Here is a 144179-nt window from a genome sequence, read left to right as displayed (position 1 = left end):
TTAGCAATGTACATCATAATTAGGGAAGGGAGAGAATTCAGGGAGCATTATTTGCAAAACTCAGAATTGTGGAGGCAGGGCAGGGTACATTGTCTTTATGAACACAGCAGAGTAATTATTAGGCATTTATTTTCATCTTAATTTAATAGACTTAAAAAAAAGCCTTAATTTTTATTTTGGAGGATAGTTGATTAACAATGTTGAGTTTCAGGTGTAGAGCAAAGTGAGTCAGTTATACACACGCATGTATCTATTCTTTTTCACATTCTTTTCCCATTTAGGTTGTTACATAGTATTGAGCAGTGCTATATGGTAGGTTCCCTGGGCTATATGGTAGGTTCTTGTTGGTTGTCCATTTTTATTTTTAAAATTAATTTTATGGAACACAGTTTAACAGACTATTTGGAGAGCAGATCCAATGTGGGGGGGGGGGGGGGGGGCGGGTCTTAAAAAAGCCAAAGCTTGTATTAGGCTTTAAAAAAAGTCTAGATCTTGCTTTTGCGGGGGGCAGTCTAGATCAAGCCCTGAGGTTCTCTTTAATAGAAAGAGAAGAAAGTTAACCTCTTCTTATGTGATTACTTTCAAGATTTCCCTTCAGGTGAATTTGAAAATAAACTGACCAGACCACCTTTGCCCAATTTAGGCTTGTTTTGAGATTGAAAAAAAGAAAATGTGAAGACTAAAATAGAACAGGAGATTATATCCAAAGGAGATTAAGAGATTTCTGGCAATCACTGCAGAGAATGAGGGACATGGATCACACAGAGAGAAGCTCACGGCACTGGAGTGGGAGGCTACACTATTGTTGGGAAGAGACGAAATGTTGAAACTTTCCTTGTAAAGGGACTGTATCATGGAGGAACTGTTTATCTGAATAGGTCCCAGACCTTTCCAGTATCTTTCAAATCAGAAAAATATGCACAAGGGAAGGAAAAGAATTAAGGACATAGGTGATTTTATTTGTACTGCAGAGTCTTTGAGCCTCTTTGGATTTCTGAAGTCAATTCAGGGTGAACTGAACATCCCTTTTAGAGGATGCAAGTAAAAGAACCGAGCAGAACCCTCCCACTGGAAGATGAGAACGACAAGAAATTGACACTTTAGCTTTGGGGACTGTAAGTCATGGGATGAATCTTCAGTTTCTTGTCTCTGGGGAATCATTTCCCTATATCAGGTTGCTTTGTAGCTTTATATCCGGCAAGTTTACTCACTTGACTAGTGTGTTTCTCCTTCTAAGAATTTATTGATTCATGAAATCATCAAGTATTGCTACTGGATGCATCTCTTTCAAAGCTGGCAGTAACTGTTGCCTGGCCCAAACAGAAGCCTACTAACTCTATTGTTAGTAGAGTTATATTGTATTATTTTATCAACTTTTAATTTGATCTTTGTTTTGCCCCCCGTTATTAAAGATGATTTCACAGATAGCCACTCATTTTCACCCCAGCTGTTAGAGCCCCTGGGGTGTAATCTTGAGGTTAATCTGAACTTTAGCCCAGATCTCATAGTAAGCCTACTCCTTGGTTTGAAATAGCTTCTATTTCTTAAATTAAGGAGTGGATTACAGAGTGAGTATTTATTACATTTTATGCCTTGTTATTTATATGTGTGACATGCATTCTTTAATAAGTAGTGATAATTGCATAAGAAAAAAAATGAAAAAGAAAAAAGAAATCACAGGATATTTTCAGAAGAAGGAACAAATCAGTCCAAGTGTGCCAGGAAAACTAGGTGAGGTGGAAGAACCAGTCAGGGCTTTCAGATTAGAAAAAACACCCTCCTCTAACTCTAGACTGATTTGCCTAAGGTTATAATGCTTTGAAAACTTATTCTTTGACACTTAATTGAATGACCTCGACTAGATTCCTTTCCTTTTCTAGGCCTTAGTTTCCCCAACTGAAAAAAAAAAAAAAAAAAAAAGAAAAAAGTCGGGCCTAGAATGGAAAATTAGGATTGGTAAATCCATGCATATCATACTCCAGTCCATGCCCATGGCAGACATGAGTAATTGATCACAGCACTCATTTTCTCTAAGTTGGGAAAAAGATTTACCAATTGTTTTCAACATAGAATTTCAGTTGTTCACATATAAAAAGAGAGAATTCTAAAGTTCCTTCAAGACTTGTCATTCTGTATCCCATCCCTGCCATTCTCTGTTTGATCCTCCTAATTAGTCTGGGAGCTCTTTAAAGGGTGGGACGCATTCCTTGTACTCAGTGGACACTAGAGTTTCAGTAAAAACCAGCTTCCTGGAAAGCGCCATTGCTTCTGCCTTTTGCACTATTCGTATCCTGGATCAAGAATGGAGCAAATCTTCTAGAGACCAGTAAGTGGACTCTGATTGTGAACTAAATCCATTCCACCTGCTAGGCTACATTCAAGAGGACCAGGGTCTAGTCTCTGCTGGAGATGTGTGAAAAATACAAGGGACCTTGGAAAAGCCACGTGAAGGAGAGAGGAGCCGAAGTGCACTCAGAACTGAGTGAAGAGAGGCCGTGGTGGGAAGGTCTGTATGGGGCGACTGTTAAGGGGAAATAAAGGCAGTTGAAATGGCCCCATTCACATTAAGGAGATTTTTCTCTGTGGGCTTTGCCAGCTCACACACTCTCTCAGGCCTACCTCTCATATGTTAACTCTGCCAAATGAGGGAGGTGGTTTCTTTGATGCTCTGATTCCAACGCAATGGACTGAAAATGAAGTTGTGAGCAAGAGAGCAAAAGCCCAGAGGGACAGTTTACAACCAAGCACCGCACGCCCTCCAGTGGCAGAAGACCAGTAACTCGGGTGAAAATGAACTATCAATTATTACCTAATGAGACTTTGGAAGTAGTATAATTTTTTTTTTTTTCTTTTGCTCTCACGTGGATACTTAGGATAACTATACAGATTTTTTTTAATGCTTGAATGAAACCCATGAATGTTATGTAATGTTATCAATATATAGAATGTCCAAACTGAAATTAATTATAAAAATAACATCCCATTTTTTATTACTTCTAATAAATGAAAGTTCAGAGGGACAGAACTGATGCTTCACCACCATCTTCTGGCTCCAAATTCAGCGCTTGTTTTACTCTTCATATTGGCTTCTCTATAGCAGTATCTTTTCTTCTTCTGTAATTGTTCTTAGCCTTTATTTGTATGTTGTTACATATGTTATAGGAGAAGGCAATGGCACCCCACTCCAGTACTCTTGCCTGGAAAATCCTATGGACAGAGGAGCCTGGTAAGCTGCAGTCCATGGGGTCGCCAAGAGTCGGACACGACTGAGCGACTTCACTTTCACTTTTCACTTCCATACATTGGAGAAGGAAATGGCAACCCACTCCAGTGTTCTTGCTTGGAGAATCCCAGGGACGGGGGAGCCTGGTGGGTTGTCACACATATACTATTGTGCCTTTTAAAGCTGAAAATACATTAAATAATAGTCATGAATTTTTTGACATTATATACATAAAGAAGGCTTCCCTGGTGGTGTAGTGGTATAAAGAATCCACTTACCAAAACGCAGGAGATGCAAGAGATGAGGGTTTGATCCCTGGATAGGGAAGATCCTCTGTAGAAGGAAATGGCAACCCACTCCAGTATTCTTGCCTGGAAAATTCCATGGACAGAGGAATCTAGCAGGGTATAGTCCATGGGGTCGCCAAGAATCAGACTTGACTGAATGACTGAGTGCACACATGTAAAACCAGGAAAATGTGTAACAGAAGCTATCATGACAGAGCAGAGAAGGGCATTCAGTAGATGCCATATAGTCTCAGATATTGAGTTTTTAACATATTCTATTCCTCTATCTCCACAAAAGTAATTCTTAAGATTTTGTCTCAAACCAATGACATAAATATCGAATTTTCATTCTTCCTTTTAGAAAAACCTCACATTAAAAAATTTAGCATCAACTAGCCTCATGGCAACCCACTCCAGTGTTCTTTCCTGGAGAATCCCAGGGATGGCGGAGCCTGGTGGGCTGCATAGTCCAGTCTATGGGGTTGCATAGAGTTGGACACGACTGAAGCAACTTAGCAGCAACAGCAGCAGCTTCTTGTAATACAGGGGGAAACTCATAACAAAATAGGCCCATGGTCTCGTAAAATTCACTGTATTTTATGGTTTGGAAAATCAGCAAAGAAATTTCCAACTGATGAAGTTGATGAAAGGTTAAATGATAAAAGTTTAACTGCTGAAAAGATAATTTACTAAGCATACAAATGACTATTCATTGGAAGGACTGATGCTGAAACTGAAGCTCCAATACTTAGACCACCTGATGTGAAGAGCAGACTCATTGGAAAAGACCCTGATGCTGGGAAAGATTGAGGGCAGGAGGAGAAGGGGGTGATAGAGGATGAGATGGTTGGAGGGCAACATTGACTCAATGGACGTGAGTTTGAGCAAACTCAGGGAGACGGTGAAGGAAAGGGAAGCCTGGCGTGCTGCACTCCATGGGGTTGCAAAGAGTTGGACTGAACAACAACAACAATGAGAATGACCAAGTTCTGGATCTTAGCAGGTTCCTGCTGAGCTCTTTCAATAATTCTAATTTACACAATGATCAACAGGAAGAAGAAATAGTATTTTTCTTTAACATTTGCCATGGACATGGCACTATGCTAGGCATACTTGAGAAATTATGATAACGGTTACCCATTACTGAGTCTCACTCTGGGCAGAGTGCCGTTCTAAGCCAGCCACACTAATTTCTTGTTAATTCTCGCAACAACCTTAGGGATAGCAGTATTATTCTTATTTTGTAGGTGAAGAAACTGAGGTGCAATGTGATATTAAGGGAGTTAATAGGTTTTCTTACATCTGCTGAAAGAAAAGATACATCTGTAATTAACTATGGCTAATTTGTCTAGGACACAGAGTTTTGGAACCAGAACTTTAAGGCCGGAGAGAGAAAGTGGGTATTCCAAGTGGATTCTTTGCAATGTTGATGGATGAGACTTACATCAGTACTGCAGGACAAGGTGACCAGTAGGTTTCAACTCACATAATCTTCCCTGTTGAGCATCATCTGCCCTCAACTGCATTCTGCCTGGTGACCCTATCTAGGCTCAGGAGGAAAGTGTGTTTGACTGACTAGTGATCTCTATTATGAGTAAGGGATGTGGGCAGTTAGCATGAGAGCACATATTTGCCACAATTGCTCCACATGAACTAAATTCTACAAAACCTACACTTTCTGAAGTGTTATATGCAGGTGCAGAGGCATTGATATCACTTGGGAACTTTATAGAAATACAAAAAATCAGATATCATTCCATTTTATGAGCATCTTCATTGTAAGTAAAGCCTGAAATGACTTCTGTGCCCTCTGATGTTGAAAAGTTCTGGGGTCAAGCTTGTTTACAAACACAGCCATGACATTTCAGAAACCAACGACTGTGTTCTCCTGCATATGATTCAGTGATGTGATTATTTTTTCTCTTTCCTTCTTTCATTAATTTATTATTAAACAGTCATACAATAAAATTGACTCATTTTTGGTCTATAGTTCTATGAGTTTTAATACAGATAGAGACTTGTAGGGCTTCCCAGTCAGCGCTGATGGTAAAGAGCCTGCCTGTCAACGCAGGAGACATAAGAGATGCGGCTTCAATCCCTGAGTTGGGAAGATCCCCTGGAGGAGGGCATGCAACCCATTCCAGTAGTCTTGCCTGGAGAATCCCATGGACAGAGGAGCCTGGCGGGCTACTATCTATAGGGTTGCAGAGTCAGATAAGACTGCAGTGACTTAGCTATGTGCAAGCCGCCATCTGAGTCAGGATACCATATAGTTCATTCATCCCCCAAAACTCTCTTGCTATCCCTCTCTAGGTTCACCTGCCACTATCCTGAACCCCCAGTGACCACTCTTCGAGTCTCTGCCACTATAGCTGTGTCTTTTTGAGAATGTCACATGAATGGAACCATAGCATGTGTAACTTTTTGAATTTTTCTTCTTTCACTCAGCATAATGCCTTTCATAACAGGATTTTGATAACACCTTTCTTTGTCTTGCAGCTGTAAAGAAAATAGTGTAGAGTAAAATTCTGTGACTCCACAGAAAAATCGTGATTTCTCACATCAATGTTGACAGTCTAAATTGTTCTAGGAATATATCAATGCATTTGGCTCCATGTTCTTTCAAGTGTGAAACCATACACCAAGTTTACTTACCAGACACATCCATCTGATGTCTTGAGTTAAACTGTCACTCAGTGTTTGCTCTATTTTATAAACGCTGCTTCTTACTTGCTTTATTAGACTAACATTTCATTTTTTCCCCTTTTTCAAATAATATTTTTAAAAGGCAGGATTCCTTAACCGTCTTTGTAAATTATCTTTTGGATGGAACCCATAAGTACATCCCTGCTCCATGCCACCAAACATTCCCAAATGGAACAGACTTTAGAAAATGTTTTGAAACACAGAGTTCTAAAGGTTCCTTGGAAGGAAGACTACAGCAACAGAAAAACAAAAAAGAAGCCTGCTCTAGAATATAATTGTCATCATCCTATTCCTCCTACATGTTTGCGAACCAGTTTCCCATCCATTCTCAGTATGAGATCGACAGTCCTGGGAAATGCAGGAACCAAGCCAGGTGTTGTTACTGTCACTTTGCAGATGAGGAAAGTGAAGACTAGATGGGGAGGCGAGAAGTCAAAGGTCACACAGCTGGCTGTGATACAGCCAGAAATAGGAAAATTCTGAGTTCTATTAGGCACCTGGTATTAATATTATAGGATTTTTTTCTATTAGATAATCACAAAAACTATTAGATCTATTGCATTCTAAAAGACAGGGATACTTTCTTTACATATGAAAACCTAAGTTTTTCTAATCATGGTAATTGTCTAAAACTTCATGAATATTTTGATAGCAAGTCTGTTCTGGCTATTTTTGTTTGACTAGTCACACAGAGCAACCTTGTTTGAGGATATAATCACTTGTCATTACAATACCACAAATAGACATTTTTCTTTCTAGAAAGTAAAATTCTGAAGACTGAGGCCATTTTCTAGTTCACTTTCCCCTGCTTCCATGTTAAAGCTTTCCAAAGTTGGAGTCTATGATGAGGTAGGTCTTTTTAGGACATGAGACAGACCCCTTTCCTTCTTTGGAATTACGGTAGGATCTGCTAAGATTTATTGATGCATCTTATGATTCAGGGAATAATTGATCATTTCAGTGGAAGTAGTCAATTTTTAGTTCACATCTTTGGGGACACTTTTTAAGGCATGTAATCTGAAATGTGCAGTGCATTTGTAAAGCAGGAGTCAGAGTCTTCAAAGTTGTGGCAACTAAATCTGAGAGCATCAGTGAATTGTATTAGGATGGTTAACCTTCATGCATAAGGCTTGTGTTCTATTGTCTCAGCCACTTTTTACCCACCCCCATGCATGCCCTGCAATGACCCTGATTAACACCAGTGCCCAGGTGTTGTGTGGCTCTCCTGCAAGGATGACTTGCCACCATTCCATGCTGCAGACGTCTATTCAGGGTGAGCACCAGGCCCAGAATTCATTAATTAACAAAAGTGATGGGAAGTTGTAAACACAGCTGTCAGCTGCAGGCTCCGCCGACCTGCCTGCACTGAACAAGTGAAAAAAAGCCTGGTGGTAACATACTCTCATTGTCTGGGGCCTCCTCAACCAAACTTGAAAGCGGGCCTCTGGCAGAGGAACCAACAGCATGCCCTAGTCTCTCCAGAGCTACCCAGAGGCTGGGCTCCTTTCTGTCTGGAGTTTCTATTCTTAGAGCCAACTCATCATCAGATGTCAGAGTCTTAAGGAAAGTGAAAGCGGGGAGAAAGTAGCAACCTTGTTACAAAAGGGCACATTTTCCAGACATTCAGCACTTGTGTTTTTGGTGAGTTCTTGGAGGAGACTTGGGCTTCTCAGGTGGCGCTAGTGGTAAAGGATCTGCCTGCTAATGTAGGAGACACAGGAGACATGGGTTTGATCCCTGGGTTGGGAATATCCCCTGGAGAAGGGAATGGCAGAATTTCATGGACAGAGGAGTCTGGTGGACTATAGTCCATAGGGTCACAAAGAATAGGACACGACTGAGCATGCATGCAAGCAAGCAATAATTATAAATATAAAATAGAAGCATCTTTTAGTATTTACCTATTTATAATTGGGCTTCCCTGGTGGTTCAGCTGGTGGCTCAATCCTCCTGCAATGCAGGAAACCCCAGTTAGTTTCCCAGGTTGGGAAGATCTGCTGGAGGAGGGCTAGGCTACCCACTCCAGTATTCTTGGGCTTTCCTTGTGACTCAGCTGGTAAAGAATCTGCCTGCAACGTGGGAGACCTGGGTTATATCCCTGGGTTTGGAAGATCCCCTGGAGAAGGGAAAGGCTACCCATTCCAGTATTCTGGCCTGGAGAATTCCATGGACTGTATAGTCCATGGAGTCACAAAGAGTCGGACATGACTGAGCAACTTTCACTTTCTTTCACTTTATTTATAATTATTCTTTGCAAGCTACAAATGTATTCTATATATTATTATGTTAATTATATATTCAGTTCAGTTAAGTTGCTCAGTTGTGTCCAACTCTTTGCGACCCCATGAATTGCAGCACACCAGGCCTCCCTGTCCATCACCAACTCCCGGAGTTCACTCAGACTCACGTCCATCGATTTGGTGATGCCATCCAGCCATCTCATCCTCTGTCGTCCCCTTCTCCTCCTGCCCCCAATTCCTCCCAGCATCAGAGTCTTTTTCCAATGAGTCAACTCTTCACATGAGGTGGCCAAAGTATTGGAGTTTTAGCTTTAGCATCATTCCCTCCAAAGAAATCCCAGGGCTGATCTCCTTTAGAATGGACTGGTTGTATCTCCTTGCAGTCCGAGGGACTCTCAAGAGTCTTCTCCAACACCACAGTTCAAAGGCATCAATTCTTCAGCGCTCAGCTTTCTTCACAGTCTAACTCTCACATCCATACATGACTACTGGAGAAAAAATAGCCTTGACTAGACGGACCTTTGTTGGTAAAGTAATGTCTCTGCTTTTGAATATGCTATCTAAGTTGGTCATAACTTTCCTTCCAGGGAGTAAGCGTCTTTTAATTTCATGGCTGCAATCACCATCTGCAGTGATTTTGGAACCCCCCAAAATAAAGTTAGCCACTGTTTCCACTGTTTCCCCATCTATTTGTCATGAAGTGATGGGACCAGATGCCATGATCTTCGTTTTCTGAATGTTGAGCTTTAGGCCAACTTTTTCACTCTCCTCTTTCACCTTCATCAAGAGGCTCTTTAGTTCTTCACTTTCTGCCATAAGGGTGGTGTCATCTGCATATCTGAGGTTATTGATATTTCTCCCGGCAGTCTTGATTCCAGCTTGTGCTTCTTCCAGCCCAGCATTTCTCATGATGTACTCTGCGTAGAAGTTAAATAAGCCGGGTGACAATATACAGCCTTGACGTACTCCTTTTCCTATTTGGAACCAGTCTGTTGTTCCATGTCCAGTGCTAACTGTTGCTTCCTGACCTGCATATAGGTTTCTCAAGAGGCAGGTCAGGTGGTCTGGTATTCCCATCTCTTTCAGAATTTTCCACAGTTTATTGTGATCCACACAGTCAAAGGCTTTGGCATAGTCAATAAAGCAGAAATAGTTGCTTTTCTGGAACTCTCTTGCTTTTTCGATGATCCAATGGATGTTGGCAATTTGATCTCTGGTTCCTCTGCCTTTTCTAAAACCAGCTTGAATATTTTGAAGTTCTTGTATATATAATTCTTCTGATCAGGTTTGTTGGGACATTATTTGGCTCCAAGTCACAATGTACTCTTGTGCATCTGTAGTTTGCAAAGCCCAAGAGTAGAAGTTGAGGGGGTATCAGAAATGATTAACCAGGCTCCCTGCTTTTGTGTTGCTTCCAATCTCGAGGGAAAGACTGACCTGTTATAAGTAACTTTTAGAACAAGAGGCTGAATGAGGCAAGTGCTATGCAAGCAGAGAAGGGATACCTCGTTCTGATTGAGCTAATGGAAGACTTCAGGTAGAGGATGGATTTGTGGTGGGAAAGACACATTGGGCTCAGGGCCTGAGGAGCACAAACTGGGGTGTCTGCCATGTTCTGTTTCACCAGGGGAATGACTGTAGGGTGAGGGACCTGTGAACAGTTGGGAGCAGAGAAAGGGGGCCAGGCTTAAAGAAGAAAGGTCACACAAGTGCTCAGATTTGAGGTGGGATTGTTAAAGGTTTTTTGTCCAGGGCATGGGAAGGCTTAGATCTTCCCCACCGGTCACTTTTTCTCCCAGTTGATTTCCCAGTAGGAAATACAGTCAGGAGTAGCAGTTAACTGGGATTCCAATTGACTTGCATGTGTGCGTATCCAAAAACCCTCACTGTTACATTCTAGGCTGAATCCTGACTTTAGCTTAAAGACTAAGTTGGGCTTCAGGTCTCAAAAACTTGAATCTGGATCTTTCTAACCTGCTGAACTATATAGAGGGAAAGGCTAGCGTGCCTAGGCATGCATGTGGAAACACAGTGGGCCTGCCTGGATGTCTACTTGTAGTCACCTGGAGAAGGTAAAGGGATAGATGGGTCTGTACCTTCAGCACACAGGAATCTGACCCCAAAGAAAATGTGATGTGAAAAATGATCTAGAATTTTGATCAATCAGATAAATAACTCTTCCTCTCTTGAAAAGTGAGGGAGCAAGCTAGGAAGAGATGGCAAAAGCTTGCATGATGGAAGGAGAGGGGTGGAAGTGTTCCCTCTCCTACAAGCAGTGATGGGTGCAAAGTGGATGAGAGTCCATGAACCAGGAGAGCAGATTTTAGTTGACAGAACAAAACAGGAAGGCTCAAGTCCTTGCTAACGCTTAGGAAGTGGTCAAGTTGACAGAGCCCATGAATCAGAAAAAGGTGGATGATCAAAGGACCACGAGATTGACAGCAAATGTGGAGCAAAGCAAGATAAGCAGGAGAAGAGACAAATGGCCCTGACAAGGCAAATGGAAGCACTGCTGTCTACCTGTCTGCTTAACTCATTGAGACCAAGTGCCTGGTGACTCTCAGGCAGTGGTGACTGCAGGTAGCTGACCTGGTAGTTAAGGCAGCGTCACGTGTGGAGAGATATCTGTCTGTGTGGTGGGAAGTAGGGGTGGGCAGGAGGCACTTCAGCTTCCCTCCTCCAAATCTAACAACCTCTGCTGTGTTATAGACACATGAGCAATATACGATACTGTTTTCTTAAAGAGGTAATGTTTGAAATGTTTGAAAACTATTGGTATGGCAGAAAAGACTGGACTGGAATTTAGCAAGCAAGAGTTTTAGTCCTAATCCTGCTAGTTTGGCTCCTTGAACAATAATCAAAACTATAATAAAGACCATGATGATGCTGATAGTGTGCTAAACTATATGTTACCCAGTGTGTGTAACCATATCTCCTATGTATTATTTTATCTGATCCTCACAATAACTCTACAAAATAGGCATATTATTCCCATTTCACAGATGAGGTGCAGAAAGGGAACTTGCTCAAGGGGATACAGAACTGGTATCAGATCCAATTCTCAAATTGAGGTTTATCTGATATTAAAGACTATGATCTTCTAGCACTCAGTTGACGGCTATAACTTCCCTCCTACCTCTAATAGATGAGTAAATGTCTTTACCTGTGAAAAATGCTATTGGTGTTTTGACGGGGATTGCATTGAATGGTAGATTGCCTTGGGTAGTGTTTAACAATATTAATTCTTCTAATCCAAAAATATGCTGTATCTTTCCACATAAGTCAGAGAGAGAGAGATAAATATTGTATGATTTCACTTATATGTGGAACCTAAAACATACAATAAATACTGACTATAACAAAAGTAGCCACAGATATAGAGAATAAACAAATGGTTAGCAGTGGGGAGAGGAAAGGAGGAGGGGCCATATCTAGAGGTAGGGGATTAAAAGGGACAAACCATTATGTATAAAATAAGCTACAAAGATATATCATACTACACAGAGAAGATAGCCAATATTTTATAATAGCTATAGATGGAATATAAACTTTAACAATTGTGAATCACATAGCCATTAACAATTGTGAATCACATAGCCATTAACAATTGTGAATCACTATATTGTATACCTGTAATTTATGTAATACTGTCTGTACATCAACTATACTCAATTAAAAAAAGTATGATGGAATTTCAAATGAATAAATGCTTGTGAGAAATCATTGTAAGCTAAAAGTTCTTTAAAAAGGAAGCAGTTATTATCCTACTCCAAGTCTGGTGCTTTTAGATGTTTGTTGAATGAATACAAATTGGAAATGCCACTTATCTATCTCTCTATACATTTATCTCAACTTGTTTTTTCAGTTCTACTTATGTGAAGAAGAATTGTTGTAAACTACCAGAAAAGATCTTCTAGAAAATCTCTAAGTAGAAGGGCTGCTTTCCCAAGTTTGGTTGGTTTTAGAGGATTAAAAAAAAATGATTGATGACTTCCCTGGTGGTCCAATAGTTAGGAATCCACCTGGCTGTGCAGGGGACATGGATTCGATCTCTGGTCTGGGAAGGTTCCACAGGCTGCGGGGCAACTAAGCCCACGTGCTGCAAATACTGAAGCCTGCGTACCCTGGAGCCTGTGCTCCACAACAAGGAAAGCCGCTGCAGTGAGAAGCCTGTGCCCCGCAACGAAGTGTAGCCCCCACTGGCTGCAACTAGGGAAAGTCTGTCCATACACAAAGACCCAGTGCAGACAATAAATGAAAAAAAAATTTTTTTTCCTTGGGATTTTTTTTTTCTTTTGATCTTGATCTTTTTTTTTTTTCTTGATCTTGGGATACCCTTTATGCAGGGTTTCCAAGCTGGCTCAGTGATAAGGAATCTACCTACCAATTCAGGAGACGCAGGAGACACAGGTTCAGTGCTTGAGTTGGGAAGATCCCCTGGAGGAGGAAATGGCAACCTACTCCAGTATTCTTGACGGGACAATCCCATGGCAGAGGGGCCTGGTGGGTGGCAAAGAGTCAGACATGGCTGAGTGAGTGAGCACACACATCCCCTCCGTGAAAGGAATCGTAAAAGAGCTCCCTCTATTAAACACACTATATGTTAGGGACACTTTCTAGTCTCATTTAATCTGCAGATTGTGGGCATTATTATTTTCATTTGCTAGGTAAGGAAACTAAACCTTTGAGAAGTTGAGAAATTCACCCGTATTTATCTTGCTCAAAGTACAATCATGAAGCCTGAGAATACTGGATTCCTTGACATAAGAATCTAGCTTTGAAGGCAAAGCTTGCGAATAACTTATTATGACCTTTAACTTCTTACCAAGTCAAGAAAAGAAAAAGGATTCCAGGGCCTATCAGAAAAGCATTCCCCAAAGGTTTGGATAAATAAATAGTTTTGGCAGTCCTGTGACACTGAAGAGTGCGGGCCTGTTTCTCCCTGGAGCCCTGGGAAGTATCTCCAGCTCTTCCCAGTAGCCTTGGCTCCCACACTCATCTGGCTAGAATCTTGTTTTCCTCTGCAGCAGGGCTGGGCTGCAGTTTTTGATAGTGCTTGACTTCAACAAGTTTCCACATGAACCTCTGATCTAGTGCTGGAACAAAGCGACAGCAGAGGGAGGCCCAGCTCGGAATGAGTCAGGTGGAGACTGATGCCTTGTTTCTTGTTAAACACTGTTCCCCCTCCAGGTATGTACTTTTCCCCAACAGTTGAACTCTGTCAACACAAGTCTGGGCTTCCCTCTCCCCACTAATGCAAACATTGTTAATAGTAGGAAAGGAATAGAAATCCATGGCTGAAATGTGAAAACCTATGCTTTCAGGTAGAGGATCAAGAGCCCTTCATCTTGCCAAACATTATTTGAATTTTGTAGAACAAACACTGGAGTTTAAGTTACATCCTCGAATTCAATATTTGGCATAGGATGATAACCACTGCTGATCTCTCCCACTTGGTGTACCTGTTAATTGTTTTGAGATAAAGTGATGAACCCCATCAGAGGATTGTGGGTTCAGTTGCTTTACCCCACCTTTTTTTAACTAGAGAAGAAACTGAGTTTCCAAGAAGTTAAGTGATTCACCCAGGATTATATAGCCACTTGAAGAGCTGGCTGTGTATAAAGAATTGAGGGGTCCTAACTTGTATTAAAGTGACTTTTTAACCCTACTAGAATTAATTCTGTTTTTGTTAGTATCTATATCCACTGAGATAAAGCAATTTGTCCTGGATCAGCTTGAAACCAGGTTCTTAAGAAGTCATGTGCTAGTACCTAATAGTAGTTACTATTGCTAAATATTGTGATGCAGTTTACCTGGTTTCTAATGTTGTGATTGAGAGTAGAACTTCTGGGAGTCTGCCTTGGTTTGTATCTCAACTGCACCAATGATTAGCTCTCTTGTATGTGTTAGTTACCAAGTCATGTCTGACTCATTTGTTAATCTATAGACTGTAGCCTGCTAGGCTCCTCTGTCCATAGGATTCTCCAGGCAAGAATACTGGGGTGGGTTGCCATTCCCTTCTCCAGGGGATCTTCCCAACCCAGGGATCAAACCCAGGTGTCCCGCACTATAAGCAGAGTCTTTACCATCTGAACTACCAGGGAAGCCACCATTATCTTAGGAAAATTTTACCTCTTTGCACTCTCATTTCCCTTTTCATAAAGTGTGAATACTAACAACATCTACCTAACCCCGAGTGACTATGAGAATTAAGTGAAAGTATACATACACAGAGGTCAGAACACAGTAAATACCCAATAAATGTCAGAGATCCCTATTATTGTGTGGAACCTTATAACATTTTAGCTTTGCCGGTCTCATTAACTAGCCTCATACTTGCTGTGCTTCATCTGTGAGATAGAATTCTTATTGCTTCACCATTCAAAATAGATATGCTTGCAATGGAGACACTTATTCATTTGATAATTTATTCTTTGTTGAATGAATCTTTATTGAGTGCCAGCTGTGCAGGGTACCCTGTGAGCAAGACAGAGGAGTCCCCTGCTTTCAAGGAGTTTATAGCCTGTGAAAGAAAGAAAGAAAAGAAAGTGAAGTTGCTCAGTCATATCTGACTCTTTGTGACCCCATGGACTGTAATCTACCAGGCTCCTCAGTCCATGGAATTTTCCAGGCAAGAGTACTGGAGTGGGTTGCCAATTCTTTCTCTAGGGGATGGATCTTCCCGACCCAGGGATCAAACCCAGGTCTCCCATATTGCAGGCAGATGCTTTACGATCTGAGCCACCAGGGAAGCCCCCTGTGAAGGAGATAGAAAAGCATACAAACCGTTAGAGTAAAGGATGAGAAAGTTATGAGAGTGGAGGACGGGGTGCTGTGGAGACACACAGCAGGGGTACTCACATAGTCTGAGGGTAAGGGTAGGCGGGTTAAGGAAGACTTCTTGGAAGTGAAAAATAAGCCAAAACTCAGAGGATGGGTAAGAGTAATTAGGCAAAGAAAGAAAAAAAAAGTGTTCTAGGAAGAAAGTAAGAGAATCAAGAAAAAGCAAGAGAATCAAGTGGTTCTACTGTATTTTGTCTACTTTGAGACACCATTCGTTTTTAAGATGTGCCCTTATTTTATATCTTAAAAATAAATGGTGTCTCAAACTAGATGAAATACAGTAGACCTTAAGAAGGGAAAAACACTGCCAGTCGAACTTCGACATAAAGTTTTAGCACTATGGTTTTAATGCTGTTTGAAAGAACATATAAAAATGTTACTATACAGTGCTCTATCAAATATAACCAAATAAAAATATATGTGAAATAGTGTGTTTTCAGTATTCTTGAAACTTACTGTTAGAGTTAGATTTTCCTGAAAGTCGTTTTGATTCAGAGGCATGGATGTCAAACTTCCAGGATGATCAAGAGCCATGGGCTTCCCTTGCGGCTCAGCTGGTAAAGAATCCGCCTGTAATGCGGGAGACCTGGCTTTGATCTCTGGGTTGGGAAGATCCCCTGGAGAAGGGAAAGGCTACCCACTCCAAGATTCTGGCCTGGAGAATTCCACAGACTGTATAGTCCCTGGGGTCACAAAGAGTCAGACACGACTGAGCGACTTTCACTTTCAAGAGCCTTGGTGATACAGTGTTTCATAAAAGAATTCATGGCTGATCTGAAAGCCATCTGAACTGGGCTCTTCAGCTGGATTTGTGAGTCCGTGGGATTAGCCGTCTTTTGCTTCCTACTTGGGAAATGTTGCTGAGCGCCTCTGATTCATTCCCTCCCACAGCATTTGGTGCCTAGAGGTTAAAAGGGTGGCCTACAGTTGTTTCTGGGATTTTCTTCCAAACTAACACCCATTCTGACAGTTTTGAAACTGCGGCTTTTCATGTTTGTACATGCAAGGCCAAAGCAATTAGTTAACAACTGTTGTCTGTTCTAGAATGATTTTCAGATGCAATCCAATCTCAGAGGGCGGGTGTTATGATGTGAAAAAAAAAAATGCATCTGTGAGCTGAGGAGGATCTCCTTGGGGAAATCCTGTGACAAGCAGAAATGACCTGGCTCTAGTTCACTGCCATACTCAGTCACTGGCTAAAAGCTGCCTGGGGAGGGTGTGGCCCTGGCATGAATTGCTATCACAAATGCCCAAAGTGAGGCTGCTGGAATCTATTGGCTAACTGTACTTCTCTGTGAAGTTTTTCTTTTTCAAGGGTGATCTTAGCAATCCTCCATGGCTGCCACAGCCCGTAAAGTATACGGAGCAGTTACTAATAGCCCTATTTTAAACAGGTTTCATATAATTAAAGATGTTCAGTGTGACAGTGGAAAATTCCCAGCTTTCATGTGTCTTGCTAAGTGGATTTTTAAAATGTGTTTCAAAATCCTGTTGTGATAGATGATCTTCAAAGACAGCCACCATCTATTTCTTTCATGGCTGTAGGTCAGTCGGCATCTCGTGTCCAGCGCCTCCCCTTGCATCTGGGTGGGACTTATGCCTTGCTTTGACCAATAGAATGCAGTGATCTAATGCTTGGCAGGATTTAAGAAGACAGGTAACTTCTCTTTTTCCTCTTAGAAGCCAGGTATCAGGTGAGTAGTTTGACCCTAATCTCTATCCAGTTATGAGAAAACTGGCCTACAAAATAGCTGACTAGTACTTGTCAGAAGTGTGCCAAGACCATGAAAGACAGAGGTGATAAACTGTTACACACGGGAAGAGACTAAGGGAAAATTACAGCTAAATATAATGTGGGATCTTGGCTAGGATCTTTGGGTAGAAAAAAATTATTAGTAGATCAACTGGTAAAGTTTAATAGTGTCTGTAGTTTAGTCAATAAGCATGATACCAAATTAGTTAACTGTGGTCATGTATTAAGGTTGTGTAGGAAGTTAACATTAGAGAACCTTGGGTGATGGGTATGTAGGAACTCTCTCTACTATTTTTGTAACACTAAGTGTCAGGATGAACTGTAATGTATCAGTAGATAACCTGGAACACCAGAAGAGAGGCAGCAACTCAGATCACATAGCAGTGTTCCTCTTGAGTTGGGGCTCTTGGGAAAAAAGTACTGATCTCAAGATTGGGAAGTTGGTGGCTTTTCTGTAATGCTATCTTCAGTTCAGTTCAGTTCAGTTCGGTCCCTCAGTCGTGTCCGACTCTGCGACCCCATGAATCGCAGCCCACTAGGCCTCCCTGGCCATCACCAACTCCCAGAGTTCACTCAGACTCACGTCCATCGAGTCAGTGATGCCATCCAGCCATCTCATCCTCTGTCATCCCCTTCCCCTCCTGCCCCCAATCCCTCCTAGCATCAGTCTTTTCCAATGAGTCAACTCTTCACATGAGGTGGCCAAAGTATTGGAGTTTCAGCTTTAGCATCATTCCCTCCAAAGAAATCCAGGGCTGATCTCCTTCAGAATGGACTGGTTGGATCTCCTTGCAGTCCAAGGGACTCTCAAGAGTCTTCTCCAACACCACAGTTCAAAAGCATCAATTCTTTGGCGCTCAGCTTTCTTCGCAGTCCGACTCTCACATCCATACATGACCAATGCTATCTTAGGGGGCTGAATGATCTTTGGTTTCCAAACCTCTTCACTCATCTATTCTGAAGTTGAAATTCCTGTTCTTCTGGTGATCCACTAATTTAAGGCAAGTATCATGAAAGTCATCTCGTGTGAGAGAGATTCTTGGAGATTCATCATGAAAGAAAAATGTTTCACCAAATGTTTGGAAAATAAATGCATAGCTTACTACTTCTTGAAGATTATCTATGAATGTTGGTATATGAAAGGCTCTGAGAAATTCTGCAATAAGCTATGTAACTATTTAGCTTAGCATTTTAGCTTAGCATTTATTCTCCAAATGTATCTAACCACATAACCCTAAATGCATATATACAAATGCTTTCCTACAGAAGACATTTTAGGGCATGAGAAATGAGAGCATTGTGGACTGCAAAGGATTTCAAGCAGCCAAAGTGAATCCTCCTTTCCTAGAAGGGATAAAAAGAAAGCTGAATGTCAAGATTACTCTAAAAAGTTCTCTCACAGTAGGAAATAGTTCAAATTCATTAACTTCTAAATATCCTTTCCCACTTCAAAAGTTCAAAAGTCTATCAGTCAGTGGAGTGTTGTATAGTAATGAAGATTCTTAGTGATAAATAAATAACAAAATTGACTTCAAGAATGGGTTTTGTTATAGGACATTAACAGGTTTATTACACGTAAATGAAGGCCAGGAAATTTGTTTTGATGTTTACACAACTGGAAGAACACAGCAAGGAGAAACTTCTAGCTGCAATATGAAGTCATCTAGAAGAAATTCCTTTGCTAATGATGTCTGGCTCTTAATCACCTGAGGTGCCAGAACTTTAGTTATAGCCACCTGGAAGGACCAAGTGCTTCAGATCTGATCTCATGAAGTGTGACCACTACATCATATTCCTCTATCTTGTGTCACTTTTGCTTTCTAAAGACTGAGTGGATGTTTTGGGTTGACAAAAAAGTTAGCTCTAGTTTTCCCATAAGATCTTAGGGATAAACCCTGAATGAAGTTTTTGGCCAACCCAATATTTCTTCATTGACTATATAAGTCATATGAGTACCCGAGCTGCAAAGAGTTCTGGGAAATGTAGTTTTTCCCACTTTTGCCATTATTGTTTAGGGAGGCACTTGGGAAAGGCTTTTGAACAGGTGTTGTTGGGTAAACCAAATTGCAGCATTGATGCTGGTGCTAGATTTACTCATTCTTCATTTGATACAAGCAAACATGAGATGGAATTCATACCATTATTGTCATTATTTTCCATTTCTATGCAGGCCATAAAACTGTTATTAAATTCAGAGATATGGAGAACACTCTTGTGGCTGTCAAGGAAGAGGCAGGCAGGAGAGGGAAGGAGTAGGAGTTTGGGGTTAGCAGATGCAAACTATTATATACAGGATGGGCAAACAACAAGGTCCTACCGTACGGCACAGGGAACTGTACAGGATATTATTCAATATCCTGTGATAAACCATAATGGAAAACAATATGAAAAAGAATATAAAAATATTTATGTATAACTGAATCACTTTGCTGTATAGCAGAAATTAACACACTATTTTAAATCAACTATACTTCAATAAAATTTAAAAAAAACTATTGCTAAAACACTAAACATTGAGACAATAATAAAATCTAGAGCTGTAAAGATGATAAATTATTGCCATAAAACTAAAATAACAGTAATAAAATAATACATATAATACAGTATTAATAACAAGCCAAGTATCATAGTTGTACTAAAATTCAAACTATATAATAAAACTCAATACTAATAAAATTTATTACTAGAATAAAATAAAATTCAGTATTGTAATGGCAATAAAACAATATTTTTAATAGACTAAATGATATGGGTTAAATCTCAGTATTTGAACTTTGCTTTTTCTTCCTAGTGATTAAGAACTTGGATTCTGGAAACAGAGTATCTGGCTCGACGCTGACTCTCTGACATTAGGTTAGTTAGGTAAGCAATTCAGGTCTCAGTGTTTTCTTATGAATTGGACATAATGAGAATGAAATGAGAAAAAGCAGGAAAGTATCCTGCCCATAGTAAGCACGGTTATAGTCAGGGGACATGCGAATGAAACTCATTCTCTTCTTCTCCAGGTTCAGGAAACCTACCTCTCTAATCTAACTTTCTATGACAGATTCCCTTGTGTCTCCCAGTTAGCTATTTTGTGCTCATACCCACCACCACCTAGGCATGTAATAGGGAAGAAAATTTTATATTCTTTTAGAAGTTAATCACTAAAAGGATATTTCCTATAAACTTAATTTATGGATAATGGCCCATCTCTGGGAACCGTGCTTCCCAGGTAATGAGTATCAAGCTAAAGTGCATTTGTTTAGCTCATAGCAAATATCCTGACCAGTCCCACCTGTGAATGACTACGGGGGGAAGAAATTAACACATCCCCTCTAGGGAGCTGATGGGAACCAGGAGATGTTTGACTACTCCCTTCTCTTTTAGTATAAAAGAAACCTAAATTCTAACTCAGGCAAGCTGGTTCTTTGTGGGGATGAGCCCATCATCTTGGCTTGCTGACTTTTCCAAATACAGTCGTTATTCCTTGCCCCAAACTTGTCTCTTGATTACTGGCCTCTCCTGTGGTGACCCAGTAACAGGAGGATGTATCATCCACTGCCTAGTTGTGGATTGACTCCTTCTTACAAACATGGAGTTTGGGGTCTGCATTTTGTCACAGAAGCACAAGGTCCTTTCTGGGGCTCTATCTTTAGAACCAGCTTTCCCTCAAGCTCACGGGTCTGCTGTATATCTTTCACTACCCTTTCTTGGTTGTGGTTTTACAAAGAGAAAGTCTTTGGAGCTAGTCTTGGTTGAATTCAGATAGTATCCACATCTCTTATTAGCTGTGTGATCTTAGGCGAGTTCTTTTACCCCTCTGAACCTTGCGTTCATATGTGAAATGGGGTTAATAAAACTTTTTCTAAAAAAGTTGTTATAAGAAACAATAAAGGATTCTGGTTGATATCTCGCCCGTACTTTGTAGCCAGTATTCCACCCCTTTCCACTGCCTGCTCTCTGCTGTGCCCCAGGGAGCTAGTATTCTTTGTTCTAATACGTAACAGGCATGTGGTGGTAGGGGCTGGAGGCTGGACCTTGACTTTGCTCTGACCCAGAAGACCTCCGGATGCTGTGATTGTTGTTTTAGTTCAAGAGAAACGAAAATTCAGCTTGTTCTGTTGTGTTTCCCCTCTTAAAAGCAGAACTCAGCTAAAATTCTGGGAACACAGTGTGCAGGTTAACAAAGTTCTGCTTGAGAAGTTTTCCTAAGTCTCTCCATTGAGTGAGTTTTCTGGTTCTCTTGCTTCGGCAGATATTTTACTGTCTTTTTACTTAACAGGTTAATAACAACATTTTCCTCAGAGACTTAAGAGACTTCATACAACTTCTGAGACACTACATTGCATTTTAGTAAAACTGTATCATTTTCATACAATATCAGTATAATTATTATCATACTGTTGGTATTTACTATTTTGGTTGTATGGCAGAGATCTTGAGAGATTGCATTTTGGTGTTAGGTTTAAGTCTTAGGCTGACATTGAGAAAATTATATCAGAGCCTTTTGGTGAGACTTGAAAGAGTACACTAGTGCCCCTGGCTCTTCAGTGGCTGGACAGGCCTGAGGTGCCAGTGCCCCACTGATGTCTTATGGCTGCCAGTACCTACAATGTGCTGTACTTATTGTATCCTTTTCAATTTGTGCATTGATGTGACAGACCTTGGGTTCCTCATCTGTTAAATGGTATCAATAATATCTACCCCAATAGGGTGCTCTAGGGATTAAGGTGATCCATATTTGCACAGTGTTTAAGAACAGGACCTGCCACATAGTAATATATGCAAGCAATTACTGTCATTAAAATTTTTGATGTAACTGTAATCTGTATGATTGCATACAGATATACATAACGATGTATACACATAGGTACACTGAGCAGTGGCTTCCCAAGGGGCACAGTTAGTAAAGAATCTGCCTCTCAAATCAGAAGACACAGGAGACACCAGTTTGTTCCCTGGGTCAGGAAGATCCCCTGGAGGAGGAAATGGCAACCCACTCTAGTTTTCTTGCCAAGAAAATCCCAAGTACAGAGGAGCCTAGCAGGCTACAGTCCATGGGGTCACAGAGTCAGACATGACTGAGCATGCATGCGTTTGAGACACGAATTTACGTGAGGGGGATTCATGAACACGTTTTATACTTTGGGTCATAATCTAATACTGTGTTATTCTGCTGAAATTGTTCTAGCTTTGGTCATTAGAAGCTCTTTCAGTTTGACTCCTATTTTTTTAAAAATATTTTAAATGGAAGTATTTTAATTTACAATGTTGTGTTAGTTTCAAATGTACAGTAGAGTGATTCAGTCACACACACACACACACACACACACACATATATATATATATATACTCTTTTTCAGATTCTTTTCCCTTATCAGTTCAGTTCAGTTCAGTCACTCAGTTGTGTCCAACTCTTTGCGAACCCATGAATTGCAGCACGCCAGACCTCCCTATCCATCACCAACTCCAGGGATTCACTCAGACTCACGTCCATCGAGTTAGTGATGCCATCCAGCCATCTCATCCTCTGTCGTCCCCTTCTCCTCCTGCCCCCAACCCCTTCCAGCATCAGAGTCTTTTCCAATGAGTCAACTCTTTGCATGAGGTGGCCAGAGTACTGGAGTTTCAGCTTTAGCATCATTCCTTCCAAAGAAATCCCAGGGCTGATCTCCTTCAGAATGGACTGATTGGATCTCCTTGCAGTCCAAGGGACTCTCAAGAGTCTTCTCCAACACCACAGTTCAAAAGCATCGATTCTTCAGCGCTCAGCCTTCTTCACAGTGCAACTCTCACATCCATACATGACCACAGGAAAAACCATAGCCTTGGCTAGACGGACCTTAGTTGGCAAAGTAACATCTCTGCTTTTGAATATGCTATCTAGGTTGGTCATAACTTCTTCCAAGGAGTAAGCGTCTTTTAATTTCATGGCTGCAGTCACCATCTGCCGTGATTTTGGAGCCCCCCCAAATAAAGCCTGACACTGTTTCCACTGTTTCTCCATTTGCCATGAAGTGATGGGACCAGATGCCATGATCTTCGTTTTCTGAATGTTGAGCTTTAAGCCAACTTTTTCGGTCTCCTCTTTCACTTTCATCAAGAGGCTTTTTAGCTCCTCTTCACTTTCTGCCATAAGGGTGGTGTCATCTGCATATCTGAGGTTATTGATATTTTTCCTGGCAATCTTGATTCCAACTTGTGTTTCTTCCAGTCCAGCGTTTCTCATGATGTACTCTGCATATAAGTTAAATAAGCAGGGTGACAATATACAGCCTTGATGCACTCCTTTTCCTATTTGGAACCAGTCTGTTGTTCCATGTCCAGTTCTAACTGTTGCTTCCTGACCTGCATACAGATTTCTCAAGAGGCAGGTCAGGTGGTCTGGTATTCCCATTTCTGTCAGAATTGTCCACAGTTTATTGTGATCCACACAGTCAAAGGCTTTGGCATAGTCAATAAAGCCGAAATAGATGTTTTTCTGGACCTCTCTTGTCTTTTCGGGAACTCTTTTGCCCTTATAGGTTATTATAATATATAGAGTATAGTTCCCTGTGCTATACAGGAGATCTTTGCTGAATGTATCTGGTAGTAGTGTGTATGGTTGTGTGTATCTGATAATCCCAAACTTGTAAAATTTGACATGCCTCTTCCCCCCCACCCTTTTGTTGTTGTTGTTTGTTTTGTTTTTATTTTGAGCTCTTGTTTATTATCTGGCACTGCATGTTCCTCCAGACTCACTTTATATTTCCCCTGCCCCAGCTCTGGAATTGGCTATTCCACCAAGAAGCCCTGCTTCTTTAATTGAATAATGGTATTAGAAACCAAGGGGGGCTCGGTGAGCCACTAGATGTTGATTCAAATACTTCTGCTGTTTACGTTAATGACTGTTAAATGAAACACTAACTTAGTTTGTCAGGGACGCCCTGTAGGGAAGGGTATAAGATAATAATATCAGGCCAGTGTCCAAGAAAGAGTTTTTACTGGAGCTTAAGCATCTCCAAAAGGGAACATGCTGAGGGGAATCTGTGGAAGACATTGAGCATGTTTTTGTAGACATGAGACAGGGTGGTTGTGTAGTAGAGACTACATTCTAATGCTTCCTGACTTGTTCGGTACTAAGTCTTTCCTTCTGTTCCAACTCCTGCTGCTGTGTAGTAAATCACTCCAGAGCTTAGTGGCTTAAAATGATGCTCACTACCTCTCTTGGTTTCTGTAGGCTAATGACTTGGCAGAAAGGCTACACTGGATATTTCTGGATGGTTCTGAAGTCTTTTCTTTGGTTTCAGTCATTTGGCAACTGCAGCTGAAACATTAGGGGTCTGAACCTCTTGGGCAGCTCTCTCCCTTGTATCTTTCCTTCTCTGTAAGTTCCGGGGCTTTTCCAGGTGGTCTCTTCACAAGAACTAGTTTGACTTCCTCATGAAATGGTGGCCTCAGAATAGTTGGGCTACTTACACAATGATGAAGGCCCCTGTTGCAGGCATTTCAGTAGATGAGGCAGAAGGATGCTCACCTTTTCTGAACTAGCTTTGGTTTTACCATCATGGCATCCAATTGGCTCTGAGTCACACACCACTCAAATTCAAGGGCAGGGGATATAGACCCACCTTTCTTTGGGTGGAGTGCCAAAATCACATTTTAAGAGTCTGTGGAGTGACATTGTTTTGGTCATACTTTTGAAAAAAAATTATTTCACATATTCACCTCAGCTAAGCTGCCAACATTTCTAACATTTAAAAATGTGCAATAAACTCACAAAAGCTGAAAGCCATTTCCCTAAAGCTGATGGGTGTTTAAACTCTGGTATCTTCGCATCTCTTTCCCTGTTTTCACAGCTTCATGACTTCTTCCCACCCACTATCATTCATCTACTTTCTCATGTCATGTTTCCTGATTCTCCCTTGATGAGCATGTAGGTTTTCTTTAAAAACACTGCTCTTAGTGTGGCTGAAAGGAGGAATGTCAGACAAAAGAAGCACATATATAGAAAGAAAAAGCACAAATGAATAATGGAAAACACAGGTAGATTCAGTGATGGAGAAAACAGACTCAGTGGTGTTGAATGTTATGTGAGAATACATGAAGAAGATGCTGAAAAACATTGAAGGATGAAAGAAAGTAAGGAAATACTGAAGAACAGGGAAAACTACACGAGTGCTAAGAACTGTCACAGACCTATTATTTACAGAATAGTGAACCTAGAGATCTGGGATGTATTTTTGGGGGGGGCATCCTTAAACCATCAAATTGTGTACAAATTATATACACATGGGAGAAGAAGAGCCATAGCACTTAGAACTGCAAGAGTTTAGTGGCCAAAACATCTCCAAAATGTACTGATAGAGACTGTCAGAAGCTCAGCAGAGGACATGATCACAGGTACACAGGTAGGAGCAGGTGTGTAAGGACCGTTGACAGTGTATATAGTGTCTTAGTCGTTCAGTCCTGTCCAACTGTTTGCAACCTCATGAATTGTAGCTCACCAGGCTCCTCTCCATGGGATTCTACTGGAGTGGGTTGCCATTCCCTTCTCCAGGGGATCTTCCCAACCCGGGGATCAAACCCGGGTCTCCCACATTGCAGGTAGATTCTTTATCGTCTGAGCCACAAGGGGGAAATCTCCAAAAGATAACAATGGTGGTGGTTTAGTTGCTATGTTGTGTCTGACTCTTTCGACTCCATGGACTGTAGCCTGGCAGGCCCCTCTGTCCATAGGATTCTCCAGGCAAAAATACTGGCAGGAGCAGGGAGATCCGGCAACTCGAGGTCACTTGCTCAGGACTATGAGCCACTGATGTCCCAGCTGATTTTGGTCTCATTTCGGCCACACTCTGCTTCCCCATCCGGTGAGGCTCCATGCTGTCCCACCTCTGCACACTTGTGCATCTGCTCGTATGTCATTATCCGTTCATTCGTTCTTTAGCTGTTCTCACTGATCTGTATCCTACATCTCCACCTTTATCAATTACCATGGGCCACTCTTCCACAACCAAGCTCTTCCTCAGAACACCCCAACCCAGCGCATATACACACTCTATAGACTACACACACAATACACACTCACACAGCTTTGTTCCTCTTGGTCATAAGAAATCACTTTCCTTGTGTGTGCCCAGAGGTAAACTGGATGAAATTGCCACCAACGGATAGTGTATGACAAAATCCAGAGGTTAAGAAAAGTTCAGTCCTTAGAGACTGAGGGACAGGGTTTGGTGGGTTCATGGGGAACCCTGCCAGGCAACAAGAGGAAAATCTATTTTTCTATTTTCAAAGTTTGTACAAGAGAATTTGTGTGTGTGTGTGTGTGTGTGTGTGTGTGTGATTAAGGCTGGGGAATAATTTTCAGGTCAAACCACTAGATGGAGGTCCTGCCTAAAGAACACACTGTAAGGCCCAGGCACTGCAGTCTGCAAGCTTCCTCTTTTAGATGAAAACTTGAGTTGAGGGCATCCTGTGAAGCCCCCGTCTACCCAAAGGGCCCTGTGATCTTGTTTTGTTGTGGAACACACTTCCTCTCAATCTGTTTTAGTACATCTCTCTTTTCTTACTCAGAAATTGCTCCCAATATGGGTTGCTTGGTGCCACAAGGTTCATCACTCTTAGACAACCATAGAAATGTTTACTTTTTTCTGTGTTTCTTTCCTTTGAATGTCAAAATGGCCAGTTTTGTCTTTTATTCTCCATTTTATTAGCTGTAAGTGCTGCCTTTGAAGTGCTTTTGTTCTTTGAAAGGAAACCTTGCAAACACAGGTAATTCTCTCAATATGAGATTTTTGAGTGTAAGCAAGGCAGTGAATAAACTCAGATAAATCTGAAGGTAGGTAGTTGAGTTTTTTCTGACTGATACCAATTACACCATAGCTAAGGAACTCAGGACAGACTTAATTTTTATTGCAAGGTTACTAGAAGCAAGTGTGCATTCATTCGGCAAGTAAAACTCCATGAATTTAAACATACTACAGATCGATTTAATGAACTATAAATTCACAAATATTTGACTTTTTTGCCAACGAAAAGCTTCGCACTTGAGATTTATGAGTGAACTGACAGTTCACAGGGTCTGTCTATTTCCCTTTTGTGTGTTAGAAAGTGACAACTTTGCGCTTGACAAAGAATGATTTGTTTTCTCGCTTAGCCTGATGGAGAATTTGGTTACACTAATATTAGTCTTGGGAAATATTATACTGAGTGGCTTCTGAATTCCTCCTTGCTGGGCTGACCACTGTCACAATGGCTGTAAAGACTATTGAGGGCTGAAGACATTTCTTTACAATGTCCTCAATACTCAGGTAAGGTCCATGCTACTGTTTAGTCTCCCCCATTTTTTTTTTTAAATTATTTATTTACCTGTTTGGCTGTACTGGGTCTTAGTTCCAGCATGTGCGATCTAGTTCCCTGACCAGGGATCCAGCCCAGGCCTGCTGCATTGAGAGTATGGGCCCTTAGCCACTGGACCACCAGGGAGGACCCAAGTTTCCCTTTATTTCATCACTTCCTGCAAGTCAGCAGCAAGGGACAAGGTTGTCAGTTGTATGCTTGCCTCACCAGCTGTCCAAGACTGGGAAGAGGGTAACAGTGTCCTACATCCCAGCCAACTAGAAGAGAGATAATTCCAGCAGGATCTACCAGAATAACTGAAGCCACTCTGAGTATTTAAAACATAGGAAACTCAACACAGGTAATTGGTTATATGGACTTTCCTTGTGGCTCAGAGGTATAAGAATCTTCTTGCAATGCAGGAGACGCAGCTTCAATCTCTGGGTCTAGAAGATCCCCTGGAGATGGAAATGGCAACCCACTCCAGTATTCTTGCCTGGGAAATCCCATGGAGAGAGGATCCTGGCAGGTTACAGCCCATGGGATCACAAAAGAGCCAGATAGGACTCCTTGGTTACACAAGTGATGAAAGAGCTACGAAGCCTAAGAGGACAGTAAGGCACCCCAGAGATGAGCAATAGCAAGAAGTCATTACTGTCCCCAGGCTGGGAGGGCCAAAGAGAGAAGGTGATACCTGAGCCCAGGGGCTAGAATCACCAGTCAGAATCTGGAGCCAGAGAAGGCTGACAAGAGGACCTGGAGCCATGGGGAAGATGCATACCCTAACTGAGCTGCCACCCAAAGCTTTGGTAAAGATCTGATAGTAAACATTTTTGGCTCTGTGGGTCCTATGTCTCTGTACAGAGGTCTATCTCTGTAAACTCTTAGGGTTGATTTGTTTTTTTTTCCTCTTTAGATACCTTCCCTCCTCCTCTACCCCCACCGTGTGATAAGGAAACAAATGATTGCTCTGCTATGTAGGAGTTGCGAACTCCTGGAGGACAAAGAACCTGTGACAGGGTTCGTTTTCTGGCTTTTCCATCTGTCTGCTGAGTGTGCCTCTGAATTTAGTCTCGCTGAGGACTTGATGTTCTAGAAATGCTTGTGGCTCCCTGCATGCCCCAACATGTTGGAGTTTCCATGAGTTCTGTACCAGATCACCTTCTTTTTCTCTTCCTCAACCCCTGACCCATGTTTGGTATTCGGTAATACTTATAGGATAAAGAGGGCACAATCAGACCTTCTTGTTTTTAGAACATGAAATTCTTGTTGATTCCTAAAGATGAGCAGTTATGAGGTCATGGAGAGAGTGTTAGACCTCACTCCCATTATACTGCTTCCTAGCTGTGTGATCTAGGCAAGTGGTTTTATCATTTTAGATTTCATGTTTCTCATTGTGTAGGAGAATGATAATCGGAGTTGTTGTGAGAACTAGTTGAGGGACTGCTCCTAGCAAAGTGCTGGCTGGCATTGAAAAGATTCTTCTCTTTTTCAAGAATCTTGCTTTTCTGTTTAAAAAATTCGCACTGTTTCTTGGACAAGCCTTGTGCTGTCCTGGGGCTCTAGACATCTTCGTGCTCAGACCCATATACCTAAGCAGGAGTAGAACCTGTTTTCCTCTAGGCATAAGGCTGAGTACCATGTGCTTTCCTGTCTCCACATCTGTGTTTCAGCACTTCCCTTATCTTCAATCTCTGTTGATCAAAAATGCTTGCTTTGGGAACTTCCCTGGTGGTCCTGTGGTTAAGATTCCAATGCAGGGAGTGCAGGTTTGATCCCTGGTCAGGAAACTGAGGTGCTTATATGGCATGGTCATAAATAAATACATGAAATTGTCTTAAACAAGCTAGAAACCATCCAAATAAAAATTCCAATTTGAAAAAAAAAATACACTATAAAAAATGCATGTGTTCATCCTAGGTCTAGGTATGTTTCTCCGAGACTATGTTGGGTTCACTTACAACAAACCAAACTTCCTACAGAAAAATATTAGAAAGCATGGAAAATGTTTTAAAACTCTGTTGCAAGGGATCAGACTGTTACTAAGGCAGTTAGGACTCAAGGAGTCAAGATGATAGGGAGCAGGGAATCCCATGGTTAAGGATTCCCCTAATTTAGCATTCTAAATTGTCTTGCCCCTGGAGGTCTTCCCTGATTTCTAAGTGGCCAGGTAGAAAGGTAGAGAAGGTGAGAGAAATGTGCACCTAAGGGGGTGGGTGTGAGGTGAGAGGGTCTTCCCAGGTGGTGCTAATGGTGAAGTACCCGCTTGCCAACACAGGAGACATTAAGAGACTTGGGTTCAGTCCCTGGGTGGGGAAGATCCCTTGGAGGAGGGCATGGTAACCCACTCCAATATTCTTGCCTGGAGAATTCCATGGATAGAGCAGCCTGACAGGCTACAGTCCATAGCATTGCAGAGAGTCGGACACGACTAAAGCGACTTAGCATGCACATACATGAGAGAAGAAGCACAGATGCTGGCAATCTTACAGCCCTTGTGCTGGGAAGACAGAAATGAGAAATCAGAGTCTGTCAAGGACTAACTGTCCAAATAAAAGCCAAAACCACAGGAGAAACTGAATGGTGCTTGGGAATATCTTGACTTTGGGAGGAATCTTTGACGGAGCGTCTAAATTTAATTGGGTATATTTATATTCTGTTCCAGAATGGACTTAAAACAAGAAGACCTATAATTCTGTAGGATCTAAATTTGGTGATACATTCAAACCAGGCTCTACCAGGCTCCTCTCTCCATGGGATTCTCCAGGCAAGAGTACTGGAGTGGGTTGCCATTTCCTTCTCCAGATACAGTCAAAAGAATCAGACAAGTTTTTTGATAACTGTTGCCTTATAATATGGAGAAGGCAATGGCACCTCACTCTAGTACTCTTGCCTAGAAAATCCCATGGATGGAGGAGCCTGGAAGGCTGCAGTCCATGGGGTCGCTGAGGGTTGGACATGACTGAGCAACTTCACTTTCACTTTTCACTTTCATACATTGGAGAAGGAAATGGCAACCCACTCCAGTGTTCTTGCCTGGAGAATCCCAGGGACGGGGGAGACTGGTGGGCTGCCATCTATGGGGTTGCACAGAGTCGGACATGACTGAAGCAACTTAGCAGCAGCAGCAGCCTTATAATAAAATATTTATCAAATACAGAAGCAAAAATGAAGTATCCTGGGGCACATCTGAGATGAATTTTTATAAATTTAATAACAAATAAAGTGTAATGTCCTCTATTTGGCAGATTTTGCTCTGAGTTTTCAAGGAACCTCAGAACTTGTAGAAAAGTATTTTTAAATTAAATATATAATGACCTACTGGAAGAGTCAGTTAAAGCCATTATCAATTTATTAACCTTAAAATACTACTTTGAAGTTTTCAGACAATTTTCTGAAAAAATTCAAAGTAAAATCATGTAAAACAAAATGTTCAGCACATATTTCATGTCACCAGGATTAGGCCCACATGCATATTCCAAGAATATCCTGTTCAGTTTTTTAAGGTTCATATTATCAGTTTAAGGAAGGAAACAATTGTTTAATGTACACAGGTGAATGCTGTTTTTGAAATGAACTTAAATATAGTTTAAAAATTAATCTATTTTATAGATCCAATAATGTGATGATACCAATTTGTTGAATAATCAATAAGTATTAAAAAGTAATCAGACTCACTTTCCCCAAGAAGGCGTCTGTGGTCATTAGGCTCAGAAGTGTCCTTGGCTGACTCTGAGCTCCCTAACATTATCCACAGGGGAAGGCCGAAGCTTCTCATCTCACAGTCCCCTTAATTCTAACCACTTGTGGACATTGAATCTCCATAGGAAGGGGATTTAAGTTCCTAGTTCTTAGAGAGACTCTGTATTTTACTTCATTTTAATTTTTCACTTTGAGAGCAGGAAGCTAGTAATTTTTACTAATATCTCAGAAATCACCCACCAACAGATTTCTCCCAGAGGAGAAAAGATATTCCACTTTTCTTGCCTGGACTCTGGGCTATTACTGCAGATGTTAGTTTTATGTTTTTCAAGTATACCACTTTTGTGTGTGCCCTTAGTCGCTAAGTCGTGTTCAGCTCTTTGAGACCCCATAGGCTATAGCCAGCCAGGCTCCTCTGTCCCTAGCATTTTCCAGGCCTGACTACTGGAGTGGGTTCTTCACCACCTGAGCCACCAGGGAAGCCCCAGTTATATCACTTAGATAACCAGAAAGGGTAAAACACAAAATAAATTGACTAGGATAAAAAAGAATGCAATTTACAATGAAAACAGATAGGATAAAACAAAATTGAATAATGATAAGGTCCTAAAAAGAACCAAGACACAGCAGTAATAAGTAATAACTACAAGAAAATTGATCAAGGACAGTGCAAATACAGTAAAGAGTTAAAATGAAAGGAATAAAAGATTCAAAGAATAAATCAAGCTGAGCAGAGATGGAAGTAAGGATAGATTTAGGTTGATAAAAATGAAATCGATTTAAGACTGGATGTGGGCTTGGCAGGACAGAGTTCTTTGTCTAACCCTGCCATGTGAAAATAATCTTGGCCTTACTGGCTAAGTCAGACCAGTAAATTCCAGGGGCCTCGAGAACTCCGTGGAAAGAACTCTTGGGCAGAGGGCGCCAAGGGCTGCAAGCTGAATGCCGGAATGCAGCTTAAATCTATAAAGCAAACCCTTTCCTTAGGGTTCTTAATTAACCATATAGGTCACAGGTTAGGATGTGGTTGGTAGATGTTTCCTACAGTTCATGGGGTTGCAGAGTCGGACTCGACTGAGTGACTGAGCATGTACGTGTGGTTCCTAAGAAAAACCATCTAGTCCAATCACCTTTCTACAAATGTGTGAACTAAGGCCTACGGCAAAGAAAGAGGTGTAATTCCAATGATGAGGGTGGAGAGGTGGAGGCATAGGGAACCTTTCCCAGCCACACCATTAGGTTACTAGGCCTATCCAATTAAAGATCCTACTCTCAGCACCTTCCTAAATTACCCTCTTCCTTGTACCTGAAATTTAGAAATTGACACAAGTGGGTTTGCTGAGCTGCACAGTTGAGATGGGTCCCAGAACAGGGGTTTCCCATTAAGGACACAGAAAGCCCTGCTGGCTTGGGATGAGTCAAGGCTGATACAGAGGCAAGGTCAGTGCTGCAGAGCTAGGGCTGGGCTGGGTTTGCTGGAGCAGATGGAGACACTTCCAGTGGGGGAAGAAAGATGTAGAGCCAAGCAAGATCATGGGCAGGGCCCAGCTCCACTCAGCCTCTCTTGCTGGTGCTTGGATGCCTGCATGGCTACCTCTGTAGTGGAGGCCACAGGCACAGAGCTGGCGGGGTGGGTCTGGGCATCAACGGTAAGACCCAAAGGGCCTGCAGGCTTCTTCAGAGTTGTACCAGCTCTGGAGTGAGGGACCGAATTCCTCCCTATTACTGCTGTCACACATAACCATAGGCTTGGTGGTTTAAAGCAAAACAAATTTGTTACTTTACAGGGCTTCCCTGGTAGCTCAGCTGGTAAAGAATCTGCCTAAAATGAAGGAGATCCCAGTTCGATTCCTGGGTAGGGAGGATCCCCTGGAGAAGGGAATGGCTACCCACTCGAATATTCTGGCCTGGAGAATTCCGTGGACTTTTACAGGTCTAGAGGTCAGAAGTCTGAAATGAGTCATGGGCTAAAGTCAAGGTGTTGGGTGGGCGGCGGTGAGCTTCTTCTGGAGGTACTGGGAGAGAATAACTTCCTTGCTTTTTCTAGCTTCTAGGGACTTCCTGTATTTCTTGGTGCCTGTCTCCATTCTCCATCTTCAAACCTCCCTCCAGACCTTTCATCCCCTTCCCTTTTCTCTCTCCTACCTCTGCTCTCTACTTTAACCCTCCGGCCTTTCTTACAAAGACCTTTAATGATTAGATAGGGCCCACTTGGATCATCCAGGATAATCTCCCCATCTCAAAATCTTTCATTTAATCACATCTGCAAAGTCCTCTTTGCCAAGCAAGGTAACACATTCATAGACTCAGGGGATTAACACATGGCACCTTTGAGGGGCTTTTATTTACCTTACCATCAGAGTGTTCATCCCATGTCATTTCAGCAGGTGGCACAGTGTCCTGGAGAACCACCGATACTGAAGATGTGTGTTTTCCAACTCCTGGTCCTCACCATTAGTTTGGTGGGAGCTGAAGGCAGACACTGCCTGGTATCTTCATTAAATGATGAGTGATAGAGCTAGCTGCCTTAGAGCCAGCTTGTGGCTCCATTTTCTATGAATTCTCAGAAGCTTAGGCCTCTGGCTGCTTAGTAAGAAGGGCACTGAGGGGTGGGTGTAAACTTCTTAGTACCAAACAAATTTATTGAAAATAAAAGCATTTTCAGTCCTTAGGGGTACTGGATGCTAGACTGGGCAGCTGAACTTCATTGGTCAAACCTCCTGCCTTCAATCTTTCCCAGCATCAGGGTCTTTTCCAATGAGCCAGTTCTTTGCATCAGGTGGCCAAAGTATTGGGAGTTTCAGCTTCAACATCAGTCCTTCCAATAAATACTCAGGACTGATTTCCTTTAGGATTGACTGGTTGGATCTTCTTGCACTCCATGGGTACATAACTATTGACTAAGTCTCTTTTTGCTAGCCTGCCAGCACTTCTCACTTTTTTTGGTAGATTTTATTTAATTTGGAGCCCTCTACTCTAATCTCTTTCTCCTCTGTATTAAGTCCAGATAGTTCTTAGGTAGCATTTAAGATAAAATGAAAAAGAAAAAAAAAACCTTTCCATTCTGATTCTGTTAAGAGTTATGTTTTCTTAATTTTTTTCCTTCAAAATAAGTTTTATAAGCCCTATTAAATATAACATATGCTGGTTTCATTTGCTGTGATTCTCCAGAGATTTCCTGACAAGACAACACAGAAAAGGTATTGGCAAAATTGAAATTTGGCCTATGTTTTTTCTAAACCCAAATATCATGAAAAAGTCCTCTTCCATAAAGATAGGATGTGACAATGGTAAAATGATTATTTTTAGGCTATCAAATTATAACTAGTTATAGAAGCAGAAGGTAAACTTGCAAAAAGAATACTTAAAACTACATTTTCCTCCTTTTTCTCCTGCCCTTCCTTCCCCATTCTGTCGTCCTCTTCATCCTCATCTTCATTCTTCCCTGATGAGCACTGATGACCATACAGTAGCCTACACACACTTCTCTGCTTAGAATTTCCAAAATAAAAAATCAGGGAGTACTTAAGGGATGCATTTATAAAGAATCTGACAACGGAAACTGTTCAAAACTTTTCCAAATAAAATTTAGCCTCTGATTCAGCCCAGATTCTTTTTCATTTAAGTGGTTGGATCAAAGTTAGGGCTTCTTTAAATGAAATATTAAAAGGCAAAATCCTGAGAATTTAACAATGCTAGAACCTGCTGTTTTTTGTCTTTCCATTAGTCCCACAGCTAAAAGAAGACAGATGTATAGAACATGTAAATGTGCTTTGAGAGAGAGTTTATGCCTATTTATTGTTTTTTAAATTAGTAGACATTTTATAGAGTTCTAAGTTCACAGCACAATGGAGTGGAAAGGACAGCTCATTTCTGTACACTCCATGTGCTTACACATGAACAGCCAAAGCGTGCATTTGTGATCACTGATGAACCAACATAGACTCATCATTGTCACCCAAAGTCTGTAGTTTACATTACAGTTCACTCTATCATGGCATCTGGTCCCATCACTTCATGGCAAATAGATGGGGAAACAATATAAAGAGTGTCAGACTTTATTTTCTTGGGCTCAAAAATCACTGCAGATGGTGACTGCAGCCATGAAATTAAAAGTTGCTTTCTCCTTGGAAGAAAAGCTATGACCAACCTAGACAGCATATTAAAAAGCAGAAACATTATTTGCTGATAAAGGTCCATCTACTCAAAGATATGGTTTTCCAGTAGTCATGTATGGATATGAGAGTTGGACCATAAAGAAAGCTGAGTGCTGAAGAATTGATGCTTTTGACTGTGGTTTTGGAGAAGACTCATGAGAGTCTCTTGGACTGCAAGGAGATCAAACCAGTCAATCCTAAAGGAAATCAGTCCTGAGTATTCATTGGAAGGACTGATGCTGAAGCTGAATACTTTGGTCACCTGATGTGAAGAACTGACTCATTGGAAAAGCCCCTGATGCTGGGAAAGACTGAAGGCAGGAGCTGAAGGGGATGGCAGAGGATGAAATGGTTGGATGGCATCACTGACTTGATGGACAAGAGTGTGAGCAAGTTTTGGGAATTGGTGATAGACAGGGGAGCCTGGTGTGCTGCAGTCCATGGGGTTCTAAAGTGTTGGACATAACTGAACCACTGAACTGAACTTGGTGTTGTACATTCTGTGTGGTTTGACAAACATAATATGTATCACCCACTATAGTATCATTCAGAAAACTTCCACTACTCTAAAAGTCTTCTTTCAGAAATACCTTCATAGACTCACCCAGAAATACTCTTACCAGTTACCTCATATCTTATAGCTCCATTAAGTTGACATGTGAAATTAAGTATCATGACAATATTTGCTTTAAATATTTATTTGTATTTTAAAAACTTTAAGAAAGAAAACGTGGATTTTAATTTACTCATTTTCTTTTTGCTATTGGATGTTTTTTTGCTCATTCTAAAAGAACCGTGTATTCCTGTGCAATCAAATCTGTTTAGTCTGAAGAAGTTATTGTTTTAATAGTACTTCTTTTAGTGTAGATTTGCCAGCAATCAATTCTCTTAGTTAATTTTATAAAAAAAGTGGTTGTTTTTGCTTTCATCCTTGAATATATTCATTGGACATAGAATTCTAGATTGTCAGTTTTATTTCAGCAATTTAAAAATATTGTTCTACTGCTTTTTGGTCCCCATAATTTTTGATAAGACATTCATGGTTATTTGCATTTTTATTTCTCTTTGCGTATTATATTTTTCTCTTAAATGATTACTGCAATAAATTTAGTGAACACTCATCATCTTGTGTAGGTGTTAAAAAAATAGAAAAAAAATTTTCTTGTGATGAGAACTCTTAGGATTTACTTTCTTAACAACTTTCATATATAATGTATGGCAGTGTTAATTGTATATATTTTGTTGTACATTAGGTCCCTAGTATTTATTTATCTTTTTTTTTTCTCATTAAACTTTTTTTAATGGGTCTCAAATTCTGTGACAGATTTTTGGTCAAGTTGTTTTCATTAAAAAGTACTGATTTTAAAAACTAATAACTTAAACTGCCACACACAAAACATATGGTCCACAAAAACATTCTCCTTTCCTTCTGAAGGTTTTACGATGCATTGGTATCATTAACCAGTCTTTTACTATTAAACTTAAATGGCCAATTGAGACAAACAGTTCTGAGACCGTTCTTCCACCACTGATTAAGACTGGGGTGGCAGGTATTGGGGATAATATTCATTTAGCCTTCTGAGCTTTCTGGGCAGACTTGGTGACCTTGCCAGCTCCAGCTGTCTTCTTGTCCACTGCTTTGATGACACCCACAGCAACTGTCTGTCTCATGTCACACACAGCAAAACGGCCCAGGGGAGGATAATCAGAAAAGCTCTCGACACACATAGGCTTGCCAGGAACCATATCAACGATGGCAGCGTCACCAGATTTCAAGAATTTAGGGCCATCTTCCAGCTTTTTCCCAGAACGACGATCAATCTCCTTCAGCTCAGCAAACTTGCAAGCAGTGTGAGCTGTGTGACAATCCGGCACAGGTGCATATCCAGCACTGATCTGGCCTGGATGGTTCAAAACAATCACCTGAGCTGTGAAGCCAGCAGCTTCCATGGGTGGATCATTTTTGCTGTCACCAGCCACATTGCCACGACGGACATCTTTGACAGACACGTTCTTGACATTGAAGCCCACGTTGTCCCCAGGAAGGGCTTCACTCAGTGCTTCATGGTGCATTTCTACAGACTTCACCTCAGTTGTTACATTGACTGGAGCAAAGGTGACCACCATGCCAGGTTTGAGAACACCAGTCTCCACACGACCCACAGGGACAGTACCAATACCACCAATTTTATAGACATCCTGGAGAGGCAAACGCAAGGGTTTGTCAGTTGGGCGAGCTGGTGGCAGGATGCAATCCAGAGCTTCAAGCAGGGTGGTTCCACTGGCATTGCCGTCCTTACGGGTGACTTTCCATCCCTTGAACCATGGCATATTAGCACTTGGCTCCAGCATGTTGTCACCATTCCAGCCAGAAATTGGCACAAATGCTACTGTGTCGGGGTTGTAGCCAATTTTCTTAATGTAGGTGCTGACTTCCTTAACAATTTCCTCGTATCTCTTCTGGCTATAGGGTGGCTCAGTAGAATCCATTTTGTTAACGCCAACAATCAGTTGTTTCACACCCAGGGTGTAAGCCAGAAGGGCATGCTCACGGGCCTGCCCGTTCTTGGAGATACCGGCTTCAAATTCGCCAACACCAGCAGCAACAATCAGGACAGCACAGTCAGCCTGGGATGTGCCTGTAATCATGTTTTTGATGAAGTCTCTGTGTCCTGGGGCATCAATGATGGTAACATAGTACTTGCTGGTCTCAAATTTCCACAGGGAGATATCAATGGTAATACCACGCTCACGTTCAGCTTTCAGTTTGTCCAAGACCCAGGCATATTTGAAGGAGCCCTTTCCCATCTCGGCAGCCTCCTTCTCGAACTTTTCAATTGTTCTCTTGTCGATCCCGCCACATTTGTAGATCAGATGGCCAGTCGTGGTAGACTTCCCTGAATCTATGTGCCCAATGACAACGATGTTGATGTGGGTCTTCTCCTTTCCCATTTTGGCTTAGGTTTAACGGTGGTTTTCACGACACCTGTGTCCTGGCGGCAAACCCGTTGTGAAAAAGCTATTTATCTTATAATTGGAAGTTTGTAACTTTTTGGTTGCTTCATCTGATTGCCCTTCACTCCAACCTGGGTTGACTTTGGTGTTTATCTTTTGCTTTCAGAATGGCTCATAATTTCCTGATTCCTCATATTTTAAGTAACTTTGGGTTGTATCTGCACATTATGGATTCACATGTCAGGACTCAGCACACTGTTTTAGACCTCCAAAGAGTGTTGATAATTTTTGTTCTAGTATGCAACTAATTTAGTTAAACTCAGACTGAAAAGTCTGTGTAACTGGTGGAAGTTAAAATCTCAAATTAGTTCTGTTAGTTTCAGATGAGTTATTTGAGTGTATCCAGCAGCAGCAGCAGCATATATGATTTGGAGTTCTTACCCATAATTCATGAGTAAAGAATCAGCCTGCAATGCAGGAGACACAGGAGGCACACGAGATGTGGGTTTGATCCCTGAGTCAGGAAGATCCCCTGGAGGAGGAAAATGGCAACCTACTCAATACTCTTGTCTGAAAAATTCCATGGACAGAGGAGCCTGGCAGGCTGCAGTCCAAAGGATCACGAAGAATTGGGCAGTAAGAAGCTCACATGCTCTTCCTTAGATTTCTCCCATCTGAAGTTGCTCCTCACTTTCTGATGACTGTGACTTGTCTAGGAAGACCCCCTGGAGGAGGAAAATGGTAATCTACTCGAATATTCTCGCCTGAAAAGTCCCATGGACAGAGGAGCCTGGAAGGCTACCGTCCAAAGGGTCACAAAGAGTTGGGCAGGATGAAACTCACACACTCTTTAGATTTCTCCCATCTGAAGTTGCTCCTCACTTTCTCAGGTCCTCAAATGAGCAGGTGGGAGGGCTTCCTATCAGGGGGTTAGTCATTCTGCATCATGTCATGACTGTAGCTTGTGACAGCCCAAAGGAGTAAAAATGGAAAAACTCATCCTACTCTGGTCCCTTATCCCAAATTTTGATATCCCTTCCCAATTTTTCTATTTGTTTATGCTGCAGACACCTCAGGTAGCTTTTCTGTTTTCCTCCTATCTTTTCCCCAGTGCTTATGGTCATCTGTTGGAGAATTATTTTGTTAGGGACTTTTTCCATCACAAAAAACTGGCTCTTCCCTCCATTTTGACTACATTAACATTTTTTTTCCCCCTCAGTTCAGTTCAGTTCAGTTCAGTCACTCAGTCGTGTCCGACTCTTTGTGACCCCATGAATTGCAGCACACCAGGCCTCCCTGTCCATCACCAACTCCTCGAGTTCACTCAGACTTGCCTCCATCGAGTCAGTGATACCATCCAACCATCTCATCTTCTGTCGTCCCCTTCTCCTCCTGCCCCCAATCCCTCCCAGCATCAGAGTCTTTTCCAATGAGTCAACTCTTCGCATGAGGTGGCCAAAGTACTGGAGTTTCAGCTTCAGCATCATTCCCTCCAAAGAAATCCCAAAGCTAATCTCCTTTAGAAAGGACTGATTGGATCTCCTTGCAGTCCAAGGGACTCTCAAGAGTCTTCTTCAACACCGCAGTTCAAAAGCATCAACTCTTTGGTGCTCAGCTTTCTTCACAGTCCAACTCTCACATCCATACATGACCACTGGAAAAGCCATAGCCTTGACTAGATGGACCTTTATATATTAAATCACATAGCAGGTTCTGGGAACACCAAGAGGTACAAAGTTTAGGCATTGAAATATGGACTTTAGAGTAGAAAGACTGAGTTTCTATAGTGGTTCTCCACCTTAGTCATGCAGTTGGGCAAGATATTTAGCATTTATTTCTTTGCCTGTCAAGGAATAATAAAAAAAATATAATGTGGAATGCTAGGCAGTGCTTTTCACATTAGAGGTACTCAGGTTATGTTAGTTTCTCTCACTTTGTGTAGCCCCACCAAGTAAGGAAGATTACATATATGAGGTAAATATAATGCAAAGAAATAGACTTTTAACACAAGGTTATACAAAAGAGCAATGGAGAAGGACCGTCTCCCACAAAAGGTAAAGAATTGGGAGAACTTACTGGAGAAGATATGTCCAAGCTGAGCCTTAGAGGATAAGTAGAAAGGACAGACTCAAGCACATATTTGGGAGATGAAATTGTTACAGGGAGAGTATAGTATTCATAAGTGGTAGGCTAAGAAGTTAAAAATGTGGCTTGGTTGTTCATTCAAGATTTGGGGCTTCATTTAGATGTAATAAAAAACCATCAGATTATTTAAAAATATGGAGTTGGGACTTAACTGTTATTTTGGGAAGATGATTTTGTAACGATGGAACTAGTGGGTGATAAGGTTAGAGAGAAGGATATTAGTTAGGAATTTCATAGAGTATCAATAGCTACCATATACTAAGCATTAAGTATAGTATATTAATATAAGTATTATGTATTTGTACTATTATAAGTGTTCAGTTTCTTAAATAGTTGTATCAGTCATAAAGATTGAAATGCTGGGCTAGTTTTCAAACATAATTTCACTTGTTTTTTGCATAATGTCTAATCTTCACAATAACCTCTAGAGTTAAATGTTACAATCTTAACTTTGTTTCATAAGTGAGGAAATTTAGGTTCAGAAAACCTGAGTAACGTGCCCAAGATCACACAGCCAATAAGAAAGCAGTGTAGAGAACTGAGTCAAGTTCTGACTGAAACCAGTAGTTCAGGTGAGAAATGACAAGGGCATGAATTAGGACTGACTGAATCACAATAAACTGTGGAAAATTCTGAAAGGGATGGGAATACCAGACCACCTGACCTGCCTCTTTAGAAACCTATATGCAGGTCAGGAAGCAACAGTTAGAACTGGACATGGAACAACAGACTGGTTCCAAATAGGAAAAGGAGTGCGTCAAGGCTGTATATTGTCACCCTGCTTATTTAACTTACATGCAGAGAACATCATGAGAAACGCTGGACTGGAAGAAACACAAGCTGGAATCAAGATTGCCGGAAGAAATATCAATAACCTCAGATATGCAGATGATACCACCCTTATGGCAGAAAGTGAAGAGGAGCTAAAAAGCCTCTTGATCAAAGTGAAAGAAGAGAGTAAAAAAGTTGGCTTAAAGCTCAACATTCAGAAAATGAAGATCATGGCATCTGGTCCCATCACTTCATGGGAAATAGATCGGGAAACAGTGGAAACAATGTCAGACTTTATTTTGGGGGGCTCCAAAATCACTGCAGATGGTGACTGCAGCCATGAAATTAAAAGACACTTACTCCTTGGAAAAAAAGTTATGACCAACCTAGATAGCATATTCAAAAGCAGAGATGTTACTTTGCCAACTAAGGTCCATCTAGTCAAGGCTATGGTTTTTCCAGTAGTCATGCATGGATGTGATAGTTGGACTGTGAAGAAGGCTGAGTACTGAAGAATTGATACTTTTGAACTGTGGTGTTGACGAAGACTCTTGAGAGTCCCTTGGACTGCAAGGAGATCCAACCAGTCCATTCTGAAGGAGATCAGCCCTGGGATTTCTTTGGAAGGAATGATGCTGAAGCTGAAGCTCCAGTACTTTGGCCACCTCATGCAAAGAGTTGACTCATTGGAAAAGACTCTGATGCTGGGAGGGATTGGGGGCAGGAGGAGAAGGGGACGACAGAGGATGAGATGGTTGGATGGCATCACTGACTTGATGGATGTGAGTCTGAGTGAACTCTGGGAGTTGGTGATGGACAGGGAGGCCTGGCGTGCTGCGATTCATGGGGTCGCAAAGAGTCAGACACGACTGAGCGACTGAACTGAACTGAATTGAAGGACAAAATCTTTGTTTTCTGAATAAGGTTTGGTTTTTTTAGTCTCAAAATCATTCTTCCATCCTTCCTTCAATTCATAATGCCACAGAATTAAGCTACTGCTATTTAGGAATAATTGCTTAAGAACTACCATTGAAAAAGATGCCAATTATGAGAATTCTCACTTTTCCACTTCCTTCTCCAGAGGAAACGTCTGGCAACAATTTATATGTATCTTTTTAGTCTGTGTATATATTCACACACATATACACACGTAATACATATATTGTTTATATATATGCATACAATCGTTGCTAAGCAGAGCTCATAGATCTGATTATAGAGTAATGTTATTTTATTCCCAGTGGCCCTTCTGAGCCTTATCTGAGGAGATAGTTCTTCCCCTGCACCGGAGGAGAACACATTTAGGTCTTGTCCCTTCTCTAGTCACTTCAAATCACAAAATATAATAGTGCACTAATTACCATGCTAAATTGCAAGTAATAATAAAAATCTGGCTTTGATTTAGAGTTGAGGCTTCCTCCCTATTTCATTTTGGCCTTGCTTCAGGAAAGGAAGCGTGGTAGTTTTTATCCGTCTTTCCTCATCTAGAACTTCTGCTTGTCCTCTCCCATCTCAACAGCCTTGTTTTCCTGACTCCTCTGGGTAAGAATATCCATTTCCTCACTTCTGACTCATCATTTGATGTCACTATTCACAAAAGAATTCTGCCAGTCTGACAGACACAATATCTCATTGTTTTTCTAATTTCCGGTTTCCCAACTACTAGTGAGATAGAGCATCTTTGTATGCATATGCTAATCACATTTTTTCTTCTCTGAGCTGCTTGTTTGTGTCTCTTTTTTTTACAATTTATTTATTGTTTTTAAAAAATGATTTGAACTTTGTTACACTTTCCCTATATCATTTGTTAAATATTTTGTAAATATTTTCTATCAGTCTGCCATGTCTTTGTGTATGACAGTGTTTCTTATATAGAATTTTAAAATTTTTCAAAGGTCCAATAACTATATAAAAAAGATCTTCATGACCCAGAGAATCATGATGGTGTGATCACTCACTTAGAGGCAGACCTCCTGTACTGTGAAGTCAAGTGGGCCTTAGGAAGCATCACTATGAACAAAGCTAGTGGAGGTGATGGAATTCCACTTGAGCTATTTCAAATTCTAAAAGATGATGCTGTGAAAGTGCTGCACTCAATATGCCAGCAAATCCGGAAAACTCAGCAGTGGCCACAGGACTGGAAAAGGTCAATTTTCATTTCAATCCCAACGAAAGGCAATGCCAAAGAATGTTCAAACTACTGCACAGTTGCACTCATCTCACACACTAGTAAAGTAATGCTCAAAATTCTCCAAGCCAGGCTTCAACAGTACGTGAACCATGAAGTTCAGATGTTTGGCTCGACTTAGAAAAGGCAGAGGATCCAGAGATCAAATTGCCAACGTCTGCTGGATCATGGAAAAAGCAAGAGAGTTCCAGAAAGACAGCTGTTTTATTGACTATGCCAAAGCCTTTGACTGTGGATCACAACCAACTGTGGAAAATTCTTCAAGAGGTGGGAATACCAGACCACCTGACCTGCCCCTTGAGAAATCAGTATGTAGGTCAAGAAAGAACAGTTAAAACAGGACATGGAACAACAGACTGGTCCCAAATTGGGAAAGGAGTATGTCAAGGCTGAATATTGTCACCCTGGTTATTTAACTAATACACAAAGTACATTATGCGAGATGCCAGGCTAAATGAAGCACAAACTGGAATCAAGATTGCCTGCAGAAATATCAATAACCTCAGATATGCAGATGATACCATCCTTATGGCAGAAAGTGAAGAGGAACTAAAGAACCTCTTAATGAAAGTGAAAGAGAACAGTGAAAAAGTTGGCTTAAAGCTCAATATTCAGAAAACTAAGATCATGCCATTTTGTCCCATCACTTCATGGCAGATAGATGGGGAAAGAATGGAAACAATGAGAGACTATTTTGGGGGTTCCAAAATCACTGCTGATGGTGACTGCAGCAATGGAATTAAAAGACACTTGCTCCTTGGAAGAAAACCTATGACCAACCTAGACAGCATATTAAAAAGCAGAGACATTACTTTGCCAACAAAAGTTCGTCTAGTCAAAGCTATTGTTTTTCCACTAGTCATGTATGAATGTGAGAGTTGAACTATAAAGAAAGCTGAGCGCCGAAGATTTATTTGATGCTTATGAACTGTAATGTTGAAGATTCTTGAGAGTTCTTTGGACTGCAAGGAGATCCAACCAGTCCATGCTAAAGGAAATCAGTCCTGTATATTCATTGAAAGGACTGATGCTGAAGCTGAAACTCAATACTTTGGCCACCTGATATGAAGAACCGACTTATTGGAAAAGACTCTGAAGCTGGGAAAGATTGAAGGTGGGAGGAGAAGGGGATGAGAGAGGATGAGATTGTTTGATGGCATCATTGCCTCGAAGGACATGAGTCTGAGTAAGCTCCGGGAGTTGGTGATGGACAGGGAAGCCAGGCGTGCTGCAGTCCATGTGTTCACAAAGAGTTGGACACGAATGAGTGACTGAACTGAACTGAATCTTTCCTTTATCTTCCAGGTTTTTGTGTCTTGTCCAGGAAGGTCTTTACCCCTCCATGGTTATGAAATATTCTCCTGTAGTTCTTATTATATGTTCATATTTTGTATATTTATCTTAACTCTATAATCTACCTGGAATTGATTTTGTATATAAAATGAGATGGAGAGGGTGAAGATATCTAAATTTAATTCTTTCAGAATGGATGGCCAGTAGTTTTTAAATGCTGTTTACTGAAAGACCATCTTTTCCCCATTGATCTGAAATGCCTCTTTTATCAAAAGTGAAATTATGGGTATGTTTCTGATCTCTTACACCGTGAAAGCGTCTTCTATTCTTGTGCCGGTACTGTGGTTTTCGTTACTGCGACGCAGTTTACTTTGACATCTGATAGGAAAGAAGCCCCCTTTCCTTTCCTTAGTCTGTTTCCAGTGTTCTTGGCTATTCTTTAACGTTTTATCTGTACATGAATTTTAGAATTAACTTGTCACAATTTATAAATGATCCAGTTGGAATTATGGCTGTAATTTCATTTTATTATGAATTTATTGATTGGAACAAAACTGACATTTTTATAATATTAAACTTTTGCATCTAGCACCATGGCGTGTCTACAGTGTTCAGGTCTTTTAAAGCTATCTAAATCTTTCATGTTTATTTCTAGATTTATTTATACCCATATATTCTAGTTTCCTTTTAAATGGTCTTCTCTAGTTGGTACTGCCAGTCTTGTTTTGGCAATATTTTACTCATCTGAGAGGAACTAATTTGTTTGTGTTACATAAGATTCTGTCATTCTGAGCAATGTGGTAACATTGATTCTAAGTATTGGGTTGGCCAGTGAATTCGTTCAGGTTTTTCCTTCAGATGTTATGGAAAAACACAAACAAAGGCTTTGGTCCACATGGTAGAAGAAAACATGCTAAAGTCACGAAACACAGGATTGCTCCCACCATTTATTATATATAATCATTTAAGGGTTTTTTTGGTTCCTGTTGTTAAATCCTATCTGTAAAATGGGAGCATTAATTTTAGCTTCACATCTTTTCATTAAAACACTTGGGGGAAAGGTGAGTACACACTTTTATGGTCTTAAACTCTGGAACTCAAATATACTTGCATGTTACAATCTCCTTGTAAGTTAAGGAAAAGTAAAAATATGTCAGAAACTTATTCAAAAGTTCATTAGAACCACTGCATAGGTACATTATGAGAGCTTCAGGCTGTATAACAGCAATGATAATCTTCTAGATTCTAGTCAAACCACTAAGCACTTTATGTGAAAGTGAAAATCACTCAGTCGAGTCTGACTCTTTGCGATCCCGTGGGATTCTCCAGGCCAGAATAGTGGAGTGGGTAGCCTTTCCCTTCTCCAGGGATCTTCCTGACCCAGGGATTGAACCCAGGTCTCCCACATTGCCTGTGGATTCTTTATCAACTGAGCTCTCAGAAAAGCCCAGCATTTTATATATGTTATTTAAATCTGCAAGTCAAGTATTATCTACGTTTCAAAGATTCCTTCCTTCTTTCCTTTAGCTACACGTAGAGTCATTATGAGTATCCAGTGAGATATTATTTGGGAATATGAATTATATGAATGTAAAAGATTATCAGTAGATAATCTTCATTTCAAAAGATTCCTTCCTTCTTTCCTTTCTTTCAAACTTACTGAACAGTTACAAGTATAGTAAAAAGAATACCTATGTCATCTTAACTCAGATACTCCAAAAGTTAACATTTCACTATATTTACCTTTTCATTTTCCTATATGTATTTAATTTTTAATATTGTATTATCATTTCTCAAACATTGGAGGATAATTTGAAGATAAAATGCCTTCTTACTCTTAAATGCTTCAAGAATCCTCTCCCGTAGAACTATGAGGCATCTATTAGAATCAAATAACATTGATCTAATATTACTATTGAAACCCAGACCCCATTTAAAGTTTGCCTGTGGCTCTGTTATTGCTGCAGATTTGGGTGTTGAAGGGACAGGCCATGATTTTCTCAAAGTAACAAGCCTGAGAACAAGAAGAGAACTTGAAAGATTTTCTCCAGTTTTTCTTCTCACTGCTTTTCAGACCATCTTTGGCCCCAGGCTGCTCTGATCTGCATCTTCTACAACCCAGCCAAGATAGTCATCATGCTCTGCAGGGTTTCTCACATTTTCTTGATGAGTCTGGGAATCCATATTTCCTTTTTATGTCTATGGTTTTATCAGGTTTAACACTTGGCAGGGAGGCAGCAACAACCCTTGCTGGTTTTCTATTCAGACAAAAAACTTGCAAAAACTTTTCAATGTAGTCAAGTGGCTATCAGTTTTGCTTTATACCATCTGGGTTTTCAATGCAGATTGTACGTGCCATTTCTTAGGTTTATTTTCAATATTTTATTCTTTTTAAAAAATGAAGGTCGTGTATCCATCTGTCCACCTGTAATTTATGTTTGTGGATGGTGTAAGATTAGGATAGGGAGGTCTCTATTTTTATTTTTCCAGAAAAATAGTCAGTTGTTTTAATCATCACTTAAGATATTCATCCTTTTATTTCAGAATTGAGCTGTCATTTTATCATACATAAGTTCTTTCACATAGTAGGTTTTATTTTTGGATTCTCTATTCCATTTCACTGGTCTGTTTCGCTATTTCAGTACCAATGATGTGATAAATAAAGTAGCTTTGTTGTTAAGCTCTTTTCTTATTTGTGACTTAGCTGAATTTATTCTCCAGACAGTCTATCATCAAAGATGAGTCTCATATCCAGACTCACTAATGTTGACTGTGGCTCCCTATTTTAATTTAGAAATACTTGCTGAATCATGTTTTTATATGCCAAAATATTAAAAATAAAATTCATGTTGATTTATGACAAAACCAATATAATATTGTAATTAACCTCCAATTAAAATAAACAAATTTATATTAAACAAACAAACAAAAAAATAAAATTCACCAATAATAATTAGCTTTTGATGAGCCTGGGTCATCTGGTTTGGTTGACTTATTGATAGGCAAATTGTACCTTTTTCTGTCTTTCTTTTTAAATACTACATTGTTTTTCAAAGTTAATTTAAAAGGCTACATTATTAATGGTTGCTGCTAAGGAAAAGAAGGTGGTATCTTAGATTGTCTTATTTAAGAGGTTTGCCAGTTGGACTCTGGTTCAGTTTCTTCAGCAGATAATCCCAGTGGGGATCACCTTGGTGATGATGTCACAGGAAGGCTTCTTCAAACTTGAGATCAGTTATTCCCTTACTTCTGTTAAAGAGGATACATCACCAATGCTTTAGTTGTATCCAAGAAAGAGTGCAGAACTTTCCAAGAAACATTAAATGCCAACTTTCACAAGGTTTCATTTTAATGCTGATTGAACCCCACATTTCAAAGACACTCCCTAAAATTTGAAAGCAAATTGTATGGGAGATAAACAGAAACCACTAAATTAGGTTTCTTTGCATGTGCATATTTATATTCATTGCCTTCTGTTTCCCATCTGGCCTTGACCCATCACTAGTCCAAGAATTAAGTCTCTATGTATGTCTTAACTCTGTAAACAACTAGGACTGCAAATTTGCCCAAGCATATGAAAAAGGAAATGCTTGATTTATGTCTTAAAATAAAACCACATATCTATATGAATTTCATCTTCTGTAACCTACTTCCTCACATCTAATTCCTTTTCAAGAAATACGTTTCTCTATATTGACTTAACCTAGAAAAACTCGGGTGGTAAGATCTGTAATTTTGCATAAATGTATTCAAAGAGAAATCTTGTGATTTATATTTTTAAAATATACCGTGAACACTAAGCAGCTGGGTCAGCACATTAGTATTTCTTGGAGAAAAACCATAGCAATATTTGAGCTCATCAAGCATCATTGACAGTGATATTTTCTGTATGCTTTCCAGGAAATGCAAAGCTTAGCTCAGTGCCACTACTTACATCATATATAAATAAGCCAAAAACACCCCTTTTGCACTCGTTGTAAATGTTTTCTCATTATATTGATTTCAGCAATTTGACTTTTATAGCCAGTATCCTTCAGGCACATCACAGGATGACTTTTGGAAATGCCACTTTCTCCAAAAAATAAAAGGAAAGGAAAGTTTTCCTCTCTTCTATCTACTGAGTGTGAAATTTGGATTATTTTTAAAAGAAAAAAGTTTGTATCCCAAAGTGATACTTTGCTTGTGTCACCTGGGTCCCCTGTATGCTGTGTTTTATGAGTGTAACAATTTCCAGGGGAAAAAACTGAATAATTAGTTATGGAGAAAACCCTTGTATTACAGCTGTGGTAAATGTTTCCAAGGAAATGTTCAGCATATAAGGACAATGTATGGTAGACAAGAGGCTGAGGCTTCTTGGGACTGACAGACAGTAGTAGTTGCTGACCTCTGCTAATACAGATAGGGCGAGGAGACTCTCTCTGTGATACTTTTTTGCTTCTGGTGTACCAGAGGAAAAATAAAGGAAATCATTGAGTGAGGAGAGTGAAACAAGTGCAGATGCTGTCTGACTATCAAAAGTCCCAGATGCCTCTTTAGTAAGATTGCAACACTTCTTCTGGACCACGTGATCCAAACACTGTTGCTTAAACTAGGATCCATGGACCGCCTACCACCAGTTCCCTGGGATGTTTGTCAAATATCAACACCTCAAGACCTGGGCCCACTGAATCCAAATGGGCGTGTACTGGGAGTCAGCATTCTAAACAAGCTTCCCAGTGATCTTTACATGCTCCATGATTTGAGAACTTTAGCACTCATGTCTATTAGACCCTCAAATGACCTTTGCATTCTTTCACTTTTGTCTCTGAATCAATTCTGGGATAACTTCACAGAAAAAGGAGAGTAAAGCCATTGGTAGGATAACCAGAAGCAGCAAGGAGCCAACCTAATTCTATATGAAATTAAAATCTTAAGAGACCTGAATGGGAAACCAAAATTCATGTTTGAACTCTGGGTCTGTCACTCACTTTGTATGATCATGGAAAGTGATTTCTCCTCTTGTGTTCTATTTGCTTGTTAATAAGATGATCAGAATTTTCCTGACTTCAGTCAGTGCAGTATCACCTTGAAAAGAGTGTCACATATGCTATTAGAAATAGCTTTCTTCTAATGGTTATTAAGTTTAATTAGGAAAAGGAAACTTTACATCATTATCATAAACAGAAGCCCAGTTATCACTATAATTAGAAAGTCATAAGTATAAAATATATAACAAAAATTAAAAAGTCTATCCCAGAAGCTCTAAAATAATCAAATCTACTTTAATATTATTATTACCATACTTGGGGAAGCAGTTAATTAAATGCTATTTAAGAGCATTTTTTGCTTTATAAATTTAAGTACTTATTGGAGTATCAGCAAATGGTTATTTCATTATTTCTGGGAGGAAAAAAAATGTTTACACTTGAGAAGACAGTTCTGAAAAATCATTCTTGAGTGATTATAAGACAAAATATGGCATTTAATGCTACTCAAATATTTAATTAAATGTTTATATTAAGTATACAGCATTTAAGCAAGAAATATTTTCCTTAATAGCATTTGCTAGCTCCATCTGTTTCTTTTTTCAACTCATTAAAACTAGATTGGAATTATAAAAAATAGTAGTTTTAGCAGGTATAAACTTCCAAATCTATTCACAGAATGCTTTGTGTATCATTTTTTCAACTTTATTAAGATGTAAGTGACATGTAACATTGTGTAAGTTTAAGGTGTACAACCTAACAGAAGCAGAAGATATTAAGGAGAGGTGGCAAGAATACATAGAAGAACTGTACAAAAAAGATCTTCATGACCCAGATAATCACGATGGTGTGATCACTCACCTAGAGCCAGATATCCTGGAATGTGAAGTTAAGTGGGCCTTAGAAAGCATCACTACCAACAAAGCTAGTAGAGGTGATGGAATTCCAGTTGAGCTCTTTCAAATCCTGAAAGATGATGCTGTGAAAGTGCTGTGCTCAATATGCCAGCAAATCTGGAAAACTGAGCAGTGGCCACAGGACTGGAAAAGGTCAGTTTTCATTTCACTTTGCTGACAAGTTCTGTATAGTCAGAACTGTGGGTTTTTCAGTAGTCATGTACGGATGTGAGAGTTGAACCATAAAGAAGGCTTAGTGCCAAAGAATTGATGCTTTTGAACTGTGGTGTTGAAGAAGACTCTTGAGAATCTCTTGGACTGCAAGGAAATCAAACCAGTCCATTCTAAAGGAAATAAACCCTGAATATTCATTGTAAGGACTGATGCTGAAGCTCCAATACTTTGGCCATCTGATGGGAAGAGCCAACTCATTGGAAAGATTGAAGGCAGGAGGAGCAGGGGATGACAGAAGATGAGATGGTTGGGTGGCATCACCAACTCAATGGACATGAGTTTGAGCAAACTCTGGGAGACAGTGAAGGACAGGGAAGCCTGGTGTTCTGCAGTCCATGGAGCTGCAAAGAGTTGGATATGACTTAGTGACTGAGGAACAACAAAACAAACATTTATGTAAAACTCATTGGGAGCCGGGGGAAAGAGTTTTTAAGCCTGACTGGGAGAGTCAGGGAAGGAGTCACAAGAGAGATAAAACTTATACTAAATTTTGAAGGAAGAAGATAAATTTTGCAAGCATAGAAGTTGGTAGGGAAGAGTGGTCCAGACAGTGAGGAAATACATGCAGAGACACAGAGGTATGTTATAAGCCATTACATCCAAATGAATCAAACTTTCGTTGCAAGAACTTTTGGTTCAAATCTATTCTCAAAATTATATTTAACAACACAAAAGGGTGTTTTTATTCATAAAGTCTCTCCTCTTCCTTAATTTGGATTCCTGGACAGAGAAATTACCCTCAGTGTCCATCAGCTTTTCCATGGATTTCCCGTTTTTGCGTAAGTTCCCACTAACGAAACTCATTTATTCACCTTTTAATGGTCCGTTAGGGGGAGAAATAAAGACCTACGAAGATATCTTGTGACATGTCATTCTGGTAACCTGTGGAGTTATTCCGATTAACCAGCCAAGACACTAATATTCTACAAGTCAAATCAGAGAAATAGAACAGACCGTAAGAGTCCGCACTGCCAAATGGGGGTAAATCCTAATCCAAGTTACATCAGATCTATTATGAGTTTGGAGGAAAGTCAAATCTTTAGACCATTATATCCAGGAAATCTAGTCATCTTCCGTCGGCACCAGCTGCTATAGCCCATAATATGTCATGTCCTATATAACACTTCAGAAATTGTTGCAACAGCATCCAATTCTCTGTCCCTTCTTTCCAGGGCAGAAATAATTTTTCAACAGAGAAGGAAACAGCCAGTCTGTAGGATGCTGGTTTGGAATGCCATCTTCTAGTGATAAAATACAATATGTACATGGTCTAGCTGATTTTGAATATAAGCCACTACTGATTCTTTATGTTCAAGGTGTAACTAATTCCACAAACTAGGCCAATATCATTTGTTTATCATCATACCATGAAGTTTGTAATTTTGGTCACAATCACTAAAGGTCTCCAGGAAAGCAAGTAATAATTTCATCCACTTTCAGATACTTTCCAAATGCAAATCTCCAATCCAGGTCTCTGTCCTGAGCTGTATGTATCCATAGAGCCAATGGCCAAGTAGATCAGCTCAAGGGCAATCCAAGTTCAGTCTGTTCAAAACTGTGTTCATTGTCTTGCCCACAAACTTGCTTCTGCTTTTGTGGCTTCTCTCCTTAAGCATGGAATCACAGTTAACTCATTTTTCTTAACTAGAAACCCGGAAGGGAGAATGAACATCTCCTTCATTCTTTACTTGCAGAGAAGCATCAAGTTCTCTAGATTTAGCCTAAGTATCTCTCCATTTCCTCTCCCAGCATTCTAATTCAGTCCTTCTTAATCTCTCATCCAGCTTCCTACAGTAAGCAGATTTATAACCTCATAAGCAGATTTATAACTTCTAGCCTTGCTCATTTACAATTTACTCTACAGTGTAGCCAGATGGATCTTTAAAAATGAATATCTGACCAAGGAACTCTATTGTTAAAAAAAAAAAAAAACAACTTTAAGTGGTTCCTCACTGCTTTCAAGATAGAACGTCAACTCTTTGTTGCAACATTCATTTTGATGTTTCATGACCTGGGCCTTATCTCTGTCTCTGGCATCACATATGTTGTCTCATCCTTGTCTATTCTCTCCCTCTACAACCTCTGTTATTATAACTAACAATAGTTACCATTTGCTGAGTACTTACCCTCACTTAGGAACCATGCTGAATGCTTTACATTTATATTTTCTAAACTTCTCTGATGATGCCTATCACCTGGGATCTTTGCTGAAGATACAGTTCTTGGTTCTTAGCCCAGATCCATCGAATCGTAGCCTTCACAGAATGAGACTGGGAAGTAATATTACAGGCACACACACAAACATGACTCTAATCATTTGAGAATTTTGAGAAAATTCTGCTCTCCGTGAACTTTTACTTAATCCACATATAAATTTAACGAAATAACTATTCTTAGTCTCATTTATATATAGAAATCTGAGGCTTAAGGAAAGAAGTTGTTTGTTCAAAGACACCTAGTTAATTGATTATTATTACTCTTTGAACCTAGGCATCCAAACCCAGGATTTACACCATTCCTATGCTCTGCTCTTTTTTCCTTGTAAATCAGCACATGCACTGTGATCACTCACAATTCTCTGTGCCTCTTCTACCTTTTGAGCTGGAAAGTAATATTCCTGTCTTTGCCAGGAAAACTACTGCTAACCCTCATTAAACTCAGACTGAAGCTTTCATTAACCTTTCCAATCTTGGGATGCCTTCCTATGAACCATTCTGTTAATATAACACATCATCATCTACATCCTTATCTGTTCCCCTACCAGACCATAAGTAGGTACATCGCAAGTCCTTCTATGTCTTTAGTCTAGCAGTGTGCCTGACATATACCTGGTATGTGATTAAGTATCTATCAAATGAATAAAAGCATGACAAGTCACTTTAGTGTTGCCCGTGCCTGGCGTTTAGGTAAGTGGGTGGATCTAGGGTTACTCAGAAATGTATTTGTTTTTAGGTATTGATTAAGCATTCGTTTTTAGGTACTAGCTGCCCCTTCAATTTGAGCCATGCCCCTATTGAACTTACCTATTTTCATTTTAGGAGCTTCTTAGAAGAGATGGCATTGAGAACCCAGCCCACTCCATTTGGAGTTTGGAAAAATCAAACATATGTGGTACAATAGTAGCGTCATTAAGACCAGATGATTGGGAAAGGGCAATGAACACCCCAGAAAGGGCCAGCATTACAAAGGAAAGAGGACACTGGGCTGGTGATGTGAACTTAATACCAGAGTTCAGAAAACAGAGGGGTTTGGTGACATGGGCCTCAGGCACTTTTCATCCAGATTCTCAGTGCCATCGGCACAGTGTGAGTATGAAACTCATGGATGGAAGTAATATTTTCATTCAGTTATAAACCAACAGGTAGAGCTCTGCAGCAGTGGCAATGATTAAGACTTTCAGAGTAAGAGGCCTGATTAGGGCCCCAAGTGTATAGACTAGAAATCTATATACTACCAGGATTTTAGCAAATGGAAATGCCAAGACTCCGTTTTTCAGGAGATATGGATAAGGACTGGGCACAGTAGGCATACTCAACAGGCACAACAGCTTTCATGGCTGGTGGTGACACCTGTGTCCCACCACTGGGGACAAGGCAGTGGCCATAGAGGAAGCCAAGACCAGCAGGTAAAGCTGTCCACAGGTGAGCAGATGCCATGCTCATTTATGAGTGTTGCATCTTGGTTCTACTTTTACTAGTTCTTAGCTGAAGGCAAGAAGTGAAGGGAACAGATAACAGAGAGGGGTATGCTATCCTGGCAATCCTTAGGAGTATTTATTTGGGGCAAGAGAAACTTTGTAAGAGCAGGGGACTATATTTTCTTTTAATTTGACATATTCTTGGGTTTGATGTCATAATTTAGGTATTATAAGAAAAGCTTAGCTCACCAGGTTGGTGAGGCTGGAAATTTGGGTCACAGAATTCGGTAATAAAAGTAAATAAAGAGATCTTTGAAAACATGATCCCAATATGCTATGCTTGGGAAACTAGCATTCCCAAGCATGCTAAAGACAGTTATACGCAGTCATGAAAAACAAAACCCTATATGCAACACAGTAGAAACATGTTTTGAGACAAGTTTTACTTGAAACACAAACTTTATTTGAAACAAAGCTTTATTCAAAAGAAGCCTTATTTGAAGAGAGAATTTGGTTTAGCACAAAATGATTTGAAGGCATTCTGGAGACTCTCACAGATGGGCAAAAGAAATTAGATTATACATGCATCTGAACAGAAGAGATGCTTTATTTGAAAAAGAGGGAACATGGCTACAACATCTAAAAAGTTGGCATTATATATGATTAGAAAGAAAAGAGAACTCTTGTGAGAAAGATGACATGTTCAGTGTTAAAGAGATTAATACGTAACTGATATGGCTCATGGTCTGTGAAGACAAATAACCTTGTCATATCTTATAAAATACACTCATTGGAATCTTACTGAAGTTAGCAACAGAAGAGTCAGTCTCTACTCTGGACACTCTGCCTTAAGATACGTAGCCTTGACATGACCACATCCCAATCAGCATAAGCGCCTTCTAGATGGCGGGTTATCTCAGTTCCGGCTTCGTAGCTTCGTCGGCCATGAAGTAAGCGCCAGTTATCAAAGGTAATCACATCACCTAGACAAAAGATTTTTTACAGTCTGAATATAATCTTATGTGTAAATGATTTGCTGAACTAGAAACTGTGAAATGCAAAAATAGCCCTGCCATGTGGTTCACATCAAGAAACAATATGTTTACTTCTTTACATAAAATTACATATTCACTAGATGCTGATTGCTTTAAGCCTTTTGACATCTCAAATACATAGACTGTCAGGCCCCTGTAGACACTTTTATAATTCTTACTCAAACTATTATCTCCATGCAAAACTTCTGAATTGTTCTTCCTGATTGTTACTTACCTCCTGCTCAGAAGTATTTTCTTTAAATTGAAATATAGTTGATTTACAATGTTATGTTAATTTCTGCTATACAGAAAAGCGATTCAGTTATACCTATACATATACATACATTCGTCTTTATATTTTTTTCCATTATGGTTTCTCACAGGATATAGAAAAATTCCCTGTGCTATAGAGTAGGACCTTTTTGTTTATATATTCTATATATAATAGTTTGCATCTGCTAACCTCCAAATCCCACCCTATCTCCCCCGACCTTGTCAACCACAGGTTGTTCTCTCTGTCAGAGAGTCTCTTTCTGTTTCATACACAGGTTCATTTGTGCCATATTTTGGATTCTGCATGCAAGTGGTATCATATGACATTTGTCTTTCTCTTTCTGACTTAAGAAATGCTTATTTCTAGTTTAACAGCCTCAGATAATTATAAGGATAGTAACATTCTTGGTTTGTCTTTTATGTTCTTAGTATTTATGTATGTTATTTCTAAGCCTCATAAAAATCTTGAAGAAAGAGTATTATCTCATCTTTTCATACATAGAAAACTGAAGCTCTGAGAAGTTGAAGCACTTGTCAGAAGGTTTCTGCCATTAAATGGTGAATTTTGAATTCTAACTCCTGTTTTTTGGGTATTTTTCTCCCATTGAATTTCCATTTTACATGTTACTGCTCTTAAAAATCCATGTGGTCAGCAGATGAATGGATAAGAAAGCTGTGGTACATATACACAATGGAGTATTACTCAGCCGTTAAAAAGAATACATTTGAATCAGTTCTGATGAGATGGGTGAAACTGGAGCCGATTATACAGAGTGAAGTAAGCCAGAAAGAAAAACACCAATACAGTATACTAACACATATATATGGAATTTAGAAAGATGGCAATGATGACCCTGTATGCAAGACAGCAAAAAAGACACAGATGTGTATAGCGGGCTTTTGGACTCAGAGGGAGAGGGAGATGGTGGGATGATTTGGTAGAATGGCATTGAAACCTGTATGTAAGAATCGAATCACCAGTCTATGTCCGATGCAGGATACAGCATGCTTGGGGATGGTGCACGGGGATGACCCAGAGGGATGTTGTGGGGAAGGAGGTGGGAGGGGGGTTCATGTTTGGGATCGCTTGTACACCTGTGGTGGATTCATGTCAATGTATGGCAAAACCAATACAGTATTGTAAAGTAAAATAAAGTAAAAATAAAAATTAAAAAAAAAATCCACATGGTGTTGACTGTGTAACAGTGAATTTATGAAGATTCTAGTAGTACTTTACTAGATCCAAAGATCAATTAAAAAAAAAAAAAGCACAAGAGAAAAGTATCTTCTACTTGGCCCAGTCAACAGGAGGGAGAAATTAGGCCTTTCATTTTAGATATCAAAATCCTTGAGTTTCATGTCACTTTATTAAGTAGAGATGATCCAGAGAACCCACAATGCTTTCTGCTTCTTTATCCAAGTGGCTGCAATATTTCAGTACAACTTTGTTTCAGGTAGCAATATGCCTGCCAGATCAGATAAGTGCAGTGAGTAAATATGACTCATGAACTTTAGAGTGAGAGTCATGGGGATAATTTTATCTGTTTACCAAGTTAGAAGAATTAAGTATAAGCTTCAGTTTGTATTGATTGGCTATCAGAATAGAAAATATGTCATCAGTCTTCATATCAGATATGAGATTTTATTTGGCCTGTAGCTTGTCTTTCAATATTTATTCTTCAGGTTAGAGGTTATTAAATTTTGATGTGTTTAAGGATTATCTAGGAGCTTATTTTAGAATGACTATTTTAAAGTCAATTTAGAGCCAGGGTAGGAGCCAGAAGTCTGCTATTTAAGCAAGCTGGCTATACACCAAGACTCTGTTGTAAATTGTTCCACATGCCTCGTCTGAGAAAAACTGCTCTAGATACTGTGCTCAATGCTTAAGATTGAAGAAAACCCATTCTTTCAGTTGTTTGAGGAGGTGTGTTCACTGACCTGGATTCATCTTGAAAGTGAACTTGAAATCTTTACAGTTCATGAGGTCAACAAACTCCTTCAGAGCAGCATAGAAAGGCTGAACTCTCTCGACAGGTACATCAAATATTGTGTCTCTAGTTGCATTATTGAAGTTGATACGAACCACTTGATCTTTATCGTCTAATCTGTTTTTCAAAGAGAAGAAGTTAAAATATAGAAGTCATGAAGTATCTGTTTACATTTGTAAGGGTCATTTCATCTTGAATGATGTTTCTGAAATACAGTATTAAAGAATCCAAACATATGTACAGAAAATATTAAGGTTATCTGTGATATAAAGTATTCATTGGTTTTTCATTTATTCATTTGGCAAGTGTTTTTGGAAATCTTACCACCAAAGTGCCAGAATGATTCAAATTACTTCAAAATAAATGTTTCTGAGAAATTTAAGTTAAAATTTTTGTTAGGAAAATTAATTCATTCTTTGAAAAAGAGTAGCTTTTACATATTAAAATATTTCTATGTTATAATTCATAGATCAGTCAACTTACACGTTTTATCTATTGGGGTTTTAAGTATTATTTTATTGAAGCATTATTGGGAAGAAAGACTTGTTTTTTTTTTAAAAGCTTGAAATAATCTGTTTTAATTCAATACCTAATTTATAGATGGGGAAACCAAGGCACAGAGAAAGTAGAGTCTAGCTGGAAGTACATTCTTTGGATCTTTCCATCTATGTTAACTATCTTAGTGTATAGGCTTTGAGAAGACTGATACTGTATTTCAATTAATGTTGCATTCCCAGCACTTACATAGAGCCTGGACATAATAGGCAGTTAATACATATTTGTTGCATATGTAACTTTGTATATTTTTTAGTACCTTTGGAGAGTACCAAGGTCTTTTGAGTACCTTGAGAAATTCTAGTATTGTGATCTCTATAGTATTTCTTAGAATGTAAATCATGATCATGACAATATAACATAATACTGTTTTTAATGTAAGAAGTAACATTTCCAAATTTAAGTATGTTGGTTATAATTAGCAAGGTATGAGCATTGTTTAGACACAGAGACAAAGGAAGAAAAAACTTTTTTAGCTTATTAGGAAGATGGACTTTTAGCCAGTTCTAAAATAGCAACCAACTTTATCTTTTCTTTAGGTAGAAAGAGAACAGATAGAGAAAAAGTGAAAGTGGTCAAGGATGGTGATGAAGTGTCAAGAATTACTCCTTGGTCAGCTTAGGAGGTGATAATGTGAGCCAATAGCTGACTGATGGGTCAAATGGAACAGATTCTGGTACATGTTCCAGGGCTTAGTGACACTGATTTGGGGTCTAGATTACACTTGGCTGGCTCCTCACACAGAGAGAACCAGTGGTATACAAAGTATGGCTACCTGGTCCCCACACTTTGTATCTCAGATTAATAGTCAATCCTGTGAGCCAATGGCAAGTATAATATGTATACTTACGTAGTAGCTATGTAGTCTTTCCAGTAGTCATGTATGGATGTGAGAGTTGGACCATAAAGAAAGCTGAGTGCCAAAGAATTGATGCTTTTGAACTGTGGTGTTGGAGAAGACTCGAGAGTCCCTTGGACAGCAAGGAGATCAAACTAGTCAATCCTAAAGGAAATCAGTCCTGAATATTCATTGGGAGGACTGATGTTGAAGCTGAAGCTCCAGTACTTTGGTCACCTGATGCGAAGAAATGACTCATTTGAAAAGACCCTGATGCTGGGAAAGATTGAAGGCAGGAGGAGAAGGGGACGACAGAGGATGAGATGGTTGGATGGCACCACCGATTCAATGGACATGAGTATGAGCAAGCTCCAGGAATTGGTGAGGGACAGGGAGGCCTGGTGTGCTGCAGTCCATCGGGTCACAAAGAATCAGACACGACTGAGCAACTGAACTGAGCTGAATGATAAACTCTTAGAAATAGTCATTAACAGCAACTCTTTTCTAATTGAGTAGTGACTGAAAACTACCTGTTGAACCCATATAAGGAAAGAAAGTGTAAGAAAGAAACAGGTTTTCAAAAAAGGCTCTTAGAACTTGAATTTATATATATTGATAAAAAATACTGGACTGGAGGAAGCAGAAGCTGGAATCAAGATTGCTGGGAGAAATATCAATAACCTCAGATATGCATATGACACCACCCTTAAGGCAGAAAGTGAAGAGGAGCTAAAAAGCCTCTTGATGAAAGTGAAAGAGGAGAGTGAAAAAGTTGGCTTAAAGCTCAACATTCAGAAAACGAAGATCATGGCATCTGGTCCCATCACTTCATGGGAAATAGATCGGGAAACAGTAGAGACAGTGTCAGACTTTATTTTTTTGGGCTCCAAAATCACGGCAGATGGTGACTGCAGCCATGAAATTAAAAGACGCTTACTGCTTGGAAGAAAAGTTATGACCAACCTAGATAGTATATTCAAAAGCAGAGACATAAAGTAATGTCTCTGCCGACTAAGGTCCATCTAGTCAAGGCTATGGTTTTTCCTGTGGTCATGTATGGATGTGAGAGTTGCACTGTGAAGAAGGCTGAGCGCTGAAGAATTGATGCTTTTGAACTGTGGTGTTTGAGAAGACTCTTGAGAGTCCCTCGGACTGCAAGGAGATCCAACCAGTCCATTCTGAAGGAGATCAGCCCTGGGATTTCGTTGGAAGGAATGATGCTAAAGCTGAAGCTCCAGTACTCTGGCCACCTCATGCGAAGAGTTGATTCATTGGAAAAGACTGATGCTGGGAGGGATTGGGGGCAGGAGGAGAAGGGGACGACAGAGGATGAGATGGCTGGATGGCATCACTGACTCGATGGACGTGAGTCTGAGTGAACTCCGGGAGATGGTGATGGCCAGGGAGGCCTGGGGTGCTGCGGTTCATGGGGTCGCAAAGAGTCGGACACGACTGAGTGACTGAACTGAGCTGAACTGAACTGATAAAAATACAAATATGACTGAATAGGCAGTGAAGTGCTCTTCCCTGCTGCCGCAACCTTACCACATAGATAAAGGATGCTCTATAGCCTGCAGTTTGTAGCTTCATGAACAAAGAATGAAGGAAGACGTCAGTCAGCAGAAGAGACTGTGGATCTTCAGGTTTGAGTGACACAAAGTGTAGAGCTTGAGACATTTTGATTGATGTGTTCATACTGCTGGTTTCAGACTCCTTTCACAGTTTCTGAGGACATTTTGCCTTTTCACTTTGTCTTTAAGAGTCTAGCCTAACTCCTCCTGACACACGTCCCTTCCTCTCTCCTTGCATTATTTTCTGTGCATATAACAATGACGGACTTCCCTGGTGGCTCAGATGGCAAAGAATCTGCCTCCAATATAGGAGACCCGGGTTTGATCCCTGGGTTGGGAAGATCCCCTGGAGGAGGGCCTGGCAACCCACTCCAGTGTTCTTGCCTGGAGAATCCTCATGGACAGAGGAGCCTGGCAGGCTACAGTCCCTGAGGTCGCAAAGAATCGGACATGACTGAGCAGCTAAGCACACAACACTGACAGCCTTTGCATCATCCTTCGTGTCACTGACTAGGATGTTACGTCTTTGAAACTTCCCTTGGGACTCTTCCATCCCAGCCACTCTGCTGATTTGTTTCTTTTTCCACTAACACAATGTACCATGGGATACTCAATGAAATCAGAATTGTGTATTTCATGGTACATTGTATTAAGCTTTGATTTCTAAGAGTTCATCTTTTGCTCACACGCTCAGTTGTGTCTGACTCTTTGTGACTCCATGGATTATAGCTTGCCAGGCTCCTCTGTCCCTGGGATTCTTCCTCCAAAAGTGCTGGAGTGGGTCACCATTTCCTCCTTCAGGGGATCTTGGCGACACAGGGGTCGAACTCACATCTCCTGTGTTGCCTGCATTGGCAGGTGGATTGTTTACTAGCAGTGCCACCTGAGTAAGCCCCTAAGAGTTCATACATGTGGGCAAAAATAATTCCTCTCTCTCTCCCTGTGTAGTACAGTCTCTGTTTCTTTTAACCTGGTGTTGACTTTCTATATGAGAAAATAAGTCACAAATTTGTTTTTAACATTCTAAGAAATGACCTGAGGGGAAATAGAAAGTAAATTTAGTTGTGAGATGCAGAGAAGATGTTATTCTGAGGATGGAAGAATGTTAGAGGAGATGTGTGCTTGGCATCATGAGGATCAACATAAAATGCAAAATTGGATTAGCAAGCAGGATATGCTGTACGTAAAAAGACGGTGAAAAGAAAGTCTTGATGCAGGATTATATGCTGTTCAGTTCAGTTCAGTCACTCATTCATGTCCAGCTCTTTGCGACCCCATGGACTGCAGCACGCCAGGCCTCCCTGTCCATCACCAACTCCCAGAGCCTACCCAAACTCATGTCCATTGCATAGGTGATGCCATCCAACCATCTCATCCTCTGTCATCCCCTTCTCCTCCTGCCTTCAATCTTTCCCAGCATCAGGGCTTTTCCAATGAGTTGGTTCTTTGCATCAAGTGGCAAAATATTGGAGTTTCAGCTTCAACATCAGTCCTTCCAGTGAATATTCAGGACTGATTTCCTTTAGGATGGACTGGTTGGATCTCCTTGCAGTCCAAGGGACTCTCAAGAGCTTTCTGCAATACCACAGTTCAAAACCATCAATTCTTTGGTATTCAGCTTTCTTTGTAGTCCAATTCTCACATCTGTACGTGACTACTAGAAAAACCAGAGCCAGTAACTAGACGGACCTTTGCTGGTAAAGTAATGTCTCTGCTTTTTAGCATACTGTCTAGGTTGGTCATAGCTTTTCTTCCAAGGAGCAGGCGTCTTTTAATTTCATGGCTGCAGTCACCATCCTCAGTGATTTTGGAGCCCCAGAAATAGTCTCTCACTGTTTCCATTGTTTCCCCACCTATTTGCCATAAAGTGATGAGACTGGATGCCATGATCTTAGTTTTCTGAATGTTGAGTTTTAAGCCAACTTTTTCACTCTTCACTTCCACTTTCACCAAGAGGTTTTTTAGTTCCTCTTCACTTTCTGCCATAAGGGTGGTGTCATCTGCATATCTGAGGTTATTGATATTTCTCCTGGCAATCTTGATTCCATTCCAGCTTGTGCTTCCTTCAGCCCAACGTTTCTCATGATGTACTCTGCATATAAGTTAAATAAGCAGGGTGAAAATATACAGCCTTGACGTACTCCTTTCCTGATTGGAACCAGTCTGCTGTTCAATGTCCAGTTCCAATTGTTGTTTTTTTGATCTGCATACAGGTTTCTCAAAAGGCAGGTCAGGTGGTCTGGGATGCCCATCTCTTTCAGAATTTTCCACAGTTGGTTGTGATCCACAAAGTCAAAGGTTTTGGCATAGTCAATAAAGGAAAAGTAGATGTGTTTCTGGAACTCTTGCTTTTTTGATGATCCAGTGGATGTTGGCAATTTGATCTCTAGATCCTCTGCCTTTTCTAAATCTAGCCTGAACATCTCGAAGTTTATGGTTCACATACTGTTGAAGCCTGGCTTGGAGAATTTTGAGCATTACTTTGCTAACGTGTGAGATGAGTGCAATTGTGTGGTAGTTTGAACATTCTTTGGCATTACCTTTCTTTGGGACTGGGATGAAAACTGACCTTTTCCAGTCCTGTGGCCACTGCTGAGTTTTCCAAATTTGCTGGCATATTGAGTGCAGCACTTTCATAGCATCATCTTTTAGGATTTGATATAGCTCAACTGAAATTCCATCATCTCCACTAGCTTTGTTCATAATGATGCTTCCTAAGTTGCAGTTGCCTTTTGTTCCAGGATGTCTGGCTCTAGGTGAGTGATCACACCTTTGTGGTTATCTGGATCATGAAGATCTTTTTTGTATAGTTCTGTGTATTCTTGCCACTTCTTTTTAATATCTTCTGCTTCTGTTAGGTCCATACCATTTCTGCCCTTTATTGTGCCCTTCTTTGCATGAAATGTTCCCTTGGTATCTCTAATTTTCTAGAAGAGATCTCTAGTCTTTCCCATTCTATTGTTTTCCTCTATTTCTTTGCACTGATCACTGAGGAAGGCTTTCTTATCTCTGCTTGCTATTCTTTGGAACTCTGCATTCAAATGGGCATATCTTTCCTTTTCTCCTTTGCCTTTAGCTTCTCTTTCTATCTCAGCTATTTGTAAGGCCTCCTCAGACAACTATTTTGCCTTTGTGCATTTCTTTTTCTTGGGAATCGTCTTGATCCTTGCCCCCTGTACAATGTCCTGAATCTCCATCCATTCCATAGTTCTTCAGGCACTCTGTCTATCAGATCTAATCCCTTGAATCTATTTGTCACTTCCACTGTATAGTTGCAAGGGATTTGATTTAGGTCATACCTGAATGGTCTAGCGGTTTTCCCTACTTTCTTCAATTTAAGTCTGAATTTGGCAATAAGGAGTTCATGATCTGAGCCACAGTCAGCTCCTGGTCTTGTTTTTGCTGACTATATAGAGCTTCTCCATCTTTGGCTGCAAAGAATATGATCAATCTGATTTTGGTATTGACCATCTGGTGATGTCCATGTGTAGAGTCTTCTCTTGTGTTGTTGGAAGGTGTTTGCTAGAACCAGTGCGTTCTCTTGTCAAAACTCTCTTAGCTTTTGACCTACTTCATTTGTACTCCAAGGCCAAATTTGCCTGTTAGTCCAGGTAGCTCTTGACTTCCTACTTTTGCATTTCAGTCCCCTTTAATGAAGAGGACATCTTTTTATATGCTGAGAAAGGGTGAAAACCCCAAAGATGGGGACTAACCATCTATATACTAGCTATGCATGCAGGACAAGCATTTAAACATAAATCAGCAACGTCTTGACTGCAAACTAGCAAATGCAAAACCTCATCAGTGATGCCCATAAAAGAGCCCAGTGAAGACTGGGGAATCATCTCCTATAATTCAAGTGTGGTGCTATAGATTCTCTTCATTAGTTAAAATATTATTTCTCATTGAGAGAGATATGATGTGAATGTGTTGTGAGACTATTACTATGATCTTGCCTACCACATCACATTTTACGTAAGAAAATTCTATACCTTAAGAGCATCTTGCAAGTTCATTATTTTCTTGTCTTGCTTTGGTCATTAGAAACTCAGAGCTGAAATTAAAATCTATCACCAGTAAATAGATTGGATTATGAAAATGATAGCTAGCTAAAATTTATTCTGCTCTTTCTGAGTCAGACATTGTGACAGCACTGTCTGTATATTTTTCCCTATAATTCCCACTGCAATTGTTATGTGGTAGGTATTACCTCTGGCTTCCCAAGTAGCTTAGCTGGAAAAGAATCCACCTGCAGTGCAGGAGACCCTGGTTTGATTCCTGGGTCAGGAAGTTTCCCTGAAGAAGGATAGACTACCCACTCCAGTATTCTTGGGCTTCCCTGGTGGCTCAGGTGGTAAAGAATCCACCTGCAATGTGGGAGACCTGGGTTCAATCCCTGGGTTGGGAAGATCCCCTGGAGGAGGGCATGGTCACCCACTCCAGTATCTTGCCTGGAGAATCCCAATAGACAGAGGAGCTTAGCAGGCTACAGTTCATTGGGTCTCAAAGAGTCAGACACCACTGAGTGACTAAGCACAGCCCAGCACAGGTATTCATATTACTCCTTTTTCTTTTTACTGACAATTATTCCTTTTTGTGGCTTAGCAAGCATAAGTCATTTGACCAACAGCACACAGATAACAAGAGAAGGAGTTGTGTTCATGTGACTGGATTTGTAACCACTAGGTTGCACTGCCATAGCTTAATCGACCAATATTATTATTTTTTTAATCACCATTATTATTTTTGTCCTAGTTTCTTTCTTTATTTTTTATTGTACTGCATGATACTTAACTTTCTCAGCAGCCTCCAAGATCTTTTTGTATTAAATAGGAAATAAGCAACTCAAAAGAGTGAAAAGATTTAGCCACTAGGAAAATTAACCCGAACAATCAGGGTACTGAAACCCTTGATTAACTGAAAACTCTGTTTCATCTCCTGTTGTTAAAAGCACATTTTAAGTGAATTAACGTTAAAACTTGATATTCTCTAGGGATATTTCTGAGACCTTGATAATGACCAAATTCTGGAATTTCACTACAAAAAAAATAACACAGCCAAATTATGAGTCAGATGATGGCTATTTGGTTAACCTCACTCAATAGCCAAGGTTTTTTTTTTTTTTTTTTAAACCTCTATTCACTAGCCTTGCAGACTCTGTAATCATATTGTGTCACAACAAAATGATAATTTGTAATGGTCTTTTAAATATTTAAAACTATCACGTTAAACCTAGGAATCTTGAGAGTTATTCCTTCCTTTTCCATTCTCGATGACTGACCTCTTAGATAATGTTACTTTGGACTGGGATTTATTTTTTTAAGTCTGTCTTCCTCTCAGATCTTTCATCCAATATTTCAGGGAAATATGCTGATTAAATATGCAAAAATATATCCCAAAGAGGACTCTTCTTCACACTGCTGCTGTCACTACCAGGACCACTTTTGTTCGAGGTGCCCTCGGCCCTGACCTGCAGTCCCATAGGAGCTCCTTAGTCGGGCTTCTTATTCCTGCCCTTGTTCTCCTACACTATATTGAGCACAGCAGCCAGGGTGATCCACTAAAAATGTAAATAACTTTATATCAATATAGATGTCTCTCTTTTGGTCAACATCTTTCACTAAGAGTGAAAGCCAGTGTCCTTATGATGGTTAACACAGCTTTATATGAACTGAAAACTGTCTGGCCTCCTCTCTTAACACTCTGCCCCACAGTGGCTTCTTGTGGTTCCTTGACCACACCAAGCATCTTCTTAGGGTCATCCTAGGATCTTTGCTCTAGCTGTTTCTGGAAACTGCTTATCTTCTGGACAAACTCCCTTACTCTTAACTTTTGCTTAAATATCGCCTACTCAGTAAAGCTTGTCCTTGAAACACTGTTTCAGTTCAGTTGCTCAGTCATGTCCAACTCTTTGTGACCCCATGGACCACAGCACACCAGGCTTCCCTGTCCATCACCAACTCCCTGAGTTTACCCAAACTCATGTCCATTGAGTCGGTGATGCCATCCAATCATCTCATCCTCTGTCATCCCCTTCTCCTCCTGCCCTCAATCTTTCCCAGCATCAGGGTCTTTTCAAATGAGTCAGCTCTTCGCAGCAGGTGGCCAAAGTATTGGAGTTCAACTGAAACACTGTTTAATGATGCAAATTTCATCCTCCCTAAGCCTTTGGCTCTTAGCCTCCCCTAACCTGCCTGACTTTTCCTTGTTTCTTAAGCACTTAAAATATCTTAACATTCATTTCAATTTCCTCATTTATTTGAAAAATTTCTAATTCTCCGCTCCCCCATTAGTAAGTAAGCTTCATGAGGACAGGAAAGTGTTTTGTTTACCAATGTATCCCATGCACCAACAAGAGTGAATGGCCTCAATAAATATTTGTTGAATGAATAAATGATGATCATGTGTGTATTTAAGAAAGCTGAGTTAGTATATTGGGGATTTGATTATTTATTAAATGAGTTTATTTCATATTATTTGATTATTTCTCCTAAAAGAAGAATACAAACTTAACTGTAAAATTGAAACACCTCAAAATTCGTTAAGGTCAGGTTAAATCAAATATGTCCTAGAAAAACAATGTAGGATAATTCTCAAATAAAAGGATACATGGCGTGGCCTTTGTAGATACTCTCTTAGGAAATAATGCTAAACAAAAAAAGAACATAAAAAGTTCTGTGTAGGGAACATATGATTTTTTGGCATCAATCTGGGGAGATGTCATTGTTTCTTTCTCCACCCTTGTGGTTCAGTTGAGGCTGACCTTTCTTTGGAGATGAACGTGCGATCCAGGGACAGCCAATCAGAATTCTCTGACTTCCTAGCCATGGTGATTTTTCCAGGATACATTTAAACACATTCTGGGCAGCGAGTCTACATCTTTGCTGTAGCTATTGGAAAATAAGTATTTTCTGTGTGCTGTCATTACCAGCTCTAAGGACAATGAAAATTTGGAGTTTCTACTAATTGTTTTTAAAAATGAAGCCAACACTTCATTTTTGGATGTGTTGGCTAAGAGGTGAAGGAAAAAATAAAAGGTCAATATCAGATGATACTTTTCAACTGCTAGACTATCAAAGTTTGAGTTATAGTCTTTCACTTCTGAAAGGGTCTGATTAGTACAATCACAATCACACTGATTATAACTATGCGGAGTTTATAGTTTAAAAATGAAGAATACATGAAGTCTTAGTTACTTATATTGATTAAGAACAGAGATTTCATGGAGTTTCATATTTGTTTTTTTTTTTTTTTAATGGTGACAGGGTTCTTTTTTTCCTCTTTCATTCGAGAACTGGGCTAAACAGTTAATATAAAGTAAAGCTCAGAAGTGTATCGGATTTTTCCGTTTAAGCTTTAGGCTAATGAAGCTTTTGCTGTCAACTGTTTCATTGAGATGAGAAACTTAGAAACAGTACTTACTCTATAATTTTGTGTTTGGATTGTACAGAGAAATCACAGTAATCCACTCCAATGTCTGTGAAGTCCACGAAGGTGGAGGACAGAATCTGGAATGCTCGAGGATTTTTTTCCTTGAGCTTTTGGCATACATTGAATCCATCTACAATTTCTGACTCACCCCCAGTGACGGTTTGCTTTATGCAGTGCAGAAGCTGAACCTAGAAACAGAAACAGAGAACCATGTTTTAAAGTGGTATGCACCTACATTTTTGACAGCGTTAAAGAAAGATTCATAAAGGTAATATACTTTCATATCTATCACTTGTGTCAACAGAGAAAGAGGTTGGGGAAAAAGTTGCTTGAAATCAAAAGTTTACTGTTCAAATAGTGTTACAGTTTAAGACAAGGATGCACTCAAATACTGTTTGTAAACAAAAGGCACAGATCATAAGAGCAGTAGGGAGTGAGCACTTACTGTTGGCTTTACAGAAGAAGTGGAATTTAATTTGGGTAAAGTCGAAGGGATGAGATTTTGGATACATAGACTAGAACAGCGAGAGCAAATCACTTGGCAGTGTTGATGGGTGTGCAAAACCACACACTTCACTGGGTCTCAAAATGTCTGGCTTCAGCAGAGGGTTACAACTGGAAATAGTAATCCACTTGGAAAGGTAATTTGGGATCTAATCAGGGGAAGTCTTGAATGTCAGATGAAAGATTGGACTTTCTTGTGCACAGAGAGGAATTGTTAAAGGCTTTTGAATATGGAAATACTGTAGTCAAGACTGAATTGAAAATTATTAGTCCAGTGGTGTTAATAAGGGATACAATTTTTTAAGGGAGAAACTTGTGAGAGGGTAACTACTTGAGAATCTAATGCAGTGAAAGTGAAAGTCACTCAGTCGTGTCCAACTCTTTGCGACTCCATGGACTATAGTCCATGGAATTCTCCCAGGCCAGAATACTAGAGTGGGCAGCCTTTCCCTTCTCCAGGGGATCTTCCCAACCCAGGGATCAAACCCAGGTCTCCTGCATTGCAGGCAGATACTTTACCAGTTGAGCCACAAGGGAAGCCCAAGTCGCAAGGGAGGTAGTTCAAGTATAATGATAAAGGAATGAGGTAGGATGAGGCTATGAGGATGAATAAGCCCCAAAAATAGTGGGAATGAGAAACCAAAAGGATGTAAGTGTTAGTTACTTGTGCTAAGATTTAGAGAAAAATGCATGATTTCATTTTGGAAAGCTAAATGTTTAAATATTTTAAACAATATTCTTTTGAATGGAGTTATTTTCCTTGGTTATGTGATTCCTTTTAGTAAGTCAGCATGGGTGGGTGATTTTGAATACCTAAATTTAGGCTGTGATTTTATGCATAAAGAAACTAACACTCTTCAGCTGTGAAAAGTTCCTTCTTCATGAAATAAAAATAAAACCAATGTCTGACAATTTTTATACAAAGGAAGAGGCAAATATGATCAAATACACAGACTAGGGGGATACCAGTATAAGTGGGAAAATATCATTTAGCTTGGGTAACTCTGAAGATTGCGAGGGCAAGTGCTGCCCATTAGAACTTTCTGTGATGATGGAAATGTTCTTCCACGAGCCCAATGTAGTTATCCCTAGTCCTGTATGTGTGTTGTGCACATGAAATGTGGTTAGTTTGTCTGAGAAACTTAACTTTAAACTTTATTTAATCTTAATTTGTTTAAATTACAACTTAATCCTGGATGACTAGTGTCTACTGTATTGGATAGTGCAGACCTAAAATAAAAATCCTTTTCTAAAATTTTAACTTTTTAAATTAAATTTTTATTTTATATTGGAGTATAGTTGATTTTACAATGTTGTGTTAATTTCAGGTGTACAGCTAACTGACTCAGTTACACATATACATATATACGTTCTTTTTCAGATTCTTTCCCCATGTAGATTATTATAGAACATGATGAATGTTTACAGGGTTTTTTTCCCCCAAAAAGAATATTCTATCTTTTTTACTCTCCCTCTGCCAGCAAGCCACTCCCTCTGCCTGGAATGCCTGCCCCTAATCTGTGCCTGACTGATCTCAGAACTTCAGAAAGTAGTTCACTTCTTCTCTGAACAGCCCCCATTCTGCATGATCAGGCAGCATTTGGTATCTGTGTTTGTTTAGGGAGCTCTTGCCCCGGTGCTGATTCTGCTGTTTTGGAACAGAATCTCCTCTGGTTCATCTCTTTGTAAACTGTGAGCTCCTGGAACGCAGAAACAATATTCCCCACTCTTCTTTGACTCCTACAGAGTGCCTCATCCGTAACAGATATATAATGAATGTGTGTTCAGACAAACCAAATGTGTCAGTGAGAAATGTGTCAGCCAATGTGTGGCTGTGAGAAATCCTGCCTCCTTCCAAACCCATACAAAAGTTCTATTTAAAATATAATATGCATGTGGTCTTAAATTATGGTGTTGGGCTGGGGGAAAAGGAGGAGACAGAGGACATGAGTTTGAGCAAACTCTGGGAGACAGTGAAAGCCAGGGAAGCCTGGCGTGTTGCAGTCCCTGGGGTCCCAAAGAGTCACACAGTGGAGTGACTGAACAAGGAAGTGCATATTCATTTGTGCCCTGCAACAATCTTTCAGTTCAGTTCAGTCGCTCAGTCGTGTCCGACTCTTTGCGATCCCATGAATCGCGGCACGCCAGGCCTCCCTGTCCATCACCAACTCCTGGATTTCACTCAGACTCACGTCCATCGAGTCAGTGATGCCATCCAGCCATCTCATCCTTTATCATCCCCTTCTCCTCCTGTCCTCAATCCCTCCCAGCATCAGAGTCTTTTCCAATGAGTCAACTCTTCGCATGAGGTGGCCAAAGTACTGGAGTTTCAGCTTCAGCGTCATTCCTTCCAAAGAAATCCCAGGGCTGATCTCCTTCAGAATGGACTGGTTGGATTTCCTTGCAGTCCAAGGGACTCTCAAGAGTCTTCTCCAGCACCACAGTTCAAAACCATCAATTCTTCGGTGCTCAGCCTTCTTCACAGTCCAACTCTCACATCCATACATGACCACAGGAAAAACCAGAGCCTTGACTAGACGGACCTTAGTCAGCAAAGTAATGTCTCTGCTTTTGAATATGCTATCTAGGTTGGTCATAACTTTTCTTCCAAGGAGTAAGCGTCTTTTAAACAACAGTCCTTAGAATTTGATAATTTCATCTCCATTCTGTAGAGGAAGAAACTAGGACTCAGGTGTAAAAACTGGCCAGCTGGTAAGAACTCTGCTAATATATGGCAAAACTAGTGTTCAAATCTTGGCCTTTGTGCTTTAAATCCTCAGACAGCAAGTTCCTTTCCTGTGAAGGGAGAAGTCCCTTTATAGCACTGTTGCTAATTCAGTATTGTGTGGTGTGTGCGTTGTGTTTTGTAAACTTAAACTTCCATTTTTAGGTTGATGACACCTCATTTTCTGCTATTATGAGAGAACTGACCTAAATGAATAATTGCTCATCCTTAAATTGATGTCTTCTTTTTGAGCTTGAAAATATGTGCATAAACTGGCCAAGTTCTTGTAGAAAATCGACTCATTGCCAAGGCAATGAAGGGTGAAGCAGCATGATTAAAAAGAAGATGAAATGGAAATATCAACCTCAAGCCTCTCAAACTCCAAGAAGACGAAACAATATCATAACTTGGTCTGTGGTAGAATCTGTGTTCTTCAAATCCTTTTTAGACTCTGCCATAATGAAGTCACAGAATATTTCAAATATAAACCTTTAAAACAAAGGTCAGCTGATGTCTTTTACATATGGCTAGGCCAACTAATAATCTCCTTTTGTATATGTACATTTTAATGCAATCCTATGAAAGAAAAAAGATGATGGACCCAGAAAATACTTTCCTTGCACGTTCAAAACGTAAAGATATGCCTAACGTGTATAAAACCCAATTTGATGTCATGTAAGTCATTCAGAACCAGAAATATTTTCTTTTTAAATGTTGCTTTATGGCAGCACATGACTTTTGGCCCAGAGACAGTGAATGAAACAACATCTGTGTTTCATTAAAGATATGTCTCCTTATCCTGCCCCATGTGATTGAAATTGATCAAACTGAACTCTCAACAGGTAACTCATTATCCAGATCATTTCATCTGTACTGAAAAGAATATTGGTTTATTTTATTTGCTATAAAAGAACCCAAACTTAGGTTCAAAAACCTTTGAATAATTCCAAAGTGGAAACGTAATAGCACAAGCAGGTACCTGAATTTCAATTATTATTTTACTAGAATCTAGACATTTCAGGACCCAACTGAGTGACTTCACTTTCACTTTTCACTTTCATGCGTTGGAGAAGGAAATGGCAACCCACTCCAGTGTTCTTGCCTGGAGAAACCCAGGGACGGGGGAGCCTGGTTGGCTGCTGTCTATGGGGTCGCACAGAGTCGGACACGACTGAAGTGACTTAGCAGCAGCAGCAGCAGACATTTCAGGAATCATTTTTCTATTTAAAAATTTATCAGTTTATTTAGATTTGGACCTTTCACTTGCTGGTAGAGACTGATACAACTTTGTAGCATTTTAAAATTCTTTTTAGCATATTTAATAAGTCTCTATTACATCTAAGGTACTGGGCTAAGTTTTGAAATAACATGGAAGTAAAAGGTTCAATTCCTGTATTTCATGTGTTTGTAATGTATGACAATGTCTATAAATAGTCAGCATGTTACAGAAATTATGGTAATTAGAAAGTCCAACTCATGATCCCAATGATGTGTTAAAAATTTTGATGGAGGCCCTGTTTCAAGTTCAAGTTCCCTATTAACTTGAAAAGTATTTAACCATGCTGGGCACCTTCATTTAACATAAAAAGACATGATTGCTTCTATTTACCTTGAAGGAATGCTAAGAGGCATCAAATAAAGCAATATAAGTAAAAATGCTTTGAAAGAATATAAAATACAGAAAGTGTAATATAAAATACTATGAAAATGTCAAACTTTATACTTCAGGAATGTTTATGAAGTCATTTGATCACTTTTCTGTAGGCTTTCAATTTTAACCCTGAAACAAAACATAAATTCATAAAAAATCAGGTAATTTAAAATTTCAAATAGAATCTAGTTTTCTAGTCTAGTTATTTTAAGAACTTTATTCCCTTTGACTTCTCCAACTTGTCTTTGGCAAATGAACTGAGATGATTAGTTTGGCTTTTAACCCCCAGGGTTTTAGAAAATTTCTGGGCCACATTTAAAACAAATCACATTGTGTGTCTTCCTCTCAACCCCTTCCTGAAAAGGTGACTATTGAGGGTCATTTCACTGTTGCATTTAGTTCAAAGAAATCATGTGGTATTTTACAATCAACAAAGTAATTTGAAACAGGTGAAGTAAAATACTAGACTAGCTTAGTTAATACTGATGATGACAATGGGTAACAAAGGCATGGAGAAGTGTGTCCAGTTAATATGATGAAAAACACAGATGGATTTTGATTTTCCCCCATTTCACCTTCGTTAGCTAGAGAATTACCCCAAATTTCCACTTTCATTTATGTTTGAAGATACAAATTTCTGTGGGGTTATTTCATTTAGTTGCATTTAGCTCTAAAAATAGGAACAAAATCTCTTTTCAAAGATAGTTTTCTGACCATTTATTTCTTGGTTTAGCAAAATGATGCTTTTGTGAAAATGCAGCTGTTTAGTAAAATGGTAATGTTGTAACAAGGCAGTAGATGGGGAGGCTTCCAGAAAATCTGGAGGATTTGTGCTCCATGGTGAACATCTCCCTCCTTGATGAAGAATCGGATAGATGGGAGAGTAGACGGTTTCCCAAAACAACCAAAGTTATTCTGCTTCTTGCATTCACACCTCTTTGTGGTAAGTATTTGCAGCTTCTCCCACAAAAGGTGGCCTCTACTTCCTCACCCCTTGAGTCTGGGCTAAAACCTTTGACCAAAAAAGTATGAAAACATGGCAGAGATGACACTGTGCTGATTGCTAGCCTGGGTCTCAAGAGGCCTGGTATGTTTCAGCATGCTCTCTGGAGACCCTGCTACCTGCTATGTAGCAAGCATAAGCCTGGGCCAGGTGGGGTGCGGGTGGGGGTGTGGGTGTGTGGGGAGATGATAGATCAGATGGGGCAGGGACAAGTCATCTCAGCCACCACCTAGGTCAACCAGTCCCTTGCAGACTCAGCAGCAGCAGAACTACATAGCTGAATATAGCCGAAATTGTAAAACCATAAGTCAGTGGCTGTGCTTTTAAGCTGGGAAGTTATGGAGTGGTTTTGTGTGTTCATTTGTTGTTGTTATTGTTGTTTACTGCAATAGTTAACTGATAGGAATGGTGGCCATGTGACTTTGTGGGAAAAACTCCACATTGTGTTTCCTGGTTTTATTTTCTCTTTCGACTCTCCAAGGAATGTTAAACGTTCAAAAAGACCTCAAGATATACTGCTTTGGTAAAATGTCTTGGCAAAGCAGTAAGTGCCAGTAGTTATTTCCAGGGAGAAATGAAGTGTTAAAAAAAAAAAATACATGGAAATCTTCTATCCCTTGTGAATGTGAGGCTGTTCAAGATTTAGGTACAGAGATTTTTGTGAGTTTGGATTGTGTTTGGAGAAATCTACATTAAGACAAATTAGCTAGTGAAACATACAATTTTTTAGGCTCAAAATACAAGAGAATACTGGTCCTTGGCCTGCCTTGTGAAAAACATGTTGAGGCTCACCTTACCCCAGGTGGATGATGGAGGGCTGGATAATCAGTGTGAAAGCTTAGCTTCCCAGTTGTGTAAGCCACATTGTTTGCATCGATTTTGTCTTGCACTTGCCAAGTATGTCTGTAAAATACAAGAAACATATGTTTAAACAGTCTGTCACTAAGCCAGAGGAAATGTGTTAGAATGAACTTGAGACCCGGGAGAAATGGAAACTTCATCTTATGAAATAATTACCATAATGACTATGAGCCAGGAAAAGAGTCTGACCTTTCTTGGTCCAAAGTAGCCTTCTCAGAATCAGCTTCTCACTTCACTTCTCCTCTCCAAAAAAAGAGTACAGAGTTTATAAAGAGGTCTATATGAGATTGTGGGCTTCCCACATGGCTCAGTGGTAAAGAATCCTCCTGCCAAATGCAGGAGACACAGGAGACACAGGTTTGATCCTTGGGTCGGGAAGAGCCCCTGGAGGAGGAAATGACAACTCTCTCCAGTATTCTTGTCTGGAAAATTCCAAGGACAGAGGAGCCTGGCGGGCTACAGTCCATGGGGTCACAAAGAGCTGGACATGACTGAGTGACTGGGCATGCACACACGCATATGGGATTGCAGGTTACATTTTTTAATAGCTTAATGCATTTAAGAAATGAATTATTGAGGCAAAACTTACAGAATATGAAATGGCCATTTTAAAATGAAAACTTCATTGACATTCAGTGGCATTAGAACATTGACAATGCTGGTAACAAATGCCTCTGTTTATATAGTTTCAAAACAATTCCATCACTCCAAAATGAAACCTACCACCCATTAGGCAGTTTCTTTCCACTTTGTCCTCTTAGTCTCTGGCAAATGCCCACCTGCTTTCTATCTCTATGGATTTAAGTACTTTTGCATATTTAATAGAAATAGAATCATACATGTGACTCATGCGCCTTTTCACTTAACATAATATTTTTGAGATTCATCTATGTTGTAGCAGGTAACAGCACTTCATTCTTTTTTATGCTTGAATAATGTTCCGTTGTTTGGTTATATCACAATGTGTTTATTCATTCATTATTTGATTGACATTTGTGGTGTTTCTACTCTTTGGTTACTGTGAATAGTCCTGGTATGAATATGTGGATTTTCATGTACATGTGTTTATTCGAATAACTACTCTCAATTTGTGGAGGGGTGATATGAAGGAGAATTATGGGGTTATATCATACTTCTATCTTTAAGTTTCTGTTTAGTTCAGTTCAGTCGCTCAGTCGTGTTCAACCCTTTGCCACCCCATGAACCACAGCATGCCAGGCCTCCCTGTCCATCACCAGCTCCCGGAATTTACCCGAACTCATGTCCATCGAGTTGGTGATGCCATCCAGCCATCTCACCCTCTGTCATCCCCTTCTCCTGTCCCCAATCCTTCTCAGAATCAGGGTCTTTTCAAATGAGTCAACTCTTCGCATCAGGTGGCCAAAGTATTGGAGTTTCAGCTTCAACATCAATCCTTCTGATGAATACCCAGGACTGATCTCCTTTAGGATGGACTGATTGGATCTCCTTGCAGTCCAAGGGACTCTCAAGAGTCTTCTCCAACACCACAATTCAAAAGCATCAATTTTTCGGCACTCAGCTTTCTTTACAGTCCAACTCTCACATCCATACATGACCACTGGAAAAACCATAGCCTTGACTAGATGGGCCTTTGTTGGCAAAGTAATGTCTCTGCTTTTTACTATGCTATCTAGGTTGGTCATAACTTTCCTTCCAAGGAGTAAACGTCTTTCAATTTCATGGCTGCAATCACCATCTGCAGTGATTTTGGAGCCCAAAAATAAAGTCTAACACTATTTCTAATGTTTCCCAACCTATTTTCCATGAAGTGATGGGACCAGATGCCATGATCTTAGTTTTCTGAATATTGAGCTTTAAGCCAACTTTTTCACTCTCTTCTTTCACTCTCATCAAGAGGCTTTTTAGTTCCTCTTCACTCTGCCATAAGGGTAATGTCATCTGCATATCTGAGGTTATTGATATATTTCCTGGCAATCTTGATTCCAGCTTGTACTTCCTACACCTGACGTTTCTCATGATGTACTCTGCACATAAATTAAATCAGCAGGGTGACAATATAAAGCCTTGACATACTCCTTTTCCTATTTGGAACCAGTCTGTTGTTCCATGTCCAGTTCTAAATGTTGCTTCCTGGCCTGCACACAGGTTTCTCAAGAGGCAGGTCAGGTGGTCTGGTATGCTCATCTCTTTCAGAATTTTCCACAGTTTATTGTGATCCACACAGTCAAAGGCTTTGGCATAGTCAATAAAGCAGAAATAGATATTTTCCTGGAACTTTCTTGCTTTTTCCATGATCCAGCAGATGTTGGCAATTTAATCTGTGGTTCCTCTGCCTTTTCTAAAACCAGCTTGAACATCTGCAAGTTAACGGTTTATTTACTTCTGAAGCCTGTCTTGGAGAATTTTAAGCATTGCTTTACTGGCATGTAATATGAGTGCAATTGTACGGTAGTTTGAGCATTCTTTGGCATTGCCTTTCTTTTGGATTGAAATGAAAACTGACCTTTTCCAGTTCTGTGGCCACTGTTGAGTTTTCCAAATTTGCTGGCATATTGAGTGCAGCACTTTCACAGCATCATCTTTCAGGATTTGAAATAGCTCAACTGGAATTCCATCATCTCCACTAGCTTTGTTTGTGGTGATGGTTTCTAAGGCCCACTTGACTTCACATTCCAGGATGTCTGGCTCTAGGTGAGTGATCACACTATTGTGATTATCTGGGTTGTGAATATCTTTTTTGTACAGTTCTACCACCAAATTGTTTTCCACAGCAGCCATTTTACATTGTCACCAGCAATGTGTGATGGTTCCACTGTCTCCACATCCTCACTGTACTTGTTTTCTGTTTTGTTTTTTTTTGGTTAAATTATTATAACTATCTTAGGGTGTGAAGTGGTAGCTCATGGTTTTGCTTTGTAATATCCTTATGGCTAATGATGTTGAGCAACTTTTCCTTGGAAGATGGAAACAATGGGTAATTTGAAGGAAGCTGTGTCTCAAAATAAACCAAAGTTGGTCACTATACACACATGCCATTTTATTGTTGTTACAATGTCCACCTATTATATTATGTTCATGAGTGAGTGAGTGAAGTTGATTAATCTTGTCCGACTCTTTGCCACCCCATGGACTATACTGTCCATGGAATTCTCCAGGCCAGAATACTGGAGTGAGTAACTCTTCCCTTTTCCAGGGGATAGTCCCAACCCAGGGACTGAACCCAGGTCTCCTGCATTGCAGGTGGGTTCTTTACCAGCCGAGCTACCAGGGAAGCCATTATGTTTATAGTCATCAAATCATTTTCAATAACTATTTATTGAGCAAATCTATTCGATTCCAGGTATTGTTTTAGCATTAGAAATATAGTTGGGAACAAAAAGGACAAACAAGTAATTACCAAATCTAGTATCAGGTAGAGATAAGTGCTATAAAGAAAATAAAGCAAGTTAAGGAGACAAAGAATGGGGCCAGAAGAACGTCATGGTAGAAATGATGCTTTGGGAAGTACTCTAGAAAGAGCTGAAATTTTTCACAGAGGCCTGAATTAAATAAAGGAAGGAGAATGTGAATTTCTGAGAGGTATTTGAGGCAAGGAAATGTGAAATGAAAAGGTTGGGCTTCTTCCCCATTCTCTGAGATTGAGGATGAAATTAGCTATTTTGGTCTTTTTTTTTTTTCTCATTTAAATTTAGGGTGGAAAGCCTGGCATCTTTCATTAAAGATTAAAGAGTCATCTACATGTGGCCATGAACTGGAAAGAGACCTAGTGAAAGGAGAAAAGGGTATATATAGCCTGCTGCTGCTCATTTCAAGTATGAGTCAGGCAATCCATTATATCGTCATGACTATAGCCAAGAAATACATGTTCTCTATGAAGTTTATGTCATTCCATGGCCCATATATAATACAGATTCAGGCTATTGTCAACATGAGCACTCCAAGAATAACCAACATGTAGTAAGGGATTTAAGGATACAAAAAAAGTAATTGTGTCAAGTTTTAGAAGACATAAGGTCATCTAAGAAGATGATGCTGTTCACACTGACAGGAGGAAATGACTTTATTTAGATTTTCTCCCCTAGAGTGATGATGGTTTTGCATTGATCCATCTACATTCTCTTTCTTGATTGCTCCTATGATCAAGGGTAGAGGAACTGAGTTTTTCTGTGGCCAGAGCTGGCTGAGATTCAAGGTGTGAACTTCAGCCAGGGAACAGATCTTTTCTTTGACACTAACTGGCTTCCACAGAGATGAGGCTTGTGACTTGGCCTCTTCAGAGCACTTCTCCAGCCCTCTGAGCTAACTGGCAGGGGATAATAAACATTTTTTAGCCCTTAAGTGTCTTAGGCACGGTATGGGATGCATAGCCTAAAAGTCTACACTCACACATAATGATAAATCCCAGGAAAGGAGTTTGCCAGTTCCAAGCATTAAACATTCTCTTAATAGTTATAGCATAAGTCTGGAAAAATCTTAGAAATGTCATTTGATCTACCTTTCAACCTCCTTATAGAAATGAATCATGCCAGGAAGGCTGCTGCTGATTGTCTATGACTCTAAGCTTTCACTTATCCTTTTCAAATCCAAATCTCCAATAAAACACAGCAGAAGTAAGTGCAAACATGATCCATTGGCCTATGTAAAAAGCATTTTTTAAAAGCCCACTCGCGGGCCTTAGTGAGATTAGGGTGTACTTACAAATGCACCTCTCATTAGTGACATATTCTTTGGATCTAAGCAAGGCAACAACTAAAGGAGATTATCAGGAGTTATGATGTAACAGAAGTGGAGGACCAGATTGTTCTAAAGCTGGGGAAGCAGGCTCAGTGTAGCATCTAGATCCAGTGGTACAGACTTGCTTGGCATTGCCCTGGGGCAGGTAATTGTCACTGAATGAATAATACTGTTTTTGCCAAAGTGAAAGTGAAGTCACTCAGTCTTGTCTGACTCTTTGCGACCCCATGGACTGTAGCCTACCAAGCTCCTCTGTCCATGGGATTTTCCAGGCAATAGTACTAGAGTGGATTGCCATTTCCTTCTCCAGGGGATCTTCCCAAACCAGGGATGGAACCCAGGTCTCCCGCATTGTAGACAGACACTTTACCATCTGAGCCACTGGCTAGGTTTTTGCCAAAGGCTACATTAAATAAACCTATGCATTTTCACTGAGCTGTTCATGTCATCTAAACACTTATTAATAATTAGAACTTTCCCTTATATTTTTCATCTATTCAAGAGTTTGTTAAAAGCTTTTGTACACTAAAATCATGATTTTAAGACAGTATTTCATGGAATTGGTTTGAGTGCTAATTTACTAGAGTTACCCTAATTTAAATGACCATTCATAGATACTATGGTATTTAATAATATTAATAGTGTTTTGTGATGAATTTGAATCCTTCAATATGTATGGAATGCTGACATTTTGCTTTTGATAGATTTTTTTCTTTATACCCTTGGTGATGAATTTATACTCTTTTGGTTAGTGGCTCATACTTGGAAAATCTAGCTGAACTCATTTGTAATCTTTTTCTTTTTTGAAGTAGTACTTATATGAAAGGATGTTCTAAACCTGCCACCTAGATTTATTGTCCCTAGCAGCCACAACCTCTGATAACTGCAAGTTCTTCTGGTCAGATTAAGAAAGAATCCCCTTTTTGAAACATCATTATATATCCCATTGGGTCAAAAATATAATGGTCATGTATTGTTTTTGTTTTTAAATTTTAACATGGAAAATGCTCTTCTAACTAAAATAAACTAAAATGTTGTATAGTTAACCATCCAAAGGAATATCCTACTGCCTATTATTTCTAACTATATTTGTGAAATTTCCACATGTGACTTCCTGGATGCAGTCACTCTTTAGACCTCTAGTTACTTATGTTTCCAGTACTATTTATTAGGCACATACTAGTGGCCAGGAACTGAGGATGCAGAATTGGATAGACATGGTACTTGCACCTCATGAAACTGATAGTCTATGGGGAAGACAAGTTAGTGTGATTTATCTTCCAAAGTTAACTTACAAGATGTTATGAAAGTAAAGAAATGACCATCAAGTAGAGACATGAAGATTGGGTAGGATTTACCTAGAAGCATAAGGGTCATCTATGAACAAAGCTAGTGGAGGTGGTGGAATTCCAGTTGAGCTATTTCAAATCCTGAAAGATGATGCTGTGAAAGTGCTGCACTCAGTATGCCAGCAAATCTGGAAAACTCATCAGTGGCCACAGGACTGGAAAAGGTCAGTTTTCATTCCAATCCCTAAGAAAGGCAATGCAAAAGAATGCTCAAACTACTGCACAGTTGCACTCATCTCATTCGCTAGTAGAGTAATGCTCAAATTTCTCCAAGCCAGGCTTCAGCAATATGTGAACCGTGAACTCCCTGATGTTCAAGCTGGTTTTAGAAAAGGCAGAGGAACCAGAGATCAAACTGCTAACATCCGCTGGATCATTGAAAAAGCAAGAGAGTTCCAGGAAAACATCTATTTCTGCTTTATTGGCTATGCCAAAGCCTTTGACTGTGTGGATCACAATAAACTGTGGAAAATTCTGAAAGAGATGAGCATACCAGACCACCTGACCCGCCTCTTGAGAAACCTGTATGCAGGTCAGGAAGCAACATTTAGAACTGGACATGGAACAACAGACTGGTTCCAAATAGGAAAAGGAGTACGTCAAGGCTGTATATTGTCACCCTGCTGATTTAACTTATATGCAGAGTACATCATGAGAAATGCTGAGCTGGAAGAAGCACAAGCTGGAATCAAGACTGCTAGGAGAAATATCAATAACCTCAGATATGCAGATGATACCACCTTTATGGCAGAAAGTGAAGAGGAACTAAAGAGCCTCTTGATGAAAGTGAAAGAGGAGAGTGAAAAAGTTGGCTTAAAGCTCAACATTCAAAAAAAAAAGATCATGGCATCCAGCCCCATTACTTCATGGCAAATAGATGGATAAACAGGGGAAACAGTGTTAGACTTTATTTTTTGGAGCTCCAAAATCACTGCAGATGGTGATTGCAGCCATGAAATTGAAAGATGTATAGTCCTTGGAAGGAAAGTTATTACCAACCTAGACAGCATAGTAAAAAGCAGAGACATTACTTTGCCAACAAAAGCCCATCTCATCAAGGCTATGGTTTTTCCAGTAGTCATGTATGGATGTGAGAGTTGGACTCTAAAGAAATCTGAGCACCAAAGAATTGATGCTTTTGAACTGTGGTGTTGGAGAAGACTCTTGAGAGTCCCTTGGACTGCAAGGAGATCCAACCAGTCCATCCTAAAGGAGATCAGTCCTGAATGTTCATGGGAAGGACTGATGTTGAAGCTGAAACTCCAATACTTTGGCCACCTGATGTGAAGAGCTGACTCATTTGAAAAGACCCTGATGCTGGGAAAGACTGAAGGTGAGAGGAGAAGGGGATGACAGAGGATGAGATGATTGGATGGCATCACTGACTCAATGGAGATGAGTTTGAGTAAACTCTGAGAGTTGGTGGTGGACAGGGAGGCCTGGCGTGCTGCAGTCTATGGGGTTGCAGAGTCGGACATGACTGAGCAACTGAACTGAACTGAACTGATAAGGGTCATCACAGCCAGAAAAAAATAGCTTATGAGAAGGCCCAGTGGAGGGAGAGAATGCGGTCTATCAGAGGATGAGAGAGAGGATGTCAAATGGGCTGGACCAAGAGGATTTGCTCCATGGCTGTTCTTGTCTTCCCTTCACATTTCTGATTCTCTTATAGCCCTGCAAAGTCTTACCAAAAAATCTCATTCTATTAGGGTATAGAGATGGACCCTCCAAAGCCATAATACATTGTATCAGCAATTGTGTAGGAGGAAGCAGAAAGAAGGTTCTAGATATCTGATGGATCTGGAAAATTCCCAAATCACAAACATATTCACTGGCAAGTGCAGTGGGGCAATTTGAGAATGACAATTAAATCTGGCAGAGGTTTTTCACATTTCACTATGGCTGAATACAAGAGGTCTATGGTAAGGAGTTGGAATAGTGTGGGCCCCATAAACTCTAAAAACTTACCAAACTCTCTTCCAAGATAAAGCTCCCTTCCTAGAAAAAGACCCTAAACTGAATATTACAGGGACAAAGGAAAAAGATCTGGATGAAAGCAAAGGAGAAGGACTGGGAGAAGGAGAAAAAGAATATTATCAGACATCACTGTGATATCTGACATAAAACCATAAATTACAGAATGTTTCTGAATCATATACCCTTTTAACAGTTAAGAAAACAAATTTTTTATAAAAATGAGCAACATAGAAATGATTAAGTTTTAGTTTCATATTTATTTTTTAAGGGGCAAGAATAAATCAAAATAGCACACCCACAGACAATATGTACCAGAAGGATATGACCCCAAACAATGAGCATAAAATATTATAATTATCCCTATTTCTAATTTGTTTTCTACATATAGTTACTTCTAATGAATCCTGAAAACTCTGATACACTACATGAAAGAATAACTTACATAAGAATTAGAAACTAAAAATGGGGTGATATACACAGAAAAGAAAAAGAAATAAAAAAAATTTTTTTAAAGGAAGTTTAAATTAGAAGAAATGCAAGATCAAATAAGCACAACAAATAATGCCTTTAGATAGCTAGAGGAGAAGAATTTAAATGTCAAAAAGAGGGAAGAGATAAGAAGTACTGGAGAGAAAGTAACAAATTAAGAGGATAGACAAAGAAGCTTTAATATATACATAATAGATGTCCTCAAAAGAAGAAACCCAAAACAGCAAGTTCTAAAAACTACAATTTAAAAAATTCTTAAAAAAGTTATATTTGACACTTTGCATTGAAAGATCGTCAAACACTCTGAAAAAGTTGCCTCAGAGCAACCCACACCAAGACATAGTCTGTAAAATCAGTAATCTTGAAGAAAAAAAAAAAAATCTTCTGAGGGGATCTAGGTAGAAATAACAAATTACTTATAAGGAAAAGAAATTACTAATAAAATCATATGGACATATTAGAGATGCTATAAGCCAAGAATTTTATATTTAGCCAAGCTGATTTTCAAGTATAAAGTTCTTAAGCTGCTTTCAACATGCAAGAATTCAGAGAATATTGTTCCCATGAGTTCTTACAGAGAAATTTACAAGAGAATGGGTTTCAGGCAACTAAAGTGAATAGAAATACATTGATGTAGCACTGGTGCTGATGAAAAAACTTATATTTACAAAAGGAATCAATTGTCAGGTAAGGAAAAAAGTATCAGAAAACTAAAAATTTGGGAAACCAAACTTTAGTGATAAGAGAGTCACACTGGGGTGATCATACTTTAAACCAGAAAAATATGTAAGTGAATATGGTAGTGAATAACTTAAAATTCAAGGGAGCTATTACATGGGGGGAGAAAAGGAAGGTTTGTGATTGGTTAGGACTTGTGGTTGGGTTGTAGAGTGGCTGTCTCAACCTGGACGGTATTTAAGCAGAGAAGGCAATGGTAACCCACTCGAGTACTCTTGCCTGGAAAATCCCATGGACAGAGGAGCCTGGTAGGCTGCAGTCCATGGGGTCGCTAAGAGTCGGACATGACTGAGCGACTTCACTTTCACTTTTTACTTTCATGCATTGGAGAAGGAAATGGCAACCCACTCCAGTATTCTTGCCTGGAGAATCCCAGGGATGGGGGAGCCTGGCGGGCTGCCGTCCATGGGGTTGCACAGAGTCGGACACGACTGAAGCGACTTAGCAGCAGCAGCAGTAGCAGCCTTAGTAATTCCTTAAACTATACATTTGTTTTATGTGATTTTTCTCTATCCATATTATATTCTACCATGAGAAGTATTTTTTTATAATCTATTTTTAAAGATTAATAATACTCTCAACAATCAAGTTGAAGATGGGCTTCCCAGGTGGCTTACTGGTAAAGAATCTGCCTGCCAATGAATGAGATGAGGGTTTGATTCCTGGGTTGGGAAGATCCTCTGGAGGAGGAAATGGCAACCCACTCCCGTATTCTTGCCTGAAAAAAAGCCCATGGACAGAGGAGCCTGGCAGGCTGCAGTCCATGGGGTCATGAAGAATCGGACATGACTGAGGACTGAACACACATAAATGATAGGAAGACGACAACTACCTTTAAAAACATAAACATTTACAGCAACTTGCTTCAAAGTTCAAAAGGCCTTCATTATGACAAACCTAGGATGCAATCCATTGCAAAAAAAAAAAAAATCTATGAGAATTCCACATTAAGGATATTTAATGTTTTTTTGGGGTGTTGCGGGGATGGAAAGCTGCTTAATTTATTTCACCAGAGCAAGAACTGGATGATAGTTTAATTAATAATATGAAAGATTAAAATATAAACAACATCTTTTCTTGTAACAAGTTATCTGATTCTTTGTCAATTGTCATTTTCCCTTTGCATAAACAGTTGGCTATAATTTGAGCTTAATAGAGAAGAAGGGAAGGAATGAATATTCTGATGCTGTCATTATGGTTTAGTTTGAGGACTTTCCACATAGGCCTGTCAAATTACTTTCCTGCCTCTGCAATATGAGTAGAAGCCACATTTGATAGTCAATGATTATTATGGCACTAGGAACTATGAGAAAATGTTAATAACAACAAACCACCCATAGCAACACGGTGTACAGGCAAGATTGCAGACTGCTGAGTCAAGTAAACCTGAGTTAGCAACTGATTGTTCTGCTTCAGTTTCCTTACCTTTAAAATGGGGATAATGATACTTATCAGAATTGTCAAGATTCAAGATTATGATATAAAGCATGGAGTTCAATATTTAGCACATAAAAAGTGCTTAATGGAAAGTTATTTTCTCACATCCCAGTAACAGCAGCTGCCGTTCTTGACATCATAGAGTATTACCAAGGAGGTAATGGGGATCAGAGGGCTTGTGGAGAAGCAACTGCTTTATTAGGGTAGCGTATAAATTTCCTCAAGTGATTTCTAAAGGAGCATGAGACAGAGGAATTATTTTTCCTTTCATTCATGAGATGACCTCATACTCAAGTGGTTCTGTTGGCATACTGCAAAACCTAATATTACAGAAGGAACTCCAGGGACTGGCTCTTGGATGATAACATAAACTGGGATTCACAATGGCTGAAACAACTTAGCATACTATCCTGCTTAGGAAACCCTAATACTCAGAAGAGTACACATTTTAAATACCCTCCTTCCCATCCTCAAATACTGTGCTAAATTTAAAACAACTCACTAAGAAATCTCAGTGCAAATTTTTCACAAAGTAAGATGAAGTTACAACTCAATTCAGAGCTCAGACAAGTTTTCTTTGTTTTCTTCTCAAGTCTGAATTGCTTCTAGGTTGGTCTTTTCTAACTCAGAAGCCGTTTTTATTCAAGAAGGGCTGTGTGGTTTTCTGAAGCAATTGCTTGGCTAGAAACTTCAGCAAAATGGGTAAACTTGTTTTTCTTTTCCCTGCTCAGTCTCCACACTTAAGAAATGTTTTCTAGTAACATGTACATCAAGCAAGTAGCTGTTTCAAAGTCAGATTTGGAGGGAGTACTAATGGTAGGAGTAATTTCTAAGGGGCCAAATGCCAAAGAATAATCATATTTTCACTCATACATCCTCAATCTCTAAAACAAGTTAATGTGTGAAATGCTGCTGGGCTGGCTTACAGAAATGGTAGCAGAAATCCAGTGGATGCTGGATGGGAGATATACTTGTTTTCCCCAGAGGCCATTTCAGTATTGCTAATTCTTAACTGGCCTGGCTGGTGTATTTGACAAACAGCCCAACAGAAACATTTGCTGTTTGATATTTTTTGATTCATCTGATGAAGCCTGCATGCAACACACTCATGCAGATGCAAATATCAGCAGTAATAGTAGCATTTTATATTTTTTCTAGCAACTTTTCATCCAAAGGCCTCAAAGAGCCTGATAGGTATTAAAACACTCCCTTAGAAAAGAGAAACAAGTCCTCACTAGAAGAGAAGGATAGAACTCTGGGAAATTACATGAGAAGTTTAGACCAACTTCTCACCTACAAATAGGCAGTGGTGAAGCCATGATTCAGCTCTGTTTTCTTATTGGTCCTGTGGGCAGCTCTCGGGGCAGTAAAGCAATACAGATGGTCTGGGGTGTGTAGTCCTTAATTCTTTCCTGAACTTTTTGAAATGAAGAGTTTCAAAATATTCATATTTTTCCACTACAGTTTGTGACCTTATAAGTTTTATTCAATATTTATATCACTTTCATGCTTGTCTCCACAAGATAAAATTTGGCTACCACCATAATCCATCAATTTCTTTTTTTTTTTTTAATTTCTTTCTTACCATCTTTATTTTACTCCTGATGTTACTGTTCCAGAAAAATGTATTATTATTCTTATTAGTCTAATCCTTGTTGCATGTGTTATTGCATCTTGTTTGTGCTAGAAAATAAAACATTCTTGGAAAGAAGAAAGAACTGAACTTTTGGGCTCTGATCTAGAAAGGAATCTTGCTAGCTAAGGTTGAAATTTGTGTTCTCTTCTGCTTGACTTTCTAGTGAGTTGTTCATGAGGCTAATTTTCTAACTGAGGACTGATAAATGTCGATAAGGCTAAAAAGAATTTTTGGTGTCTCAATCAAATGGAATTCCTTAACATCATAGCTTATATTCCCTTTCATTAACATTTCCTGAGAGATGTGTGTGAGGTACCAAGCTAGTTCTAAAGAAAGGCCACCATTCCTACTTGCAAGAAGTACAATATGACAGTAGCAATGGCAATGAGATAAACTTATTGTCAAAGGTTGTCCTGGTTAGTAGTAACAGCAAGATAACTAGTTAATACATGAGGCTAATGGTAAACACTTTAAAAAATACGATGTTGAATCCTCCTCCCCTATTCCATCTCTGTCACACACACACATTAGTTGTCCAACTAATTAGAGAAGGAACTCTCAGGTTATGTTTTTGCCTTTTTAGGGAAGACCATCTGAACTTCTCAGTGTTGTCATATATTTTACAGTTTCAAAAGACAATGACCAGCAAATATTACCACAGTCCAACAAACAGTAGTGATATCTTACAATAGAATAGTTCACTTTTTTCCACACTATATGCATTATCCATAAAAATGGAATCTCTTATAGGAAACAGAAAAATGCCTAACTAGATGCTATGAATATATGGGAGAGAGGAGACTTTTCAACTTTCTTTTCTGGAGAAGCCATTCAGAATGCAAAATTGGCTCCTAGCAAGTGGAGTAAAGTACTTATTAGTATTTTGTTTTCTTCTAATGCCCTGGATCGAGAGTGAGGGGCTGGTAGAGCTGAGGCTGGGAAAAGGGTTCTCTCCCCTGGAGTCGCAGAGGCTGCTAGAGGAAGGGGAGATGCAGTGTGAGTGGTGGTTATAATAGAGGAAGAGAAAGATGAGCAGGCCAAGCAAGAAGGGCATGGAAGACTGAAAAGGAGCCCCAAATAGAGGAGGACTTGGAACAGGTTGTTTGTAGACAGGATTAATGCAGGGAGATGGAAAAGTGAGGGAGGTGCATGCCAGAAAGAAGGTGAAGCATGAAGGGGAGAAAGCAATCCTAGCAAAGTGAGAAAAGAACTATGGCTGTAGCTGTTCCCTTGCCAGCTTCGTTGGTGGATAAAATGGTTTGCATATATGTTGAGTTAGCTTGTGGTGGGGAGAAGGAGCTGTACGGAATTATACAGTTGTAATTAAATACGTATGTATTAATATCACACCTATTTATACACTGGTAGCCTGTGCAACTTTGAGGAGCCCTGGCTTCCTTCTCTCCAGCTGGTGTATTAATAGCTGAATATCACCCCATCATTACCATGCTTTCAGAAGACCAGGAGAGCACCGTTCTTTAGCTCTGTGCTACCTTTTAACTACTGTTGGCATATATTGCCTGTCTTGTTCCCTCATTTGTAATGCCAAAAGTCGAGGACTACTTGATGGTTTCTTGGTTTTATGGGATACGTATTGTTCTATGCGCTTCCCTTGTGGCACAGCTGGTAAAGAATTCGCCTGCAGTGTGGGAGACCTGGGTTCAGTCCCTGGGTTGGGAAGATCCCCTGGAGAAGGGAAAGGCTACCACTCCGGTACTCTGGCCTGGAGAATTATAAGGACTCTATAGTCCATGGGGTCACAAAGAGTCAGACACGACTGAGCAACTTTCACTTATTGTTCTGCATTATCTAGATGAAGTCAACTCAACTATTTACATTCATCCACATACAAGAACTGGAGAAGGAAATGTCAACCCATTCCAGTATTCTTGCCTGGGGATCCCATGGACAGAGGAGGCTGGCAAGGCTACAGTCAGTCCATGAGATCGCAAGAGTTGGGCATGACTGAGAGACTAAACCACCAGCACCACATACAAGGATCACCAAAGATAATTTTTCATAAGTAGAAACCCAAATCTGGCTCAGAACAAAATGCTGGTGTGGTGTTTTGCACGTGGCAAAATATTCAATTGCCTCATGGATGTGTAGGACAATACCACCAACCAAGACATTCACTGATTATACTTATTTTCAGATTTACTCTATGGGATGCTTCCTTGAATGCTTTATTCTAACTTGACAGTGGCAGTGGGATGTAATTTACAATGACTATTTCCCATTGGGTTAAATTATATCATAAAATTCATGTGATTTCTTCAATAAAGAAAAGATCCAGAAAGCTATTTTTATTCCTTTGGGGTGGGGGTCAGGGATATGGGATGAGGTTTCTGACCTTAACTTTGTAAAAACTATGTTGCCCCAAGTCAAAGGTTTAAATCCTCCTGAAAATGTTATCTTTTTACATACTGCTCCACTTGTATATATATTTGACAAAACTGACAAATCTTTACCAAATCTTATTCGTTTCTCCCAGGAAAGATTTCATCATTAAGGAAGTAAGGTTACTGAGCATTTCACACGGTTGCATGAAAAAATATTGTCTAGGTGATGCACAGTTAAAAAAAATGACAAGTATCTGAGAAAATACACACGTGGAACATGATGTAAGCTTTACCCTCAAAGCTGGTGCCATTTTGATTCAGGTGAACATGATTTTATAATTATGAAATCCTCTAATAATTATTGCATTCATCTACTGCTTTACAGTCCTTTTAAACCTAGTGAGAATTTATTCATTAAATATTTATTCCTTGCCTGCTATATACTAAGACTACACAAAGTTCTGGAATCTACTGTTTTTATTTATCCAGCCAATCATATAAGAATAGAGATGACAGTCAGAACCCCAAATCAGATACTATAATTCTCAGTTTAGACCCATTCAATTCAAATTTTCTGAACTAGTAACCCTATTTGAAAGAAAAAGTACTAGGTGGGTATTAGTTTCCCAAGGCAAGCAAGTGTGAAGTAGCAAGCTATTATTGTTTTTGGCATGTGAGTAAGAGTAGAAACGAGGCTCCTTGAAAAATCTACCCGGAAAGCAAAGTTTCCCTTTAACTTTCCCCGTTTTCCTTTCTCTGTCCCTCTCATACTCTCGGCAGTGCCTCGTCTCCATTATTTATTGCCTTCATTCATTCTTTCCATTTGCTCACCAACCAGTTATTTTTCAAACAAGAGTAAGGCCAGTAGAGAAATAAAGATATGAAAGGGAGAGACCCTGTATGAGGCAGCTACTGATTATGTTATAAAGTTAAGTCATGTCCAGGCATTAGCACAGTACCAAGAGGAACATGACAAGCTCTGTTTAGTTACATAATTGTGAGAATTCAGAGGTTGTAAAGAACCCAAGCTCTATATCAACTGAGACCTGCCTTCTCTTGAACTACCCTTCCTCTCAACCAGAGGCTTAAGACCTTTGATGCAAATGAGTATCACCTGCTGAGTTTTAAAATTCCTGCTACCCAGGCCAAATCAAGTCTTGTTTAAAAAAAAAAAAAATCCTCTGGAGATGGGACTCAGATTTTTTTTTTTTTTTTTTAAAATTGGCTATTCCACTGTGCAGCCTAGGTTGAGAAACATTGTCCTAAATATCTCTTCTTTTTAAAAATCTCATGTTACCCTAACTTCAATATAGAAAAGGCAAATAACTTTGGGGAAAACATTAGTTTTCTCATTCTGTTGACAACCCCCCTCCCAAAGCAAATAAGCAAACAAAATCTAAGCTACAACAACAATAGCAGCAACAGCAAAATTGTTTTCTGTAAGTTCTTGAAGTTGGGGATTAGAAATTACAAAAAAAAAAAAAAAAAGCAAAATAGAGATTTTGGTTATCATTAGTGGAAGAAGAAGTAAAGTAGAAAGAAAGGCATGTCCTGGAGCGTGGTATAGTTGGAGAGACTTAGGGAAGAAATCTGCTGAAGGTGACATTTAGTAGGCAACCTATTTGGTCAGGGCGTCCCAGGTGGCACTACTGGTAAAAAACCTGCCTGCCAATGCAGGGGATATAATAGATGCAGGTTCGATCCCTAGGTTGGGAATATCCCCTGGAGGAGGGCACAGCAACCCACTCCAATATTCTTGCCTGGAGAATTCCATGAACAGAGAAGCCTGGCAGTCTACAGTCCACAGGGGACTCGCGTGGAGTCGGACACGACCTTGCACACACACAATTTGGTCAGATGCAAAGATCTTGGACAAAGGAAGTGGAATAGTAGTAGGAAGTCTGATTTGTTTGGACAACAAACCTTTAGTATTTATTCCAGTAAATTGCTCAATATGAGATCAGTGGCTGAGTTATTAAGACTTTGACAAACAAAACAAAACCCAAGCCATAAATCAGGACCAAGAATCTGACCCTTAGTGTGATGGATGGGGGAGGGAGTTAGGCAAGCATAACAGAGCCCCCAAATTTGGCCACTATAATGAAATTATGAAATGTGTTGGCATCAATGCAAAAGTCTGGTGTCAGCCAGTAAAAATGAAGTAAAACAACATAGAAAAGATTGGTTTTGAAGTGGTCTGTTTACCTCCAGTGCCTGAAAGCATCTATTCCATGTTCTTCCTTCGTATTGTTATTGCTAGCGAGGTAGATTAGGAAGCCCAGGGCTTGAACAGACCCAGATTCTAGCTTTGGCTCCTTACTTACTATCTGTAGGACCTTGGGGGTATAGTTTAATTCTCTGGGCCCCAGCTTCCGAAAGGAACTCAGAGATAACATCTATTTCAAAAAGTTGTGAAAAATAAAGAACAAATAATACAGTCGAAGCTGTTAATAATTTCAAGACTCTTTCTCCTTTGTCTGTTTTAACTGCTGTTATCTCTAAAGTGAAGTCACTCCGTTGTGTCTGACTCTTTGCGACCCAATGGACTGTAGCCTGCCAGGCTCTGCCATCCATGGGATTTTCCAGGTAAGAATACTGGAGTGCAATTCCAGGCAAGAATATTTCCTTCTCTAGGGGATCTTCCCAACCCAGGGATAGAACTTAGGTCTTTCACACTGCAGGCAGACTCTTTACCATCTGAATGCACCCAATCTCATCTGATCTCAGAAGCGAAGCAGGGTCAGGCCTGGTTCAGTTCAGTTCAGTCGCTCAGTCATGTCCGACTGTTTGCGACCCCATGAATCGCAGCACACCAGGCCTCCCTGTCCATCACCAACTCCCAGAGTTCACCCAAACTCATGTCCATCGAGTCGGTGATGCCATCCAGCCATCTCATCCTCTGTCGTCCCCTTCTCCTCCTGCCCCCAATCCTCCCAGCATCAGAGTCTTTTCCAATGCCTGGTTAGTTATCTCTAAAGGCAGCTTCAATTCTTGCAGATGTAGAGCAGATAAAAATTTTGTACAACAAATTTGCCGATAGTAAAAGTAACCTCCTGGGGTGGGAATGGAGGGTAGGTAATTCAAGCTTAAACGTGATAGTCCTCTGCCATGAATAAACATGTTCAAATCACTGGGGACTGAATATTTTTTAAACTTTTAAATTTGTTTTATTTTTGGCTGCTCTGGGTTTTCACTGCTGTTCACTTGTTTTTCTGTAGTTACAGTGAGTGGGGGCTACTCTTTGTTGTGATGCGTGAGTTTCTCATAGCAGTTTCTTCTCCTGTTGTGGAGCACGGGCCCTAGGGCACACAAGCTTCAGCAGATGAGGCACGTGGCTCTACAGTTTCAGTTCCTGGGTTCTAGAGTGCAGGCTCAGTAGTTGTGGCACGTGGGCTAAGTTACTCCATGGCATGTGGGATCTTCCCGGGCCAGGGATTAAAAAACGTGTCCCCTGCGTTGGCAGGCAGATTCTCATCCCCGTACCACCAGAGAAGTCTGATTGGAGATTTTTGAATTTCTGATTACCTGCAGATGAGGTCTTGCTCTCAATTAGCTGACCTAGGGCAAAGTCAAAGACTGGCAGGGCCTTGCAGGTCTGAGGCAGGAGTGGGGACAGAATGTGTAAAACTGGAGTGTGAGAATGTGCTCGCTTCAGGATTCAGCCTTGTATGTATATATATATATATATACATCCTGCAGGTTGTTGGCAAGCAGGGGGTTAAGCTCAGTTGTTGCTATATTTGATTTTTCAAGAAAAGTCAGACCCATATTTAATGTAAACTCTCCCAGTTTTTGATGGGAGATGACTAACTTCATTTTCTTTCAACGTTATGTGGGCCAAACAAAACACATCTGAATACTGCCTGTGTGCTACCAGCCTGTGACCTTTGCCTTTTGAAGGTCCTTTTCGCTTTTAGTGCCCTCTACTCTGAGCCCAGGAATAAGTGTATTTATCTCAAATGACAGGCTTACCCTAATGAATGCCCCCATTTCCAGATAAGTGTTTCCCGTTGTTAGTGTTTTATCATCCATACTTAATGTTACCTTCCAGGCAATTCTTATGCAAATGACCTTTTGTTCCAAAGTTAAAATCAATTATAATATTTCCTGTTACTTGCTAAAGTGTATAGACTTAATTTTCTGCTCCTTAGTTTTATCTAACACATATGCTGGCTGGTTTCACTTCCTCAGGGCCCAGCTTAATTTTGCACCAACTTTTGTGAGGTAAAACTTAATCAACTTTCACTTTTGTAAAGCTGAATATTTTTAAAACATGTTGTAGAAATAGTCTTCTAGCTCACGTGTTATGGACTGAATAGTGTCCTCCTCAAATTCATATGATGAAGTGTTAACCTTCAATGTGACTATATTTGGAGTAAGAGCCTTTAAGGAGGTGATTAAGGTGAAAAGAAATATATATATATATATTTTGACCAGGGATTGAGTCAGGCCCTCTAAAGTGAGAGCATGGAGTCCTAATCACTGGACTGACAGGGAACTCCAGGTTAAATGAAATCTCAAAGGTGGAGCCCTAGTCCAATAGGACTAATGTCCTTATAAAGGAAGAGATACCAAGAGAACAGATACCCAGAGGAAAGGCCACATGAAGATACAGTGAGAAAGCAGCCAACCGGAAGTCAGGAGGAGAGCGTTCACCAAGAACCACACCTGCCAGTGTATGTGCGTGCTCAGCCACTCAGTTGTGTCTCACTCTTTGTGACCCTGTGGAGTGTAGCCCACCAGGCTCCTCCGTCCATGGGATTTCCCAGGCAAGAATACTGGAGTGGGTTGCCATTTCCTTCTCCAGGGGAATCTTCCCAACCCAGGGATCAAATCCAAATCTCCTTCATCTCCTACACTGGAGGTAGACTTTTTACCATTGCATCACCTGGGAAGCCCATAGCTGCCAAGACCTTGATCTTGGACTTCAGCCTTCAGAACTGGGAGGAAATAAACTTCAGCTGTTTAAGCCACCCAATCTGTGATATTCTGTTGTGGTGGCCTTAGCTAAAGAATCCTCCCCCTTTAACTACCCTATCTTTGGTGTCTGATGTCATTCCAGTCATGCTCAGAGAAATCCCACTTTTTAGATTCTCATTTTACTTCCTGTTCAAAACAGTGTAGACATTTTTATATCATTAATCAAAAGAGTCCCCTGCCTGAGAAATATATCCAACTCTCTCTGTCATGGCAGAATACCAACTATTTGGTAACTCACCCATAAAATGTGAGATAAAGGAAACCAATCCTTTTCCCGAGTTTTAAAACTTCTCCTCGTTTGTCAGCTGCTCCTGTGAGTCGCACGATGCCGACCTTCTTGAGGCTGGAGAGCCACCTGTATGCGTGCTCATCATCTTTTAAAACATCTTCAAAATCCAGAGTAGGCAGCTGGAACTCTGAGCCCCAGTATTGATACTCTGTGAATTATGAAAAGGGAGAAACCAGTGTTAAAAACACTGTTTTTAACATACAATGAGAACTTCAGAGAAGGAACTAGTTCATTGAAGCTGACCTTTGAGCTATCATGGAACAGACTAAAGTTCAATCATATTAGAAATACTCAAATTACCAGCTCTTCTTCCGTGGAGCCAGGCCAGTGTACTCAGGCTTTCTGCCTGCCGCTGTGCAATACCCATGACTGGTACTCATCATAGCACTTTGTCAAGAGAATGTTTAGCCTGTGGATGTTCTTGATACATATGTCCTTAGGGCTTCTCTGTCTGGACATTGCTTAGAAATAGCCTTGAAATACTGTGCATTTTTAACAGCCAAGTTAAATTACTCAATTCCAAATAGATAGAAAATGAGAATGATGTGTTAGAACAGCCCATGCCTATCCCTGGGGGTTGGGGAAAGGAGGGCGGTGTTTGCCATGGTAGGAACTGCCCTTCCTTTCTCTTATTTCAACTGATAAGAAGCTTTCTCTGGGGTCAACTTGTTCATGGGAGTCAGCAAAAGCTGTCCAGGGGGAGGAAAAGATGGGCTGTGTTGTTTTTCCAGAGCAGGCTGGCTAAAGTGGTAATAATGAGATTAGAATGACTCGGAATATAATCATAATTTTTTTGGTGGGTGGAGGGTGTAAAACACATTATTGGTCTTTCTTGATTCGATTAGCTACCCAATAATTTTTTGTTGGTTTGTTTTTTCAATAAGCCTGATGGTGGTGTTTGGTGGTAGTGGTTTAGTTGCTAAGTTGTATTTGACTCTGCGACCCCATGGACTGTAGCCCACCAAGCTCTTCTGTCCATGGGATTTCTTATGGCAAGAATACTAGAGTAGGTTGCCATTTCCTTCTCAAAGGGATCTTCCTGACCCAGGGATTGAACCTGGGTCTCCTGCATTGTGGGCGGATTCTTTACTGACTTAGCCACCAGGGAAGCCCTCAATAAGCCTAATATTGTACTATATTGAGATACATTGTGATAGGCAGGAAGTCTTTAGGAACTTGTGGCTTATGGAAGACTTGGACGTGGACGCTGACCATTAAAACACAATATGTTGTAAAGCAAATATAATAAAAATTGATAAAAAATAAATAAAAGCAGTAAAATAGTGAAGATAAGCCACCTGCAACAGTATGGATTAGACAGACTCATAGGTGACAAACCAAACAAAATAACACAATTTGTTGGATGCTATAGTTGAAGACTCTGATGCTGGGAGGGATTGGGGGCAGGAGGAGAAGGGGACGACAGAGGATGAGATGGCTGGATGGCATCACTGACTCAATAGACGTGAGTCTGAGTGAACTCTGGGAGTTGGTGATGGACAGGGAGGCCTGGCGTGCTGCAATTCATAGGCTCTCAAAGAGTCGGACACGACTGAGCGACTGAACTTATAGTTGAAGTACATTCAAAATATTGTGGAGATAACAGATCTTCTGATCCCTTATTAATGTTCCTTCTATGATGCCAGTGATTCTTTTAAACACGTGAAGTTCCCCATGTCTGTCCCTTATGCCTCAGGTATTTCTGCTAAAATCAAACAGAGCTGGTTTTTATGGGCCCAGCATGCTTGAGCTGTACCACTGTGCTCTCTAACAAGAGTTGGATTTATATGAAAGAGCTTCTATTCAAAGAAGAGATCTGCTTGACTTTTGAATATTGGATTTTATGGTTTTTTGCTTTGCCACTCCTATTTGCCCTTTGCATTTACAGTCTCCAGATTGTAATATTTGATACCCATCATGAAGATCTGTGAAAAGAAGGTGATACATGTCATAAGTACTGCTTATTGGCTACCTAGATAGAAAAGTCATTTGGCTTCCCATAAAGGGAAAAATTTCCTGGGCAAAATATCAGTGTTAAAGACAAAAATGATAAATCACTATCTCCTCTTTCCAAACCTTACACCTAAGTGTACTACATCTAGAATCTTAAAAAATGTTGAAAACAACTTTAAGCTTATTGAGCTCCAAATGAAAACTGTAAGTCCATAGAGTATTAGAGGTAGATGAGATTTTCATATTGGCTTTAGGGTATCCCATCACTATGGGTCCTTATTATTGGATAGAAAGATCATCTAAACTATGGCTGAGGGGTTCTCAGATCTTGGGCACTGTAATAATCTGGCTAAGAGCAAATTTTTCATTCCTGTATAGACTGCTAGATGGATTAGCTGTGGTCTACATGGTCATCTACAGCAATGTGTGATGTCTTTATTACAAAGGGTTAAGTAATTTATTGATGAGCCTTGTTATAATATTTAAAAGAAAAATCTCTATTGAGAGAAAACAAGCCTGGAGAGATAGTAAGGTCCAGACTGCCGCATTGTCAAGCAGAACTTTCTGAGATGCTGGAACTATTTTCTATCTGTACCACCCAGTACTGTAGCTGCTAACAATATGTGCATATTGAGACCTGGCATACGGATAGTGGAACTGAGGGACTGAGATTTTATCTTTATTTAATTCAAACTGACTTAAACTTTGATTTGGGCTTCCTAGGTGGCACAGTGGTAAAGTATCCGCCTGCCAATGCACGAGGCACAAAGGACATGGGTCTGGTGCCTGGGTTGTGAAGATCTCCTAGAGTAGGAAATCTCAACCCATTCCAGTATTCTTGCCTGGAAAATTCTATGGACAGAGGAGACTGGTGGGCTATAGTCCATGGACTAGCAAAGAGTCAGACACAACTGAGCACACACACAAAAACTTTAATTTAAATAGCCACATGTAACTGATACTATATGAAATAGCACATGAATAGAATAAAGGACATGGAGCGAAAGAGACTTGAGCTTCAGTCATATTGCCTCTTACCAGCTTGTTTCTTTGTCTTTTCTCTGATCTTCCATCTCTTAATTTATAAAATAACCATACTAATATTTGCCTTGAAGGTCATATGTTAACTATGCAATGAGTTTATGCAAGGAGTCTGGGATAGTCAATAGTGCATTGCAAACTAAGAAAATACATAATATAACAATTGATATTTGCTGAATACTTTCTAGAGTTAGCTGCAGTCCAAGGTGCTCTCCATGCATTATTTTTTGAAAATCCATAATAAATATACATCATAAGGTTTATAGGAATGCTATGATGGTTTTAATGTTCCCATCCTACAGAGAAGGGAACAGAGAGCTGAGTCTCGCAGCTAACGATTTGCAGACTAGTTAAGCAAATTCAGGTGACTAATTCCAAAGTCTGTAATTTTAGCAACTACACAGAAAATAAACATTTGATGCCTTGAAATACTGTTGTCACATGTATTTTTAAGTCCTATGTCTGAATGTTCACAGCTTACTCTATCCTTTACACGGAAAATCTACTTTTTGGATGAGAAGTAAAGCAGGGCAAGTTACAATTAGAAACACTTCATCTGGACATGTTCAAGCATGAGTGTTTAAAGATAAACCTTGGCTCCCAGTCAGGACTTTCAATGCAGAAAAAACTTTACAACTAGGTTTCATGGCACAACTCTACAACAGCATTGCTATTCACTGCTTTTCTGAAATGAACCAAGGCTTAAAAATCAGCTAGCTTCTTTTTAAAAAATTTATGCCAATATAAGTCAGTGATGCATGCCAGTGGTTTTACTTAAGGCCGTTATCACTTTCCAGAGAGTTTTGGTGACTGTGTAGCAAGGAAATGTAATAAATAGAGATGGAAAAAACACTTTCACAAGATGTAAATGTTTAAAAAACTTTCGTATTTTGAAAACTTTGTGGATTCAAGAAGGACTGCTTAGGGTACACACTATATACATTGAAATATATTTATAGCATATTATAATGAATTTTTGTTTCTACGTGAGTCATTTTCCTGTTATAGAGTAACACACACATGCTGTCAAACACACATGGACATACACACACAATATACACTATTCTTATCTAACTCATAGAAAATGAATTATATTCTTTCAATAAATATGTTACTCTTTACATGTGGAAAGTTAACCATGTTCACATAAAGACTAAAGATAAAGCAAGGCTGTTAATATAAGCATCAATCTGTACTATAAATAATTTCACATTCATAGGATTTTACTATCAGTGGTTGGTCACAGTACCTTTCAAGTTCTACAAAGTTTATAGTTTCCAACTATAGCTTCTATTTTGGTGGACCTAGGCAGCCACTTTGCAAAAATCAGTGACCAAGGGCCACAGCCCATCATAGAATCTGTGTCCTGATATGAGCCAATGATAGACTCGGTAACGGCAAGTGTAATTTTCAGGGACAGCATTGTGACTAACCAGTTTCCAAATTCATCATAACATCCTCAATATAAAATACTCTAGTTTTCCAGGAGAAATAAATTTCATCTTAATAAATCCAACCAATAAGATCATTCTATGATCTATGTGTAGGTCCGATGATATCTGAACAGAAACTCTGATGCTGAAAAGGTAATTTAGAAGCATTTTCCCAATCTCCCCCAACCACAAAACCTCACCACCGGGGACCATATGAAAACACATTGGCCTAGAAGAAATCATTTGTCAGGTGAATACATGGAAAGCAAACTTAAATTTCACACTTGGGTCTGGATACATAAACAGTGTGGAAAATGACGGAATATTTAAGGCATGAACCACCCTTTCTAATTTAAATTATGGCCTTACTAATAAATACTTCCTTGAACATGTGCTTCACACATCATAAAATTTATGCACAGGCTACATGCTGGCTTTCAAGGAACCATTTGTATAAGGCTTGCTTTTCAGGGTTAAACCTCACATTCCTGAATCCTGACTTGTTTTTCAAAAAAGAAAAAGACACAAAGAAGCTCTTCAGTTGAAGATTCGTGAATGCAGTGTGCAGGGTTACAGTGTGTTATTTTATGAATTTAGGACCTTCTGTTCACCTGTACAGAACTGTGTCTGAAACAACTGTCTGAAACAGCTCATCTCATGTGCTAAGGATCAGCTGATGGCTTACTATCTTTTCCTGTAGATATCTTGCAGGGCTTCAACCATAAACCAAATCTGATCCCCAGGAGGGGAAAGGCCCCTGAGTGGAAATAGGGCTTTAATTCTCTTTTCTGCACCAAGGACTTGCTGACCTTTTTGGAAAGGGCATCCTTGTCTCTTGTCTAGTGACCCAACCTGCCTTTCAAGATCTTGGTCATTTGTCCCCTTTTAGATTGAAATCTTCCAGAAGCTGACCCTAAGATGAGGATTTGAATGCAAGCAACTTACTAAGGTGAGAGTTGGACCATGAAGTGCCAAAGAACTGATGCTTTTGAACTGTGGTGTTGGAGAAGATTCTTGAGAGTCTCTTGGACAGCAAGGAGATCAAACCAGTCAATCCGAAAGGAAATCAGTCTTGAATATTCATTGCAAGGACTGATGCTGAAGCTCCCATACTTTGGCCACTTGATGCAAAGAGCTGACTCATTAGAAACGACCCTGATGCTGGGAAAAATTGAGGGCTAGAGGAAAAGGGGCAGCAGAGGATGAGATGGTTGGATGGCATCATGAACTCAATGGACATGAGTCTGAGCAACCTCTGGGAGATGGTGAAGGATAGAGAAGCCTGGCGTTCTTCAATCCCTGGGGTTGCAAACAGTCAGACATGACTGAGCAAATAAACAACAATTTACTAAGGAGGCACCAATAGGAGGTGGGGAAGTAAGAAAGGGAAGCAGACCTCTGGATGGGTTTTTTAAAAAACTTTTTATTTTATATTGGAGTATAGCCAAATAACAGTGTTGTGATAGTTTCAGGTGAACAAGGTAAGGTTTTGCAGCGGCACTCAGCACTGCTGGACCGCATGGCAATGCTGTAGACCATACTTCACGTTCAGAGTTCTCCTACCCAGAGCCAAGGGAGCTGAGATGCACAGGCTACCAACACCCACCACTTACTGGTTGAGAGCTGTTCCTGGGGGTTCGTTCCTGGGGATTCTTTCCTGGGTCTCCTGGCCTTCTCTGTGTGTTGGCCAAGCAGGCTCCCTTAGGCGAGAGGACCCTCCAGGAGCATGGCAGGCTTGGGATAGGAAGCTGTTGGCATGTATGAGAAGAGCGCTTAGGAGCACTGATGCGGCCGTGACAGCCTCTGTGATGCCCTCCTTTGGGATCTGCAAGACTGGGCTAGGATGGCTGTCTTCTGTGGTGCCTAGCACCATACACACCTCAGTCCCAGTGCTCACCACACTGTGCTGAAAGGATCTTTCATTTACTCTGTACGTGTTTGTTGAAAGACTTGGCTACGTGAAAGAGAGCATGTTAGTGAATAAAAATAGATGTGATCACTGCCCTTGGGAGGGAAAAGGTGAATAAATAAGGAAGCAAAGAAATAAATACATAAAACTAAACATTGTAGCAAGTGCTATGAGCATAACAAATAGGGTATATTGACAAAAAATCATTGGAAGTGGGATGGAGACCGTATTTAGACATGGCAGATAAGAAAGGTCTAACTGAAAAGATGCTATTTAAGCTGCATCCTGAGAGGTGAGAGAAGTCAGTCATGCAAAGGGCAGAGAAAGTGTCCAAATAGGAAAGACTATAGGAAGAGGGGTGATCTCTTAGCTTATTGGAGGAACTCAAAGTCACTGAGGCTAGGACGCACTAGACAGATGTGGGTGTCGCAGATGAAGTATAAAGGTAAGCAAGGGTGGGTTAGGTGGGTCCTCATCTCTATGTCTCTCACTAGAGTGCAAGGTCCTTGCAAACTATAGGGATCCTGTCATTTATCTTTATTTCCTCCTAGCTGTTGCCCCTAACTCTTTCTCCTCCTGGTGTACAGCGCAGGGCTAGCATTCAATAGATTTTCAGAAAACTACTATGTTCTGTATCTTAAATAAAATATTTGCTTATTTCCTAATGATGAATGGAAATTGGAAGCAACCCAAAAGAAGACAGTATCTGAGCACCCTTTAGCATTTTAAAAGATAGAGAAATCCATAAGACCTTTCCTGTAGGTGATAATCTCACCAAACTTGAAAAGTCTCCTTAAGAATGTATAAATAAGTTTATAAGTTGCTTGAAAGAAGGGAAATTCATTTTTGTTTTGGACTATTAGGTACCTGGTATATTATATATGTTTAGCCCTATGACCGGAGAAGGCAATGGCACCCCACTGCAGTACTCTTGCCTGGAAAATCCCATGGACAGAGGGGCCTTATAGGCTGCAGTCCATGGGGTTGCTAGGAGTTGGACACGACTGAGCGACTTCATTTTCAATTTTCACTTTCATGCATTGGAGAAGGAAATGGCAACCCACTCCAGTGTTCTTGCCTAGAGAATCCCAGGGACGGGGGAGCCTGGTGGGCTGCCGTCTATGGGGTTGCACAGAGTGAGACACGACTGAAGTGACTTAGCAGCAGCAGCAGCAGCAACCCTATGACAAGAGTGACCATACAGTTGGAGAAAACAAAAACACAGGAAATTATGAAAAAGCACTAAAGGACAGTGTAAAAAACATTTACAAAAACAGAAGATAACACACTTACTAGGCACTTTCTAAGCACTTTACATGGAGTGACGCATGTAATCCTTAAACAACCGCATAACAGAGGTTCTAATACGGTTCCCGTTTTATAGATGAGACAGGCATCAGTATCTTAGGTAAGTGAAGCAACATCACACAGCTGATGCTAAGTCAGAGCTGGGATACTACACGAAGAACTGAACTCCGGATATTCAGAAAAAACTCGTTGAAGGATAACAAGCACTGAAGGATGTCAAGAAGGAAGATTATTATCTCAGACTTCCTTTGCGTTGGCAGTGCAAACCGAAAATTCAATTTTACCCTCTGTCATTATTTTAAGTATCCCCTTTGACGTCCTTGGAAAGGTTGTAGAGCACCCTCTTGATGGCTTTTCATTGCACAGCACACATCTCCTTATGGGGCAACCTACTCTGGTTCTAGTCGGCTCCAAATGACACAATCTTCTTCCTTACATAGAGTCACGTCTACCTCTGTCACCTTCTTTGAGGCGCTAACTCAGTGCTCCAGAATCACACTGAATATGGCAGTCGTGGAGAAGGTATAAAGACAGTTACTGAACGGAGTTTTTCTTTCCGAGGCTAAATAAATAGCCCCTTTCTCACCCATATTTTTCACGTTTTATGGCTCCCAAGCCCCATATGGCTCCCTACCATCCTCTCTGCTCTCCTCTTGTTGATGGTTTCAAGTTTGCTGATGCTCTATAACAGCCTGGGTGTCTCAGATCAGATACACTACTACAGGTGTCCTCTGGCTATACCTACACAGTGGGGTCGCTACTACATTTTTATTCATACAGCCTAAATCTAATTAACCTTGTTTTGGCAGTCTCAAGTCTGTTGACTCAGCTTAAAACTTTTCAGTCAGCCAAAGCATGTAAGAATTGCCCCTCAGCCAAGTCCTCATTTCTGAAGCTAGTTCACTGAGAATGTACTAAGTACTTAAGTAGAAATGAGATGCAGGTCCAATTTGATAGGGACTTTGTGTCAAAGGTTTGAGGGCGACAGATCTGGATTTGAGTTGGAATTCTGACACTTTCTGTCTGTGTGACCTTCAGAAAGTGATATATTCTCTCAGTTCAATTTCTTCACTGAAAATACAGGGTGGAAATAATCTGCTGAATTGTGGGGAAATTTAAATGAGATCGTGTCTTGAAAGAACTTGACATCGTGCACCTAACTGCGCTTGAACCAGAGCAGCTGATTGTGGCTGGACGAAAACATGCCATGATGATGGATTTTATTGCATACTTCTTAATCTATGGTTAACTCTATCCCATACTCCCCTAGCTGACTGTTTATCCTGTTCTCTATCCTCAGTCTTCCCACACTTCCTCCTTCTACTCATGCTTAGCTGACAGCTTTGCTTCCTGTTTCAGTAAAAATTAGAAGGACTCAGAAGAGACTTCCATTCACCCCCATCACCACATCGAACACCCTGCCTGTATCTGTGTCCTTATCGTCTCTTGATGTAGTATAAATAAGTTTGTAAATTTTGTGATCTCATTCTCTACCAAAATGCAAATTCCTTAAGGACAGAATCTTTTTCTGTTTTGTTCATCACTGTATCCCCAGCACGGAGAACAGTTCCTGGTACAATTTTATAATGCATGGAAGATATTCGAAAAATGGTACCTGTTATTAATATTAGTTTCTTCTCTTGATTCCAATTTCCTAGTGGGGCAGACAGTCAAATACACAGACATTGACCCTTGGGTGCAATAATGGCAATGGCGCAGAAAGAGCATGTGTGAGTGCTTAGTTGCTTTAGTCGTGTCTGACTCTTTGCGACCTTATGGACTGTAGCCCATCAGGCTCCTCTGTCCATGGGACTCTCCAGTCAAGAATACTGGAGTGGGTTGCCATGCTCTCCTCCAGGGGATATTTCTCACCCAGGGATTGAAATCACATCTCTGCATTGTAGGTGGATTCTTTACCATTGAGCCACCAGGGAAGCCCAGCATGGAAAGAGAAGCTGGCACAAATTGCTAGAAGCACATAGAAGAGGAGGAGGATGACAAAGGAATTTAATAAAGCAGATGCTCTTCAGTAAAATCTTGGCTCCATCACTTCTTCAGTTCTTTTGTTTTGGACTACTTAGTTTTATCAACCTCATTTTCCTCATGTGTAAAAAGATTATAATAATGTTGCCTTTGTAAAGTTGTTGCTAGGATTAAACACAGCAATACATATTAAGCACTGAGCTTAGTGCCTAGCAATGCTTAAAAATATGAAGAAGGAAGGTTGGCAAAGGAGTAGGGGGAAAGAAGGGAGAAAGAGCATATATACATTGGTAATTCAGACAGAGCGTTGGTGTAGGAGATAGTGAGATGTTGATGGATTCTGGTTTGTTTTGGCAATAGAGCTAGGAGATTTTCTTGGCACCTTGGGTGCGTGGTATAAGAGATAATGAAAAGTCTAGATTTTTATTAATTTATTTTAATTGGAAGCTAATTACTTTACAATATTGTGGTGATTTTTGCCATACATCAACATGAATCAGCCATGGGTGTACATGTATCCCCCCATTCTGAACGCCCCTCACACCTCCCTCCCTACCCCATCCCTCTGGGCTGCCCCAGAGCAGAGCACTGACTTTGAGTGCACTGCTTTGTTCATTGAACTTGCACTGGTCATCTGTTTTACATATGGTAATATACATATTTCAGTGCTAGTCTCTCAAATCATCCCACTCTCATCTTCTCCCACATAGTCCAAAAGTCTGTTCTTTACATCTGTGTCTCTTTTGCTCTCTTGCATATAGGGTTGTCATTACCATCTTTCTAAATTCCACATATTTGCATTAATATACTGTATTGGTGTTTCTCTTTCAAGGAGTTACTTCACTCTGTATAATAGGCTCCAGTTTTAACCACCTCATTAGAACTGACTCAAATGCATTCTGTTTTACAGCTGGTAATACTGCATTGAGTATATGTACCACAACGTTCTTATCCATTCATCAGCTGATGGACATCCAGGTTGCTTCCATGCCCTGGCTATTGTAAACAGTGCTGCAATGAACACTGGGGTACGTGTGACTCTTTTAATTCTGGTTTCCTCAGTGTGTATGCCCAGCAGTGGGATTTCTACATCATACAGCAGTTCTATTTACAGTTTTTAAGGAGTCTCCAAACTGTTCTCCATAGAACAGTGTACTAGTTTACATTTCCACCAATAGCGTAAGAGGGTTCCCTTTTCTCCACACCCTCTCCAGCATTTATTGTTTGTAGACTTTTTGATGGCTGCCATCCTGACTGGTGTAAGATGGTACCTCATTGTGGTTTTGATTTGCATTTCTCTGATAATGAGTGATGCTGAGCATCTTCTCATGTGTTTGTTAGCCATTTATATCTCTTCTTTGGAGAAATGTCTGTTTAGTTCTTTGACTCACTTTTTGATTGGGTCATTTATTTTTCTGGTATTAAGCTACATGAGCTGCTTGTATATTTTGGAGATTGATTCTTTGTCAGTTGTTTCATTTGCCATTGTTTTCTCCCATTTTGAAGGCTGCCTTTTCACCTGGCTTATAGGTTTCTTCCTTGTGCAAAAGCTTTTAAGTTTAATTGGGTCCCATTTGTTTATTTTTGTTTTTATTTCCATTAAATAAAAGGTGGGTCATAGAGGATATTGCTGTGATTTACATCAGAGAGTGTTCTGCCTCTGTTTTCCTCTAAGAGTTTTATAGTTTCTGGTCTTACATTTAGATCTTTAATCCATTTTGAGTTTATTTTTGTGTATGGTGCTATAAAGTGTTCTTGTTTCATTCTTTTACAGGTGGTTGACCAGTTTTCCCAGCACCACTTGTTAAAGAAATTGTGTTTTCTCCATTGTATATTTTTGCCTCAATTGTCAAAGATAAGATGTCCATAGGTGTGTGGATTTATCTCTGGGCTTTCTATTTTGTTCCATTGATCTATATTTCTGTCCTTGTGCTGGTACCATACTGTCTTGATGATTGTAGCTTTGTAGTATATTCTGAAGTCAGGCAGATTGATTCCTCCAGTTCCATTCTTCTTTCTGAAGATTTCTTTGGTTATTTGAGGTTTCTTTTTTTGTGTGTTTCCATACAAATTATGAAATTATTTGTTCTAGTTCTGTGAAAAATACCATTGGTAGCTTGATAGGAATTACACTGAATTATGGAGAAGGCAATGGCAACCCACTCCAGTACTCCAGTACTCTTGCCTGTACTACTCCTCCAGTACAGGAGCCTGGTGGGCTGCAGTCCATGGGGTCTCTAAGGGTTGGACACGACTGAGCAACTTCACTTTCACTATAGATTACTTTGGGCAGTATACTCATTTTCACTATATTGATTCTTCCAATCCACAAACATGGTATATTTCTCCATCTGTTTGTGTCATCTTTCTTTCATCGGTGTTTTATAGTTATATATATATATAGGTCTTTTGTTTCTTTAGGTAAATTTATTCCTGAGTATTTTATTCTTTTCATTGTAATGGTGAATGAGATTTTTCCTTAATTTATCTTTCTGTTTTCTCACTGTTAGCATATAGGAATGCAAGAGGTTTCTGTGCATTAATTTTATATCCTACAACTTTACTATGTTCATTGATTAGCTCTAGTAAATTTCTGGTGGTGTCTTTAGGGTTTTCTAGGTAGAGGATCATGTCATCTGCAAACAGTGAGAATTTTTCTTCTTCTTTTCCAATCTGGATTTCTTTTATTTCTTTTTCTTCTCTGACACTGTGCCTAGGACTTACAAAACTATATCGAATAGTAGTGGTTGGCTAATAATACTTAACTAACCAGTAGATAACATCGCTTTTCCCCAAGTTTGCTGATCATCCTAGCTTCAGCAAACATTTTTACAGACCTGATTGGAATTAGGGTCAAAGTTGACCAGTCTTTCACTGCCTTCCTTAGTTTTATTTAAAGAAAACCGTCAGGTAGAAAAAATTTAGCCCAGACTTAAAATCAGTGTCTGAATGAGTGAAATCCTTTTCATGGCAATAATTCACTTCTGAGTCACTCTCAAGGGTTTAACCAGGATTATAATATGATTATTCTTCAAGTAAGGGGAACTCAATGGCACCCCACTCCAGTACTCTTGCCTGGAAAATCCCATGGACGGAGGAGCCTGGTAAGCTGCAGTCCATGGGATAGCGAAGAGTCAGACACGACTGAGCGACTTCACTTTCACTTTTCACTTTCATGCATTGGAGAAGGAAATGGCAACCCACTCCAGTGTTCTTGCCTGGAGAATCCCAGGGACGGGGGAGCCTGGTGGGCTGCCGTCTATGGGGTCGCACAGAGTCAGACACGACTGAATTGACTTAGCAGCAGCAGCAGCAGCAGCAGCAAGGGGAACTCATGCATAAGGCATGGTCATGATGCTGTCTCTCTCTCTCCTTTTATCCTTGCTCAGATGTTCTTTATTACACCTCTGCTATGTCCATGGCTCTTTATGTAGGAGAAGGGGAGGGAAAGGACCTAACAGGATCTGAGTAGCCACAGTGTGCCAGGCACTGAGCTAAGCACAGCACTTACTTTTTCCCACTTATTCTTCACATCCCACAGCTGAGAGGCATTGCCTCTTTTACATTTGGAAAAAGTGAGAGTCAGATAATTTATGACACGTAAGGTTCACAGAGCAGAAAGTCAAAGCCCCTTTGCTGATTCCAAAGCTGTTCTCCTTTTGTAACACTGTGCTGTTTTACAGGGGAAGCATGTTTTTGGCACACCATCCTCTTTCACTTCCTCTCCTAACAAATTCTAACAAAATTCTTTTGGAAAAATGTATAGCTTCCATTGTTATACCACAGCCTTGCATTTTAGTGTTACCAGTGAATTTATGTCCATTTTCTGGACTTGCTCGCTTTCTGGTCCATATTTTGTAGTTTGACTTTGTTGTTGTTGTTTAGTGGCTAAGTCTTATCTGACTCTTCTGTGACCCCATGGATGGTAGCCCACCAGGCTCCTCTGTCTTTGGGATTCTCCAGGCAAGAATAGTGGAGTAGATTGGCATTTCTTTCTTCAGGGGATCTTCCCAACCCGAGGAATGAACCCACATCTTCTGCATTGGCAGGTGGGTTCTTTATCACTGAGCCAGTTTGTCCCAGGGATAATTATAAATCTAGGGTGGAACTGTTGGTAAAAGGGTCCACTGGATGTGAGCTGGCTCTTGCAGGATGGAGAGGTGAAGTTTAGCCAGGCAGAAGAATAGAGTAAGTGATTGGGGAAACAAGCAGAATTTGGACAAAAGTAAGATTCCACATGCTTGTGGATGGGGATCTAGATTGCGGGATAAATTAGAAAGTCCCAGGGAAGACTTTGGACTGTATTGTGCTGCGGAGAATCACCAGGGCTGGGGGAGGGAAGATAATTATGGGCATCCGGAGGATAACCCTGCAGGGTTGTGCAAGCTGGGGGTGAAGACAGAGGCCATGTTATTCCAGTAACTCAAGTATGAGATAACAAAAGGCTTTGATGGACAACTTATACAATCTTTTTCACCTATAGCCTTTTGAATGTCAGTCTTCTCTGGGCAAACAGGCAATGAACATGGAAGCTTGATAGCTGACGGAAAAAAAATAGGATTGTACTTTTTTTTTTCTTTTCCTGTAAACTGATATACTATTTAAGAAGGTCAAGAAGCCTCTCAAGGCTGTTCTCTATAGTTATCAATATTTACAACTGCTTTCAAGGGAACCTTCTGAAGATGAAGTGAGGTCATACGTAAAGTGAGACATCGTTTTTCACTCAGTGTGGTGCTATTCAAGGCTGTAAGCAGGTCCCATCTCCATTGTGCAGATAAAGATTTGGGAACAAGAAAGGTTATGAAAATTGCTCAAGGTCACAGATCTAGCAAGACTTAGGTTCTAGAGTACTTTTAAATCAGTGTTATACTGTTCTTTTGATTCAAAGCAAAGTTACAGATTGGGAAAAATACAGAATTCTGAGCAAAAGGTTAAAGTTAGAGAAATCATTGAATGGAATAGAGACTAAAAACTATTTATCTAATTTGCTCAGCTAGAAAGTAGGCAAATCAACAGAATGGGTGAACAGCAACATCAAAAGTCTTTTCAAAAATCTTTTTTTTCCTTATGGGGATAGAAAAATTTAAGAAGAAATTAAAACTAATTTTTTTCCATGGGCATATTGAAAGTTCGGAACTGGAATCTAAGAAATTTAAGTATGAGGACGATATCTACTACTCCAAACTATGTTTGTTGCACTATGTTCTGCCATCTTGAAGAACAGAGTAGAACCAGAAGTGAGAAGTGATAGTTTTTTTAATCAGAATCAGTTGTCCATTTTTTTTTCTTTTCAGTTGGTGAATCTCCTAATGTGTACGCACTAACAGAAATGACATTAAATATATAACTTATGTGCCTATAGGTAGGTTTGGTAAAAGTGAAGCCAGCATAGAAAGCAATCCAACTTTACTTCTTGAAATTGCCACACTTTGGAATTTTCTTAATTTATAAATTCTAAATTTGCCATCCAATTGCCAATGTTACAAAACTTATTCCCATGCTGCAAGAAAAAGTAAGTCTTATTTGTGAGAAATGGAAACTTTTCACTCATTGGAGAAAGCCCACTTTACTTTTTCCCTATTTGAAAGAGAAGGGAAATAAAAGAAATAAATTTACTTTAGTGTAACTCTAGATAATTACTTTTCCAAGAATAAAGAAATTAGTATATTTTCCTTAACTTTTGACGTGGTAGGTATACTGAAAAATTATGAAAAGGGAATAGACTATAATAATTCTTCCTCAAAACAGATTTACTTTAGATTCTCAAAAATATCCTCAAACTTTTTCAAGGCTTTTGAAGATATCAACTTTTTGAAGACAAGAGCTTTTCAAAGTCCTATTTTACACTAACATTGGATGATGATATGATAGTTTAATTTATAAAGTTGTTAAATAATAAAAATGATTAAAAAATATATAATTAATGTTTCTTACCTAACAATTTTAAAAAAGTAATAGATGTAGTGCACAGGACTTCCCCCACCCTGTATTTCTGTAATGTGTCCAGCTTCAAAACAGACTTTATCTTTAATACTTTAATACATATCTCCGAGTATATGATTATGTGTTTTCTAGCTGGAAGTATGAATGGAGATGAAAAAAACATAAAAGAAAAAAGATCTGACCTAGAGTTTACAAGTAGAACCCCAAACTAGGCAGACGCCTGTGGAAACAACCTCCAGCCTGGGGGCTTCTGTTGGCTACACAACACTGCAGGATGCTTCTCAGACTGCGAATCTCCCATCTTGGACTCACTGACTTACAGTCCACAGGGATGTTAGACCCTTCAGATATTATGCCCTCGTTTATCAAGTGCAATGCAGAAACAGTGTGATAACAAATGATATGTGATTCAGAAAAGAACAGGACATATTGAAAGAAATCACTAAGGCACAGAGAAAAAGGGCAGCAAAATATGCATTTGTAAACTTACAAGCATTTAAGATACCTGTATTCATTTCATCAAAGCCCCAAACACATTTCTCTGAAACTTGATAGGTTCATTTCACATATGGCGGGCAAAATAGAGACTTTCTTTCTAAGAATACGAAGACTTTGGGCCATTCTCCCATCTGTGCATCAGAGTGTGCGCCTGAGTGACTTTTCCTAGGTCTTTCTTGGGAAGGCAATATATTTGGCAATGTGACATAGTGGCTTGATTGCTCTGATGCATCTGTTTTAACAGAGCTCTTCTGAAGCCATTCTGACTGGTAGTTCATACAGTTGGAACATTCTAACATAGCTTGGGAAAAAAAACCCTCCCAGTCCTTTTTATAATCACCAACTAATAAGTGAAACAGATACCTTCACTCCATCCCCGACTTGCCCTGCTAATTCCCACATCTGAGGGTTTAAGAATGGATGAAGGATGGGGCAACGTTTAGGGATATGGGTGAACTATTATGTGGGAATTGGGCATATTTGTTGTGTACATTACTTGCTCATTTTTTAAAAAGATAATAACTTTTGCTTTTTGGGCAAATTTCTATAAAAATAGGCTGTGTACCAAACCAATTCTATTCTTTGCACTGTAATGAAAATCTTCATCTTCAAGGACACATATGGCCCTCTATTAGAAAGGGGAGCTCTGTGTGTTTTTATTTTTTTAACCATATGCAAAATCACCACAGAGATCTTAGAGAGCCCTTATAGCTACTTGAGAGTTTTCAGTTCCTTCTGTGGCATATTCCTTTTGAAACAAAGAAGGAAGTCACAGCTATGGACTGAAGGGTTGTAATCTGATGAAGTACATAGGTGAAGGCTTGCTCTGATAGAAGAGGGGCATATGGAAATGAAGAGAAATATTCTTTTCTGACTGTACTGTGTACTTAGTTTCTGGATTGCTGACAAAACTGAGCAGATTGCTTCTATGGCATAAAGATTTTCTTCAAATTAAAACCTTTTAAATCTCAATTTGCGATAACAAATATTACTGATGTCAGAGAGTAATACACAAACATTTCAGTACCAATTCAAGGAGATAGCTAGGAAAACAAGCATTCATTCTGCCACCACATGTTAATAAAAAGAACAGATATTTAGGTTCATATACAAAAGATCACATTGTGCATTGATTCTTTTCTATTTTAGTCCTATCAGTTTTATTTTGGGAATTTTGCATCTTAAAGTTAGTCACCAAAAATCACTGTATAATTATGCCAATTTCTCATGAAAGCTAAAAAGCAATTTCAGAAAAATTCTTCATATTTCCAATGTTTTATTAAAATCTTCAGTTACATCCATCTATTTGGAAACATTCACACATGCTAGGCTTCGTTTTAAATGGGTAAAGATTAGAGGGCCAGAACCTCCTGTCCTCCAGGTTAATATCTATTTTTCTTGAGTACAAATACTACCTCTGTGCTCTCTGCTACTTCCCTAGTTTAAGTTCTTAATATTTCTTACAGGATGATTTCTAGATCATGCTATGGTTACCGTGCTCCTGAGCATTCCCCACACCAATCCATCCAGCCCAGATGACCATGACCAAGATTTTTCTACATCACAGATCTGATCTCTTCACCCTCTTTAATAAGATAAATACAAACCAAAAACCAAAGGGGTACACTGGAAGAGGGAAGGGTAAAATGCATTAAGAACAAAAGGAAGCTAAGGAGACATTCACAATCTCACAGGCACTTGAGAAATTATATGTGTTTGGTAAAAATCATCCTGAATGTAAATGCATCCTAAAAAAATGAAAATGTAAAATGCATCCTAAAAAAATAGATAAAGCCATCTTCTTAAATTTATAAACAATCATTTCTCTGGCCTTATAAGAAGAGAATCAGCCTGAAAAACTAACAGAAGGAAAAATACTTGACCTTGGTACTAAGCAAATTTCCTTGCCTTAGGGTTTAGGATTCAGCCTCTTACTAGGGCACTTAAGCCACTTCCTTCTTAGTTGCCTAACAATTGTAACTTTATCCATATTAAATTAATTGTGGTTTCCTAAACCTACCCTGCTCTATTATACTTTGCTCTTTTCTCTGTTGATAATTTACTTACTTTCTATCTTTGTCTAACAAATGGATTCTTCAAAACCCAGTTCAAGTATTAGGTCTTATTTGAGTCACATTTTCTCATCTCTTCAGAGTCCTTCTGCATTCTAATAAATCTTCTATGCATGTCTTCATGTACTAAAAATAATGTACTATACTTATTTGTTTCCATGGCTGATGTCCCCTCCTAGGTGGGATAAATCCTCTAGGGCAGAATCCATGTTTTTCTAAAAAAATTTTTAATTGGAATATAATTGCTTTATAATATTGAACTAGTTTCTCCTGTGCAACAATGTGAATCAGCTATAAGTATATATATATACCCTCTCCCTCTTGGGCCTCCCTCCCAACCCTCTAGGTCATCACAGAGCACCTAGTTGAGCTCCCTGGGCTATACAGCAGCTTCCCATTAGCTATCTATTTTACGACTTCCCTTTCACGTTTCACTTTCATGCATTGGAGAAGGAAATGGCAACCCACTCCAGTGTTCTTGCCTGGAGAATCCCAGGGACGGGGGAGCCTGGTGGGCTGCCGTCTATGGGGTTGCACAGAGTCGGTCACGACTGAAGCGACTTAGCAGCAGCAGCAGCAGTGTATATATGTCAATGCTATTCTTGCAGTTCATCCCACTCACTACTTCCCCACTGAGTCCAAAAATCCATTCTCTAAGTCTGCGTCTCTACTGTTGTTCAGTTTCTCAGTTGTGTTCAACTCTTTTATGACCCCATGGACTGCAGCACCCCAGGCTTCCCAGTCCTTCACCACTTCCCAGAGATTACTCAAACTCATGTCCATTGAGTTGGTGATGCCATCCAACTGTCTCATCCTCTGTCATTACCTTGTCTTCCTGCCTTCAGTGTTTCCCAGCATCAGGGTCTTTTCTAATGAGTCAGCTCTTCGCATCGGGTGGCCAAAGAAAGACTTTATTGCTGTCCTGCAATATGTCTTTTTAAAACTTGGTATTTCCTTACAGTTTTCAGCACAAGATAGGTGCAATTGAATAGAAATGTATGAGAGAATGATTGTTATCCATGTTTCCCAGCTGTGACTGTCCCATGACAAGAGCTTTTTCTGGTGGATGGTCTTTCCATTTCTGAGTGCAACATCTAATGCCAAGGGAAAATCAAGGAAAAGTAATCTGCATCTTGACACCAGATTTTAAAAATCTTTCTTCACTCTAAGGAAAGAGCAACAGATGAAACACTGCCACTGAGGACTGAAAGCAAAGCTCTTTTGCAAATGTAACTGAGTCTGTTTACTTGTTCTGAGTATGAATGTTTGAAAATACGCAATGGCAGGGAAATAAGGTGCCAAATTCTACAGGCAAAAAGACACAGAAGCAATATTTCCAAAATGATCCATTAATTTCTTCTTTTACCTACCAACCACACAGCTTGAGAATATATTTTAAAAATCTGATCTTGTTTTAAACCATTAAAATAGTTTCCATTGTCTAAATAACAGCCAGTTCTCCTTATATTATTTCTGATTGCAGCCTGTCCGTGTGACCTGTTTTTTCCACTGTTGAACTGAAAGTACTATCATTTCCGTCCTGCTACTGCCTGATAGTACTGAGAAATGCAAGCTATAAAACTGTGCTTGTCAAGAAATATTAATGGAGGGGGTGGCCGTACACTTTTACAATGCTTAAAAGCTTAAGCTGTAATAATAGAAAGTTGGCTTTTATTCCCTGAGATCATCAAAAGAACTTGAAGGAAATGAAAGTAAAATCCCATGGGGTTACAAAATTAAGGCAGAGTTAAGGAAAAATATTTTGAGTACCAGAAGAAATCTAAAATAAATAATAAAAAAATAATACACTTGTGATATTACTATTTGACCCAGACAGTTTCCATTCAGTTATGTAATTGGAGACTCTTTGAAGAATCTAGCCGTGAACTCACTGGGGGAAGGCAGGAAAAGCATCTTTCCTTGGATATCCATCTGGATTCCACCAGTTAGCTTGACTAGATAAAGAGGAAAATGGGTTTCTGATGGTTTAGACAGAAAGCACTAGAGCAAAACTTTGTCAGTTGTCAGAAGGGTAAGATTAAGGGATGGAGACCTATCCTTGAACAGGAAGGGGACCACATCACACCCTATTGATAACCATGGGTCAAGGTGAAGCTGTAGGGTTCTAGTGGGCAAATTAGTAATATCTCCATACCTAAGACACTGTTGTAAGTCTAGCACTGAAAACCAGGCAGAGTCACCATACAAGTTTGAGAATTTCAGATTTGAAAGCAGTAAGGTAAAAATCTGTGTCGTGGTATATGACCCAGAATCCCAAGAAGAGATGTGTTGCAAAATCCGATAAGGCCGATCAGTTGCTCAGAGGGACAGTGGTCCAATATATCTGGTTAACAGTGGAAAAGAGTGTTCAAGGAAGCTTACCTTGTTAGTGGATTTGTGCAAGTCAAGATTCTAGTAAATACATAAGAATCAGCATGTTCTCAAAATTGCCTTTGACCACATCATCTTATGACACAAATCTTCAAAATACACAGAGAATAAAGTTGTAATGGCTTCCCAGGTGACTCAGTGGTAAAGAATCCACCTGCCAATGCAGGAGCCTCAGGAGACGCGGGTTCAATCCCTGGCTCAAGAAGATCCCCTGGAGCAAGAAATGGCAACACACTCCAGTATTCTTGCTGGGATAATCACAGGGACAGAGGAGCCTGGTGGGCTACAGCCCATGGGATTGCAAAGAGATGGGCATGCCTGAGCATGCACAAAGTATTACTACTTCCCACTTCTCCCCAGCACTTCTGATTGAGTTGTATTATTGCATATCTCTGAAAAGTCGTATTTAAAAAATAACTTTCTATCTTATTAAGTACTTATTTTGTATTTCAGGTCAAGATTAAAACCTTCTTCATAGAGAACAGATTCATAGTTGCTAAAAGGGAGAGGAGATTGGAGGAAAGATGGAGTAGGAGTTTGTGGTTAACAAATTCAAACTATTATATGTAGAATGGATAAGCAAAAGGGCCTACTGGACAGCACAGGGAACTATATCAACATCCTGTGATAAACAATAATGGAAAAGAATATAATAAAAGTGTATTTATATGTATAACTGAATCACTTTGCTGTACAGCAGAAATTAACACATATTGTAAATCAACTATATTTCAATAAAAAAGAAAAAAGACTGAAAAGAAGGCTTTTTTTTAAAAGAATGAAGTCTTCCTTTTGACTGAATCTGTCTAGTGGAGATTTTCTGAATATTTCTGTGGTCACAGATTCCCTTGAGAGGCATACAAACTCTCCCCAAGCAATTTGCTGTGCACAAGCCTGACACACACACTCACATGCACATTCAATGCTGGGTATACTATTTCATGAGGTTCACAGATCACATAATTTTATGTGTGGATGCCAGTTTAGAAATATCTGCCTTGTTGATCTTGTGTTTTTCTGGCCTCAGATAAAACTGTTAAGGAACAAGTGTGCCTTTGATTCATCCTGCTTCTTTGCAGGGACACTTACGGAGTGTCTGTGGAGTGAAGGTTTTCATGTTAGATGACAAGGATACAAATTTGCTAAATTTCTTCTCTTTTGAGGTGGAAAATTCCAAGTTCTAGAATGTCTAGAACTGCTCTATGTTTCTTTCCATCTCTACTTGCATGATCTGTGTGGTAAATCATTAAACATTCCACATAAATTACAATAATATTTTAACCAGGGTACAAGGGCTTTAATTTGCTTCTGAGCAAATTTTTTACCATATGAGGTTTAAAGGTTAAAATCCGAAAACCGAAGCAAGGTTACCTGGCAAAAACAATTCTTTCTGGAGTCTTTCTCTGGCCTGCTGTGAAAAGCATCTTTTCTTCAGCCAATCAGCTCCATATTCACTGTGATGGTCATTTGGCCACATGATATGAACCTTATAACACAGAAAGCAAATATCACATAAACATATATTGTGCTTCTATGTACTTTGGTTCTCTGTTATTGCTGTTTCTGAAAGTTATTTAAGGCTATCAGAGAATCAAATTAGCTCTTGCTTTCTCTCCTTCTGTTTTTTAACTTATATACTCAAAAGCATAGAATAAACTTTTGGCAAAGGAAGAAACTGAACGCCAAGGAGATACAGCTGAGGTCTGAAGCCCCTTAAATACACGAGAAACAAAACCCGGCTAGATCTGAAGTTCTTGTTTCATAGTCTTAAAACCCGTGGTCCCTGAACTTTCTGTGATGACTTGAGGTCAGAGATCAATTAAGATTCCTGCCAATAATATCAGAAATAGTAATGATGATAATGAGGTAGATAGTAATAGGAGGAATAGCACCAGTTTGAGTGCATACTCTACAAGGAGCACTATAAACATAACTCACTTAGTCCTCATACAACTTGTGGGAGAAGCTATAACTAATATTCACATTTTCAGGTGAGGCAAGTAAGAGGAAATAACATGGTTAAAATCCCACAGCTAGCAAGCAGTGAACTCTGGCAGTAAAGTCCTTGATTCAAGATGAAGACAGGTGGGGGTGGATGACCTTGCTGGTCACACTTCCTTTTCTGATAACCATCCTAGCAAATTTGGAAGAGAAACAGGCTAGGGCTATGTCTGCTTTGTGGTTCTGAGAGCTGAGCTGTCAGGAATCCCATACGAAGTATTTTACGTCTACTCATGAATTTGACTAAAAATATTAATCAATGCAAGTTTTTGAGTGCTCACTGTATGCCAGCCACATGCTAACATTTTACGCATATTATCTCATTCAATCTTCACATCATCTCTAGGAGCAAATCTTGTTAGCATCCTTCATTTCTAGATGAGTAAACTGAGGTAAGGAGCACTCCCTATATTAGAGAAATAGTTTGATTGTACCTTCAAGGCTGCCACTCACTGAAGGAATAATGAGCAACTTTGTATATTTTATTAAAGATAATAGCAGTAGTAATAAAAGTGGTAATAATAATAGCAGAAGCTTTCACTTAGTGAGCATGCTGACTTGGCACCAAGCACTATGCAATCTTGTTTTTTTATACATGGCTCAGTGTTAAAGAATCTGCCTGCCAATGCAGGAGACACAGGAGATGCAGATTTGATCCCTGGGTTGGGAAGATACCCTGGAGTAGTAGCAGTAGTAGTGAAGTCGCTCAGTCATGTCTGACCCTTTGCAACCTCATGGACTGTAGCCTACCAAGCTCCTCTGTCCATGGGATTTTCCAGGCAATAGTATTGGGGTGGATTGCCATTGCCTGGAAAATTCCATGGACAGAGAAGCCTGGTGAGCTATAGTCCATGGGGTTGCCAAGACATGACTAATTGAGCACATTCCTGACTCTGATATTTAATATATACATACATTAAATACAATATAATTCATTATTTGAATTATTTGAGTCTAAACCTTTTATTTAAGTTGAGAAAGCAGGGAGAGATAATTTGGAGATAGTTACCTTTTTCCTGTCAAACATCAAATCTTTGATCCCGACGTACACATCAAGAGCTTCGATAAGAAGTTTCCGTGCTTTTGCCGAATCAAGGTAGCAGTCGGGACACTGACAGTTGTCCCGGAGCCACACAGCTGGGTAGATAGAGTCTGTACCATCCTGCCAGATGATTCGCATCAAGTGAGCTCCATCCAGCACTTCTGCCTTTTCGATGACGCAGCCCATGTTTCTGGTCCTTGGGGGTAAATCTTGTCAGCTACCTGCTATGACAAATCAGTGTTAAAAGGACTCTCAGGAGGGTCAGGCCTGAACTTGACTTCTAACAATTCAAATGGACTCTGGCTTCTGCTATTTGCTTGGGTTTGTGGTTTCACTTATCAGTGCTGGGACCTTTGTTCTGATGAGAGTATTTCATGAGCTGTAAACAGAAACACAGTAACTAAAAGTAAACAAGATAAATGCTCTGTCATGATCCAGACAGAAAGAATTCCTTGTTTTCTCATAGCACTTAAAAAAAATAAGTTCAGAACCAACGACACAGTCACTTTTAAGCTTGCATAAAAGCTCTGGAGTTTTTTTTTTTCCCCTCCCACCTCCCTCCCCATGGAGTCTTTTTTTAAGGGAGAAAAATACCCCACAAATTGAAAGTGCAACTGTCACACCTGTGTTATTTTAACTAATGCCCAAATTCGCTGGATCCAGCCAAATCAGGAACTTTCAAATCTCAGTTCCTAGACTCATTCTGCCCCCGTTGCTAGGGATGACTGTCAGGAAGCATTTAACAGGAGGCTTCCTGTGTGCTGTTTTGGATCTGTCAGGAATCCTCTGTTCCTTATTAATTCCTGAATATTCAGGAATTAAGAGGAGAGGCAAGCCTCTCCCGGGGCTGAGGAATCCAGGCATTTCCTTCTTTAGTTTTTCAATACAGTGATAAGTACCCTCTTCCTTCTTATGAACCATATGGTAAAAGTGATTGTTTACAGCTCTCTCTCTCTTTAATATGGATCACCTACGTTTTGTACGTCTGGAATTTTAATCTTTATCCTTGCTGAGAATAGCTACCTCAATGGCAACCCACTCCAGTACTCTTGCCTGGAGAACCCCATGGACGGAGGAGCCTGGTAGGCTGCAGTCCATGGGGTCGCTAAGAGTCGGACACGACTGAGCGACTTCATTTTCAATTTTCACTTTCCACTTTCATGCATTGGAGAAGAAAATAGCAACCCACTCCAGTGTTCTTGCCTGGAGAATCCCAGGGACAGAGGAGCCTGGTGGGCTGCTGTCTATGGGGTCGTACAGAATCGGACTCGACTGATGCGACTTAGCAGCAGCAGCAGCAAGACAGTATAAATGCCCACACCATGTTGATTAAAACACCTTTGCTCCATTAGAGCATTGGTCCCCGAGTCTTGCTTTCTCTCTCTCTCTCAGGCTAATTCTTTGGAGTGCAGAGACCCGTCATGTTCGTTCTCCTGCCCAGGCTTCTAAGACCCTCCTGAGAAGGCGCACTGTGCCTTCACCCCCCTCGAAAGGGCGCCAGGTGCCTGCGTGAGTGATGCAAGGCCTGTGTCAAAGGGCTTTATTGGTCTTCTGTGTAAACCAAGGAATATCAGCCTCTTTCTCTCTTTCTTTTACTGTTTTATCTTTGACTCTGGACCACCAGGTTCCGGTCCATTAAAGGACCTCAACAGATGACTTTTCACAAACTTTTCTTTTCATGAGCCAGGCTATCTGTATCCTGGTGATCTGGCAAATAGAAGCTTAAATAAGTAAAGACTTTGTTTTTCTTGTATAAAAAGAAGTCCCAACATGACTGTCCATTACTGGTAATGCGATTTCACAGAATCATGGGGAACCCAGGCTCTCAGAGATTTTATTCTTCTGCTTGTTGCATCATGTTTCAAAATGACTGCTCCATCACCAATACCACGTCTACATTCTGGAGAGGAAAAGGGAAAAACATCACGTGGCACTTAAGTCTACCTTATTCTCAACTCTTCCCCATCTAGCAACTTCCAGATATATTTCATTGGCCAGAATTATATCACAATCTAACTTTAGCTACAAGGGAAGATGGGAAATACAACTGTTTACTAGTTACATGCTTGCTCTGCAGAAATCAATGTTTAATTAGTGAAGATGGAAAATAAGATGGAATCAACATGCATTCAGCAGCGTTGCTCACAACCTTTAAGACTTGCTCATATAGATATCTTCTTTAAACAGGCCATCCTGAGGCCTCTCAGACAACTATCAATGTCACTTATGCCCAGCCTTCCTTATTATTATTTTCTTTTACTTTCACAATTATCTTCTTTATTTTTAAGTCTGGAACTTCCAAGTGATCTTTGTATCCTCTAGTGCAACAGGCTCATAGAAGACATTTAATATTGGAATGAAAACATCAGCTTGACACATGAGGAGGAAAAAGAAGACTTTTTTCTGTATTTAAGTAAGATTGTACTTACTGCAGTAAAATCATAACTTACATAAATTGATCAAGGACAGGCAGCTGCCTGTGGGTCAGATGTCTTTATACAGTCCATGAGGAAAGAATACTTTTTATATTCTCTAAAGGTATGAAAAAATAAAACACAAACATGAAACAGGGAAAGTATATAAAGCTGAAAATATACTATTTTCCCTTAAAAAAAAAAATATATATATATATATATATATACAAACACACATTTGCCAACCTCTGAGCTAGAGAAAAATTGACTACATTTATTCTTTTTCTCCTTAAATTTCCAGTATGATTTAAGGATCTGGTTATATTATCCCAGATTAACTGGAATCATCACTGTCCAGTGAAATATCTACAGCAATTACCCAGGTAAGCAGCAGGAGAAAGAGGCTGGGAAATACCAGAATACAGGTGATGTCATCTTAAGATCTCCTAAGAAGTAAGACAGTTAAGGGGAAAAATCCTTCTTAGTAATTTTTAATCATCAAACTTTCATGTGTAGTGGTATATATTTGAAACTTAACTCATTGTCAAGAAAGTGCTGATTAATAAGCTTGAAGGGCTTCCCTGTAGTTCATTTGGTAAAGAATCTGCCTGCAATGCAGGAGACCTGGGTTTGATTCCTGAGTTGGGAAGATCCCCTGGGGGAGGAAAGAGCAACCCACTCCAGTATTTTTGCCTGGAGAATCTCATGGACAGAGGAGCCTGGCAGGCTGTAATCCATGGGACTGCAAAGAGTTGAACACGACTGAGCAACTAAACCACCACCAATGAGCTTGAAAATGTTTTGTTTGAAAGGATGTTCATCAAACTTGAAATTTCACACATTAATTCTTAATAGACACATTGTTTGAAGGGTGTATCTTCTCCCATAATAAACACTGTTCTGTACTCACCCATGGCTCTGTGCCAAGTCCCGCTAACTATTGAAGTGATCACACCTACAGATATGGCTGTACCAACAAACACTTGTTCCATTATAACCTGACATTTTTGCTTTCTCTCCCTCTTTTTTTCTTTATCTTTTTTTTTTTTTTTTTCCTTTTTCTACCTAGCAAGTTTGAACTGGAGAGGGAAAGTGCATTTTCAAGTATTAGGGGCACAGGGTTTGACAGTCGGCACTAGTGGTAAAGAATCTGCCTGCCAACGCAGGAGACACAAGAGACTCAGGTTCAACCCCTGGGTTGGAAAGATCTCCTGGAGTAGGAAATGACAACCCACTCCAGTATTCTTGCCTGTAAAATTCCATGGGCAGAGGAGCCTGGTGGCCTATAGTCCAGCATGTTGCAAAGAGTTGGACACAACTGAGCAACTGAATACAGACGTGTACGCAGACTCTTCCCCACCCCACTCCTCTTGGTCAAATGGATGTTCTGGGAAGGTTATCCTGAGAGAGGAGGCCACATCAAGAGGGTGGCTGATGGAGGCTGCCTGAGGCAGCTGTGAGAGAGTGGCAGAACTGGAAAGACCTGGGTGTTGCTAAAATTAAATTGTTTGGGTATCTATGAAGGAATTTGACAGGTTATTTCTATGCTTCACAATCCCTTTCTGAACTTTATGACAAATGTGAATGGTAATCCAAACAAAAGGAGGGAAGGGATGGGAGAAGAGTTTCCCTCTTTAACTTTTCTTGATTCATTTAAAGCTTTATTGGGATAAATGGGATGAAATGGAAAACAGAAAAAAAAAAAATCAATGGACATTTTACTTGAAAACAAATTTTCTCCTGTAATGTATAGGCTTGTATGTGTGTGTGGCTTGTTAAAATCTATTTTCAATTTGACTTGTTAAAACTGAGCTGTGTTCTTATGGCTGATTCATGTTAATGTTTGGCAGAAATCGACACAATTCTGTAAAGCAATTATCCCTCAATAAATAAATAAATAAATAAATAAATAAATATTAAAAAAAACCCTGAGCTGTGTTGAAGCATAATGACCATTTAGTTATTTGATAAGCTGTTGTGTTTCTCTGAAGAAAAAATAAAACCCAAAACATTTGATGCTCACAGTTATATGTATATATATAGGTGTCTCTGGAGGCTCAGATGGTAAAGAATCTGCCCACAATGAGGGAGACCCAGGTTGGATCCCTGGGTCAGGAGGATAACCTAGAGAAGGAAATGGCAACCCATTCTAGTATTCTTGCCTGGAAAATTCCATGGACAGAGGATACAGGCAGGCTACTGTCCCTGAGGTTGCAAAGAGTCAGACACGACTGAACGACTAAGAACTCACGCTCTCCTTCCAGGGACCTTAGAGCTCAGTGCCATGGCAAGCTCTCCTCTCTCTCTCTAAATATATATATATCTATTTATTTATAAATATGTATATAAATATATAAAAATATAAATATATATATATTTATAAATATATATATTTCTCAGTGAGACATTTTTGCTGAATTAAAATGGTCCTATAAAATGAAAATGTTTATTTTATACCTATTTTGGTACTTATTATTCACAATTATGATTTAATTCATGAAATATCACTTGAATTTGGTGGGAGGAAGTCATATTCACGTCCTGAGAAACAGACTTCAGATTGATGTCAGGGGGGCTTATTATCTAATGGGATAGATTTCTTTTCATTTCATCCCATTACTTGATGTTTCTGTATGCATTGTCATTTTCCTTGCTAACTCACTATATTTTCCCCCTTCAGAGTTATGGACCTTTGTTTGGGACTCCTGTTTTGCTCAATAAATTGTTTTAGAGATTATCTTACTTTAGTCATGGGTGTAGTTTTTACCTTCTTTAAAGTTTTACAAACTCAAAATTTCCCAGCTGCTTGGAAAATCAAGAAAATAGCTCTGAAAGTTATTTTATGTGTTGGTCTTGGGAATAAAATAAACTTAGAACTGAAGTCTGAAAGAAAAATCTATGCTATCATCGGGTTGAGTGTCTTCATCTGATAGCAAGGAAAATGGAAGCTCGGAAATGCTGGGTGTAATCTGTCCAAGCACGCACTGCTGCCTGGTGGGAGAGGTTGCCCCAAACCTGGATTGGCCAATCTACTGTACACATATAAAAGTGAACACCTTCTAGTTCTAATCCAAGGGAGAGCAAAAACTCGTCAAATGCTAATTGCAACTAATTTGAATAAGAGGTTTTAGAAAGGATTCTCAAGAAATTAACAAATACACTGCATAGTTACTATATATAAAATTAAAATTGATGGAGGTTAATAATATTCACCAGAGAAGGCTGATTGATCTACTAGATTACTCACCCTTCAAAATAAAAACTCATTTTTCAACTGTTTTTGTGTAATGGAAGACTAGATAGAGAGGACTCCTGTTATCAAATGTCAGAATCTGTTAATGTCTTTTTCCTCTTCCTCAGGCCTGCTGTGATAGAACAGGATTTTCTGTGTTTGACCTCCTGTTTTTAGGTTTAGGATCAAAAAAAAAAAAAAAAATCAAAATGCAAGAAACAAGCAAATTGCATAGGTAAGTATATGAGATGTATGTACTAAACCATGTATTCAGCACTTTTTATGTGGTAGCTGCTCTACCGATGCTTTCAATTGAATAAACCTTATGTAATCCTCTGGAAAACATTGTGAGATCCCTGCCATCATTCCCTTTTACAGATGATTGGAGATTTAAGAGGTAAAGAAACTGACTTGAAGGCAGAGGAAACAGAAATCATGGCCACTACACTTGACTACCTCATGGAGAATCTATGGTCATATAATTTTCCAGGCAATAACTTCAATTTAGCAAAAACGTACTTTTAAAATAGCAGCTAACTCTCAAGATTGTTGGTTGTTTGTTGACCTCACCATCCGACATTTCATCATTGAAAGTAGAGGACAGGAAGAAGTTTTCCAGACATTACACCATAAAGGCTTAAAATATTATTATTCTTTTATATATCAACCTTTAAGTCATAAAACTCAATTCATTTCCACTTGGTGAGGTAGAGGTTGACCAGACCACATTTGTAGTACATGAACCTTAATATGGTTTGAGCATATACATACTCTACTCATTACTTTTGCTACCTAAGTCGTTTGAACTTTTAGAAGTAATTGCCTTTTTTGCTAACTTGATTTAATAAGTGGCTGAGTTACTTAATAATTCATGAGTGTACTCTCAGGGGAATAATGAATTCTATGAAACCCTTAGTAAAACCGGTCCGTTCTCTTGAGTATGTTTACCCTTCTGCCTGCTCACTTGTTTAAAGTATCACCTTTTATGCAAATACTTTCTTCCTAAACTAGAAAAAGGAAAAATCTAGCTTCAGTCTGGTGGCATTATTACATTCAGATTGAAACAAATTATCAATGCATTTGTTTATCAAGGTAAAGCAGAGTACTGGTCTATACAGTATTGGATCTAGATTTTAAGGACGTCTCTAAATCTCTGAATCAGTATATGTATTCATTATGAGAAATCCTTTGTTTGCAAAGAAAAGCATTTCAAAATTTCCATCATACTTCCCCTTGAGCTATATTCAGGAAGAAAATAATTGAAGAGGAATACAATAGCCTTAATTGACCAGTATTCTAAAAAACCATGTTACATTCAGTTTGGGAGCTTAACAAAGGGCCATCATATAATATGCAGTCATTTACTTTGGGCTGGACTGTGGATTGGTCAGTGAACATTTTCAGATTCCAGCCAGAACCCTCCCTCCCCCCATCACCCAGTCTACTTTTTAGACAGTATCCCCTCTGTCCCCTCTGAATGCTTTCTGGATCTGCTTAGGGACTGCAAATTTGACTACTAGACTAAGCCAAACATAATTGGGAAGGGAAGCTGCCAAGAAGCAATCAAACCCACTGAATTCCAAAATCAAGCCTATTGCAAATGCCTGATGGACCATCCTCATCTCAGCCCACATGGTTGTGAGACTCATGTGACTGGATTTCCAATTGGATGCCCCCTCCCCCGACCCCTAATCCATAGACCTGGATCCACAAGCTCTTCCAAATAAAAAAAAGTTGAACTCAACCATACCTGTTTTCAGATGTGCATTAGGCCCCAAACCATGCAAAACTTACCAATGCAGGAAAACGTAGGCTTTACTATTCAATGTCCTTTGCACAGGGAACTTTCAGTGCCTGTCACCACCCAGTTGGATCTGCCTCCAGTGTCCCTGTAGTGCTCTGACTTGTAAGCCTTTCTTTCTGCTCCTGGCAGCTCCCACTGCTGCCCTGCCCCCAGACATAGCTGAGGCTTGCAAATGAGGAAGGATGGATGTCCCAATCTGAAGGTGTAGCAACTCCTGAGGGGAGATTGGAGGTGGAAAAAAAAAAAAAAAAAAAAACTAAAGAGGTTTTATGGCCTAGAGGAGAAGCAGTTAGAAAGAGAAAATCCTTTAACTCCTACTAGTTCCCGAAGCCACGAAACCCCAGGACTCAGTGCAACTTACATTGCCTTTGTTAGAATCTTTCTGATACATGGAGGGCAGTTCTCAGGTTCTCACCCGTTTTATCTTCTGCCCCTGAGCTGACAGCAGCAAGTGCAGGAGCTCCTTTACTCTTGTCCCACCTGTTCATGCAACAGCTTTATTGTTGCAACACTCACTTGGAGAAAAAATTTTTGAGATGTATGTTTAATAGGGAGGGGCTACCAGCTCCTCACCTGAGCAGAGAGGAGATGGTATCTCTGTGTCCAAGGAATCTTCCTTATGAGTCTCTTTGGAGGGAGCCTGACTAGTTTTGGGGGGCTGGTAGGAAGGTTGGAATGGGTCTCCCTGAGCCTGATGCCCTCCTTCCTCTGCAGCTTTGGCTGATGTGAACTGCAGTGGCCAGAGAGTGTGGGGCTTTTCTGAATGCACCTGGTTGCCCAGTGACTTGACTCTCAACACACAGCCCTTAGGGCAACAAAAAGGAAAGGCCAGGGTAGGCAGCCTGCCAGGGACCCAGAGCCTGCCTGCTGGGCATTCAGATAGGTCTGAACAGTGCAAAGGGAGGGCTCGTGTGCAAGTCTCAAGTTCTAGTTCTTAACAGGGGCCCAGATTCCATTAAAAGCAAGTCTTCAGGTGGCAAGTAAAGTCCAGGAAAGAGACACATGCCCTCTGCCCTCCTCCCAGCAAACACCACCCTTCCCAGGAAGGCACCCAAACAGCCTCAGCCCACAACTTGTTGATTCTTGCCCAAAGGACATCCACACCTGAGAGACTCAGAGAGGCAGGAAATACAGAGCTAACTAGAGACACAGAGAGGAAGAGAGAATGCAGAGCCACTGTCTGTGGTCTCCTCGTTGGTTTTTTGCTCAGGACAACTCTTCCTTCCAGAACTGCAGTGTCCCTTCCACTAATGATGCTCTGTGGACTCTTTCACAGTAAAGTTTAAACCAGGTCATTTGTGGTCCCTTCCTTTGCTCTCCCAGGTCTCCAGATCAAATGACTGACATCTAGCATCCAGTGAAAATAAGGCAGGTTTTGTTTTCCATGTATGGGAGTAGGGTGTGTGGACGTGGGGGGCACTCATCAATGTTGCCAGCACTTTAAACCCACGGTGACTGAGGTGATAAGCATGCCAGAAGCAATTAGTTAATTATACTTTAAACATTTAGGAGGCGGTCCTAAGATGGCAGAGGAATAGGGCGGGGAGACCACTTTCTCCCACACAAATTCATCAAAAGAACATTTGAACGCTGAGTAAATTCTACAAAACAACTTCTGAATGCTGGCAGAGGACATCAGGCACCCAGAAAAGCAGCCCATTATCTTCAAAAGGAGGTAGGAAAAAAATATAAAAGATAAAAAGAGAGACAAAAGAGGTAGGGACGGAGATCCATCCTGGGAAGGGAGTCTTAAAAAAGAGAGAAGTTTCCAAACACCAAGAAATACTCTCACTGGTAAGTCTGTGGTGAGCCTTGGAACCTCAGAGCGCAACATAATCGGGAGGAAAAATAAATAAATAATAAAAACCCACAGATAACGTGCCCAGCGATAACTCCCCACCGAAGAAGCAGCACAGATGCCCGCATCTGCCACTAGCAAGCAGGGGCTGGGCAGAGAGGCATGGGCTGCATTGCTTAGAGTAAGGACCAGGCCTGAATGCCTCAAGGGTAATCTTAGGGAACTAACTTGAGATAGCAAACCAGACTGTGGGATAGCTACCCCTCGAAAAGCCCTAACCTAAGACATGGCCAGGCTTGCTCACAGAACAAAGGACTGACTATAGCTACATGAAAGAAAGAGAGTTTCAGAAAAACATCTATTTCTGCTTTATTGACTATGCCAAAGACTTTGACTGTGTGGACCACAATAAACTGTGGAAAATTCTGAAAGAGATGGGAATACCAGACCACCTGACCTGCCTCTTGAGAAATCTGTATGCAGGTAAGGAAGTGACAGTTAGAACTGGACATGGAACAACAGACTGGTTCCAAATAAGAAAAGGAGTACATCAAGGCTGTATATTGTCACCCTGCTTATGTAACTTCTATGCAGAGTACATCATGAGAAATGCTGGGCTGGAAGAAGCACAAGCTGGACTCAAGATTGCCGGGAGATATATCAATTACCTCAGATGTGCAGATGATCACCTTTATGGCAGAAAGTGAAGAGGAACTAAAAAGCCTCTTGATGAAAGTGAAAGACGAGAGTGAAAAGGTTGGCTTAAAGCTCAACATTCAGAAAACGAAGATCATGGCATCTGGTCCTATCGCTTCATGGCAAATAGATGGGGAAACAGTGGAAACAGTGTCAGACTTTATTTCTGGGGGCACCAAAATCATGCAGATAGTGACTTCAGCCATGAAATTAAAAGACACTTACTCCTTGGAAGGAAAGTTATGACCAACCTAGATAGCATATTGAAAAGCAGAGATATTACTTTGCCAACCAAGGTCTGTCTAGTCAAGGCTATGGTTTTTTCAGTGGTCATGTATGGATGTGAGAGTTGGACTGTGAAGAAAGCTGAGTGCCAAAGAATTGATGCTTTTGAACTTTGGTGTTGGAGAAGACTCTTGAGAGTCCCTTGGACTCCAAGAAGATCCAACCAGTCCATTCTGAAGGAGATCAGTCCTGGGTGTTCATTGGAAGGAATGATGCTGAAGCTGAAACTCCAATACTTTGGCCACCTCCTGTGAAGAGTTGACTCATTTGAAAAGATCCTGATGTTGGGAGGGATTGGGGGCAGGAGGAGAAGGGGAGGACAGAGGATGAGATGGCTAGATGGCATCACCAACTCAATGGACATGAGTTTGAGTGAACTCTGGGAGTTGGTGATGGACAGCGAGACCTTGCGTGCTGTGATTCATGGGGTCTAAAGGAGTTGGACATGACTGAACGACTGAACTGAACTGAACTGAAGACACCACCAGGCCCTCTTATAGAACAAAGGACTGACTAGAGCTAGCCAGCTGCAGACTGGGTCATGCCTTGCCAGAGACAGGCAGTCAAGGGCAGCCAGAGCTGGAAGGAGGCAATCGCAGCCCCAGAGAGGCATCACGTACCAAACTGCAAGCAGGCTTCCTTGCTAACCAAGACTTCTTGGAATTCTGGAACTGTCAACATCTGCCTGAGAAGGTGCGGCAGTTGTACACCCAGAAAACCGAGTGGGAGGGACAGGGGAGGCGATAAGTCACAGCGACTGTGCTCGCCAAACACCTGGTCACCTGAGGTGCTCAGACTTGGGAAGGGCACAAAACGCAGGCCCAACCAAGTCTGTGCCTTTTTGGAGTACCCAAGTACCTGAATCTGTGCAGCTTAGACCTGGGAAGTGCATACAACCCAGGGCTGGCCTCAGACAGTTCCTGGCAGAGCAACCTAGAGCCTAAGAAGTGTAGACAGGGAAAGCACACATGCTGTGAGGGGGGGCAAATCCAATGTGGCTGAGACACTGTGAGCACATGCCAGTGTTATTTGTTTGCAGTGTTCCTTCCTCCCCACAGCATGACTGAACAAGTAAGCCTAAAAATGTGTCCACCATTGCCCCCTTGTGTCAGGGTGGAAATTAGACACTGAAGAGATCAGCAAACAGAGGAAGCTAAAACAGAGGGAACCACCTTGGAAGTGACAGATGGAGAAGTCTTGAGGCTACTGTAAGAATAAGACTAAAAACCAGAGGCAGGAGGCTTAAGTCAAATCCTGAGAACACCAGAGAACTCCTGACTCCAGGGAACATTAATCAACAGGAGCTCATCAAACGCCTCCATACCTACACTGAAACCAAGCACCACTCAAGGGCCAACAAATTCCAGAGCAAGACATATCATGCAAATTTTCCAGCAACACAGGAACATAGCCCTGAGCTTCAATATACAGGCTGCCCAAAGTCACTCCAAACCCATTGACATCTCATAACTCATTACTGGACAGTTCATTGCACTCCAGAGACAAGAAATCCAGCTCCACCCACCAGAACACCAACACAAGCTTCCCTAACCAGGAAACCTTGACAAGCCACCTGTCCAACCCCAAACACAGTGAGGAACCTCCAAAATAAAGAGAACTCCACAAACTGCCAGAATACAGAAAGGCCACCCCAAACACAGCAATATAAACAAGATGAAGATGCAGAGAAATACCCAGCAGGTAAAGGAACAGGATAAATGCCCACCAAACCAAACAAAAGAGGAAGAGACAGGGAATCTATCTGATAAAGAATTCTGAATAATGATAGTGAAAATGATCCAAAATCTTGAAAACAAAATGGAGTTACAGATAAATAGCCTGGAGACAAGGATTGAGAAGATCCAAGGAAGGTTGAACAAGGACCTAGAAGAAATAAAAAAGAGACAATATATAATGAATAATGCAATAAATGAGATAAAAAACACTCTGGAGGGAACCAACAGTAGAATAACAGAGGCAGAAGATAGGATAAGTGAGGTAGAAGATAGAATGGTTGAAATAAATGAAACAGAGAGGAAAAAAGGAAAACAAATTAAAAGAAATGAGGACAATCTCAGAGACCTCTGGGACAATGTTAAACGCCCCAACATTCGAATCATAGGAGTCCCAGAAGAAGAAGTCAAAAAGAAAGACTATGAGAAAATACTTGAGGAGATAATAGTTGAAAACTTCTCTAAAATGGGGAAGGAAATAATCACCCAAGTCCAAGAAACCCAGAGAGTCCCAAATAGGATAAACCCAAGGCAAAACACCCCAAAACACATATTAATCAAATTAACAAAGATCAAAGACAAAGAATAAATATTAAAAGCAGCAAGGGAAAAACACCAAATAACACCCAAGGGGATTCCCATAAAGATAATAGAGGATCTTTAAATAGAAACTGTTCAGGCCAGGAGGGAATGGCAGGACATACTTAAAGTGATGAAAAAAAAAAAAACAAAAAACAAACCCTACAGCCCAGATTACTGTACCCAGCAAGGATCTCATTCAAATATGAGGAGAAATCAAAAGCTTTACAGACAAGTAAAAGCTGAAAGAATTCAGCACCACCAAACCAGCTCTCCAACAAATGCTAAAGGATCTTCTCTAGACAGCAAACACAGAAAGGGTGTATAAACTCAAACCCAAAACAATAAAGTAAATGGCAATGGGATCATACTTATCAATAATTACCTTAAATGTAAATGGGTTGAATGCCCCAACCAAAAGGCAAAGACTGGCTGAATGGATACAAAAATAAGACCCCTATATATGTTGTCTACAAGAGACCCACCTCAAAACAAGGGACACATACAAACCGAAAATGAAGGGCTGGAAAAAGATATTCCACACAAATAGAGACCAAAAGAAAGCAGGAGTAGCAATACTCATATCAGATAAAACAAACTTTAAAACAAAAGCTGTGAAAAGAGACAAAGAAGAACACTGCATAATGATCAAAGGATCAATCCAAGAAGAAGATATAACAGTTATAAATACATATGCATGCAACATAGGAGCATCGCAATATGTAAGACAAATGCTAACAACTATGAAAGGGGAAATTAACAATAACACAGTAATAGTGGGAGACTTTAATACCCCACTCACACCTATGGACAGATCAACTAAACAGAAAATTAACAAGGAAACACAAACTTTAAATGATACAATAGAGCGGTTAGACCTAATTGATATCTATAAGACATTTCACCCCCCAAAAATGAATTTCACCTTTTTCTCAAGTGCACATGGAACCTTCTCCAGGATAGAGCATATCCTGGGCCATAAATCTAGCCTTGGTAAATTCAAAAAAATTGAAATCATTCCAGGCATATTTTCTGACCACAGTGCAGTAAGATTAGATTTCAATTACAGGAGAAAAACTATTAAAAATTCCAACATATGGAGGCTGAGCAACACGTTGCTGAATAACCAACAAATCACAGAAGAAATAAAAAAGAAATCAAAATATGCATAAATGAATGAATATTAACACACAACAACCCAAAACCTGTGGGACACTGTAAAAGCAGTGCTAAAGGGAAGGTTCATAGCAATACAGGCATACCTCAAGAAACAAGCAAAAAGTCAAATAAATAACCTAACTCTACACCTAAAGCAACTGGAAAAGGAAGAAATGAAGAACCCTAGGGCTAGCAGAAGGAAAGAAATCTTAAAAATTGGGGCAGAAATAAATGCAAAAGAAACAAAAGAGACCATAGCAAAACCCAACAAAGCCAAAAGCTGGTTCTTTGAGGGGATAAATAAAATCGACAAACTATTAGCCAGACTCATCAAGAAACAAAGGGAAAAAAATCAAATCGATAAAATTAGAAATGAAAATGGAGGGATCACAACAGACAACACAGAAATACAAAGGATCATAAGAGACTACTATCAGCAATTATATGCCAATAAAATGGACAACTTGAAAGAAATGGACAAATTCTTAGAAAAGTACAACTTTCCAAAACTGAACCAGGATGAAATAGAAAAATCTTAACAGACCCATCACAAGCATGGAAATTGAAGCTGTAATCAGAAATCTTCCAGCAAAAAAGAGCCCATCACCAGATGGCTTCACAGCTGAATTCTACCAAAAATTTAGAGAAGAGCTAACACCTATTCTACTCAAACTCTTTCAGAAAATTGCAGAGGAAGGTAAACTTCCAAACTCATTCTATGAGGCCACCATCACCCTAATACCAAAACCTGACAAAGATGCCACAAAAAAAAAAAAAAAGAAAACTATAGGCCAATATCACTGATGAACACAGATGCAAAAATTCTTAACAAAATTCTAGCAAAGGGAATCCAACAACAGATTAAAAAGATCATGACCAAGTGGGCTTTATCCCAGGGATGCAAGGATTCTTCAATATCCACAAATCAATCAATGTAATTCACCACATTAACAAATTGAAAAATAAAAGCCATATGATTATCTCAATAGATGGAGAGAAAGCCTTTGACAAAATTCAACATCCATTTGTGATAAAAACCTTTCAGAAAGCAGGAATAGAAGGAACATACCTCAACATAATAAGAGCTATATATGACAAACCCACAGCAAACATTATCCTCAATGGTGAAAAATTGAAAGCATTTCCCCTAAAGTCAGGAACAAGACAAGGGTGCCCACTCTCACCACTATTATTCAACATAGTTTTGGAAATTTTGGCCACAGCAATCAGCAATCAGAGCAGAAAAAGAAATAAAAGGAATCCAAATAGGAAAAGAAGAAGTAAAACTCTCACTGTTTGCAGATGACATGATCCTCTACATAGAAAACCCTAAAGACTCTACCAGTACATTACTAGAGCAAATCAATGAATATAGTAAAGTTGCAGGATATAAAATCAACACACAGAAATCCCTTGCATTCCTATACACTAATAATGAGAAAATAGAAAGAGAAATTAAGGAAACAATTCCATTCACCATTGCAATGAAAAGAATAAAATACTTAGGAATATATCTACCTAAAGAAACAAAAGACCTATATACAGAAAACTAGAAAACACTGGTGAAAGAAATCAAAGAGGACACTAATAGATGGAGAAATATACCATGCTTATGGATCTGAAGAATCAGTATAGTGAAAATGAGTATACTACCCAAAGCAATTTGTAGATTCAATGCAATCCCTATCAAGCTACCAACGGTATTTTTCAGAGAGCTAGAACATTAATTTCACAATTTGTATGGAAATACAAAAAACCTCGAATAGCCAAAGCAATCTTGAGAAAGAGGAATGGAACTAGAGGAATCAATCTGCCTGACTTCAGGCTCTACTACAAAGCCACAGTCATCAAGAGAGTATGGTACTGGCACAAAGACAGAAATATAGATCAATGGAACAAAATAGAAAGCCCAGAGATAAATCCACACACCTATGGACACCTTATCTTTGACAAAGGGGGCAAAAATAAACAATGGATTAAAGACAATCTCTTTAACAAGTGGTGATGGGAAAACTGGTCAACTACTTGTAAAAAAATGAAACTAGAACACTTTCTAACACCATACACAAAAATAAACTCAAAATGGATTAAAGATCTAAACGTAAGACCAGAAACTATAAAACTCCTAGAGGAAAACGTAGGCAAAACACTCTCTGACATAAATCACAGCAGGATCCTCTATGACTCACCTCCCAGAATATTGGAAATAAAAGCAAAATAAACAAATGGGACCTAATTAAAATTAAAAGCTTCTGCACAACAAAGGAAACTATAAGCACAGTGAAAAGACAGCCTTCAGAATGGGAGAAAATAATAGCAAATGAAGCAACTGACAAAGAATTAATCTCAAAAATATACAAGCAACTCCTGCAGCTCAAGTCCAGAAAAATAAATGACCCAATCAAAAAATGAGCCAAAGAACTAAACAGAGATTTATCCAAAGAAGACATATGAATGGCTAACAAACACATGGAAAGATGCTCAACACCACTTATTATCAGAGAAATGCAAATCAATACCACAATGAGGTACCATTTCATGCCAGTCAGAATGGCTGCTATCCAAAAGTCTACAAACAATAAATGCTGAAGAGGGTGTGGAGAAAAGGGAACCCTGTTACACTGTTGGTGGGAATGCAAACTGGTACAGCCGCTATGGAGAACAGTGTGGAAATTCCTTAGAAAACTGGAAATAGAACTGCCATATGACTCAGCAATCCCACTGCTGGGCATACACATGGAGGAAACCAGAGTTGAAAGAGACACGTGTACCCCAATGTTCATCGCAGCACTGTTTATAATAGTCAGGACATGGAAGCAACCTAAATGTCCAATAGCAGATGAATGGATAAGCAAGCTGTGGTACATATACACAATGGAGTATTATTCAGCCATTAAAAAGAATACATTTGAATCAGTTCTAATGAGGTGGATGAAACTGGAGCCTATTATACAGAGTGAAGTAAGCCAGAAAGAAAAACACTAATACAGCATACTAATGCATTTATATAGAATTTAGAAAGATGGTAACAATAACCCTGTATGTGAGACAGCAAAAGAGACACAGATGTATAGAATAGTATTTCGGACTCTGTGGGAGAGGGCGAAGGTGGGATGATTTGGGAGAATGGTATTGAAACATGTATATTATCATATGTGAAATGAATTGCCAGTCCAGGTTCGATGCATGTTACAGGATGCACTGGGATGACACAGAGGGATGATATGGGGAGGGAGGTGGGAGGGGGGTTAGGATGCGGAACACATGTACACCCGTGGTGGATTCATTTCAATGTATGGCAAAACCAATACAATATTGTAAAGTAATTATCCTCCAATTAAAATAAATAAATTTATATAAAAAACATTTAGAGGACACAATAGAAATACACTCCACTAAATTTTATTTCACACTTTGTGCTTTACTTAACAGTTGTTGAAATAAATTACGTGAATTCCCTTTTAGCTCTCAGAATGTAGTTTAAAAAAATACGCTGCATGAACATGGGTTCTAATAGAAGAGTAAAAGGAAAGAAAACAATAGTAAACAAACATGTTAATGCTTAAAGTTTAAAAACCTGAACATAAAGAATTAATTCCTACATTGAAAACAAATAACAGAGTAACAAATTCTACTCTTGACTGTGAGAAGCCTCTTTACGAGTGAAATAAATACCAGTGGTTCCCTGAGGGCTCTCTCCTGTCAGTGTTAACCCTTCATAGCCTTAATTGGCTTTTGTAGTTGGTCTCTCAGTGTACTCTCCAGGAAGTAGCAAACAGTCCTAGTATTATGGGTTTCAGATGGAAAAAATGAGGCTGAAGAGGTTCATGAACTACCGAAGGTCACAAAACTTGCAAGAGGTGACGTCAGTATCAGAGCCAGAAATGTTTTCATTTTGCCCACGTGTTTTTTAAGCTTTAGACTGAAGAAAAGTTTATTTTATTTTAAAAGTTAATTCCCTGTTAAGTACAGATAATTGAACTTAAGTCAATGAGTTAGACATTAAAAACACATCGAAACTCAGTTTTTATTCTAAACAGAAATATAATGAATGATCCTTTCCTTTCAGTGAGCTTGCACTAATGGAGGATGATCTGGGTTACATGAAAGACTTCTATGATGTTGTCGGATTTGATGAGATTGAGCAAGATCTAACTCAAAGATATGAAGGTGGGTGGTGTTTCCAAAGGAGGAAGCCTTTGGAGCCTGGAGATTTTTGTGGCAACACGCTCGTCTCATTTTTAGCATCTGGTGATGCTGGAGGTGGGGGGGTGACTTGGGCTTAAGAAAATTTTGTAAGTGGCAGGACCATTTAGCTTCAGTGAAATCTAGTACCTGTGGGAAAATTCTGCTGCTTATATCATTTCCAATTTTGTTTAAGGAAAAAAATATCAGGATCTGTACAGGATACTTCCTACACAGTTGATTCTTTTTATTTAAATTCTAGTCATTTCATAAAGGCTTAAAAAAAAACAAAATATAATGATATTAAAAAGGCTATATACGTACTTCTCTATAAAGAAGAAAACCAAAATGGCTCATAATCCCATTGCCTTCATATTACTTAGAAAAATATGGAAATATAATAAAAAGCCTTCCTTCTCCTTCTTTTGAATTCTTTTACCCAAAAGTAATTGCTGTTAACAATATTTTATTTTTAGTCCACACTGATTTACTACACATATGTCTAACCCAGTGGTATGCTGGTAAACATTGAACAACCAGCTCTGTGTGTCCACAAGTTTCTAATTCTCAGGTAAATAACAAAAGTGCTTTCATTATCTAGGATCAAGACACCCGTGAACAAGGAGCAAGCCCAGCCAGAATCTACAAAAGGACTCAGTCAGGTAAGTAGAAGGAACACTCTTATGGAGTAGGAAGCTGTTCTGAGTCTGTCCTCAGCTGTCGTAACAAATACTGTAATGAAAAATAAATATTGGTAATCATTTTGCAAGCTGAAATCAATAACTCAGCTCTGAATTCTTAATCACTTATTCTCCAAGAACTAAGTAATTTCCAAATAAATAAGTCATTCTTAATCTTATGATGGTAAATATTACTCTTAATCTTAGAGAGTGATGATAATATAACCAATTTGATCTTGAAAATAATTTGCTTTAAATATTTGATATTTAAACTATTATATATTCTCTTGTGAAACACAAGTTCCACCAGGGCTTTGGGAATTCTATATTTAGTATCAGTCTTAGAACAAACAGTAAAGTCTTGTATACTGTGCCCTTTCCCATGTTAGCAAGGTAATGCCCCAAATCCTCTAAGCTAGGCTTCAACAGTATGTAAACCAACAAATTCCAGATGTTCAAGCTGGATTCAGAAAAGGCAGAGGAACCAGAGCTCAAATTGCCAACATCCACTGGATCATAGAAAAAGCAAGAGAATTCCAGAAAAGCATCTACTTCTGTTTCATTGACTATGCTAAAGCTTTTGACTGTGTGGGTCACAACAAACTGTGGAAAATTCTTAAAGAGATGGGAATACCAGACCACCTGACCTGCCTTCTGAGAAATCTGTATTAAGGTCAAGAAACAGCAGTTAGAACTGGACATGGAACAATGGACTGGTTCCAAATTGGGAAAGGAGTACATCAAGGCCATATATAGTCACCCTGTTTATTTAACTTATATGCAGAGTACATCATGAGAGATTCCAGGCTGGATGAAGCACAAGCTGCAATTAAGATTGCCAGGAGAAATATCAATAACCTCAGATATGCAGATGACACCACCCTTATGGAAGAAAGTGAAGAGTAACTAAACAGCTTCTTGATGAAAGTGAAAGAGCAGAGTGAAAAACCTGGTTTAAAACTCAACATTAAAAAAAAAAAAATGAAGATCATGGTGTCCAGTTCCATCACTTCATGGCAAATAGATGGGGAAAAAATGGAAACGGTAACAGACTTTATTTTCTTGGGCTCCAAAATCACTGTGGACAGTGACTATAGCCATGAAATTAAAAGATGCTTGCTCCTTGGAAAAGAAGCTATGACAAACCTAGTTAGCATACTAAAAAGCAGAGGCATTACTTTGCCAACAAATGTCTGTCTAGTCAAAGCTATGGTTTTTCCAGTAGTCATGTATGGAAGTGAGGGTTAGACCATAAAGAAGGGTGAGCACCAAAGAATTGATGCTTTTGAACCGTGGTGTTGGAGAAGACTCTTGAGAGTCCCTTACACAGTAAGGAGATCAATCAGTCAATCCTGAGGGAATCACCCCTGAATATTCATTGGAAGGACTGATGCTAAAGTTGACGTTCCAATACTTTAGCCACCTGATGTGAAGAGCCAACTCATTGGTAAAGATGCTGATGCTGGAAAAGATAGAGGGCAGGAGGAGACAGGGTCAGCAGAGGATGAAATGGCTGGATGGCATCACCAACTCAATGGACATGAGTTTGAGCAAGCTCCAGGAGATGGTGAAGGACGGGAAAGCCTGGCATGCTGCAGTCCATGCTGTCACAAAGAGTCAGACATGACTGACAGACTGAGTAACAATTCTGGCCCCATTCCATTTGTACCACTCCCCATAGGTGATTTAATATGGAACTAGGCATCCCACTCCAGTACTTTTGCCTGGGAAATCCCATGGATGGAGGAGCCTGGTAGGCTGCAGTCCATGGGGTCGCTAGAGTCAGACATGACTGAGCGACTTCACTTTCACTTTTCACTTTCATGCATTGGAGAAGGAAATGACAACGCACTCCAGTGTTCTTGCCTGGAGAATCCCAGGGACGGGGAAGCCTGGTGGGCTGCCGTCCATGGGGTCACACAGAGTCGGACATGACTGAAATGACTTAGCAGCAGCAGCAGCAGGAGATCCACCCAGAGCCTGTGCCATCTCCACTCTAAATGATGCCATGTGATCCCAGAACCTGACATTTAAGATCTGAAAAGACTTGTGTCTGCTACTAGGATCTATAACTGTTCTCTTCTCTACCCCAAGGCCACTGAGGTTGTACAATTCCCTTGGTATAAAACCCTAGGCCTGAGTGTTGGTCCTAGGCAGCTATACATCTGTGTGTGGTGTATAGAGAAGCTTACATGTGCTTTCTGGAGTGTGTCCACATGATCTTCCTCCCAGAAAAGGATGAAACTTGAGATGATTGAGAAGTGGATGGAGCCATGGGCTCAAGCTGCAGACTGGAGGCTAGAGTCCAAGACTGGCTCTCCCTTCCCAGTCAAGATATGGTGCAGAAGAAAAGGAATCTGGGAATTTTAAATTCAAACTTGGCCTCCTAGCTTATTTTAAAGGTTATTATTCAAGGTTGGGGAATAGAACATACTTTATTAAGCTGTTAGGTTGTCATAAGCAGTGGTGAGCTGGACAAAGTTTGACAAGAGGGTCTCTGGAAACAACAACAATTACAATGACCCAATCTATAGTGTTTTCTATTCACCGTGGTGTAGATGCTCGCAGAAGTGTGGTGGCCACGACAGCAGTGCTTGGTGCGGCCGAGAGGAGCTACCCTATGTCCAAGGTCAGGGGCAGCGGCCGAAAGGAGCTCCCCCACATCCAAGGTAAAGAGCAGCAGCTGCGCTTGGCTGGAGCAGCTGTGAAGAGATACCCCATGTCCAAGGTAAGAGGAACCCATGTAAGATGGTAGGCACTGAGAGAGGGCATTAGAGGGCAGACAGACTGAAACCACAGTCACAGAAAACTAGCCAATCTGATCACATGGATCACAGCCTTGTCTAACTCAATGAAACAGCCATGCCGTGTGGGGCCACCCAAGACGGATGGGCCATGGTGGAGAGGTCTGACAGAATGTGGTCCACTGGAGGAGGGAATGGCAAACCACTTCAGTATTCTTGCCTTGAGAATCCCATGAACAGTATGAAAAGGCAAAAAGATAGGACACTGAGAGATGAACTTCCCAGGTTGGTAGGTGCCCAATGTGCTACTGGAGATCAGTGGAGAAATAACTCCAGAAAGAATGAAGAGATGGAGCCAAAGCAAAACAACACCCAGTTATGGATGGGACTGGTGATAGAAGCAAGGTTCAGTGCTGTAAAGAGCAATATTGCATAGGAACCTGGAATGTTAGGTCCATAAATCAAGGCAAATTGGAAGCGGTCAAACAGGGGATGGCAAGAGTGAATGTCAACATTCTAGGAATCAGCAAACTGAAATGGACTGGAATGGGTGAATTCAACTCAGATGACCATTATATCTACTACTGTGGGCAGGAACCCCTCAGAAGAAATGGAGTAGCCATCATAGTCAACAAAAGAGTCTGAAATGCAGTACTTGGATGCAATCTCAAAATTGACATAATGATCTCTGTTTGTTTCCAAGGCAAACCATTCAATATCACAGTAATCCAAGCCTATGCCCCAACCAATAATGCTGAAGGAGCTGAAGTTGAACAATTCTATGAAGACCTACAAGACCTTCTAGAACTAACACCCCCAAAAGATGTCCTTTTCATTATAGGGGACTGGAATGCAAAAGTAGGAAGTCAAACACCTGGAGTAACAGGCAACTTTGGCCTTGCAGTACTGTTTGAAGCAGGGCAAAGGCTAATAGAGTTCTGCCAAGAGAATGTACTGGTCATAGCAAACACCCTCTTCCAACAACACAAGAGAAGACTCTACACATGGGCATTACCAGATGGTCAACACCGAAATCAGATTGATTATGTTCTTTGCAGCCAAAGATAGAGAAGCTCTATACAGTCAGCAAAAACAAGACCAGGAGCTGACTGTGGCTTGGATCATGAACTCCTTATTGCCAAATTCAGACTGAAATTGAAGAAAGTGGAGAAAACCACTAGAACATTCAGGTATGACCTAAATCGTATCCCTTATGACTATACAGTGAGAGTGAGAAATAGATTTAAGGGACTAGATCTGATAGAGTGCCTGATGAACTATGGATGGAGGTATGTCACACTGTACAGGAGACAGGAATCAAGACCATCCCCAAGAAAAAGAAAAGCAAAAAAGCAAAATGGCTGTCTGAGGAGGCCTTACAAATGGCTGTGAAAAGAAGGGAAGCAAAAAGCAAAGGAGAAAAGGAAAGATATAAGCATTTGAATGCAGATTTCCAAAGAACAGCAAGGAGAGATAAGAAAGCCTTCCTCAGCGATCAATGCAAAGAAATAGAGGAAAACAATAGAATGGGAAAGACTAGAGATCTCTTCAAGAAAATTAGAGATACTAATGGAACATTTCATGCAAAGATGGGCTCAAAAAGGGACAGAAATTGTAGGGAACTAACAGAAGAAGAAGATATTAAAAAAAGGTGGCAAGAATATGCAGAAGAACTGTACAAAAAAGATCTTCATGACCCAGATAATCACCATGGTGTGATCACTCACCTAGAGCCAGACATCCTGGAATGTGAAGTCAAGTGGGCCTTAGGAAGCATCACTACGAACAAAGCTAGTGGAGGTGATGGAATTCCAGTTGAGCTATTTCAAATCCTGAAAGATGATACTGTGAAAGTGCTGCACTCAATATGTGAGCAAATTTGGAAAACTCAGCAGTGGCTACAGGACTGGAAAAGGTCAGTTTTCATTCCAATCCCAAAGAAAGACAATGCCAAAGAATGCTCAAACTACTGCACAATTGCACTCGTCTCACATGCTAGTAAAGTAATGCTCAAAGTTCTCCAAGCCAGGCTTCAGCAAGATGTGAACCGTGAACTTCCAGATGTTCAAGCTGGATTTAGAAAAGGCAGAGGAACCAGAGATCAAATTGCCAACATCTGCTGGATCATCGAAAACGCAAGAGTGTTCCAGAAAAACATCTGTTTCTGCTTTATTGACTATGCCAAAGCCTTTGACTGTGTGGATCACAATAAACTGTAGAAAATTCTGAAAGAGATGGGAATACCAGACCACCTGACCTGCCTCTTAAGAAACCTGTATTCAGGTTAGGAAGCAACAGTTAGAACTGGACATGGAACAACAGACTGGTTCCAAATAGGAAAAGGAGTACGTCAAGGCTGTATATTGTCACCCTGCTTATTTAACTTATATGCAGAGTACATCATGAGAAACGCTAGGCTGGAGGAGGCACAAGCTGGAATCAAGATTGCCGGGAGAAATATCAATAACCTCAGATATGCAGATGACACCACCCTTATGGCAGAAAGTGAAGAGGAACTAAAAAGCCTCTTGATGAAAGTAAAAGAGGAGAGTGAAAAAGTTGGCTTAAAGCTCAACATTCAGAAAACGAAGATCATGGCATCAGTCCCATCACTTCATGGGAAATTGATGGGGAAACAGTGGGAACAGTGTCAGACTTTATTTCTGGGGGCTCCAAAATCACTGCAGATGGTGACAGCAGCCATGAAATTAAAAGGTGCTTACTCCTTGGAAAGAAAGTTATGACCAATCTATACAGCGTATTAAAAAGCAGAGACATTACTTTGCCAACCAAGGTCTGTCTAGTCAAGGCTATGGTTTTTTCAGTGGTCATGTATGGATGTGAGAGTTGGACTTTCTGAGTTGGACTCAGAAAGCTGAGAGCTGAAGAATTGATGCTTTTGAACAGTCGTGTTGGAGAAGACTCTTGAGAATCCCTTGGACAGCAAGAAGATCCAACCTGTCCATCCAAAAGAAAATCAATCCTGAATATTCACTGGAAGGACTGATGCCAAAGCTGAAACTCCAATACTTTGGCCACCTGATGTGAAGAACTGACTCATTGGAAAAGACCCGGATGCTGGGAAAGATTAAGGGCAGGAGGAGAAGGGGACAACAGAGGATGAGGTAGTTGGATGGCAACACCGACTCAATGGACATGGGTTTGGGTGTATTCCAGCATTTGCTGATGGACAGGGAGGCCTGGCATGCTGTGGTTCATGGGGTCACAAAGAGTTGGACATGACTGAGCAACTGAACTGAACTGAACTTAGATGATCCAATCATGGCCAAATTCAAATTGCCAATGCAACATTACTGAAAGTGAATTTGGAAAGAAATGCATACAGTTGTCTCTCCTGAGCTGTTAACAGCTGGATCGATCACAATATTATTTATGTAATAGGAAAGAAGAAATCTGATTTCATATTAGATGTGTTCCTTTGACTTTAACCCTTGTGCTTCGTGGCCTGAGCTTAGTCATGCTGGTTTTGCACGTTTTGTAAAAGAATGTTGCTTATAACCTGAAATATACCAAATAGACTACTCTTGGGTTTATGATAATTAAGTGTCCATTCATATAGAGAATAAAGTTGCAGAACAGAAAACAGCATTTGTTTTGTTGGAGTTGTATAGGAACATCAGACCTGACCTACATGAACAGCTGTAAGAACAAAGGATTGTGACACCAAGAAGTTTGCAACAACAAACTGTGCCTCCGTTCTCACCTTGCCTTTAAAAGCACTTTGCTGAAACCCTTTGAGAAGTTTAGGATTTTATAAGGCACAAACCACCTGGTCTTCTTGAATGGTCCTACAATAAAACTTCCTCTGCTCCAGACTCTGACTTTGGGCTTTTTTGGCCTCACTGTGCATCGGGCATACAAACTTGTGTTGGTAACATTTATATTTTAAATATTTAGCCATATGGTATAGGATCCTCAATTTGTACTCCCATTCTTGGACCCTCCCCCTCAAACATTTATGATGCATCCTAGTGCATAAAATAGTGCTGGCATGCAGAAAACCTTAATAAACATCTCCTGGATAAGAGGCTTTTTGGTTACATGACTTTAGATAAGCCATTTATCTATAAATTCATCTGTACTTTATAGAATTCTTGACCAAATGACACAATTCATGTGAAAACATTGAACATGGTTCTTGGCACCTTAGATACAATCAATAAATGGCATTGAAAGAATGAGTAATAGACTTTCAATAAATTTTCATATCTTTTTATTATCATATTTGGAAAAATTCAAGTGTTTTAGTTTAAGCTGTTCTTAGGGGGTTGTAATTTTCTACAGTTGTCTCTAGATCAATACAATTGCCTATTTCTTTGAGGATTTTTCTTGGAGAGTCCTTTGTGATAAGACATCTCATTTTCATACAGTTCCCAAGGGAACAGTGCTCACACAATGTTACTCATTTTAGAAAGTTTGGTAAAATTCCATTTGGCTACAAGTCTGTTATCTGAGCCTCAGGGAAGAAAGTCCATGATTTATGCTTTTACTTCGCTCTCAGCTGTATTTTGTAAACTGGGGTAGTGAAAAGAAAAAGGACTTTGAATTAATAGCTAAAATTTAGTCATTGTATATGTTATCCTCAGTGAGGAA

At 39.9% G+C, this 144179-nt stretch overlaps 2 protein-coding genes across 2 annotated transcripts; both read right to left on the bottom strand.

Moving 5' to 3' along the window:
• Nucleotides 1–36517: 36517 nt before the first annotated feature.
• Nucleotides 36518–38193, bottom strand: LOC128060130 (elongation factor 1-alpha 1-like). The gene has a single exon (XM_052652425.1). It carries the CDS (start codon nt 38163–38165, stop codon nt 36780–36782), a length of 1386 nt encoding a protein of 461 aa, XP_052508385.1. The 5' UTR covers nt 38166–38193; the 3' UTR covers nt 36518–36779.
• A 16925-nt stretch (nt 38194–55118) lies between these two features.
• On the bottom strand, nt 55119–118443 carry BBOX1 (gamma-butyrobetaine hydroxylase 1). The gene is made up of 7 exons (XM_052653317.1): nt 118225–118443; nt 116586–116700; nt 94633–94831; nt 74667–74772; nt 67978–68174; nt 57542–57708; nt 55119–55279 (listed from the first exon to the last, which is right to left on the bottom strand). The coding sequence occupies exons 1-7, from the start codon at nt 118441–118443 to the stop codon at nt 55119–55121; spliced, it is 1164 nt and encodes a 387-aa protein (XP_052509277.1).
• Between the last annotated feature and the right edge of the window lie 25736 nt (nt 118444–144179).

Source organism: Budorcas taxicolor, chromosome 15 (genome assembly GCF_023091745.1).
Source record: "Budorcas taxicolor isolate Tak-1 chromosome 15, Takin1.1, whole genome shotgun sequence".
Lineage (NCBI taxonomy): Eukaryota > Metazoa > Chordata > Mammalia > Artiodactyla > Bovidae > Budorcas > Budorcas taxicolor.
Note: the sequence above shows the minus strand (reverse complement) of the source record. Positions and strands in the feature narration are given on the sequence as shown.

Bases quoted from the DNA above. Each gene is read 5' to 3' on its own strand.
- LOC128060130 (XM_052652425.1), bottom strand. From the start codon at position 38,165: ATGGGAAAGGAGAAGACCCACATCAACATCGTTGTCATTGGGCACATA.
- BBOX1 (XM_052653317.1), bottom strand. From the start codon at position 118,443: ATGGGCTGCGTCATCGAAAAGGCAGAAGTGCTGGATGGAGCTCACTTG. The intron at 116,701-118,224 runs GTAACTATCTCC...CTGTGTTATAAG, and splicing joins TGATGTTTGACAGGAAAAAG to GTTCATATCATGTGGCCAAA. The intron at 55,280-57,541 runs GTCAGTGAACAC...TCTTTTGTCTAG, and splicing joins CACTTTCAAGATGAATCCAG to GTGATGTGATTACCTTTGAT.